General features: G+C 26.3%; 8 protein-coding genes, 3 long non-coding RNA genes and 1 pseudogene across 13 annotated transcripts; 3 read left to right on the forward strand and 9 right to left on the reverse strand.

Moving 5' to 3' along the window:
- Positions 1 to 1,804: 1,804 nt before the first annotated feature.
- On the reverse strand, positions 1,805 to 17,844 carry LOC126550935 (uncharacterized). Its single transcript, XR_007604980.1, has 3 exons — positions 17,611 to 17,844; positions 2,361 to 2,478; positions 1,805 to 2,054 (listed from the first exon to the last, which is right to left on the reverse strand). It is a non-coding gene; the product is annotated as an uncharacterized LOC126550935 (long non-coding RNA).
- Positions 17,845 to 18,691: 847 nt separating this feature from the next.
- Positions 18,692 to 21,625, forward strand: LOC114131748 (F-box only protein 9). The gene is made up of 7 exons (XM_027997049.2): positions 18,692 to 19,260; positions 19,337 to 19,505; positions 19,578 to 19,693; positions 19,761 to 19,924; positions 20,340 to 20,531; positions 20,973 to 21,213; positions 21,279 to 21,625. The coding sequence occupies exons 1-7, from the start codon at positions 19,231 to 19,233 to the stop codon at positions 21,462 to 21,464; spliced, it is 1,098 nt and encodes a 365-aa protein (XP_027852850.1). The 5' UTR covers positions 18,692 to 19,230; the 3' UTR covers positions 21,465 to 21,625.
- A 2,914-nt stretch (positions 21,626 to 24,539) lies between these two features.
- LOC114131747 (fatty acyl-CoA reductase wat-like) lies at positions 24,540 to 29,869 on the reverse strand. Of its 2 annotated transcripts, XM_050203000.1 has the most exons (8): positions 28,870 to 29,857; positions 28,031 to 28,279; positions 26,393 to 26,520; positions 26,215 to 26,324; positions 25,848 to 26,037; positions 25,508 to 25,768; positions 24,944 to 25,201; positions 24,540 to 24,869 (listed from the first exon to the last, which is right to left on the reverse strand). In XM_050203000.1, the coding sequence occupies exons 1-8, from the start codon at positions 29,056 to 29,058 to the stop codon at positions 24,782 to 24,784; spliced, it is 1,473 nt and encodes a 490-aa protein (XP_050058957.1). In that variant the 5' UTR covers positions 29,059 to 29,857; the 3' UTR covers positions 24,540 to 24,781. The 2 variants fall into 2 exon arrangements, with proteins under 2 accessions (XP_050058957.1, XP_050058958.1); XM_050203001.1 differs by lacking the exons at positions 24,540 to 24,869; positions 24,944 to 25,201 and adding an exon at positions 25,222 to 25,374 and having other exon boundaries at positions 28,870 to 29,869.
- An 8,718-nt stretch (positions 29,870 to 38,587) lies between these two features.
- Positions 38,588 to 47,741, reverse strand: LOC126550804 (fatty acyl-CoA reductase wat-like). Its single transcript, XM_050203004.1, is given in 8 exon segments — positions 38,588 to 38,810; positions 39,312 to 39,569; positions 39,771 to 40,031; positions 40,093 to 40,282; positions 41,156 to 41,243; positions 41,296 to 41,445; positions 42,910 to 43,158; positions 47,314 to 47,741. Coding segments are annotated over 8 exon segments (1,467 nt in total). The 5' UTR covers positions 47,503 to 47,741; the 3' UTR covers positions 38,588 to 38,728.
- Positions 41,325 to 45,391, forward strand: LOC126550805 (uncharacterized). Its single transcript, XR_007604821.1, has 4 exons — positions 41,325 to 41,414; positions 41,477 to 41,549; positions 42,017 to 42,187; positions 45,124 to 45,391. It is a non-coding gene; the product is annotated as an uncharacterized LOC126550805 (long non-coding RNA).
- A 1,993-nt stretch (positions 47,742 to 49,734) lies between the features above and the next one.
- On the reverse strand, positions 49,735 to 52,449 carry LOC126550803 (fatty acyl-CoA reductase 1-like; annotated as a pseudogene).
- Positions 52,450 to 52,836: 387 nt separating this feature from the next.
- On the forward strand, positions 52,837 to 100,778 carry LOC126550806 (uncharacterized). The gene is made up of 3 exons (XR_007604822.1): positions 52,837 to 53,063; positions 55,888 to 55,944; positions 100,634 to 100,778. It is a non-coding gene; the product is annotated as an uncharacterized LOC126550806 (long non-coding RNA).
- Positions 57,918 to 66,151, reverse strand: LOC126550802 (fatty acyl-CoA reductase wat-like). Of its 2 annotated transcripts, none has more exons than XM_050203003.1 (8): positions 65,939 to 66,151; positions 62,340 to 62,588; positions 61,552 to 61,679; positions 61,369 to 61,478; positions 59,484 to 59,673; positions 59,161 to 59,421; positions 58,690 to 58,947; positions 57,918 to 58,204 (listed from the first exon to the last, which is right to left on the reverse strand). In XM_050203003.1, the coding sequence occupies exons 1-8, from the start codon at positions 66,125 to 66,127 to the stop codon at positions 58,123 to 58,125; spliced, it is 1,467 nt and encodes a 488-aa protein (XP_050058960.1). In that variant the 5' UTR covers positions 66,128 to 66,151; the 3' UTR covers positions 57,918 to 58,122. The 2 variants fall into 2 exon arrangements, with proteins under 2 accessions (XP_050058960.1, XP_050058959.1); XM_050203002.1 differs by lacking the exon at positions 65,939 to 66,151 and adding an exon at positions 64,385 to 64,820 and having other exon boundaries at positions 57,919 to 58,204.
- On the reverse strand, positions 74,754 to 80,367 carry LOC114129902 (fatty acyl-CoA reductase wat-like). The gene is made up of 8 exons (XM_027994761.2): positions 79,264 to 80,367; positions 77,084 to 77,332; positions 76,772 to 76,899; positions 76,590 to 76,699; positions 76,312 to 76,501; positions 75,973 to 76,236; positions 75,105 to 75,362; positions 74,754 to 75,032 (listed from the first exon to the last, which is right to left on the reverse strand). The coding sequence occupies exons 1-8, from the start codon at positions 79,450 to 79,452 to the stop codon at positions 74,945 to 74,947; spliced, it is 1,476 nt and encodes a 491-aa protein (XP_027850562.1). The 5' UTR covers positions 79,453 to 80,367; the 3' UTR covers positions 74,754 to 74,944.
- Positions 87,061 to 91,573, reverse strand: LOC114129903 (fatty acyl-CoA reductase wat-like). The gene is made up of 9 exons (XM_027994762.2): positions 91,308 to 91,573; positions 90,914 to 91,253; positions 89,923 to 90,171; positions 89,234 to 89,361; positions 89,041 to 89,150; positions 88,630 to 88,819; positions 88,292 to 88,555; positions 87,511 to 87,768; positions 87,061 to 87,407 (listed from the first exon to the last, which is right to left on the reverse strand). Exons 2-9 carry the CDS (start codon positions 91,100 to 91,102, stop codon positions 87,320 to 87,322), a joined length of 1,476 nt encoding a protein of 491 aa, XP_027850563.2. The 5' UTR covers positions 91,103 to 91,253; positions 91,308 to 91,573; the 3' UTR covers positions 87,061 to 87,319.
- Positions 96,899 to 102,790, reverse strand: LOC114129898 (fatty acyl-CoA reductase wat-like). Its single transcript, XM_050202999.1, has 8 exons — positions 102,242 to 102,790; positions 100,590 to 100,838; positions 99,277 to 99,404; positions 99,085 to 99,194; positions 98,674 to 98,863; positions 98,346 to 98,609; positions 97,564 to 97,821; positions 96,899 to 97,468 (listed from the first exon to the last, which is right to left on the reverse strand). The coding sequence occupies exons 1-8, from the start codon at positions 102,428 to 102,430 to the stop codon at positions 97,381 to 97,383; spliced, it is 1,476 nt and encodes a 491-aa protein (XP_050058956.1). The 5' UTR covers positions 102,431 to 102,790; the 3' UTR covers positions 96,899 to 97,380.
- Positions 102,791 to 110,466: 7,676 nt separating this feature from the next.
- Positions 110,467 to 117,632, reverse strand: LOC114129900 (fatty acyl-CoA reductase wat-like). The gene is made up of 8 exons (XM_027994759.2): positions 117,124 to 117,632; positions 115,664 to 115,912; positions 114,786 to 114,913; positions 113,543 to 113,652; positions 112,721 to 112,910; positions 112,327 to 112,587; positions 111,319 to 111,576; positions 110,467 to 111,238 (listed from the first exon to the last, which is right to left on the reverse strand). The coding sequence occupies exons 1-8, from the start codon at positions 117,310 to 117,312 to the stop codon at positions 111,163 to 111,165; spliced, it is 1,461 nt and encodes a 486-aa protein (XP_027850560.2). The 5' UTR covers positions 117,313 to 117,632; the 3' UTR covers positions 110,467 to 111,162.
- Positions 117,633 to 120,877: the final 3,245 nt, after the last annotated feature.

Raw genomic sequence — 120,877 nt, forward strand, 5'->3', positions numbered from 1 at the left:
CACCACTATCTTACAATAACAAAATCTACGATGTCTATAATCTTATCTGGCTTATAAAAATATTTATTCTTATTTATTTGTTTTTTTTTTTTTACTTTTATTTATAACATAATATGAGTATCTATCTAATATTTTACGATAATGTCAATCGATATCCTTTAAATTTTTTAGACAGGTTTTTTATTCTCTTTATATTCTGAGCGAAGCAATGAATGCATTGATTTTACAATGAAGTATTTTTTTTACCTATGTACACATTTTATAAGTAAATATGCTTCGATCTTCAACTTCAAGGGAGGTTAATTTGATATAGATGTTTCTTTTGGGAGGTAAAAATAAAATTTTTTAGTGTTTTTATACAAAACAGTCAAGAAAAAATAAGAAAATACCTACGGAAATTTACCCCGAAAACCTAACCTAACCTAACCAATATCTAACCAGTTTTTGACAAAATCAATTTTATTTTTTGTTTTATTTCCTATGTAATACAAATATTGATGCTCTCTTTTATTTATGTTTGAATTACCAAAAAAAAAAAAAAAATTAAATTAATTAATGTTTAAAAATAGTCATGCATAAAAATTCCTGTTTCTATTACTTTTAAGAGGAAAATTTAATTTAATTTAATTATATTTATATCGTAGTAACAATAAGTAAATGTGGGTTGAGAAAATAAAAAGATAAAAAATAAAAATAAAAATGAACATAAGTTATTTAATAGAAAGAAGCCACCCAGTGATGACACTCTCAATTTGATTTAGATCTCGTGTATTTATTTTTTTTTTTTATTTGTCTATTGTAATAAATCTCTGTGCCATTTTCGTTTATAGACGTCTCGGTAAGTTACCTGGAATTGTGAGGGATGATAGGTTTTTGATGAGTGGATTTGTATGGGAAGAAAGACAGTTATAATAACTTCTATAAGAACATTTAGCTTCTTCTTGAATTGTTTTTAAGTTACAATATTGTGTGTATAGAGTATGATTTGACGTATATGGAGTAGAATTTACTAATTTTCTTAAGGCGGTTTTTTGAAAAGATTTTATTTTATTTAGATTAGATTAGATTTTTTAGCATTTCCTCATAGCTATAATACATATAATATCTATTAATTAATATCCATACTTTAATATCTATTATTATTTAATAATCGAGTACTAAGATACGTAGTTTAACAATCAATAAACATGTAAAAGGAGTTTAGAAATACTGAAATGAAATGATAAACTATTATTTAGTAACCTAACTCTGTAACGCGTGATACTCAAAATTTATAGCAAAAATGATTTGATTATAATACAATAATTATTGTAAGCACCATCTTTCCTATAAATGTTATCTAAGCTTCGCACGTTATGCCGTATTAATAATATCTTCATTTACATTAAGATTTCTAAATTTTACACCGATTAACTACAACAATATATAAATGATTAAATCCATACAAATCTCTATAATCGTCTCTATACATAATCTATGCGTATTCAATTATTTCACACTAAATATTCGGTCCATGAAAACGTACGAGTTGAGCGCGCCCACGACCCATCCATGCAGCGTAGTCAAAACTAATTATTTTTTAATCCGATACCGAGTGGCTTTGTTTGTAATGTGTACGTCACAAACACTGAAACTGTACAAACGAATAATTTGACTAGCTCAATAATAACGATAATAATTATTATTGTTGTTATTCGAGCCGTCGCGATTGTTTGCTAAACCTGCAAACTCCTGCAAAGTATTGCAACGATATAATAATATATTTGCGAACAAAAATATCTATAGACGAATCGTTTACCTCACACGGACGAAATTTAATTATAAATTGGATTGTTTATTTATGTACGACATCAAAGATGATCCTCGTTCATTTGAAATTCGTTGCAATAACATAATAGGCACGTGTAGACCTCTGTGATATTATGTGTGGCTATAATAGTGTAAGGTTTAATTAAGACGCTCGGCCGCCATTTTATACGTTATATACGTAATACCTTTACACCATAATATTATTACGTCGAGTTTGCGAATGACAGCGTTTCCGTTTTATTTCTCTGAAAAAAAAAACGTTTCCTGTGTTTCGTTCGAACAAAATCTCGTATGCTTTCAAACCGCACGGTAATATGTTTACGTACGTATATACGACGATATATATTGACGAGTTTTATATATGTATACACCAGTAATCGAGAGAAAAAAAACGATTTTCCGGAATCGTTTAGCCCTCCGACGATTGCGTGTTAGAGCGCGTACCTACACATATAATACACATCACACAAGAATATATTATTATTATATTTTTCATTTTTCAGACGTGAAATAAAATTACATAATATTATAATACACAAACGTATACTTACTATTACGCGGTCAGTCGTTTTGTAAAAAATTCTTTCAAGTGTTCTTGATTGCATACCAATATTTTAACTTTGTTTTTGTACAATGTCTTAACTTTCTTGTGTTCAAAATAAAATTCTCCTGCAAGTGCTTTAAAATAACAATTGTGTATTGGTTTAACTGATTTTGCACAGTTAGTCGTGATAACTCGAACTTCGATAATTCGAAAACTTTCATAGCTCGATATTTTTTCTTGGTCCTTGTAGTGACGTTTAAAAATTGGTTTGAGGTAAGTATACAACTCAGAAACGTTCTAAGTCATATTTATTTCTATTCCCTTTAAGATTCGAAGTATTGAGACTGTACATTCAGTTTTTATTATTATAGTCATGACACTCATACACGTTTAATTTATTATATTATATAAAAAAATATATTTTATTGATTGTAATTGTACAAACATTTATTAACAATTTTACTCGCATCATACGTTACATGTGATTATTTCTATGATTGTAGATAACTAGTTATTGTTTAAGATAATATATTATTTTTTTTTTTTTATCAAGTAGAGGTCAACTGTAGTTATAGGTCAATCACGAAATAAATTAAAAACATGTTTAGTTTCTAACTACTAAATAATTTACGATACTGCAGAAGTTTGTGTATTGTATCAAAAAATGTTTTGTATACAACGCGAACACTATTATTACTGAGTGCATATTATAAATCACGCTCACGATACTAAGTTCTAAAACTCAAACATTTCAAATTTTTTTGATTATTTTTTAAGTTTGATTATTTATATTAATGTTATGTTCTTTTTAATTAAAATATTGCGAGAGCGATAAACTTATGAAAAAGAGTGTAATAGTTTGTTTATTCTACACATTTTACTTTAATCAATAAATTCTTGAAAATAATATTATTTTGTTAAATTCATCATAAATATATTATATTATCTAAAATATTTAGAATTATAGTATTTTTAGAAATATAAAGTATTATGTATTTTGGTAATATAAATAATATATATATATATAATCAATATTTAATTTATTAAAATATTATAATCTAATAATTTTACCATACCTTATAGATACTTAACTTATAGCTTTAACTCAACGTTTAATTGAAAACAGAGAGTTGTGATATAATTACATGATTAATTCGAAAATATTTTTTATTTTAAGAGTTAGTTATTAGTTAATTATTAATAAATTCAATTCAAATCTCATCTTAAAACAGCAGAAAAAAGCGAAAAAAAAAATGCTAAATCGTTAAAATTAGAAATGCCGAATTCAACATCCTCTATCAGCGGCAGTTTATTACATCATAATATGATATTTTTTCGTGGCTAGTGTTATTATACATATAAGCATTGGGACAGTTTTCGGTGGCGACGGAGGAAATACACCAGTATATTTTAGCGTTTTTACCGTGATCATGGCTTAAACCTGAATTCACACAGTTGGTATACGTACCTATCGGATAAACGGTCTGCGTGGACGAATCGTCCGAGATAATAACGGAGTACCTATTGAAAACGACGCACTTCCGGAGAGACGATAACACGCGGACTGAAAGCCAAGCAGACAGAGAGTGTAAAGTCGTTGTGTTATTGTTATTATTGCGTTATTATCATATAATTATATAATATATATATATATATATAATGATACTCACCACAGTCATTTAACGTCGACGGGTCTCCCGGTCGTATATAATATATTATTTCATTTAGGCTGGTACAAGGCGTGCATTATTGTTGTTGTGGTGGACTGGTGGAATAGTAGACGATAGAAGAGATGATAGCAACCGCGGAGGTAGACACTCGGCTGTGGTAGAGTCGTTGTCGGAGCCAGGAGATCGTGGCTACAGCTGCACAACAGCGGTAGTAATCCGTGGAATTGTATTTTTGTTTGTTTCCGTTAATTCCGAAATGATTTATGTACTCGCCGGAGTGCGCAGTTTATTTATATATTATAAAGGGTGACGTTTTCACAGTGGATTATATAATCCGGAGAAAGTTTTTTTTTTCCCCCGTCCCACGATAAGGACGAAACCGCCTGTATATAATATACGGTGTGTTTGTATTATCTTGTCGGGCCGACGACAACAGAGCCCAAGAAATTAATGTGCTCTCGTCGTGTTTTATGTGTGTCACCACCGCCGCTGACTGTATATACAGTATGATTCTTTTCTTGAGCGACGCCAGGCTACATCCGAGATTTCGAGATTTATGGTAAATTTTTAATTTGTTACGATTACCATTCTCCATTTCACTATTCCGTGATTGTCTGTGTGTATACATTTTTTTTAAGTTTAAAAACACAATTTCTATTGACATTTTATGGCTGTCTGGTGCGGGGTAAAAAAAAACACTCCGTATACGCGACAATCCACCACTACCAAGAACCACATTCAAATATAATAATAACTACAACGATTTTATATATATATATTATGTTTGCATGCGTAATATGTCGTATAAAGTCATAGTTGTTGTGTGTGTGTAAGATAAGGTTGGGCAAGTGTTTCTTTTTTTTTTTTTGCTCCGTCGTCGGTAATTCTTTCTCTCTTTTTACCAATAAAAATATATATTATATATCATCCACGTTAAAAGTCCTGAGCTGATCTCGTAGTGACAAATATATACGAGAGCGGCGATTTCAATCCATTTGGTTCAGACTTTGAAACATATTAATGTATATTATATATCAAAATATCGAAGTTTCCACACAGCAGGTACTCAGAAGGACCTTTTCGATTCTCGTTCGCCTTTTAACTTGTATATATATTTATATATACCTATAATATAACATCGGTTTAAAGTGGTTTTGTGCTCGTGAAGTTCGATTTACGTTGTACATAATAATATATAATGTATGTGTGTGTTATAGACAAACGCCCACGTATGCAGCTACTGCGCGAGACGATAACGTTTGTAGTATTAAAATGTGTATAAATAAACATATACCTACCTCCAATCGGTATAATTATTTCGATTCAATGGTCTGAAAAAAATACCAAATACCAGACTCGAGGCATTAGAATATTTATTTATAGTAAACACATCTAGCCCCATATTTATTTTCTTCTAAAAGCGATATACATTCCGCTGATTCTGAAATCTTCACTAGAACATATGTTTCCTGCAATATTCAGAAGAATGAACTTTCTAATTTCTGAGTTTTGAATCTTAATTAAAAAATATTGAAAATGTATCATAAACTTCTATGGTAAAAACTAAAGATTACATTTTAAATCTAATTATTTGTCTTTTCTTATTTTACATAATCGATTAAATGGTCGAACTATTATATTGATTGTTCATAAAAACGTTAAAATTAACCCCGAAAGAGTATATTTAATAAATTAACATTAACCACGTATAGTGGATCTTTCATTGTTATGACACTTTATATAGATACTAATAAAATGTAATATCATTTTTTTAAATATGAATATATAAATATTATATAATTATTTGTTTCCGTATGTGCATACATTAATACATGTACTTAAATATACATACCACTATAGTTGTATTTAGATGAGGTGATTATCATACATATAATCAATGTTTAGGGGTATAGTATGTTAAAAATATAATTTCATATTTAACCTCTTTCCATCCCCCGATAAAAAAAAAATAAAATGATTAAATTATGCCACTGTTGCGGTGTGCTTATAATTAAACGGTTATAAAGTTATTTAGATTTCACAAAGGTTTTTCTAGAACAATACAACAAACGATTTATGTGTATAATATTATAAGCATAACTAATGGTTTTAAATTACAAAAATACACAAATAATTAAGTATTATACCAATAATATGATGATTGTGCTTGATTTTTAAAATAAATATTCCCGAAACGTAATCGTCTCACAATACTACAAGATTTCTCGTTTCCTCTTGACTTTTATTTTTCAATTCTTTATTATGGACACTGAGCGAAAACAAAAAACCCATTGTTTTTATTGTTTTTATTTTTATTTTTATTGTATGTTCTTGTAACTCGGGCAAATGGAGTTCTCAAAGAGTTTAATATTACAAAACATAGCGAAATCAATTGAATATAATATATATCGATCGTCTACCAAAAGTAACAAATTGTCAGTATATATAGTTTTAGAAAATAAAATTACATAGATCTAATGAAAAACAGTAAAATATACGGAAAACTATTTATTTTAAGATTGTATCCCGATCGAAAATGGCACTATGTGGACCTTTTTTGGCACTTCACTGCCCCAAAAGAGCTATATCTGAGGAAAAAACCAATAAAGCTTCCTTATATTTATCTATTAAAAATGTATTGGGCAATCGAAAATATTTTTTAAGTGTATATGATTGTTAGGCATTATAAAAAGTCTATCGTGATATTATGATTATATACATAACATAATATTGTTAAAAGAAAAAAAAGAAAATAAGTAGAAAAAATAAATTACCTTATTATAATAATTGATAAAAGGATGTATATTATTCAACCTAATGACTAAAAACAAACTTAATGAAACTTTATTTTAAAAATATATTTATGTATTAAAATATTATTAACGTGCAGTAATAATGCCGTTACAAATTAATATAGTTAATATCCGTATTAATAGGGGCTAATATTTACAAAGGTTTTAAAAATTAATGAAAACATTATTCTCAGATTGTCTGAGAAAATCTTTTGTTTTGCGCATTCAGTGCTTTCTGTAATTTATTTTAATACAATTCCATACAATTTAATTAGCTGCTTTACAAAGACTAAATTGTGATGTATCATACTATTGTAAGATAACAGTTATTAAACGTAATTTATTATAAATCAAACGAATCTAAGCATCTGTAATTTATTTAGTTAGCAGTTGAGTGGGTTATGAGATAAATATATTATTATACACATCTTAATTTTATTTAAAGATATTTTGATTTACCTGATGTTATTTCCATAGCTGATCAAAGGAATCATAAAATGAATCGTAAAATGAACGTTAGAAGATTTTCCAATTCCAAGTTTGTAGAACATAATATAATTTTTTTTTTTAAAAAAAACCAACGTATTATATTTAACATAAATGATGATGAATTCGTGTAAACTGTTTAAACATATTATGCAAATGTTTTAGTGATTTCTGATAAAAATAAATTAATATAATATAATCATCATTATAAAGTAAAAGCTCATTTTATACTTTTGTTTTAATATTATGAATGACATATTAAATTAAACAAATAATATTGAAATATTTTATATATCGCAATTTTAATTACTTATTAAAAAAATATTTAATATCTTAGCATGTTTTTAAAAATGTCCAATGTATCGTGTTTCTTATATCTAAACACTTTTTTTCCCATCTCTGGTATATATATATAATATTACATGAGGTTATTAATTCAATCTATGTCCATCGTTCTAATAAATATTAGAATATGCGTACTAAATCAGCATTAAAATGAAATCGATCAAATACAATTCAATTCACCGTAGTATGGTTTACAATATAACAATATTACGCGTTATCGTTGTGTATATATATCTATAACTCAATCAAGTCGACTTTGAATATTAAATTGCACTGTATCTACGTGCCTAGCTAAGTGTAATTATAAATTATAATCCAACGTTTAATATCGATCAATTGGCGCACAAATCACGAACGGACATTGTGATAGAGAGGAGTTAATTTATTTCACAAGTCAAAGCGCGTACCTATATTGTAATTGAATTGAGCAAAGGACTCGGAGAGCGGCGTGGCCAGTGTCCACCTCCGAGCTTTTATTTGAAAATGTAGTTTTGTATTATTGAATAAAACTAAACCCTCGCGAATAAAAACCGTATCACAAAAAAAACAACAACAGTGATATCAACTCGACGAGATTCAATGTGTAACCCACAATATACGAATTGTACCATTTTGACATTTTGACAACATCGCGTTGAAATAAAAACCGTGTACTTACACGTGTTACTTATGTCTACGTATCTGTTTACGTTTATATTTTGAACCGAAGATATAGCGAACACGATCGTTTTGGACGGGGATCTGTTGCGCTACAGTTGCTTAATTTTATCTTATTTGTCAAAAATGTTCATATTTTATAAATTTAATGCAAAAAAAAAATAGAAACGTTAATATAATAAACCAAAATACCTAATGAAGCCGTTTTTTTTCCACGGTATTTTATATTATATAAATAAGAAAATCTTAACTCCCGTATAAAATAGGCGAAGACATCCAGTTGCAAAGTTGTAAACTAAAAACATTTTTCATCGAGATATAGGTGCTTATCCTATCTGTAAATGAGAACAAGGACATTTGAAACATCAATACTATCGTTAGGATATAAGATAATGCACTTCAGCTATACTGTACCACAACAAAATAAAGACAAAAAATGTATACAACACATACATAAAACATATATCAATATATTATACGGTTGATAGTGTTTCGAGCATAATATATAAATCTATAATATAAAACCCAGTGCACACAAATCAGATGACAATAATATATTTATTTTATTTTACCAAACCCTCAAACACGAATGTTTAAAAATCAATCGAATATTCAACGGGAAACTGTCACAGAAATAATTTTTTTTCTAAATTCAAATGTTTTCTCCCAAAATTGTAATTTGATTATAAATAATGCAAATAGATACATTTTGTATTTATATTACGCGAGTATTTTAAGTACGTGTAAGAAAATTAAAATTACTACTACAATATAATATTCCCTAGTGAGATCTGTTCTAGAATTTGCTTCAGTAGTTTGGCCCAAATCCTTGTCTACTTACATTTATAATCTAGGTACTATACAATATAAATTATTAAAAAGAATTGCCTATATGAATAATCTATTTATCTCTATAGAAGCTCTAATTTCAATGCAAAATGTAGTAAACTTAGACTCTCTCTCTTATATATTAAGATGTCAATTAATAAATATTATGTTCGATTTATTAAATTATAATATTACATGTCCTGAGATCTTACTTTAAATTAACTTACAAATTCTCTCCCTGTAGGTTTCCCGAAACCACGATCTTTTTGCTATCCCATATTTTAAATCTAAAAGCGGTAATGACTCCTTTTTAGTTAGAGCACTGAAACTTTCTAATAAACTTTCCACTGTTTTAGATGTTTTTGATACACAACGTGGCGCATTTGAGACAAAATCAATCATATTTAAAAACAAAAATCATTATAATACTTAATTATTCATTGTTTACCATAATTGCATTACTAAATTTTTGTTTTTACATCATACATCGTACACATTTCATTTATATCTTGTTTTATTGATTTATTGTATTCATTGTATTTTTATTTTTTATATATTTTATTATCTGTTCATAACATCACGTTATATATGTAAAAGGGCTAGTCGTATTTAAGTTATTAAAAATAAATAAATAAAAAATACATAAACACCACCATTAAAGTGTGACAATTTATAGAAAAAAAATTAATCACACTTCATAGAAATAATTAAGAGTAGGTATACTTGATGCTTGTTTTGCACTTGAAATAATGTTATAATGATTTTAACAAAGGTTAATCATTTATATTGTGTATTAGACTGTGAACAGAACGACGAATGTACTGGTCTTATAATGATACTGTGTGTTTTTTGTGTCTAAAGACACTTTTTACAGTAAAACAATTTCCTTCAACCATTAACTTTGAGAGTAGTTTTTGGTATAAAACTAGATATAGTTTTTACTAAGAATAAAAATGTACAACTCTTTTTAAAACGATAATAGAAAAAAAATGTTATAAAAGTTTTGGAAAAATCAAAAATTTTTTACACAAAACCAGTTTTTAACCACATCAAGAAACATGAACTTTTTACCAAACACAAAAATAACATTCATAACAAATAAATACAAATACAAATCGTTAGGTCAAATGGTATGATTTAACATTCAAATTTAACTCATTCATTACAATAGGTTATAGACGAAATAAGTTTACCACTATAATACAGCAAATCAAATAATTCGACTAATGTGATATACAAAAATATGATAGGCTCAGAGACTAATACTCTGAAATGAAAGCATTTTCCGATAAATACTACACATTTTTTACGGACCATTAACAATAATAATTATAATATTCACCATCAATGTATACTTATATGAACTATTATATTAAAAAAATGTTATATCAAATTTCACAATGACTCCCGGTCTTATTATGGAGCACAATTTTTTTTATTTCCACCACCCACAAAAATATGTTAAATTCCGTACGAATTCCCTCGAATTCAAAACCAGTAATCGATAATAATAAAACGATCGGATTTTTCGAAAAAAAAAAAAATTAACAAAACCTAATAATAATATCATCACAATAACGTACCATTATGGGTTAATATCACGTGCATATTGGTAAAATTATTTATTGTCGACAAAAGTTCCCTATTAAACCGATGGTGGGCGAGTGGCCACGTGCTATGTTATACGCCTACGCACTCTCTCCACATTATTATACTTAGGCGGCAATGTTTGTCTGTGCGTATTGTACAAAAAGGTTTATTATAATACCGTTTCACTGTATATATATATATATATATAGTATGGCTGCCGGTGGCTTTCATATAATAATTCGCACGCACACGTGAGCCTTTAATTCGTCGTATATTATATTAAATTTCGACTAGAGCTATAGCGAGCACTATTGTATTGCCGCGCGCGCGTAATAACAAACTAACTCCGTTCACGTTTTAATTAAAACGAGTGTTTTTCGCGAAAATAACAATCACCTCGTGTGTATATTCATACACACACACGCATAAATAGTGTGATACCTACGTGTAAAATTGTAATAATAATAATAATATGTTATAATATTATCGCGGGGGTGTGTGATACGGCCAACTTGCAAATGCTAATACTGTGATATGCTAAGTGGGTAGCTATATTATAGTTAAATATCATGTATAGGTAGGTACATATAATATGCCCAAACGTATTATTACGTGTACAACTCGACAAGACTCTCGTTCACGTCATCGCAGTCGTGGGAACGTAAAATTCCTAAACGCGACACATATACAGACATGAATGAAATATAATGTATAGTATCAATTATTATCAATACGGTTAAAATGTCGTCGAGATAACAAATTTCGATGATCGACCGATAAGACGTATAGGTACACTAAATGCTAAAAAATATTAAGATAGAAGTCTTGAAAAAAAATTGCAAAACAAATAATAGGTATTACCTATCCAATATACATACAATCGATCAGTCGAAAATGATTTACTAAATAATTTAGTTTAATTAGTAAATTACTAAATTAAGTAAATACTATATATGTATATACTATGGAAATAACAACTATAAGCTATTTTAAAAATATATAATAAGCACAATTTTTTTTTATAGTCATTTGAGTTTCAAATTCAAGCAAAATTAGATATTTTATACAAAAAAAATTATAAATATATCAATAAAAAAATACTAATTTAATACGTATTAGCTATTAATTATTATGGTTTTAATTCAAAAATATTATTCTTTGTGGCGAATTTAAACGTTTACGTATGTTACTATATTCTATATAAACACACTTTCATTACCAAATTCAATATTTTGGGGAAGAATCAATAATTAGCCCTACTGTATTATTAATAGTAAAATATCTTCATCAATAATCAAACCATTAAAAAAGACATAGTAAAGTATCGATTAGCGGAAAAAAAATCATCTTATCAAAGATTTGATATCACATAAACTGTAACTAAGTCTACTTTTTCTTTAGTCTTAAACTTCACTTCACTCTTACTTTCATAAGTACAAGTGTTAAGTAATACAATAAAAGAGCATTGTTATTCATGAAAGTAGAAATGAGGTGAGATTAAAGAAAGCCAAGTAGACTAGGCTACAATGTATATGACACTCCTTTGATAAGCTGACTTTTTTTTTGTTAAAAGGTATTTAACTTAACCTTTTTTTCAGCAATTAAATATTTGAAATTTCTTCTCATTTAGCTACAAACCACCGCAATTATTATTTATTTATTTGTCGGTTAGCATATAAAATAAATTATTATAATTATGTTTTTTATCATTTCACGCTTTTAACACCACCTTATAAATATAAATGTATATTATAAATATACAATATCATAAAATATGCTTATCAATGCGGACTGTCAGCCTGTTTTCGTTTTTTGTATGCAATGATTTATCATTGATTTCAAATGTTACAAATAAATTACATGCAGTAACTTACTCAATGGCGAAGTACATTCTAACTACTGTACAGCAAAGTGATTACCCACTTTCCCTCTTTTACGTAATAACAGCACTACGTAAATATTCATATAATATCTAAATCACATGGCACAAAATTATGGCAATAACCATTAATACATTAAGACGTTGCTGATTAATTAATTGTGATCTTTATGTATTAATGAAATGCAACTTAATATTTTCAACTTTTGATGTTTTAGCCTATTTATAATTTTTACATTATTTTAACTGTCAACTTTTTGATTTTTGGCGATACAATATTTGTTTAGTAACTATAGGGCAAAAGTGAATTAATCCTGATAACTAGTCAAAAATGGTTCCAAATTGAAATTTGTATGAAATAAAAAAGAACATTGAAATAAAAATTATTTTTCAATCCCTATATCTACTATATGAATCAAATTATTAAATTACTATGTTTTTATTTTATTTGGAATTAATGTTAGAACTAATTTAGCTTCATAAAAAATAATATTATAAGTAGGTACTACATGTCTACATATACATAAAATATTATTACACATAAGTTTACAATATCATTAATTTCATAGTTATTAATTATTTATTATTATTCTTATTATACCTATGTTGTCCAGTAGGTAGGTTTTATCAATTTGTACCATCAATACTTTTATCGCTCAGCTTAGAATCTTAAATAATGATAATATTTCCCCTAAATTGTTACAATTTTTAAAAACATATTAATCGATGACTATAATTTATTATTCAAAATTCAAATAGAAATACCTATTGTCATAACTTAAATCAATCTTGAATAATTAACAGTAGACTTTAGGTTCAAAGTTAATTTTGGATTTTATGTGTTAATCATTGTTATATTCGTACACTATATTTACTAATGATATATTCACTACCCCATCATTTAAAATAACAAAAAATAAGGTTGAATCGTCCGACTCTCTTTATTTATTAAAATGAGTATATTCTAAATCACCGAAGTACAAATATATAGCAGTTAGAGTTATTGTGTCTTAAAAAACAATAAGTTTTCAGTAATTCGTGTATATTATATGCTCAACGATTTTACAGAACAGATTTAGTGACTTGTCATCCATTTTCTACTTTTTTTTTTTATTATTATTAATAATAATATGCGTAAAATAATATAGTAACCAAACGATGTAAATAGAGTATAGACATTAAACAGAATCGTATATGCAATACTCAAAATATTTTTAATAAATTTAATGTAACAAATCGAAAGCAGTTTTCATTTTGATTATACAAACAAGTAAACGCAATGTAATATTGTATGCTAATTTAAAGTGTATCATTTATATAATATGTGTATGTATACAAAATAGTTTAATCATCAATTATTCTCTTTCCTTTTACCCTTTGATAAAACAAATACATACATGCTTAATATCGTTTTCTAAGTATACATAGTATATTATAAATATTTTTTCGGTATGTATGTAAATTAATAATCGACAGGAAATTTTGAGGGTTAAAAATTCATCCCCCTCCCCGTCGAAAACTCCAAATGCATGTTATGCCGATACCATGCCATAAATAAATTCTAGCCGATTATCCTTCCTCGATTCATTGCGGACTATTTGTGATGTTGTTATTATTATTTATAATGGTACTGCGTATAATAGGCGTACCTATAGCCTATTAGCCTGGGTGTAATAAGCACCCACCTACACGATTTTCCGCATCAAAATATGTTGCAAACAATGCGGTAATAAAATGTATATTATAATTATATTACCTTCAAAAAATAAAACGAATATCGTTCGGTTATAGAAACAAGAGACGATTTGCCATATAAAAACGAGCATACTATACCTACAAAGGATATTTGTAATCACACACATATAAAACGCGTTAGGTTTTCCTATACCGTATTCGACGCATATCGTATTGCATCTGACGCGAAACGTTCGTTTGTTTTTAGCGATGACCGTAAAATCGTACGATTATGATGATAATATTTCGAAATAGTATATCCAATTCGGTTCGTATTATGCGAATCGCCAATAACGCGTTATGCCCGCAAATCTGTGTGACGGTATCGCCTATACATGTTATAACACAGAGCGTTCCGTCTCTAGTTAGTCACCTGAGATCGAAATAAAAAAAAAATATATTATAATTTCATTCATCGATGTTTTCGCGTTTCGCAGTAGCTACCTATATAGTTATCCGATTTACAACAGGATCGATCAATTTAAATTACCATCGTTCGTTGTATTTTATTAAGCGTGATTTATTCAAATAGATAACAGTATTACGTAAGTTGTTTTTACGTATTTAAAAATAAGAGAGTAGAGAGGACTGTGTTTCCCCACAATCAGATGGTCCATAGATTAAGATTCCTGAACAAAGGAATAATAAAAATTAAAAATTGAAATAATAAATATTGAATCAAGAATAAACCTTTCAGTAGTCAAAAATTTTAATATATTATCTCATATCTGTGCTCCGCGCCGAATTCATAATAATAATAATTAATTGTGTATCCAACATTTTTCTCCCAGAGTTGAAAGACGTCGCCTTTTTTCAAGGATCTCCTCTGAATAGCAGTCGATCATATACTGAACCAAATCGTACACATTACAAAATAATAATAATAATACAAATAAGTAATAACATATATCAAATAAAACAAATAAGATAGGTACCAAACACTCATCATCCAACAAAGGATAACAGAAAACCAAAAAAGAAATAAAACACGTACACAATGTCATCCGACCCCGGGTGAACTTCAGTGATCCGACCGAGACACCAGTCAGTTGGCGGTCAAGATGGGATTTCGACGATTATCGTGTCCCCGACGGCTAAATTCGGAATTGATTTAGACCACTTCTGTCGGCCTTGTAGCGTGGACAAATAATCACGCGACCCCCTCTTCCCGTTGAATTGGTGGCATTCAGCCGGATAAGTTGCCACCGATTCAACCGATTTATTTGAATAACAGAGGAGTCAGGTTCGGGTATGGCATGTATCGGTTGGCCGATAAGAAAATGTCCCGACGTGAGCGCGTTCAAGTCATCATGCGGATCAGATGAATCGGGCATAATCGGTCGAGAATTCAAGATATCTTCAACCTAAGTGATTAGTGTATGAAATTCTTCATAATATGTCAACATTTGCTGGCCGATTACTAGTTTGAGGTGAAATTTTATATACTTTTATACCAGCCTCTCAAATATCGTCACCGAAGTGAGACGCGGCAGGCGGATTAAAATGCCACGTACAAAATAGGTGAGAATTCAGGCGGTTCTGGACTTCGGCTTCGCGGGACAATGATTTCAATTGGCATGCAGCGCCGACGTAGTTGTTACCGCAATCAGAATAAAGATTAAACGAAATGCCGCGTCGTGCGACGAAACGGTCCAAATGCCGCAAGAAAGGCGTCGGTACTCCTCAAGTCTCAAGTCCGACACGATCTCGAGATGAACGGACTTCACGGCCATACAAACGAATAATGCCAAATAAATTTTTACTGTCTTTGCATTTCACCGACGATGCTCTTTTACGAAGAACTGGCCCCCGTAGTCCCTACCGACATGGAAAAACGGGCGATGAAGTTGGACGGTGGTAAGTAGGTTGAGAACGGACAACCTTGTGCCGGGTACTCTGAACGCATGAAAAGATAACACGTCGAACAGCAGCGCGTTATATTATGCAACGACTTACGTGTATCACACTCATTATTGTCCATATAAAAATAATAAATATGTCACGTGTAATATTTTGTTTAACTAATCGTGTACTATAATAATATGGTAAAAATTTTTTTTAAGGGTAATATTTATTTTTTATACACTGAGCGTATTAAAACGTATGTGTATTGTGTACATTGTACCTATTATAGCTATTACGAATATTTATCATTTTTCCCAAGTGTGTAAATAACCTAAATTCTACGTAGTACTAATACTATAAAACCAGATATTTATTGGAGAGGGTTACGTGCTACAAGTCACCCTGCACATGACCGTCCCGGCACCGATAGTCGATTTATAGATGCAATAAGCTACCTGCATATATTTTTGAAAATTTTGATGAAACAATAGCTACCTATATAGTAAGTTTTTATACCACAGCTATTTATAAATATGCATATTGTATGCTGCATTTGAGGTTGGTATACGTCAAGACGTCAAGTTGACGTACGAACCTGCAAGTCGGCTGCAACACTGCAATTTCAAAACATTTTAAAATTCACGTATTGAAAATTAAATTGATACATCATAATATATATTATTACACCACGAATAAATATATATTATTTTTCAAATTTGTTCTCATTTTTAATTATGTTTTGTATCGTTGTAATATAATAAATTATAATAATGTACAGAACCTTTTCAAACAAAATTGATTAAAATTATAAAATTGTAAATAAAATTCATACGATTTTATTTAATATGATTTTAAAAACAATTTGAAGCGCATCTATCACTATTTTTTTTTTTTTTTTTTTTTATAGTTAATCAACAATTAAAGTACATAACAAATAATAATAATAAAAATAGTAATCACTGGTAATTGAATATTATTTTTAATTTTCGCAAGTACCTACCTATGTTGATTCTACACAATAAACTAAAAATTATGTTATTCCTATCAATTGTATTCAACCCAAAAAGATTACAATTTACAATACACAACTGGTGAAGTCTGTGATAAATATTTTGTTAATAGAATAATTAAATATTTAAAAAATATTTTACTGGTTATTATTTTTTATGATTTCTTATATTTTGTTGTAAAATCTTGAAAATTAAATTAATTACACGATAGTACTATAAAAATGTTAAATTATTCATATTATCTACATTATGTTTGGAGTTGGCATACGTTGTAACATTATTTCAAAATAAACAAATTAGGTAATTAATATTATTAAGAATTAATCTAATGTAGTGTTCAAGTAGTAGTTTACTTTACTTATATCATAATTCGGGTTTAATGATAACACAGAATATACTATTCAAGTTGTTTAATTATTACCTGCTACGGATTCCAGTCTTGGTATTTATAGGTGCAACACGCCGAGAAATTTGGAAATAACGTGAGTTCTGTTTTGTATATTATAATAAGACATGACGCAATGTCGGTCTGGCCCACTCGGCTACCCAGCGATCGCCGGGGGCCCCTGGACATTTACCTAAATAGAAAAAAATATTAAGTTTACTCGCGATTCCAAATTCCAATCGAATCAATTTGTTAGCATTGAACTATTGATTACAAATACTAGTATTTAATATATTATTAATTTTCTAAGTATTATATAATATTATTATTAAAAAATATTATTTTAAATTTGTATAATTATTTCATTATTCAATGATAAAAAATTTTTAATTTCATATTAAATATACACGGAAAATGCAATTACCTTTATGTTTATAAATATTCTAAATGTAAAAACCTTTTTTTGTTTTTTGTAAAAGGGCACCTGAACATTAACGTGCCGGGGGCTCAATCATAAGCCAGATCGACACTATAGGTCAATAACTCGTAGCTGGTACCTAACTTTACTATACTGGAAATAAATTATTAATAGAACTCGACGCCAATTTATCGGGGTCGTCTTTGTGAAATCCAAACGAGAAAACGACGTTTTTCGGAATCTGCATTACGATGTAAACCCCCGTGAAATAGAATCAATAAGTATATGATCTGCACACCACGTCCGCATTATCCAATGGGGCCAGATCACGTTGACATTGTTACAGCGGAATAAGCCACGGCACGTAAATATTATCGAAGGTTCTCGTCAAAATCGGAATTATTATTGTTGTCGCAGAACGTATAATACCTACTTGGACGGACGTCGAAATAATAATGAAAAAACGGCGGCAAGTCGTCGTCGGCATAGCCGGTCGTATCACGACGTCTGTGGCGTAATCTCAAATATTCTCAAAGAGGTCGGACTTTCGACGAATATTCTACCTCCATCGCCGTTCGTACGGACGACGTGCTACCGCGAATCCGGATCAGCTGAGCTACAGCTGACGGGGACAATGTTATCAAAACATCAAAATCGAACGCCGTGACGAAACAAAAACGAAATCGAGAACTGCCGCGCAGAGCATTGCGGCGAATTCATACTAAAACGAAATTTATTACTATTATTGTACGTAAAACGTATAATACCGCGATTGTCAACCGTACAGACGCGAACGCCGATCGCGACGATCTCCGTTTCCCGACAATTCGTCGACCGTACTAGACCTAATTTATTGTAATCGAACGCTCTTGTGAAATAATACAAAATACCTACTGTACCGTTACTATCAACTGCGCGCCGGCGACGTTATCTCACCTTCGTTTTTATTATCTTTTTTACCGTTCGCCGTTCGCGACATGGCCATTCACGCTCGGCGAATTGATAGTTATGATACCCCGGTGCACGAATTAGTGCTCTCCGTGTTCTTTCTACACGGGGTGATGCTCACCCTCAGCTTGTTGTTCCGCTACCGTATACTGTTCAAGCTGCTCGTCATTTTACTGATGCTGATACTCTTGATGTTCATCGACGGTTTCGTGACCAACCGCAGTTACAACTACACGACCAGGTTGAGAAAGAGGCAGTTGAAGAAGACCACCACTGGTTGACCGCGCGCCATGGACGCGACGACATCGACGTGTCCCGAGGTAATCCCAGTTTATACTGCATAATAATATAATAATATCGTGCTCGTGAAACGAAAGACATTGTTGTTTTTCGCAGGATGACGCCAAACCGTTATTCCGCAAGGGGGTCGACTACGAACGCGAGGGTCTCCACTACGAGGCGATGCGTTGCTACAAACGCGCGCTGAAGTTGGACCCAAACGTCGAGAAGAACATTGCTGACGAAGACTTAGTCTCTCGCTTTTCTTCTATGGACACGACTGGTGGTGAGCAGCGAGTGTAACTCTATTATTTATTTATGCGATACATTTCACTTGATAATCTCTCTTTCTCTGCAGACGAAAACACTGTAAGTGACGAATGCGAAGACGAATACGATAACAAGGAAGACCTCTTCTTGAGATTTCAGAGAATAATGGGACCTCAAATATGCTTTCCAGAGTGTACACAATCGGTATGAAAATGTCCTTCTCGTATATGTCTCGATGAGATGCTTTGTCATTATTTTATTTGCATTCTAGACCACCCACTTTTCAGACCTTCCGTTCGAGCTTGTTCTATACATATTTAGATTCGTCGTGTCTTATAACCTTGATCTACGTATGTTAGAACAGTGTGCAGCTGTTTGTCGTGGTTGGTACTTGTGTGCCAGAGATCCTGAGTTGTGGCGTCGAGCGTGTTCAAAGTAAGCTATCATAATGAAAATTAAACTTTTCTTTTCTTTTTGAAACAAATATTTTTTGGTAACTTTTTTTCTCAATATTTTCTGTATTGTACTTAAATGTGTGTTTTTTAAGTTCCACAATATTAGTGAGTTTAGAATTGTATTAATGTTATATTTCAAAAAACAGAACATTATTTACTTTTATTTGAAATTGTGCAAACGTAATATTTCAATAAATTCTAAAATTGTTATGTTTTAATTAGTTAAGACAAATATAGTTTTATATTTATTTTTTAAAACATTAAGTTGAATGATAAAAAATTATAGTTTTAATTTTAGCTATGATTGATATCCATGAAATGCATTTGTCTCTAGTTTTATTTGTATAATTGAATACATATATTATATTATTTATATATATATATCTGTTACTTAGATTTTGGCCTTCAAATGTCAAGGATATAGTACAGTATAACGGAAGTTGGCGACAAATGTTCATAGAACGACCCAGTGTACTGACAATTGGTTGTTACATTAGTAAAATATCTTATGTACGAAGAGGTGAAGAATCGTTTGTAGATAATTCTAATGGACGTTCTTTTAATGTTGTTTATTACAGATACTTAAGGTAATAATGATTTATTCTTTATTTACATAAAATTAAATATCACAAAAAAAAAATATTCAAATTGTTAGTTGGTTCATTTTTTTTAAATATTTAGCAACTAATTATAGAATTTAGAATTTTAGTAATGCTATTTTATAAATTTATAATTATTTCATTAGAATAATTGTAATTGAATTTGATATAGAAATATTTAATTTTTTTAATTTACCAAATCTTGTTACAATTTTTGATTTATTATAAATATGACAATTGATGAAACTTAAAAGAAAGTTTGATTTTACAAAAATATAGAGATGAATCACTATATTATTAGTGATTCACCCAATATATGAACTTAATATTATTACTTTTTTTTAAATACCCCAAGCAAATCAACATTTAATGAGCTCTCTTGTAATTCAACAAAAATGTATGATATTTTGATTTTGTTTTTGATATTAGATTTTATTCTGATGGCCGTGTCGTAAAGGTGCAGTCTGACGATCATCCGTCCAAAGTAGTACCAAAATTACAGACAAGAGAGTCAAGAATAAGAGCACCTTATAAAGTTTACCCCGGGCACTATAGATTGTCAGGTAAGCAATTATTCGTGACTCTTTATAGTGAAGTTGAACTCCCCCGAGGATTCCACAGACAACTTGGTTTGGATAAAAACAACCAGCGGAAGACTACTTTTAACATGGTATACTACTATTTTAAAACATATATTCTCATTTTATAATTTATTGTTTTTTTTCTTTAATCTAGGTTTTAGAAATTTCAAAATACAAATCCAAACATAACTGGAAATTAAGATGTACAGATTATGAAATAATTTATAAAAATAGTGTTAATAAAGTAATGGTTACCAAGTATGATTTATCTAATAATCGTCTTCCACCATTTATATTTTCTCGTGTGAAATGCTACGGTGATGAATTACATGTATTATAAAACAAGTGTGTTACTTAATAAATTAATATAATGAGCTCTACAAAGCATTTGAAACTGTCTATAAGTTTTTTGTTTATTATGGTTGAATCTTGAATTTATTATGTGTTATTGTCTATTATTTAAAATAAGTAAAATAATTAAAATAAATTGTGTATTGATCAGCGGCCTGTGATTTCTCCAAATGCTTTCATTATGTTATCTTCAATGTTACATAATATCACTACGCTATGTGTAGTTTATTATTTATTTTATAAAATTTAAATATTTAATATTCTTTCTTAATTTTTAATTATGGTATATTGAATTTAAACACATTTCCCTTAAAACATGGAAATAGTTTTTCCAATTGATAAAAGTTTATTTTTGTTTTATTGTGTTCAATGAGCATCCAAACTTTTAGTCATAGAAATGTCTCATTAATTAAATCTATTTGTATTTATTATTTAACAAAATATTTTATGGAAGGTATACGTCATTTCATTCTGTGTATTAACAAATTTTATTATATTAAATAATATTGTGTGTTTTTATTTTTTTTTTTAATCCAATAATGCAGCGGTTATCAAACTGTGGTACGCATAAGACCAAATGGTGGTAGAACGAAAAATTAAAAATAAATATTCGATTTTGATCTCATTGAAAATTTGTTATTTAATTCATATCTTATTTTAAAAAACTAATGAATAAAAATAATTATATTGTATCTAATTGTACAATTTGGATCGTTCTATTTTTAGTCATAAATGGAATATGACTAATTTATTAATAACACACCTAATTGGTATTCAAAAAAAAAAGTTTGAGAACCGCAACTGAATAATGTATTATTTTCATTAGAATCTCATAGAACTCGTAGTGCTTGTCATCTTTTATTGTTAAGGTAAATACTAATATTATATCAAGCTATTATTAACGCGCTACTATTATACCTAAAACCTGTATGCTTTAACTATTCTTTTTTAGTAAAATTGTACTGTATAATACATTTATTTGTTTTAGTAAGTGTTCCTTTAAGGAACATGTTATTATTTCAATTAATAATATGTTATTACTATTGTACTCTGTATAATGTTAATTATTTGACTGAATTAAAAAAAGATCAAGTTTTAATAAACTAATTTTTTATTTAAGCAAAAAACCACACACATCAAATATTGTGAATATGAAAGTATCTACTTATTAAGAAATTGAAATGAAGGTTAATAACTTTTTTGTACAAACAATAACTTTTTTTTCATTTATATTAGACTACTATAGGTAACAATATAGTATCAAATATAAAAATGAGAAACTGTACTGTATAGTAGATGTCGAGTGAACCTCATCATTAAACAGTAAATCATTAAAATGTATGTATTAAACATGATTCAACGATAAATCATTGCATATGAGGAATAAATCTGATTGAACTCTGTCATAGATTATATAATATATTTTATGATGTATTAATATTGCTATTAAAGTATTACCATTAGTTGAGTTAACTTTTGCCAAAAACATTTCATTAACTACCTATTGTATATAAAATATACATGGTTTCAATCACCTACTCACGAATAATATTTTTAAATTACAAAAATATAATTAAAATTATATTCTTTAATTACATACCTATCTAATTTTATTCAAATTGTAACTTAAAATATCCAAAATAAAAACTAGTTACATGTTTTTAAGATTTTTGGTTACAGAGTAAAATACTTATAAATTTTCAATCCTTAGCTATAAAAATTGAATATTAATGAATTATTTACTTGGTTTTAAACTTTTAACGAATTTTCTTGAAATTTAAACTGCAAATGCTTAAAGGTAAAAATCATGCCTATGTAACCTATAAAAGAATTTGCAAATATTCATGATTTTGATGAATTTTTGTCGATGTTTGAACTTAAAATGCTAATAAAAAAAAAAAATTATGCCTATGTATTCAGGTATTCTTACAATTTTTGAATCACTATAAGACTAACTTATGAGGAACTTAATACTACATTTTAAAGTATTTTGACTTTGCGAAAAAATGTTATAAATATTTATAAAACATACACAAAAACGAATATTTCAAATGCCAATAATTAATAACCTTAAAATAAGCGAAATATTTTATAAATTAAAATCATGTAAAGGAAATGCTAATCTAAATAACTGGAGAAATTTTCAAATATCTACGAATTATAAAGTAATAACAAATATTGAAAATCGTTAGCGTTACCTACGCGATTTGGTAAAATTTTTTAATTTAAACGCTTATAACATTTTTCTTAAATGACACTCAAGCTTTTTCTATAGGTAGCTATTTGAAGAAAAACTTATCGAAAACTGAGTGTTAAATTTTTTAATGATGTGATGTTTCTATGTTATGTGTCAACATTTAAATATATACGATAATTGATAAAATTTATGAACCAACTTACAATGCTAATATAGCATATAAGTATAAGTTTATATTTATATAAACTATAGTTTTTTCTAAAAATTATTTTAAAGTTATTCTACCACGTAATAAAATATATTAATAATAATAATAATAATATAAAAAACAAAAATAGCCTTGTTTAATAAATTAAAGAAATTTTTTTCAAAATCGATTAGGTACATCCCTTTTCCCGTTAACTCAGTATTAAGACTGATTTATTTATGGCAATTGAAGACTTTGAATAACTCTATATACAATATTGAATATACCTTTAACAGATTTATATTATATGAATATAAGTTTTGATAATAACACCATGAAAGATGATGACCTCCAGAAGCAATGACAGATGGACAGATGGTCGTGTTTGACTAGATTTTTTTTTACATTATTTTAATGTATACTGTTAGTTATCTCATAGGTAGTTAAATGAATTTATTTATATTTTGCGTCCCATATAGGCGGTTAGGTAGGTTATTCATTAATATGCCGATAATTTCCATAAACTGTACTTGACATTTATGGGTGTTTACATTAATTAAGAAGTACCTGTATAAGAATATATGAAATAAACTTGAGAATTTTTTTTTTTTAATGTTAACAGTGATTTTTAAAAAAAAATTCTCCTATGAAATTTAGGCTGAAAACGTTTTAAAGCCCTGTACATGATATTATAATAACTTTATTTCAGAAAAAAAATACAGAAAAAAAATATATAAATAAATAAATAAATAAAATCTAATAAAAAATAAATTATTACAGAACACAATAATAATTTAGCTTGTAGCCATACTTGTTAAATTATAATTTCTGCTCAATTAATTTCAAAACAAATTAATAATAGGCGTTAGGTACATTTTTGTTATTTAATATTAAATTTAATAATGGTGCAAAGGTTATGACTTTATGAGTTCCGACACACAAACATCCAACATACTTGAAATACGATGTAAACAATGAGAAAAATGCACAACACATGCAACCAGAATAACCTGTAAATATTGCATAAAATAAAGAAATGTGTGTGTTATATAATTATACATATGAAATTTAAAATATTATTTACTTTTGATTTTTCGACAACGCTTTAGGCAAGTTACTTAAGTCTTCGTGTAAAATGTGTTTCCTAATCCCGTAAACAGTGTACTTTATATAAGACTTCCAATCAAATTCTTCGAAACCGAACCGAAATGTCTTACGATCTTCTTGACTCAGTAACGACCATAATTCTCGTGTATTGCCGTTGTCAAATTTCCATTCACTCGTGGTAAACACTTTTAACAAATCAGTCATACTTTCTAATTTCTTATACATTTTCAACATTCTGAATCAACATATTACAAAATCATAATTAATCTTTTTCGGTACATATCATATTAACATTTTTGATAATCTGGGTAGATATAGTTTTTAATATTGTAAAATACAGATGATGATGTTAGCGATTTAAATAATTTAGCTTGTAATAAATCTGACTTGAATGCAATCGTTAGAACTCTAAATTTAAAACAAGTAAACAATTGCGATAGTATATTAGAAATAAGTAAGGATATATTAAATCTATTTTATTTTATGAAAATCCTAATACTATATTTGACGTACCTAATTTTATTAGGTACACTATACTTACTTTGGATTTTTGCCACGTATAATGAATGAAAAATCTATGAACGCACCAGGTATCCGATGCAATAAAAATCTTAAAATATAAACGAGCCATCGACTGTCGGAAAATATACAAAATATATACCACATCGTTTCCAACGGAGGGGCCTGATGGTAAGCTTCAAACGTATAGTTTATGATCTTGTCCCAATGTATTGGGCTATCAGCACTTGACACGTAATTATAAATTTTCGGTTCCTTGTTTTTTTCGTCACTATATTTATACCTATCGACGAAATCGATAAAAATACAAACGATTTAATTGCAAATATAATATTATAGTGTCATATATAACAAATTTTTACCTGTTTACTGTACTCCACATTACACTAATAAGTGCATTTGTAGTGTAATCGACTGGGACAATATCAGTTTTTTTATTCCTAGATAATTGAATTGTTCTTAAAATTCCGACGATTAAGGGAGTAATTATACCAGATGCTCCATTAATATTATCTAACCAACCTGGTTCCGGTTCGGATTGTGTACACCCTACTACAATATCGTTATTGTTTATTATTTTTGATTAGATTTTCGAAAAACCATATGAATAATAAAATATTCGATATAAACTTAAACTAATTTTTGGATTTTGCACGATTATATTAAAAATAATCCTTTTTAGCGTATTTTCCACATTATACTACATGTTTGCATATTTTAAATCCTTACTAATTGATGGACGAAATATTGAAATTGGCAATTGATTTTCATACGTCAAAATATCATTTTCTGTAAGCGCTTTAGTGAAAGTGTATGTATTTGGCCAATCAGCTCCAAAGCTATTTTTTCATATTATATTATGATAATTAGAAACTGGGAAATTTTATATTAGAAAAAACATATTTACTTCTGAATGTTTTCATCTCGTTTAATTAATTTTTTTAATTCTTTAGCTGATATTGAAACGGGATAAAATTGTTCTTTAATTTCACTTCTTGGACAGTGTGAGTAAGCGGTTGATACATGCACAAAACCCTGAAATAATCAATCATTTGATTGAAAACCCGTTACAAGAAAACTAATTAGTAATTAGTAATTTTACTATGATATTTTATGATTATTTTTATTATAAAATAAAACTCCGTATATCATTTTTTAAACTTCATTTATACTAAAATCATTTATGATTTATGTAATTTTAATATTCTACATGATTGTCCTAATTTTTATTTTTTATTTTTATTAGTTTTAATTTAATGGATCTTAAATTTTTTTAAATAGGTAAAGTTATCATAAAATAAATGTTCAATGTCAAATAATCATATTGAATAAAACTTTAAAATTTTAAAACATACTTTAATTATTAATATTGAAATTAAAACAGGAGCGCCATTTGGGGGGAGTAGGGTATAATTTGGCTACCCTATTTTTTTTTCTGTGTCTTATTGACCTGGATTAAAATTTACAATACGCCAGGTGATGGCCTATGTGTAATAATTAAAATATATTATTAATTGCTATGATTAATATATAATGCGTAGGTATAATATATTATTATTTATGTAAATATAGATAATAAATAATATGCATATTATTTATTATTTGTACATTTTTATTAGATTATAACATGCACAATGCGTTTATGCATGATCATTGATCAACACTTCCAACTTTTCAGATATTATTTTTTCATTGATATAGGTATAAATGTTGTATAATAAAAATATAGTATTTAGTTTATTGTATAGATTTATAATAAGTGCGTATCGACGTATATGGGTATGGCATTATACAATATTATGCTTATACTTCAGACCGATTATCAGAAAATACGTTTCAAAACAGTTCGAAAATGAAATATGAACTTATTATTGATTCTGATTGAAGTTTTCGAATGTTAACATAATTTACGTTAAGTGTTGTTGTTTAGTTATCGATTACCTATTTTATGATTTTTTAATTTCTTCATCATGAATGTCAAAAATAAAAGAGGGAAAATGTGGAGGTGTTCAATAATTTTATAAACCCAGTATATTTTATAATTTTAAAGAGCATATTTTTTGATTTTACCATTTTGAGAGCGTACCTACCTATTTGATGATTATTGGTATGTTTATAATTTAATTGAAAAATTTGGCTATAGAAAAAAAATCTGTGTAATTTATCCTATTTTATATTTATTTTAAGAGTTTTCACTAGGTATTATTGTATTGTTTTCAAATCATTATATAGTTGACATACAATTTCCTGTTTTTATTAATAACTTTTATTAAAAATCATAAAATATAAGAATATTATTAACATATTAATATTTATAAAACTGCTATTAAAAACACACACACACTAATGATATCTGTGATTACCTACTATTTTGAAAAAGCAGTGGCCTGACAAAAAAAAATTGACTGGCTAACTGCTTAAATTTTGGCACCCTTATTATAAAACTCAAATGGCGCCATTGAATTCAAAAAAAAAAAAAAAAAACAAAAATATAACGCTATAAACGTATATGATAATAAATTATTTTTTTATTTCTAATACGTACCTTAAGATTATTCATTATTGTTGCTAGTTCTAATAGATTTTCTGTTCCTTGAATGTTTATTTTTGTTGCCATCTGTATAGATTCATTGAATCTAATTGTAGCAGCACAATGAAAAACAAAATTCACATTGTTTATCAACCAATCACGATCGTCAGTTGAAAACCCCAACGAGGGTTCTTCTAAATTGCCATCAATTATTTTAATCTTGGTCACAAAGTCTGGTTTTTCAAATCGAAGACGATCAAATACCTTAAAAAGCACAATACTAATTACTTGATAAGATAATCATATCAATTCAATCTTTTTAAAAATTGCATTGCTCTAAAAGTATGTTTATCAAAATAATAAATGTTTGTATTGCGAATTATTAACATGTATTAATTTGACAAACTCTCATTTATATTTTGTCTGATATAATAAAACTTAATACCGAGATTCTATTGTATTGTATTTAATTTAATAAGTTACTAAAAAATTCTAGAACCCTAACATACATAATATAATAAAATAGGTATCCGGATAGGTTACCCTTTACATATATGTATTTAATTTGAGTCCCAATACTGGGGCAAACAGGTATTGTATACGAAATAATTGCAGTATATAAATCGTTGCGCAATAAATTGCAGACTACCCTGTAAAACTTTTTTTATCTTCCTGCCAAAGGTTTTTGATGAGATATTTTTAACTAACGTTCCTAGATTTAATAAAGTAATGATTTATATGATAAAAAATTACTAAATACATTAATCACTAATATGTAATATTTATTTTATTTATGTATTAAAAAAATTTTTCTATACATATTATTCAACTATTAGGTACAAAAATTGACTTACAGCTCGTTGATAGATGTCCACAGCTCTTTGACTGGCGGCCAATCCTTTCTTACTTCTAACGAGAACCGCAATAGTTTTTACATCACACGACCTTAATAATTTTTCCAAAAGTATTGTTCCTAGAAATCCCGTACTACCAGTGATGAAAACCACTCCATCCCTAAACGTCTCGGCTATACTAATCCTCATACTTTATTTATTTATTTTTTTGCCAGCTTTAACATCAATACTTTCACTGTGAATATGCAAATGATTGTTCTCAGTTATATACTGATAGATAAAACGGGTTTTTTTATTCTACCAGTTATTGCTGACCTTCCTTTTAGATTAAGATTTTTAGAGTGGGGCGACGAATCTATTGCTTTACAGTGATGTGTATGTTTTTTTTTATGATCATAGCCTTTTAAAGCAGAATAATACTTAAGTTTTCAACGTTGAAGGAAATCGCTGGTACCGAATAGGATCTATTTGGTATTTTGAGCAGAAGGGTCAAAAGTAAAAAATTTCCAATACTTTCCTTAATAATCAAGAAAACGTAAAAAAAAGCAAGATAAGAAGAAGTAACGGAAAGTTTTGTGCTAACCAAACCAGTTTACGACACCATTGATATTTTTCTTTTGTTATTATATAATGCAAAAACTGCAGCAGATAACTGTAAATACTTAATATTTTCACCAAGTATTAATTTAATCGTTTCAAGGAATACACTCAACGTCTACAACTGTAGTAGCAGCAGTCTGGTTAACTTACTTTTCATCTTTTTTTCTCGTGCAACATCATACATTTTAAATCCAAAAAGTAACTCGACTGGTGAGATAGACTTCATCTCCAAAGAACAGATTTGTCAAAAAAATGATTTAAAGAGCATACGTCACGCTGTCTGCTTGTACGCCACAAAACGTGGACATACTATTAAATCATGATTAAACATAATATTATAGCGATAATAAAAAAATGTCTGCGCAAACTGTACAATGTCGTATCCACGCTGTGATCGTATCAGTGTATTAATCCGCGTAAAAAACGTTTACGAATGAGGAATGAGTAAGAGTCGTTCGTCGCGAGTAATAGGCGTGGCTTAAATCTTCGGTGTTTGCGGATCGTAAAAACAGCGTACCTTATTCTCTAAGTTTTTGTATGCGGCGTTTGGTTTAAGAACATTAAGTCTTCTTAACGATATAAAATAATGATGAGAAAACCAAATACGAAAAAAATGATTATTTTATGGAGTTACGAGTAAATGCCGACGGCCGTGACGTCACAGGGTCAGCCGTCTCCGTGCGTCATAACAAGATACCGAGAATAAAATTATAGACGTAAAAAAAAAAAACGGTTATTATTGTATTCTTGTGAATTCCCCGTCTTTAAAAAATTATACTATTAAATTTAAATTTAAAAATAACTAAAATACGAAACTTCCATAAGTTTAACAGAGACAATTATCATCACTACTATAATATACCTATATTATAAACATTGTAAAATTGCATGTGCTTGTAAAAGCCGTATCATTGTAAAATACGATATATCTTGTAGTTAAACTACGTCTATCTAATAAATAATAAATAATAATATTGTAAAAAAAATAAAAAATAGAAAAAATTATTTTGAATTACGTTAAACAAATGATTGATATGGTATCACGAAGGCGGAAGGAGGTTAACATTCTGAGATTTCCAATGAAATTTGTTTAAAAGGAACTTTTCACTAACTTTTAGCCACTTTTTTTTCCAGAGATAGGATCCATAAAAATATATTTATGGTTAACTTGATCGTGATTATAACCTATTCATTGAATATTATTGTACGACTTCCAGTTAGGTTAGGTAAAATAATATTCGTTGAACACGACTGGACGGTAAAATGTCACTGTGCGAGTTCAAACCACCTTCAAATTTATTGGCTTATTTTTTTTTTCAAATGTATATATTATTTACAAAATAAAAATATGTATAAGCATTTTACTATTAGAAAATATACCTAATAGCTTGTCAATATTTAATAAGTGTTTTTGTTATAAGTATTTTATACAAAAATCAAAAAATATAAAAAATATTCAAACACAATTAATTTTTGTAGACTTTCGAAGAAGTTAAAATTTGAACAAAATTACATACCTATATTATTAACAATGAATAACGATATTAATTATTTTCTTATAAATTCATAAACATTCTTCGTGGGGACATAATATGTATAATATATATATATATATTATATACGTTTATGATATACATAATAATGATATTAAATTATGAATTTTACAATACGCAATGACATTTTTAATAAATCATTTATTTATACTATTAATCTTTTTTGGAAAAAATTTTATTACATTTTGAGCTACTTAAGTTGATTTAATATGGTATTAATATTTCATATTATTATCATTATTATAGAATATTATTGTTGATATTTCATAATGTTTGCAAATTACACTTCAGCATCTTTTTAACCATTTCATTTGATATTTTGAAATACAACTGATAGCCACTATCGAAACCAATAATGTTAAATTATCTGGATAATTTATCACATTTTGATAAGGCACGCGGTTGCTTTGAGTAAAATTTTGTGTGCTATGCAGTGTTATATCAAATTTTCCAAATTATGTATTATATATTAATTATTTTATTAAGATATGAAATTAATTAAACTATAATAGTCTAATTTTTGGATTAAATAATAAAAAAAAATCATTTGTGTATCTGTTATACAAATGTAAAATTTTAGTGGCTCAATACTGTATAATATTATAAATCTTTTGGAAAAAATTTTATTATGACCCAAATCTTTTGCTCCAGTCAAGTTTATCCTTCTCGTGAGTCGTAGTTCTAAAATTTGGTGTATAGGTAAATTATGTAGTGTATTGTATATCACTCGTATTGAATGACACGTGCTAAAACTAGTCTTAACCTCGTGCAATTGAATAAGCGATAATTATGATCAAAAATTTAATTTGGCCAGCGCCCAGCTGTTTTAACTAGTACGGTTTCATATCTGTTCCTTTTAGACCTTATGACCCCGGCCTTGCAAAGTCGCGAAGGTAGAACTACGTCAAACGATTGTAATAAAGTTTAATATGATTTATGATCGGAAACATTTTTAGTAGGTACATCAAAACAATCAATATACAATAATCCACCATATTAGCTGTGTCACCTTTCAACGTACTTTCATCACACACGCTCCTGACGAACTCTCCGACAGCTACAGAACTCACAAGCAAACAGCGACAGCGTCAAATAACACAATATTATGTTTCCTCAGCATAACTTTCTTTATATTATTATTTATTATGTCTTAATGATACATTAATACATACTATTTTAGTGTTAATGACTGCCTATGCCATAGGTACATTTATTATTATCAATGCATTATTACCTTTATCTAATATTGTAATTTTTTAATTTAAATTGATTGTAATAACTATAGATAATTGTTTTACTAATAATTTACTTGCCGAACCCTGTTCTATAGTATATGATAAATTAAAGATGTACAACTCTATGCAAATTTTTAAAAGGGGGTTCAAACACAGGGATTTAAGGTTTCACGAAAAACGAATATTTTTTTGTTATTATGGAGTTGCCATTAGTTATTGTATAAAATAAAAAAGTTATTAATTTTAGAAAGGTATTTTGTAATTGACAATTGGTTTTAATCACTCAAATTCACTGCGTTAAAATATTTATAGTTTTTATTTAATGGAGTTTAAAAAGGGATAAATCTATTGGCATTTAATTTGTCATGTAAATGCCACACAGGATCATCTAGTAGCCTATACATAGATTTTGAAATCATATTATTACTTGCAAAAACTTTAGCATGATTTCAAGTTTTTCGAGTACCTAATTATAGATGAATTTCTTCGAGGAAAAATTAAGACACAACACGGGAAAAGAAAAAAATATTGTAACGAAGTAATTATAGCAATTAATCATATTAATCATGAATTACGAATAAATTATCAATGAATAGATAATTCTAATTATATAACATTTATATTTATTTTTTCAGTATTGAACATTGAAAACTTTAAATTTAAAAATATAATTTAACACAGTATTGAGTATACTTTACTTGATTAGATACTTAACACCGTGTTAAGTGTTTTTTTTTTAATCTATCAATGATAAATATAAACACCTATTAGGTATTAAAATATTATTATTATTACATTGTTCAATTAATAAGTTTGTTGTTATATTTAATACTTGAAGGACATAATATAGAAACAACAATACACCGATATAATCTAAAAAAGATGAGCAAGTTGGTTTCTAGTTATCTAGTGGATCACGCCGACGCCGATTACGGTAATATAGATGATACGTTAAATTTCGATTCAATAATGTATTAGTGTGAGTAACAAGTAAAAAAAAAGTCTTTGAGCCTATGTTAAAAAATATATTTATATTGCTATTGAAGTAGTTTTAAATTCTGAAAAAAGTGTAGAATGTATTGACTTTACAATGATGTGTTTTTTTTGTGTGTGTATGTGTCTAAGTACAGCATAAATTGTTGAAATAATGCTTTAATTTCAAACTTAGGGGGTTGTTTCTGATGGTAAAGTGAATATTCTTGGTACGTTAAACGGTCAAAAGTAAGAATTTTCCAACAGTTATCAAAAATCGATTTTTTTATTATATGATTGTAACTCAAAAACGAATCACCGTAATTACTTGAAATTATCACCAAATTTTTATATTAGTGTTTTCAATATTCTGCTAAATTTAGTATCAAAACATTTTTTTTTTTGAGTTATTTATGGACAACTGACATTTTTGATTTATTTATTTCCGAAACATTGCATTTATTTTATTAGGTATACTTACGTATTTAATTATTTCAATAATATATATATATATATTATATACCATATCATAGTATTGTTATTAACTTTAGAGTTAATAATATTTTACTGAAAATACTATGAAACAGTAGTAAGAATATACTCATTATTATAATTAAATAATATCTTAAAATTATGTTACATAACATTTGGAAAATACTGTTGTGTGAACTACAATCTATAATATTTACTTAAAATTAAATCCCCACGAGGCCACGAATAATTTATGTAATTATAACACAGTAATTGACATCGTTATTCATCGTTAAAATGTTATGTAATTTCGTCCTAATTGTTTTTGTATATCTAAATTTTTTTTCTTTTTTTTTGTTCTATTATGAACCCAAATGTATTTTAGATTCTAATTGAAGTGATGAATGTATTGATTTTACAATAATGTGTGTGTGTGTTTTTTTCTGTGTACAGCATAACTATATTATGTGAAACATAAACATAAACATTACTTTTATTCTTAATTCCTTATTGGAGAAAAATGGACAGTAGAGGAAAATGGTATCTATTTTTGGAGAAAAATAGCTATGGGCATTATTTTAAACGAATAACGATCTGTCAACCTAATTTATTATATTATTAGAGTTTAATTTTTATAATAATATGTATATATTTATATTTTATGCCATATTAAATCAACTTTTATAACTCGAAATTTAATATTAATTTTTCTGTGAATACCATAAAATAGTAAAAATAGGGTTTATAATATAAATGTATGATTTATTTTGTAAATTTTCATTAAAATAAACGAATTTTTAAAAAGAAAAAAAAGATTTAAAGGATTCAGTAAACACTACTTTTAAAAAATCTAGTGATAAATTTTTAAAACTTAAACGTTAAACTAAAAGATTTTATGAATTCTAACTATACTAATTTTTTGAAAACTTTTGAATATTTTAAATTTAAACGCTAATAAAAATATTGTAACTACAGATTTTTGATATTTTTGATAAATTATTAACTAACAACTTATGAGGAGTTATATTGTATTGAATTTCCAAACGATTTTTATTTATTCAAGCAGAAGATTTTTAATCGAGATTTATAGAAAAAAAAATCAAAAATTGTTCACGCCTATAAGCTTATAAAAACAATCAAAATATTTTAATTTGTATCGTAAAAATAAAATTATAATAAAAACTCTTAACTTGAGTCACAAAAAAATAAAAATCGTTTTTGTAAAACATTGGATTTTTGTAAAAATTTATGTTTTTCTAATATTTTTTTTTGTTTATCCGTATTATAAAAAAAAATTTGGAATATTTATTTTTGACCTTTTTGAAGACAAATTAGATCTAATTTTCTATTTAAAACCACATTCAAAGTTGAAAATTTCTATAATTACTTATTGGTATGCACTGTACACATGCACTCAAAACAACATCATTTTAAATAATATTATATTATTCGCCGCTCTAAAATTAAAATATTTAATTTTAAACAATATTCAGTTTTATCACTAGTTATAATATCGTTTTATTATTTATCACATGATATAACTGTTGTTTATTTTTGGATAATGTATCTAATTTGATAGATTGTGAATATTCTTTTAATAGCTAATTATGAAAAAAATATCCAATTTCTTCAAAACTTAAACTTTAGACGAACTTAAAAAATATTTGTATTCTACATTCAATCTTTTTTTATAATTCTTATAATATGAAAAACTATGGAACTATGTATTAAATTTTCATGTTCTTTATCCACCATAATTTTTTTTTAATGACATTTATAAAAAAAATTAACAAAACTCAAAAATGTCGAAGTCAATAAATCGCTCAAGGTATAATTAAAATAATCACGTATTATGTGTTTAATAGTTATTATAGAGCATCGAGTTAACAATTTAAATATCTTATATTATAATTTTTGAATTATTTCCAATAAAAAATGTAATTTTGTCCAAAATCAAATATATATGTGTAGTACTTTGAAATTATTACAAAAGGTCATAAAGTCATAAGTAAAGATCGGATTTCCATACACTAATAATTATTAAAATGTACTTATACAATTTTGTTAATTTTTCGATCAAGTAATGATTTATGAAAATGAATTTACTGCTTATATACGACGTACAAAATATGTAGTTAAATGTAAGTTATGTAAAATCCGGTGTTTAATCATAAAAATATAGTGTTCAACACTACACAATTAGGTCACATACATTAAAGCGTTAAAATGAGAAATACACGAATGCAATTCACCGAAAAAATATTATTGTTCGCCGTATGTCAATTATGTATTAATTACTTTAAGATGTAACGTTTGATGTATTTACATCAAATACTTGACGTTGTACGTTTAATTTTTATTCACGTTGGTTTCAGTTATGTTTTCATTATGTAATCGTTTTTTATTCTAAGGTGGAAAAAGACCTATCCAGTTCCGTAGGCATAACTTTGTGTATCAACTATCATTATTTATTCTATGCCAACGTCACAAACAATAAATTATTTTAATAATTTTAGTTCAACTATATAATATTATATGCCATATACGGGTTTACTTACGAGTAGCCATAAAGGTATTAACCATTACCGGTTATAACACTTTAATATATATATATATATCAATTATAATAATATTACCTGTATGGATGTACAGCTTTACTTTTAAATCTAAATTTTTTCCGATGTTTTATGATCCAAGATATTAAATGTAATATACATTTACTAACTTTACTATGCTGTTAGAAATCCTATTATGACGTCATATTAACGAATTTTATTGCGATTTTTTTATAATTCCGTTTGTCTAGCAAATGTGTTAGTTTTAAATAAAATAAACTAATAAATGGCATGCTGGAAGCCTGGAATGTAGATATAATATACTATTAATATATGCGTATAATACGTGAACGCCACGAGGTTAACCTTTATTCGCATGGTCTATGTTGTATAATAATTTTGTATTAAATAGCGAAAAAACCCGTCCAATTATTTATTAAACTAGCATAGAGCAATGATTTTCTTTGTACATCTAAATAAATCCCGTAGCTAACCTAATCAAAATTTATAGTTTTGGTTTAAACAACTATAATATAGCATTGACTATTATTGACTATAGTTATATTAACTACAACACAGAATATGTTTTTGAACTTAAAATAATTTCTTGACATTTTATTATGTAATAAAATGTTCAAAATTTATATTATAGGTAAATTATGGTTATTACGTACTTTTTTTATTTTGATAATTAATTTCTTTTTAAACATTGATCATGTAATTCATATTCCAGGCGCAAGCTGGGTATCTTATGGTATCTAATGTTCGAGAACTAACTTGAACGTTTCATCGAACATTTTGTATTAAATAATGCGTTCGCTAGTTTATTGGATAGACAAATCAACCTACACACAGTATGTGCAACAATAATTAAAAAATAATAATATTATTTAGATAGGAACAGTTACTTTAGTACCTATAATAATTGTTATAATAGTATGATTAATCTTAAATTTTATGTTTATATTATGTTATGACTTTGTATACTTATAATTTAATCCTGTACGAGATTCATTATTGTCATATTATGAGCAAACACAATAAAAAGATTTTAGAAATAACTTATACCTATTGATAACTGTTAATTGACAAAACCACCTATCTAAACTCATCCATATCAAATTAAAACTAAGCATATCTCAAATATATTTTTTAATTAAGGTTTTTTACCTTATATAAGCAATTAATACAAATAAGATGTACAAAATATACATTTTTAACCAATAATGATTCAAAACGATTAGTTTGAATCATTGGTAACATGTATTTTGGTGTTCCTGTAACCCTTATAATATGAGATAGGTGTTGTTGCCGAATCAGCGACGATATGCACGATGACGAAAATGAAGATTGGGAATCACTTGAGACTTAAGACAGTTCAAATTATTTAAGAATATGATGAGCTCTGTGCCTAGTTTGATCGAGAGAAAATGGCCAAAGGTTGCACAATATAAATAAATGGACGTGCACAAAACCGAGGGATGAGGAAAAAAGCGAAGATATTTATTCCGGTTAATAATGAAACTGGACGAAATCAGTGACAAACAACTAGGGTTTCTAGGAGATACCTATGCGCTGTTCATAATTGGCATCATTCTCAAGGAAGTTGTATGAAAATTCAGTAATCATATTAACAAAAGCGAGGAATGCAAGAGTGTGTTGTTCTACACTCGCGTTAATGAAGGTTAGGTTAAAGAGTTATAATTTAAGAATATTGTAAAGGTAAATTAGTGTATTACTATCAAAAATATGATGCAATTATGAAGACTAGAATATAATAAAATATAATTATGATATTGTTATTACTTATTATATTATTCTAATACCTATAATATAATATTCTAATATTCATGTTTTCAACATCAATGACATGATTTCACATACTTTTTTTTAAGTGTTATTATAATAGTTTTAAATAGTACAATTTTCAGGTAAGTAAAGGTTTTAAAAAAAAAATCTTCAGACAAAATTAAGTATAATTGTTAGACTCAATGAACATATTTTCCGAATACAATAAAGTGTACATTTGGTTCCATGATACTCAACTTTAATATTATGTCCCAATACGACGTGACTACTAAACATAGTAAATAAATTATTTTGACCTAGGCTTATAACCTAGTGTTGATTAGGGTTTTTCTACATAAAGGAAACAATATAACACATATAAAAAAAGAGTAACGAATCGTATAACTATCAAGTGAAAATATTTTTTATTGATAATGATTAATTAAAGATTATATGATAAAATTAAAAGATTGTAAGATTCTATAAATAAAATACTAAATTATAAAATATTAGTAATTAAGTTGATGTATATATATAGCTGAAATAGATATAACTAAATAAAATCAAAATGTAGCAGACAGTAGTTATTAATTTAAAGTTTTGAATATCAGTTGTTTGGTTTTATGATAATTATCTGTAGAAATGTCATTGATGTATGATTTAAATGCGTAAATGTATGATTGTATTACATTACAAATATCCAATACAAAAATTGTAGTAGAAGATAAATAATGAGAACAATGCACAAATAATGCAACCAGAATAATCTAAAAAAAAAATAAATAAATAATACGATAAATAAAAAATTAATAAAATAAAAAGTATCATTAACACATTGAACATAAATAAATAGATTCAAATTTAAATACCCCACCCTCGAATCTCCCTTAAACTCAATTTTTCTTCAACATGAATCTAAATTTATTTTTGTTTGAACTCAAAAACGAGATTTAAATAAAGTAAAATAATTTTTATTATCAAATAAAATGTAGATTATTAAATGTAGGTTAAAAATAATTTTTAACTTTAAAAAAATAATTAACATTGAATACTGATAACTTAAATTAGATTTAAACTGACTTTGTCCATTGCAAAAAAATAATAATTGAGTAATTTAATGTTATAAATAATATAACCAAATTTTAATTCACTCTAAAACATAATTTTGATCGGATTATTTTAACTTTTTTAAAATGTTAAAATTCTAATTTAATCCTGTGAGTTTAAGAATTGATTTTTAAAAAAATAAACAAAAAAAATCACTTTACTTTCGATTTTTCGATAAAGCCTCCTTTGTATTACTCAGTTCTTCGTGAAGTATATGTTTCCTGATCCCAAAATAATATATGTTTAAATAGTCTTTCCAGTCGAATTTTTCCAAGCTAAACCAAAATATATTACGATCTTCTTTACTTAATGATAACCAAAGTTTTTTGGTATTTTCATTATCAAATGACCATTCTCTAGTAGTAAATTCTTTAAGAAAATCCGACGTATTATCTGTTTTTGAATATATTTTCAGCATTCTAAATAAATAATAATATATTTAAGCTTCTATAAAGGTCCCAATTAGTTATAATATAATCTAACAAGAAAAATCACTAAGATAAAAAAAAACACATCATTAGATTAAATTAAAAAGAAAATTTAAAATTTCAGAGTTACTATTGTTAAATATGTATATATATCACCTACTGGCTACTACTAAATTATTATTAAAAACTTACTTGGGAGATTTACCACATATAATTAACAACAAATCCATTAATGCACCTGGTACCTTGTGAAGCAAAAATCTCATAATTGTGACAATTAAAAAATTGGTATGTAAAATACAAATTTTGTACCACATCGATTGCAACGGAGGAGCTTCAAAATAATGGTCATATATTTCTTTAATAAATCTGCTCCATGTCAACGGACTTTCATTACTAGAAACGTAGTTATATATTTTTGGTACCTTTTTAGTTTGATTTGAATGTTGATAACTAAAAATGATAAAAATGTTAACGTTATAGAGTAAACATTACGAAAAGATAAAAATTATACCTGTTAACTGTATCCCACATAACACTAATCAATGCGTTTACAGTATAATCAACTGGTATAATATCTGTTATTTTATTCGAATCAAGATGTATCGTCCTTAAAAATCCAACTATAACTCCGGTAACTATGCCAGATGGTCCATTAATAGTATCCAACCAACCGGGATAAGGTTCTAAGTGTGTACATCCAACTGTAACATAAGGCCCACAATAACTACAATGGCGTTGGTTAAATCATGGAACCTGGTCATAGTAAAAAGGAAAGGGAAAGCCAGTTATAAAAGAGTCCGCAATACAGCATTTTCAGATTTACCATAACCACAACACCTTTACGCTTCACACTATTATACTATTTTATAAAATCACTTGTGTTAAATTAAAATAAGCAAATAATTAAATTTAATTTGAACTTCAGCAAATTATTGAACTCCACAACATTTGGATTACGGACATTACGCCTGCTACAATACCAATCGTCGTATAAGAAAACATAAGGACAACTTTTAAGAGGGGCTTAGGTTCCATGGCACCCCCAAGACGACTGCCGAGACATCTCACTCTTTATTTTTTCAAATATTTTCATTGATTTAATTTTGTGAAATTTGTATAGTATAAATTATTATGTAATAATATTTTGATTCAAATTAATTATAATTATTTATATTATAAAAAATACACTGTTAATTTTTACTTTAAATAGGTAATAACTTGATACATTAATTTTTGCTATATTATATAAACATTTTCTGACTAATTGTATTATAGTTTAAATAGTAGATACATAGCAAAAAATATCCCTCCTGCCAGACAAAGAATTAAAGCTGCCTTTGCGAAAACGATTCTGCGTAAAAATAGTTAAACTTTTTGGTAACCATGGTAACCAAACAATTATTTTAATAATATAATTACAATTTTAGACTATGAACAGAGCAATACATGAATAATAATTATACAATGATGTGGTTTACTTGCATAAAATTATCTACAAATATAAAAATATAGCTTTTTAACAACCCCGCGTTTTGATCAAAATCTAATTATTATGTTGGTCAAAAAAAACTTACTAATCGATGGACGAAATATGGAAATTGGCAATTGGTTATCATCGTTTAATATCATATTTTCTGTGATTGCTTTAGTAAATGTGTAATGCTATATTATTTACAAATGAAAAAAAAAATAAGAATTAAAAAAAAATGGTTACCTATTTACATTTAAAAAATTACTTTGCACATGAAATCTCTTCAATGGACATATTTTTCAACTCTTTGGCCGTAATCGGAACAGGATAGAATTCTTCCCTAATTATATTCCTCGGACAATGTGAGTAAGCAGTTGATACGTGTACAACACCCTGCAACAATAAATACTAATTATTTGTGTAGGTTGAGTTCCGTTCTATGTTGAAATACGCGAATGGAACCGATGCAACCTGTTTAATAATTTACAATATAAATGGTAATAGTAATTATGACACAACTATACATCGGCTTATATAAAACCATTATTTTAATTTACTTAATACAACTTTTTATCGAACAGTTAAATATTTTTATTGAAATATTTTGGTTGCATAAACAGTTGAATAAAATAATGTATTGGTTTTAAACATAAGGTTTGTGTTGAATTTGAGCTTATCAAAAGAAAAATTATGGAATCTCTTCAGCTTCACAAAGTGATTACAAGTTTAATGACAGGATAAAATTTTTATAAACCTAAATCGGACCATTAATTTAATTAACTGATTATCATTAGTTTTATCACTCAATTTTGATAATAAACATTTAATGAATGATCGTGCGCCCGAAATTACTATATTATTTGTTTAGACTTAAGCTATAGAAATTCTTGAAATGGTGGTAAATAGTAACCGCGATCTAAGCACATAAATTAGAATATTATAAGTAATAATAATGATAATACAGGCTTGGTTGTACCATTGATTTAATACACGATTATTGATATAACGTTGTGGTGGTGATGGACGGTATTACGACGACGGTGAAGATCAACTGTGGAGAGGAGAGTGACCTTTTCCTGTCACGCCATTATCGCGGCTGTCACTTTTTCTCGTGCACTATCAACCAATAGTTGAGGTAAGACAATAAGCCGTCCCGCAGTAGATTATGCTGTATTATGTACCGTGAGTTTGCGTTAAGACTAAGTATCAATCGATGTGCCAAATCTAATCTCATCTCACGAAAATAAACCAAATCATATGTTCAGAATCACTCAATATTGTAAAACATGGAAGTGTTGGTTTGATTGCTTATGGATGAGCTCTTGGCCCATTAGTTTTAAATAAGCATCAGTGCTCTCATATAAACTTTAAACTTACTTTAAATGTCCTTTAACACATTTCAATAATATTATTTTATTTTAAATTAAATACAAAACATAACTTAAAAACATTTTTTTATAACTTATTTACCTCTTTATAATAATAATAATATGAAAAAAGTTACTAATCTAACTTCACTCCAACATTTACTTAACGAAATGAACGCGGAAGGTTTTTCCATAATATTGACTTAAGTCATGAAATTATCAATAATGTTGTTTTATTTTATTTATAACTTGCATTTAATATAAAGTAGGCTAATAATCATAATAGATGTTAAAGCCTTACCATACTATAATAATAATAACAGAATAATACAAAATATATATATATACATTTACTGAATTACGTAATATTTCTTATTTATGAGTATAATAAAGGTACCTACTTACTATATTAATGATAATATAATTATTTTGTTTTAATGAACTAGAATCATAATTGACAGTTATAAAATACAATAGGAATACTATTTACCTTAAGATTTTTCATCATCGACGCAAGGTCTAAAATATCATTTGTTCCCTGTATGTTTATTTTCGTTGCTGTGCGAAGAGTTTCATTGAATCTGACTGTTGCAGCACAGTGAAAAATGAAATTCACATTTTCAATCAACCAATCACGATCATCTGACGATAAACCTAATAAAGATTGTTCTAGATCTCCGTCCATTATTTTTATCTTAGTCAAGAAGTCAGGCTTTTCTATTCGAAGACGATCAAATATCTTGAAAATACATATAAAATAATATTATAAATGGATAACCACAATATATTTACTTTTATTTCATAATATTCGCTTAATATATAAGATAAATTAAAAAACACAATTTTGTAAAATGAATTGTTTTAAAAATGCAGTTGTTAAAAAATTATGTTAAGAAATGGTAAAGATCAGAATTTTTCTTTACGAAAATGTAATTCCAATCAGAATATCTACTTAACCAGAAATACTATTATAATAATTTTATTATTTGAACACCCTTATTACATAATATGCAATTTGTGTAGAGTAGAATTTAGCTTAATAATTAAACTAATTTTTACTTAAATTATTTAAATCTACAGGAGATGGCATTTTGCGCCATCAATAGGTATATTTGAGTGCGTGTGTAATTCGCACCAAAATATAACATTCATTTTGCGCCCCATCTAAAAATTAACTTTGGTTATTTGTTCCACAGTATAAAACAAAATGAAATATTTAATTTTTACCTCAATTTTACTCCAGTTATTGGAGCATATCAACTGATAAATCTATTGATATTGCATCAGCTACATCAGTGATTTCCAACGTGGGCGCTACCGTGAACATTTTTTATTTTGAAGAAGTCGTTTTTCTGAGGGGTGCTAAGGGGGTCATTCATCGATAATTTACGTTTTTATCATTCATATCGTAAGTAGGTATTTAAATATAAAATTAACTAAATAATTGTAACATTAAAATGTTAAATTATATTTTTTCTTCAATTAAATACCTTATTAAAAACTAAAATGTTAAACTTTTGAAAAAATTGATTGAGGGAGGGGGGTATGAGATTTTTAAAATCTAAGAGGGGCGTTGAATAAAAAAAGGTCGGGAAACACTGAGCTAATCTATAATACTAGACATATGGTATTATGGTATTATAGGGTATTATGAGTACCTATTAGAATATTATGTATTCATAATACTAGACTATACAAACAAAATAAAATTGACAAAAAAATCTTAGTCTTGTCTTTAAGTTACAAGTATGAAAAAAAAGTAAGAGTAAGGTTAGTTAAGGTTAGGTTCTTATTAAAATTTCAAGTCTTCGATTAACAAATTGAAAGTTATATAATACTACAAAATAAGAAATATTTTCGTTATTTTATCATGTCTTGTTCAAATTTTAATTTCAAATATTACTAAAAAAATGTATGTAGTTCTATAATGACATTTTATATGCAACGTTGTATAGAATTTTCAATCTTTTAACTACTTGCTAACTCATTTACTGCATGCATAATGCAAAACCAAAAGAAAAAAATATGCATTTCATGCTAAGTCTTGTGTTTAGTCATAAAAATATCGTTATAAACATTACACAGTTAGGTTTATAAAAGTTACAAGAAAATGAGAGATACACTTCATATAGGTATAACAATTCACTCCAATAAAAATTTCCTTCCATTTGTCTAATTTAGTAGTTTATATTTTATAATTAAGTGAAATGCATAATGTATAATATGTAAACGTCATAAAGGTAATCTTTATTCGCATGGCCCATAGTGTTATGTAATCATTATTTGTTTTAAACAATGAAAAAACTCGTCCAATTATTTATTAAACCTTAACAGGGTATTGATTTTCTATATGTATAAAAATTAATCTCGTGGCTAATATTAATCAATTTTTATAGTTTTTGTTTATACAACTATACAACATTGATTATTATCAATTACAGCATTATAATATACGAGTATGCAATAAAATATATGATTTTGAACTAAAAAATAATTTTTCGAAGTTTCATTTTACAACAAAACGTTGAACATTTATATTATAAACTATATTATTGAGACACAATAATATCCATATGGCTATTACGAAATTTTATTTTGTTATTTAATTTCTTTTTAAACACATATTATATGATTAATTATGTAATGCATGTCCAAGGTCTTTTGATTAATTGAATCGAATAATATTGTAATCGTTTTAATGCAGTGCATCAAATCGAAAAGGCTATAATGCAAGCAGAATTATACTGAAAAAAAATCGTTTTGTATGAAGTACCTACGGCGCAAGATATTTCAATAATAGGTATTACCTTGTATATTTTGCTGACCTTGTTGGTTGTGACTTGTGAGAAAAAAAAACTTAAAAAGGAGGCTTTCGTCAACAACCAAAATATTTTGCAATATTCAAATGGTGAAGCTAAATAGATAAACATTTATGCAGGCTTTTTTGACAAAATAAAATTTTTATACATTGATCTTTGCTTTTATTTTCAATTATAGTATTTTATACTGTAGTAGTTAACAACTTTTTCTGATAATCATTTGAAGTTACAATTCGAATGAAATTAAATATTTTGTTGTTCTTTAAAAACAACAGTTGTAAAAAGCTTTTATCGATCCAAAAAATACATTTTCAAATTCAATGTTTTCTAAAAAATAAATTTAATACTTACTCATTATTTTCCGTCATAGACTGTATTATGCATTTTTGATTTTTCTATCCACGAACGTTTTTTGTTACTTTTTCAAGTAGCTGTACATTTACAAAATGATCAGCGTGTTTGTTAAAATGAGCAAAATACCTAAGTACTCATGAGAGAATCAAAAATATAAAAAATTTTTTAAACTCAGCACCGGAGATGATTTTGTTATAACATTATTATACATTGAAGTCCTATTGTCCTAACTTTCTATACATTTAGCAACAATAAATTTAGTATAAGGAAGCAAGGAGAATCAATTGCTTAGTATCCTAGCATTTACAAATCAATCGTTCTCAACCGAATGTACACAGTTCACCCAAACAATGCAAGATGTTATTACTTGAGTATGCATTTGCATCACATTTAAAAATTTAAAAATTATTAATAGCGTTGAGTATTCTACTTTTAAAAGTGCCTGCCAAGTATTAGGCCTTTTGGAAGATGAGAAAAATTGGGACGAAACTTTACAAGAAGATGCTCTTTTCCAACCTGCATCACATTTACGTGTAATTTTGGTAATTATGATGATAATTTTTTGTCATATATCAAATTTAAATGAATTATAGAATAAACACAAAGAAAATATGGCATCTGATATATTGAAACAACACAGGCCTAATTTTAACAACCGGGAATTAGCAATCACATCACAAATCTTGAATAATGCATTAATATTTAAATCCTATATATGTCTGCACCTCATCAAAGAACAAAAAAAATTGCTTACAAAGGTGTATTAATTATAACCTTAATAAAAATTAAAAAAAAAATATGTACAGCGATAGTATATAAATTAAAGAGATATAATAAGAGATTAAAGAAAATAGTAGTTTTTTCAACTTCATTTTTTTTATAAAATAGTCGAATACCTCCTGGACAAAGCCGAGTAATTCAGCTAATTAATAAAATAAAAATTTACATATTATGTAGTATACGTCTCTACGTAAAAATAGTAAATACATAATGTTTCGAAACCGAACAAAATATTATACGACGATGATGATTCCATGTAACGAACACGAAAACGTATTGGCCGTATTATACTTATCTATGGTAATGAGTGATGAAATATGTTTTAACTAATGACAATTGGAATACTTAAAAGCATAATTTATTAGAAAGTAGTCATTAAGCATTGGGTATTATTTATAAATTAAACGTACAATAATAAAACTAAATCAGTATTAAACGTACATATAATATTTAACTTATAAATAACCATGGTATAATATTATATTAACTAATAATTTTCATGAGATGAGAAAATTCTCATTTGTACTACGGTTTTGTTGCCTTTGTCTTAGCAAAACGTTCAATGTTATGATGTTACAAGTAACACGTATAGTAATTCGACTGAATTCGCTTATGATTATATTTTTTATACACTTTATTTTTCTACATTTTTATTTATTATTATTAATTATACCAGGTTAGAAGGTAGGAATGTATGCCTTTAATTGTACAAAGGACCATCTCAAGAAATGTACAATCCCGTTTTATCATTTTAAATAGAACATATGATTCTATGTTATACTTCACTATACATTTTCTGGTCATGAATTATGATATAAAATACATATTATTATTTTCTTCGTGATTAATACACAAGCAAATAAAATAATTATTTGTATTAAGTATAAGTATCATACATAGTTATTATATTAAAACATATGACGAAGAAAAAATAAACTTACAGATTGATTGTAGATTTCTGCAACCCTTTGAATTGAATCGACACCTTTTTTATTTCTCACAAGAATAGCAATTTTTTTCAATGAACAAGATCTTAGTAATTTATCAGTAAGTATTTTTCCCAAAAACCCTGTACTTCCAGTAACAAAAACAATCCCATCTCTGAACAATTCAGCGATGCTCGACTCCATATTGCTTAGTTATTGGTGTAATATGTATGGGGATTTGTATGATATGTATGTAGTCAGGCAAACTTAAAAATCGAACTGGAATGAAAAGCTGTATAGCAGTTTATTATATACATTACAACTTGAAATGCATATAAGTATCTTGTAAATTGGGGGGAATAATCTTTTGTATTATACCTACGTAAATTTAAATTACATTATATAATACATTTATTTTGATAACACATTAAATCTCACTACTGTATGGTAGTATAGTAGGCAGTGTTAATGTTGAATATAAACAAAAATCATCGGATTCCAAAAATATAAAATTTATCACATAAAAATAAACCATTATTTTAAACCCTCATAAATGTTTTTCTCTTTCATTTTTGTAAAAGGATTTTACTTTGAGATTACCATACAAAATGATTTTACCAGAAAGCAAATCAATGTTGCATACGAATCCTATAAATTAACCTAATTAATATATTGACAATGACATTATGTATATAATAGTAATAATAATAATAATAATGTATTTGGCAAGTAAATAATTTATATAATTTATATAACAAATCAATAATAAATAATACACCCATGTTTACATCCTTTAAGCAAAGCTTGTGTTGGTGATGAGAAGTTTTTAAATTAGAAAAAAATTTAAATAATATACTCGCAATAAGATTATTAGAGAAATATTCACTTAATGATTCAATAAAATATATAATTACAAAATAGTTATATAAATATGGGTGTGAAAATAAACAATTTTCGAAATAAACTATGTATATTTGTAAAAAAAATTATACATTTATGAGAATCATTAAGTGCTTAAAATTATAATAAGGGTTAAAATTACTGAGGTTAATATTACATTGCTTACACAAATTAAATGCGATGCTAAAACTATTTCTAAAATATGACAAGGCAATACATGTCATCATTATATACCGAGTATTATGTACATGGTTACATGGTCATACGTTGGTTCATGTTTTTATTATTTTTATACACTAGTAATCACAAATTTTTTTTGCATAATCGTTCAAAGTTATCAAAATTCAGTAGTTGTTTATACATTAACGATATACTATAAGTATAACAATCAGGTAATTTTAAAGTGCTTTTAATTATTTTATTTTAAAATTAAATTAAATCTTTGCTTTTTGTATAACAGATTTTCATTTTTTTTCTTAACATAGAATACAAATTATTTAAGCATTCACATTTAAATTGAGTAATCTATTCATAAATTAATAAAAAATCATGGTCCAAGTACAGTCGGTACTCCATGATTTATTTTTAACGATGACTGAAAAATTATTAATTTTGAACATTAATGATCTACTGTAAAGTATGATTTAATTAAATTATTTTCTGTACCGAATACAATGACTAAGTCACTAAAAACAATATTTTTTTATTATCTACAATAAATAAATAAAAAATTTCTTTTTAGTATAAAAGCAATTTTATAAAGAAACATAAATTTCAAAAATCCAAAAAAAATTGTATTTGTATTTTTGATATTTTTAGGTTTTTGTAAGTAAAACGTATAAAAGTTCCCCTGCCTAAAGTTAACAATGATATATTTATAAATATAATTTTAAATATAACTTTATTTATATTACAACTTTCGTTTCACGAAATTTATCCAGTGCAATTTACTTGTATATTATTACGAAAAAATTAATTAATTAATGATAAAGAAAAGTAACTTAAACGAAACTTAAATCTCTGTGATGAACCAATTAACAAAGTAAAGAAACTATTAAATGCAAAAAAACACACTCAATTTTTTTCCAAGTAAATCAATTTTCACTATAATTACTACTACGAGAATAAATATTTTTTATTAAAACCAATATGATATCATTTTGTTTTACCTAGTACATCTCAACAATTCTTTAAAAAAAGTACATAAATAATATGTTTATTTTATTTTTATATATTATTTAAAATAATTTATGAGTGCCACCTGTAACTATATCTATTATTTGTTCTAAGGTTATAGTCTATAGGTACTTAGTGATATATGATGTGTGAATATTAAAATTGACAATATTATTATAATACCAATATACAACTATAAATAATTGTAACCACAAGAAAGTGCATTAAGTGCATTTTTCTAAAATAAAATCGGATTATGTTATAAGCACATAACATACTTTGAATACGGAATAAATAATAAAGAAAATGTACAAGTTATATAACCAGAATAATCTGAAAACAATAAATAAACATAATAAGACGCATATCAAAGTCAAACAATCACAATTCAAAATCTTATCGACTGGGACAATATCAGCATTTTTATTCATAGATACTTGAATTGTTCTTAAACTTCCGACGATTAAAGGAGATATAGGTCAAATAAGGAAATACTCCATTAATATTATCTAACCAACCTGGTTCTGGTTTGGATTGTGTGCATCTTACTACAATATTGTAATTGTTTATTATTTTTGATCAGAAATTTCGAAAAAAAAACATATAAATAATAAACATATGTACGAGATAAACTTAAACTATTTTTTTTAGATTTTACGCGATTATATTAAAAATAATCTTTTTTAGGGTGTTTTTCTATATTGTACTATATGTTTGCATATTTTAAATTCTTACTAATTGATGGACAAAATATTGAAATCGGCAATTGATTTTCATTTGTCAAAATTACATTTTCTGTAAGCGTTTTAGTGAAAGTGTAAGTATTTAGCCAATCAGCTTCAAAGCTATTTTTTCATAGTATATAATAATTAAAAACTGAAAAAAGTTGTGTTATAAAGAATCTAAATATATTTATATACGTCTGTGTGTTTTCACCTAGTTTAACTAAATCTTTTAATTCTTTAGTTGATATTGAAACAGGATAGAAGTATTCTTTAATTTCACTTCTTGGACAATGTGAATAAGCGGTTGATACTTGTACAAAACCCTGAAAAAATATTATATTATCAAGCAATAAGTAATTTTATAATTATTATAATATAAAACACTGTGTATTATTTATGCAATTTTCTTTTTTTTTTTTCCCCAGTAATCTAACGCACTTTATCCAATTTTAATATTTTCTAATTTTTCTTATTCTTTCAACTACTAGGAAAATAATAACCAAATTTAATTATGTTGATTAGTTTGAATTTAATGTATTTTAAATATTTTAATAAAAAAATTTCGTAAAGCTATAATTTTTATAAAATGATCGCCCAATATTAAATAATTACATTGAATAAAATTCTAAAATGTGATGACACATACTGTTTTTTAATTTTAATTGAAAAAAAAAACCTAAGCAAAAATCTGATAATAATTAATCAATGGTATATTTATATGAGGTACCTTAAGATTAATAATTCTTGTTGATAATTCTAATAGTTTTTCTGTTCCTTGAATATTTATTTTTATTGCTGCCTGAAGAATTTCATTGAATTTGATTGTAGCAGAACAATGAAAAACAAAATTCACATTATTTATCATCCAATCATAATCGTAAGTTGAAACCCCTAATGAGTGCGTTCTTCTAAATTGCCATAAATTATTTTTATCTTGGTTACGAAGCCAGGTTTTTCAAATCGAAGGCGATCAAACAGCTAAAAAAAGCAGAGTACAAATAATTAAATCTAAAAGCTAAGAATTAATGCATTTTACAATGAAATATGAATTATAATATGTTTATTTTTGTGTCTGTCATATGGGATAATTGAAAAGCTTTCAATTTTAATATTAAATGTAGATTTTTAAAGCAAATTGTATCTAGTTGATACTTTAAAAGATCAATAGAAAAAAACTACTAGTACTTTTGTATAACTTTTAATACTTCAAATTTAAATCGTACTTTTATAAATAGAATAATTTTTTGATATTTCGATTTAGTTTGAGTCATACTTAGAAATTTAAAGAAATTCTGCAAATTATTTAGCAATTAGAAATTTGTAAAAATGTTCTTTTATTACTAATATTCAAAAATTTAAAAATCTTGAAAAACTAAGTTAAATGGAAAGTCAACACAATAAAATAACCGATATTAACTCGTAAAATTACTATTTTTCTTCAATATTTTTAATAGAATAATTTATAAAAAATATAAGACATTAAAACAGAGGATAAAATTTTTAGTTATTTTTTATTATTTAAAAAAAAAAAAAATAATTATCACTGGATAGTTTTTCTACTCTTAGTCTTTCAAATCTTTCTAAACTTATTTGCTTATTTCATACAGAATGTAAATGTATATTTTATAATAAAAATACAATAATTATATTTAACTTTGTTAATTACAACAAAATTATAAATATAATATGTTATATAAGCAAACAGATTTTCGGACAACCAAAAAAAAAAAAATAATAAAAATTAGAAATAATAATTCAAAACTGTAACCTATAATGAGTGTAAATTGCTTAAGTCGTATTCTATACATTTTAACTTAACTTCTATTTTTTTAAGTATTATAACGATATAAAATTATAAACATTTTTTTTTTATATCTTAATTTTATTTTAATTGATAAAACTGAATTTAGAAACTAATTTCATAAAATGTTTTTATTATTGATGAAAAGTTTTTAGGTAATGAATTTATTTTTTATAAAATACTTTTTACAAACATTTCTGAGTCCAATAAAATGATAAGTCATATTAAAAAGTACCAAATATTTAAATATTTAAATATTCAACTTTAAAGTACAAAAATAGACCTAAATCTTGTTTACAGATATCCACAGCTCTTTGACTGGCAGTTAATCCTTTCTTACTTCTAACGAGAACCGCAATAGTTTTTATATCACAAAACCTTAATAATTTTTCCAAAAGTATTCTTCCTAGAAACTCCATACTACCAGTTATGAAAACCACTCCATCCCTAAACGTGCCGGTTATACTTTTTTCCATCGTTCTATTTTTTTCGTTAAGTTAAATACAACAACTATAGATAAAAAGTAGACGCTTCTCAGAATTTTAATAAATATTAAACTAATATATAAATACACGAATCGGCATCTTTTCATATTATCAATTATTGCTGACCGTCAAGTTTTCATTTTACAATAAACATTAATTAACTTTTTAATAATAATACTTACATATGGTATATTTTAACAATATTAAGCAAATTTTACTCAGTTGGTCATTAAATCACGTGCTTACATAAGATAAATGTAATAATAATTATCAAATTATTAATTAATTAAATAATTTTTAGTTTTATTTTATAATACTGAACATAAAACTAGACAAAATAAAAGATAAACATATTACAACATCACACATTATTCTCTATTCATCTTAACTCTTAATGGACAAACGAAACTAATAAATTATTCGTTCAAAATATTTTATTAGATCGGAGGTCACTGTAATTGATATTTTTTTTTAATTTTATGTTGGACACGTTTTTTCAATCAGTATAATTAAATATTTTAGATTCTGAACGGAGTGATGAATGTATTGATTTTACAATGATGTATGTTTTTTTTTTTGTGTGTCTGTGTACAGCATTACTAGTCGAAATAGTGCTTCAATTTCAAACTTCGGGGTGGTTTCCGATGGAAAAGTGAATATCCTTGGTGCATTATAAAGGTAAAAAGTAAACATTTTCCAACAATTTTCAAAAAAATCAAGAAAAACAAAAAAAAAAATGACGGAAAAACGGGAATTTTTACGCAAAACCAGTTTTCGACCGAATCGATTTTTTTATATGGTTGTAATTCAAAAACTAATCACTGTAAATACTTGAAATTTTCACCAAATGTTTATGTTAGTGTTATCTATATACAGTTAAATTTTGACTTTTTTTGAGTTATTTATAGACCACTGAAATTTTCGATTTTTATGCGAATTTTTTTTGAAGTGTCGGTAAAAAAATTTTGGATGACAAAAAAACTTGAAAATTTGATACAAAGTTCCTTATGAATTGTTTTTATTGTAGCTAAAAAAAATTAAAAATCGTTAGTCACAATTTTTTGTTATAAGCGTTTATAGTTCAAATTTTTACGAAATCTGTCGAAAACGCGAAAATTTGCAAGTAATTTTGAAGTTGAAAAATCATAAATTTTTTTGTGTTTATAACAAAGGATTAAAAATACAACATTAAGTTTTCCATAGGTTTTTCTTCAAGTATCTATAGAGAAAACTCGAAGCATCATTATAGGAAAAATTTTAAGTGCGTTTGAATTTTAAATTTTTATGAAATCGCGTAACGATAACGATTTATCTTCAAACGATTTTAAATATTTGTAATTATTCAAAAAGTATCAGTCGTAGATACTTGAAAATTGTACCAATTATTAAGATTGGCATTTTCTTTACATGATTTAATTTTCAAAAAATGTTGAGTTTTTTTGAGCTATTTATAGACAACTGAAATTTTCAATTTTTCTGAAAATTTTTTTTTGAAGTGTCGATAAAATTTTTTTGGCCCTATCAAAATACTTGAAAATTTTATATTAAGTTCCTCATATGTTATTCTTATAGTGATTAAAAAATTATAAGAATACATAGGCACAATTTTTTTTATTAGCATTTGAAGTTCAAATTTTGACAAAAATTCGTCAAAATTATGAATATTTGCAAATTATTTTGTAGGTATAATTCATAAAAATGTTTGTATAGGTAGCTAAGAGTTAAAAATTTAATACAAGATTTTTCATAAGTTTAACTTACAATAATTATAAAATAACTTAAATTTTGGTGTATTCAGGCCATTAAAACATAAACCACCTTTTCACCAACCACTAGAAATTATATCCTAAGCTGACAAATCATCTTCGTTCAGAATCGTTTTTCGTGTACAATGATACCTATCATTGCATTCAAATTTAACCTACCGTAGTCCGAGGTCCACCCCACCTCCTAATGTACAGCAGAACGGTACCCACTTCCCCGCTTTTTTAATATGTATTTAAATTGATATTATAAATAGTACGTTTAAAGTTTGAGACGAAAACATTGATAGAAGAAAATCGTAAGTACCTACCTACTTATGTAAAAATATTTATATAAAAATATATACTATTGAAAATAATTTAAAATTGTTTAAAGAACAACTTATTTTAGATCTTGTATTATATTCTCAATCTTTATTATAGACTAACAACTTTTTTTTAATACTTAAAAAAGAATTCAAATATTTTGAAAAATTAATGAATTCAAAAAATTATAATTAAAGTTATAGTGAAATGTTACAAATATATTTTGCAATATTGTTTGAATTATAACAATAAAAAAATATACTAAATAAATAAATAAATCGTTATTATACAGGTTTAAATATGTGATTTTAAATAAAACGTACTGTGACTTTATTAAACTTTTTTTTTAATTTCCATTATATTGACTTACAGTATCTTAAATTTTATACATTTTATACTACAAAAGAATTTCAAAATTTTTGTAATTTTGACAAATTTCAAAAAAATTTTGACTTTGAATGTTCATAATAAAAATTTGATAGTTTTGATTTTTGATTCAATAAAAATGTACAAAAAACCTTGTATGTTAATGTTTTTTACTAATAGATAAAAAAATTTCTAAATTAAAAGTCGATGAACAATTAAAACAAATTAAAAATAAATAAATAGAACAAAAATGTCTAAAATATTATTTTGAGTAGTAAATAAATAATAAGCCGTTTTAAAGAAATGCAATATTATCTTTTCTATAATTAAAGTATCTACCTACTTTAGGTTAACAAACTCTCTACATCCACTGAAATGATCGGTGCATACTTCATACAATAGGTTTCAAATTACAACAATAAATCTTAAATTTTGAAGTAGTCGATATCGATGTCAAAGGTATACTGACCGTATAGATACTGCAGGCTATATGCCTATATGTAGATCGACAATCTATACATTAAATAAACAAGCCGATAACGAAAACAAAAATAAACATTTAGTACGCATTCTGGGTTTTTATGTTTCCTAATAATTTAATTTTTTATTATTACCACAGTAGTATAATAAACATATACAAATTTTACATACAGCTTAAATAACTGAAAAAAAAAAAGGCATTTATATAAAAACAGCCAAAAAAAGCAAAAATAATTCGTTTTATTTGGAATGTATAAAAATTAGATTTCCATATCATATATAAAAAAAGAATTATATGCTTTAAAATCCGAGCCCTAATTATTATTAATAATAATAATAATTATAATATAATTATAATGTCGAACTAAATATAATTTAGAAACAGTTTCTTTTATTGGTATTTGCCATTTGGTATATAATTAATAATGAAATAAATAATTATAAATTTACGGCTTCACGTTAATAATACATGAAATTGTAGTCCGTTTTCTATAGTATGTATATTATGGATAATGAATATAATGTATTATCTATATCATTGTTATTATAATGATGTCGTAATATCGTATATTCTTATATATTTTTAGAGCATTATCGTGGTAACTGATAAAGAAATGAAAATACCATCGATTTCAAAAACTTAAGTAAGTAAAAAATTATTCAATTGTTCAATGTCACTAAATCATTTAGAAAGCTTAATTATGTTAATGAGTATTGAAAAATAAATGTTAACTAAAATTAATATTAATGATATTATTGATAAGGTTGCTGCTTAAAGTGATCTATAAAAAAAATGTAATGTATTAATTATGATTGAATACTTTTATAAAAAAAATAAAACAATATGAGAGCAAAAATATACACTTGTTTTATAAATGCGTTTCGAGCGAAGCAAGCAAAATAATTTTGGAACTTTAAATTGAATTCTCAGTAACATAAAATAGCCCTATGCGTCTCTGATGCAACAATAATATTTTAATAATGTAATCAGTTTTAATTTATAACCACGTCAATAATATCATATCAACATGATCACTATGATAATAGTATAATAGTCCATAGGTTTGGTGTTTCCATATAATGTCCAAGTATCTAATTAATTGTAAAAAGTACACTCACCTCATATTTCAAAGAGTGCAATGCATTCTTCATATTATAGGTTCGTTCAAGCCGCAAATGTAATTTTTTTTTTTTTTAAATGGTGTTTTGGAAAATATATAATATGATTCAGAAACAATCCATAGAACATAGAATACAGATAATTAACAATATAAATTAGGTAGGTAGTTTTGTTTCAACTCCCATCACAAATTCTGTTTTTTTTCCAAAATGTATACTGCATAACAAATAAACAATACTAATAATTTATGAAAACTGCTATAATACAGACTACAGTGCAGTTTCTAACAAAGTATATTAACCTATATGACAATTGCTAAACACTTTTGCAGATACCTAATAATAGTAGATTATAGCTCTGACTATAGTGTAAATCTCAGGTTAGGTTAGGTTAGATTCTCAAACTCTTCTCAATACACATCATTGGATATTCGAATGGATTACTATAATGGGATAGAGTTAAACTTAAATTTAATATTAATAATTTGAAATTTCCCATACAAACCAACCTGAATAGAAACCTATCAGTCCAACCTATATCACTAAATAGGTACACATATTTTATTATATATTTATAATGCTTCTATAGTATTTTCACTATTTAAAGAACAATGTGTTAAATTTTAACATTTGATTTATTATATTCTAACAATAATTATAATACACATCATATATTTCTGTTATTACATTTAAATTTCGTGAAAAATTAGTCAAAATTATTTTATGGATAGAATTAAAATCTAAAATATGGAAATTTAAAATAAAATTCTATTTTATACATTTTTCATTTTATTATAATATTCGAAAATAATAATATTTTCCATGTATGGTTAATAATTTTTTTATTTGATTTTTTCATAATATCATTTTAATGGGAAATATTTTAAAAACTTTGAATGTTTTTTGGTATAATTTTTGATAAAAAATCATGTGGTTGTTATTTAAATAAAAATAAAAAATTATTAACATTTAATTTTTATTGACACAGTTCAAAAATTTTATATTTATAGCATAATAAAAACTTTAAACCTGTTCTAAAACTCGGATTATAATTCCTGTAAATAAATTACCTATATAAAACGCCGGATAATTGTAAATATATTTTTAAAACTATTTTAAAAAAACATTAGTTCATCTAGTCATTAAATTAAATATTTAATATAGTCATTAAATAAATCTTTAAATAAAATGTTGTGTAAACAATAAGCAATTTTTTTTAAGTTGTTATTTATACATACAATATTGTAATCTTATAAAATAATAAAATATAAAATTAGATTAAAATATTAAATACAATGCACTTAAAAATATATTGATAAATTAATATAAATGTAAAGATAGCAAGATACCAAAGATATTGAATTCAAAATCAAGGTAAAATAGAATAAATATGAGAAATCGATTCGAATAAAAATTATTCTAATTTAATAGATAAATCACAAAAAAAATAGCTATATTTTATATTGACAATAGATTGAAATTTGTATAAAACATACGTTCTATAAATAATCTATTTTTGGTACCTAATTTAATTAATAATTCACATTATTAACAAGTGATTAAAGTAAATATAACTAAATAAAATTAAGATGTATTTGGTAGTTATTCATTTAAATTTTTGAATATCAGCTGTTTGGTTTTATAATAATAATTTACAGAAATGTTATTGATGCATGATTTAAATGCGTATATGTAAGATTGCATTACATTATAAATATCCAATACAAAAATTGTAGTAGAATATAAATAATAAGAACAATACACAAACAATGCAACCAGAATAATCTATAAAAAAAAAAATAATACGATAAATAAATAATTAATAAAATATAAAATTCAAAATAATTAAGTGAATTGAAATTTAAATATCCCAATCTCAAATCTCCTTCAAACTCAATTTTTTTTTTTGAACATGAATCTAAATTAATTTTTTTGTTTGAACTTAAAAATTTCATTGAAATAAATTAAATTAATTTTTATTTTAAAATAACATGTAATTTTAACTTTAAAAAAATAATTTACATTGAATACTGATAAGTTAAATTAGATTTAAACTGCGTTTGTCCATTACAAAATGCAAATAAGTAATTAGTAGGTAATTTAAAGTTATATGTCATATTATAACCAAATTTTAATTCAAACCCTTAAATATAATTTTGATCGAATTATTTAAATTATTTTAAAATTTTAAAATTTTAATTTTAACTTTAATTTCCTCTGAGTTTAAGAATTGATTTTTAAAATAATAATTAGTAAAATAAATGTTTTACTTTTGATTTTTCGATACAGCCTTCTTTGTATTACTCAGGTCTTCGTGAAGTATATGTTTCCTGACTCCAAAATAATAAATTTTTAAATAGTCTTTCCAGTCGAATTTTTCTAAGCTAAACCAAAAAATGTTACGATCTTCTTTACTTAATGATAACCAAAGTTTTTTGGTATTTTCATTGTCAAAAGACCATTCTCTAGTAAGAAATTCGTTAAGCATATCCAACATATATTCTGTTTTTGAATACATTTTCAGCATTCTAAATAAATATAAAAATATGTTTAAAGCTTCTACAAAGGTCCCAACGAGTTGTATAATATAACAATAAAAAGAACTATGATAAAAAAACACACATCAATTGGTGGGTTAGGTTAAAAAGAAAATTTAAATAATAATTAAAACTTCAGAGTTACTATTGTTAAATATGAAAATAAATAAATCATATATTGCAAAATTATTATTAAAGACTTACTTGGGAGTTTTACCACTTATAATTAATAACAAATCCATTAATGCACCCGGTACCTTATGTAGCCAAAATCTCAGAATTGTGTCAATTAAAAAATTGGTATGAAAAATACAAAATATATACCACATCGCTCGCAACGGAGGAACTTCAAAATAATGGTCGTACATATTTTGTATATATTCGCCCCAAGTTATAGGGCTTTCATTACTAGAAACGTAATTATATATTTTTGGTACCTTTTTCGTTTGATTTAAATGTTGATAACTAAAAATGATAAAAATGTTAACGTTATAGAGTAAACATTACGGAAAAGATAAAAATTATACCTGTTAACTGTATCCCACATAACACTGATCAATGCGTTTACTGTATAATCAACTGGTATAATATCTGTTATTTTATTCGAATCAAGATAAATCGTTCTTAATAATCCTGCCATAACTCCGGTAACTATGCCAGATGGTCCATTAATAGTATCCAACCAACCGGGATAAGGTTCGAAGTGTGTACATCCAACTATAACGTACGGTTTTCTTTTAGTAAATTATTAAAAATTGTTAAAAATCGTCATCGTTAAAAAAGGTTGTTAAATAATTTCGTCATACCGTAACCGAAAGCATTATTATCACGGTTTACTCTCTGACGTAGTTGAATAATTAATAATTATTATTATTTTAAATAAATCAACTACATAATATATACCTTTTATGATTTACTCATCAAACAAATATTTTGTATATATTTTTAGAAAACAATTAATAATAATAATGAATATTTTAGTTTTTAATATTTATTTATGGGAAATGGTATTTTGAGCCAATTTTATTACTTGTAATTTGCGCCAAAATATAAAAATACAACATGTATTTTGTGCCACGACAGAAAACGAAATGGAATATGTGATTTGCACTACACTTTCAACAATAGTCAAATTATCAACAAAAAAAAAATTGACAGAAAAGGCTAAGTTTCGTTATTAAGCTATAAAAAAGTTGAGTAAGCTAGGTATTAAAGTAGCTCGGTATTTTATTTCAAAAATTATATGTTATACTACAAAAATAGTACATACTAAACGAAAATTTACTTATTTAATATACATTGAGTTTATTTTACTTGTATAGGTACGTTTTATTTATAATTATAATATTAGTGGCGCTAATAACAAACTTAAAAAGTGGCGCAAATCACCAAAATAAATTTTTAGATGTGGCGCAAATGATATATATAGTTTTTTTGGAGGAGGGGTTGTTTTTGGTGCAAATTACATACGCCCTTATTGATCAATCAAATAATCTTTAGGTACATCTCGAAATGTCTATTACAGTTAATTGAAATAATATAATATTAATATACATATTTGCAATGAAAGTAAAATATAATAAGAAAAGTTACTTTATTCAGAATATATTATGTATGAGAATATTGAGATGGTTATTGTTATTATAATGTTATGAGGAAAATTATTTTGTTTAAAACTATGGAAAGAGCAAGGTTAGGTTAGGTTAGGTTAAAAAAAGTGGCAAGTAGATAATAGGTAATTTTTTTCTTAATAAAATGTAAAATAGGTATAGCTCATATTTGACTAGGTTACTGGAATTGATGTGTTATATTAGACTTAAATAATATAGGTACAAATAAATAATAATAATTGTATATTCTGAGAAAAAATGGTCTAACGTTTTTTTAATAATAGTTACCAAACTTTTGTTTTAATTAAAAATTAAAATACTAACATTTTAACAAATATTCTGAATGGAACATTGATGTATTGATTTTACAGTGATTTTACGTGTTTTTTTTGTCTTAAACAATTATTCGTAGCAGAAAAAAATATTTCGATTATAATCATTGATATTAATTTCTGTTTGTAAATTAGATCAGATTGATGATAAGAGGGTAAAAAGTTCCCAGTACATTTCAGAATAATTGAGAATTACCAAGAAAAATAATTAAGAGGATACTTTTATAACAATTAATACTAATACTAAAATAATAGTCAAGGAATCATAAATAGATACCAAAAAAATATAGACCGTCGTTATACATGACCGTATTTTTTCTATACGATGATTAGTATATCATTGAATTAAAATTTAACACATCCATGATGGTGACCGACTAAAATATATCCAGAAATAAAACAAAATATAGCATTTTATCATTCCCACAGTTTTATCAGAATCTAATATAGTATTTGTCAAATACACTTACTAATCGATGGACGAAATATGGAAATCGGTAACTGATTGTCATTGTTCAATATCATATTTTCTGCAATTGCTTTAGTAAATGTGTATGTATTGGGCCAATTTTCTAAAATGCTATATTATTTAAAAATGAAAATAAAATAAAAACTAAAATAATTGATTACTTATTTACAATTAAAAAAATTACTTTGCACATGAAATCTCGTCAATGAACATATTTGTTAGCTCTTTCGCCGTAATTGGAACAGGATAAAATTCTTCCCTAATTACATCCCTCGGACAATGTGAATAAGCAGTTGATACGTGTACAACACCCTGCAACAATAAATATTGACTATCAGTGTGAGTTTGTATTCCGTTCCATATAGGCATACCCATAAATAAAAAAACAGAGTTAGTAACAATTTAAGCCTCGGAAATATTCAATATTGTAAAACGCACATAAACGCATATAAAAAGCATTTAATTGAAATCGGAGTAAAATATTATTGTAGAACTCTAGTTAAAATAGGACAAACTCATTTACTTACTCCTTCCTTATCACTAAAAGACTGGTCTTGAGATGTGACAAATGGGAGAAAAATCTAACAATCAATCACATTGTAACCGAATGCCCAAAATACTCCTAACCACAAAAAAATGTTATTTACCTAACCTCACTCTAAAGTTTAACCAAGAGAACGCGGAAGTATTATATCAATTCTTATCTCGACTTGCGCCAAAAATTATAAATAATGTTGTTTTATTTTACTTATAACCTTATTAATTTAATATAAAGTAAGCTAATAATCATAGATGTTAAAGCCTTAACAGAATAATACAATATATATATATATCAATTTATTGCATTACTTCATAGTTATATTTATGAATATAATAAAAGTACCTACTTACTATATTAATGACAATATAATAATTTTGTTTTGATGAACTAGAACCATCATTAACGGTTATAAAATACAATATATTATTTACCTTAAGATTTTTCATCATCGACGCAAGGTCTAAAACATTATTTGTTCCCAATATGTTTATTTTCGTTGCTTTCTGAAGAGTTTCATTGAATCTGACTGTTGCGGCACAGTGAAAAATGAAATTCACATTTTCAATCAACCAATCACGATCATCTGACGATAAACCTAATGAGGGTTGTTCCAAATCTCCATCAATAATTTTTATCTTAGTCACGAAGTCAGGCTTTTCTATTCGAAGACGATCAAATACCTTAAAAATAATTTATAACAATTAGTTTACTATCATAATAGCAAACTATGATAATTGTATTTAACATAATTCGTTTCAAAAAAAAAAAAGAACAGCCATAGAGACTTTAAATTTTTATCAAACAATGTTTTCTCTAATAATTTCTTATAAAATCAGGAAAACAATACAAAAATAAAACAAAATAATTTTTTTTAATTTATATTATTCTTTAATTTTGTGGTTATTAAAACTTAAAATTTAAGTATTATATTTTTTTACAAAAAATATATAAAAGAATTTAGACTTGGTATGTTTTCCTTAATAATTATATACATACCTATGTTTATTTATAGTACATAAATTTTAGACTTTTTAGTTCTCTAGTTATTAATTTGTTTTTTATATAATATTACAGTAATTTGAACTAATTTATGTACAAACCAATTTAAATTTGAAATAAAATATCATATTTTTATGTAATATTACTAACCGTAAAAAAAAGTAATAATAATATTATTATAATACTACGAAAAAAAAATTTAATTTCTTTCTAATATCAATATAATTATTTAATAAAATATTCTTAGAAATATGGGCCAACATAATACTATGTTAAAAATCATATTTTGTATGCAATAACTTATCATTTTATCCAAATTTAACATGTCCAATACAGTGATCTACTCAAAAACGATGTATTACTTGATGCCTAATATTAGCAAATCATCTTTCCCATTATTTCTAATTTTTTTACTTATGTACTATATAATTCTTATCAAGATTTTGTTTCATGTTTACTTTTATAAAGATTTATGACTTGACCTTTTAATAAAATTACAATTACAATATTTCTATCATGATTTTAAAATATCATAAATACTTCAAACATCCTAACTAATATTTATCTGTTATATAAATATTAAGAATTTAGGTTAAATATTTAAAATCGTTTGAGGATAAATAATTATCGTTATGCAATTTCGTAAAAATTTAAAATTTAGACAGAAACTTCTTTCCTTTGACCTCTATAATACATCAAGTGTAAAATTTCATTTTACCAACGGACACTACCCCTGTAGTTTTAAATTGAAGCATTATTTCGACAAGTTCTGGTGTACACAGATACAAAAAAAATACAACATCGTAAAAATCGATACATCCATCACTCCGTTCAGATTCTAATATACTTAGTAATATAGGCTGACAGACTTACTTCTCAATTACGAGGTATTTTCAACACCAACTATATGATTATCCACTTTTGCAAAATGGTATTGATAAAAAAGTATGTTTATTAAAGTAAAATATGTGTGACAAAATTCAAAATATACTACTGTCGAGTAATATACATTTAATATACATTTTGATAAATTCACATTTAAATATTGTTGAATAGCATTGTACTATTGTTATTATATAACATTATAAAAATATAATAATTATAATTAATTTGGTTATATAGTAGGTATATTGTGGGAGTAAATCGCCAAAGTCGTATTATATACATTTTGACTTAACTGCCATTTTCTTGATAATTAAAAATTATTATGATATACAATTATTATCAACATATTTTGTTTTTGTCTTCATTTTATTTTAATAAATAGAAACTTTATTGGAAATTAAGTTCATGAAAATGTTTTTATTATTGATGAAAAGTTCTTTAACAAAAATTTATTACTAAGGAATTTATTGTTGACAAATTGTTATTGATGAAATACTTTTTACCTATATTCCTGGTTCAATAAAATAATAATTCATAATAAAAAGTACCAAGTATTCAAATATTCAACTTTTAAGTACAAAAAGAGACTTACAGCTTGTTTATATGTATCCGCAGCTCTTTGACTGGCAGCTAATCCTTTTTTACATCTAACGATAACTGCAATAATTTTCACGTCACAAGACCTGAGCAACTTTTCCACTAGTATTTTTCCTAGAAATCCAGTAATTCCAGTTATGAAAACCACTCCATCCTTAAACGTGTCGGTTATACTTATTTCCATCTTTTTTTTTTCGGTAAATTAAATAGAACAACAATAGATAAAGTGCAAACGCTCCTCAGAATTTAAATGAGTTTTAAACTTATACTTAACTCGGCATCTTTTCATATTATCAATTTTTGCTGACCATTCAGTTTTTATTTCACGTTGTACATTAATTCATTTTTGAATTATAACACTTACAAATGCCTATGCATAATTTTAACTAATCAGAGTTTATCAAAAGTGCAGAGGGGAATTCCCTCACAGTTGAATTTAGAATCCCCATGGTTGGAAACATAATAGTGAAGAAATTCTAAGAATAAAGGTTAGTTTAGTTAACTATTCAGCAATAACAATTTGAAACTTAATAAACATGATATATTTTAATAATATAAAACATATTTTAACTCAGTTAGCCATTAAATCACTTGTCTACTTTTGATAAGATAAACATAATAATAATTATCACATTATTAAATTATTGTTAATCAATAATTCATTATAATCGACATAAAACTACACAAGATACAATATTCTCCACTCATCTAAACTCTAAATGAACAAACGAAACTAATAAATTATTGGTTTATTTGGCTCAAAATATTTCATTATTGGAGGTCACTATAATGGATGCATCTTATTAAACTCAAGACATGTTTTGAAAATATCAAGTTTAGTGGTTATTGGAACTATATAAAAAAAATGATTTTGTTGAAAAATAGTTTTGCATAAAAATGCCCATTTTTCTGTCACTTTTTGTGATTTTCCACGATTTTTTTGAAAATTCCTGAAAATTCCTTACTTTTGACCTTTACAATACATCAATAGAAAATTCACTTTGTCATCGAAAACCACCCTTGAAGTTTTAAATTGGAGCGTTATTTCGACAAGTTAAGGTGTATAAACACAAAAAAAAATACATTGTAAAATCAATACATTCATCACTTCGTTCAGAATCTAAAATATGACATTATAATTCATTATTAATATATAATTAGTTTTTTTTTTAATTATTCAATAGTCTTATAGCTTATAAATATTAATGGTCATTAAATCTAGTTTAATATTTATGATGGATTTCAAATAATGAATGGACCTATTATGCATCACTAAATCATATTCACAGGTTTATTAGCTTACTTTGTAAAAAATTTTTAATAATTGCTTAAGCAATATTTAGAATTAGTGTCTTAGTATTTAAGATAATTGTAAAAATTTATATAGTTTGTATTATTTGCAACTATACTTATCGATATCGTTTTCAATAGGTTATAACATAAATTAATTATTTCCATGATTAATATACAATTAATTAAAAATAATAAAAACATATTATTGGATATAATTTATTGTATAATGTGACAGCCGAGAAAAAAATAAACTTACAGATTGATCGTAAATATCTGCGGCTCTTTGACTTGAATCGAGTCCTTGCGTACTTCTCACAAAAAGTGCAATTGTTTTCAGTGAACAAGATCTCAGTAATTTTTCAGTAAGTAATTTCCCCAAAAACCCTGTACTTCCAGTAACAAAAACTGTCCCATTCCTAAAAAATTCTGTTATACTCGTGTCCATAATGTTTAGTTATATCACATTTCACGTACGAACTTCTAACCTGTGTAGTCTGGTGAATTTAGTCTTGAACTGGAGTGAAAACCAACAAAGTATTAAACATTATAAATTAGCTTTACGTGTAATTCTTTCAACATTTAAAAAGACATGTATCTTGTCATTTGGTGGGAGTAAATATCTGTAGTACGTAGGTACTCGTCAATGTAAATAGTATTTTATTTTAATGATACGCGAAGGCAATCTGCTATTGTGTCATCATAGTTATACACATCATAATTCTTCCAGGGTTTAAAATAAATCTAATACCTAAATGGAAGTAATCTATACTTAATCAGACTTGTGTGTGATAACAAGCAACTAAATCTTCTTATAAATGTAAGTATGGAATAGAGTATTAGTAATCTTGATAGTTGCATAGTATTTTTTATACACATTAATAAATTCAAACCTTAAAAGGTGTAACCTATTTTCAATTTCATATAATTTATAATTTTTATATAAAAGTCTTATAAAAAAACAAAATTTTAAAACACGTAATCACAATGTACATTATATTTTTGAAAATACTACGGTAAAACTTTTACTTAATTGCAAAATTGTATAATACTCAAGCACAATATTCACAATGCACCATAATATCTGTACTAGTAGATACAGTTATAAAACAATAGTGATGCGATATTTTCAGTATAATTGGTGCTTAGTAGGTGTATTCATAAAAAAAACATATTATTTAGATATTTCTTTGATTAACAATTACAGTTTAATTCATAAACGCGTTTAGAATATACAGGCATATTTTTTAATATATGCCCAAATGTGTTACACCTGAAAAATATCCAACAATTCCTGTTTTACTTTTACAATAAAATGTTTAGCGTAGATGCAAACTCAAATTAATGTTATTTTAATACATTCTGTTCTCAAATATGCATACTTGAAATTTAAATAAGTTCAATGACATTTTCGAATCACCAATATTTTCCTACAAAGAAAAAGATTTATGTTGCAGTTATAAGACAATTACAGTTACGGTTCAATTGACATAACATTTTCTGACATAATAGGAATATGTAATTTACAATTTTTACACAGCAGGTAGATAATTTATAACTAGGTTATAATGATTTTTATAAAATAATATTATTATATAATATAAAGTGTTAGTTATATCTGAGTAAGTATGTAATATAAAAAATTTTCTTTTGGTTTACAATATTGGATAAATAGATGCGATAATAATATAAGTGTGTAATATCAATTTAATAGAAAAACTCCTTCACTACACATGGTATGTATAAGAATGTATTTGTTTTGTTAAAAATTGATTTACATGATATGTGATATTATTTCATCTGTTTTTTTATGTATATATAAAATAAAAATCTAAAATCTTAATGAATAATACAATTTTAATAATTACAAATATATGAGTTATCAATTGTTTTAAATTTAAAAGCAAAAATCCTTAGTTCGGGTATTGAGTAAATAAATGAAATTCTGTGTTAACTCTATTATTTTTAGATTCTGAACGGAGTGATGAATGTATTGATTCTACAATGATGTGTGTTTTTTTTTGTGTGTCTGACTAGCATAACTAGTCGAAATAATGCTTCAATTTAAACTTTGGGGGTGTTTTCCGATAGCAAAGTGAATATCCTTGGTGCATTATAGAGGTAAAAAGTAAACATTTTCCAACAGTTTTCAAAAAAATCGAGAAAAACAAAAAAAAAGTAACGGCAAAACGGGAATTTTAACGCAAAACTAGTTTTCGACCAAATCGATTTTTTTATATGGCTGTGTAACTAAAAATCTAATCACTGTAAATACTTGAAATTTTCCCCTCATTGTTATATTATCGTTATTTATATATGGCTAAATTTTTAAAAAGATTTTTGTTTGAGCTATTTATAGACAACTGAAATTTTGGATTTTTTTGGGAATTTTTTTTTTGAAATGTCCATAAATAAATTTTGGATGGCCATAAAAACTTGAAAATTGAATACAAGTTTTCTTATGAGTTGTTTTTATTATAGTTAAAAAAAATTAAAAATCGTAAGTCACATTTTTTTTATAAGTGTTAATAGTTCAAATTTTTACGATATATGTCAAAATCACGAAAATTTGCAAGTAATTTTGAAGTTGAAAAATCATAAAATTTTTTTTGTTTATAACTAAGGATTAAAAATACAAAACGAAATTTTTCATAAGTTTTCCTTCAAGTAGCTATAGAGAAAACTCAAAACATCATTATAGGAAAAATTTTAAGTGCATTTGAGTTTTAAATTTTTACAAAATAGCGTAACGATAACGATTTATCTTCAAACGATTTTAAATATTTGTTATTATTCAAAAAGTATAAATCGTAGATACTTGAAAATTTTACCAGTTATTTAGATTAACATTTTCTTTAGATGATTTAATTTTTTTTTAGCTATTTATAGACGACTACAATTTTTTAACTTTTCTGAGAATGTTTTTTTGAAGTGTCGATAAAATTTTCTTGGCGGAGTCAAAATACTTAAAAAATTAATACAAAGTTCTTCATAAGTTATTTTTATAGTGATTAAAAAATTATAAAAATACATGTGCATAATTTTTTTTTATTAGTATTTGAAGTTCAAATATTGACAAAAATTCGTCGAAATTATGAATATTTGCAAATTATTTAGTAGGTATAGGTAATTCATAAAAATGTTTGTATAAGTAGCTAAGAGTTGAAAATTTAATATAAGATTTTCTAAAAGTTTAGCTTACAATAATAAATTATTAATTATAAAGAATTTAAATTTTGGTGTATTCAGGCCATTTAAACATAAACCACCTTTTTTACCAACCACTGAAAATTATGTCCTAGGCTGATAAATCATCTTCGTTCAAAATCGTCTTTCGTATACAATGTACCTATATCATTGGATTCAAATTTAACACCCCTATAATATATAATAGTGATTCACACGGCACCTAATATACAGCAGAGCGGTACCCACTTATTCGCTTATTTAAATACATTTTTACATTCTTTCTTACGCTTGTTTTTTATAAAAAAAACTCAATGCTTAAGATTATTTTATTTAAATTATTTGATTCAAATTCCTCCTAACACCGTTAATGCGATGTATATGATGTTTAAAATACATATTGTATTCTAATGTAAATCGTCTCAAATTATTCGACACGATTTATCCATGGGTAGGTGCACCACCAATGTACCTCACTTCTTTCTGGGTAAAAAAAAATTATCTGCTCAACAATTTATATTAAACAACTGTAACTCTTATTTGGCAAAAAGAATCATGCTTAAACTCTGAATACCTACCCCTTAACTGGCGTAAAAAATAGTAAAGTATTTTAAAATATGATCTTTAAGTTTACATTAGAATTCCAAAATCTAGAATTTGTATAGATTATAAAAGAAAAATAGTGTTGAGAATGTTTGTTAAATTACTCTATACGAATGTGTACATAAATACCGTTTGATTATAATTATTAAGTAATGACGTAATAATTTTCCCATCATTATATGGGATAATAACTTAAAAACTTAAGTCATCAAATAAATTTAAAAAAAATAACATTCTATTGCACTGTATATTATATATATTCAAGGTCAAGTTCAATTTACCGACTACACAGATAGTGTAAATTCATATTTAATTAGCACAGAATAGAAGGTAATTTTATGATTATCATACAAACATAGAACATAAAAAATTTGTTCTGTGCGAGTTTTAATTATCTCTTACCTTCTCTTGAAAATATAATCGACATTTGTGACGTAGGTACGCATCTGGATGTAATTTATTGTATCTGTTGTGTATTATACAACAACGCTATAATTTTTTTCAGTATCTTGGGAGTGTTTCGCATATATATCAGTTTATAAATACAGACGTGTTGAATATTACGGACGATGTTGTAAAGCATTTAGCAGTTTAGTGTAAGATTCCGACAAATTGCATTATAAACAAGAACATAACAGCTATACGTATCTTATAATTAAAATTAAAATAATAATGATAATAATAGTAATAATAATTTTGAAATAATAATAATAAGAATAACAACTCAAAAAAATAGGCGCTAAGCTACAACGCAAAATTTCATGGTATTCTCGTACATTAAACATTACGTGGTTCTACAAAAGAGTACATACCTAGTTAGGTATTTCTTTACAAAATAATTGAACGATATTTTCTTCGGTATGTAATCTATTCTGCGGTATATGTCACCAAGCACGCCTGCCATACGATATCTATGAAGGTTGTTACTTCTTATTAATAACGACTTATTACACTTCCTAATTATTGGTTATTACTCTGTATTTACCAGAGTTCGCCGTTAACATGTAGTTATATGTGAATTTTCTCTTGGCGCGCGATTTCGTTGCTATCAGATCATAATAATTTATAAAAAATAATAAGTACACAACCAATGACGTAATTATGTCGTATTTTGAGTGCTTGTTGTGTGGTATGATGATGATAATAATAAAAAGATATCATGTTGATCGACTACGTAGTCCTACCGACATTTAAGTAGTAAGACCTACGTATCCTGAACGATATTTAAAAATATTAATTAAAAGCAAAAGTATTTCCGCGACGCAATTACAATCAAAACGGTTTTGTTGACACTGTAATGATTACAACTAATTTGACACGAATCACACATAGTATTAAAGGGTATGGCGTTATTAAAGAAAATTAACTATGATTTCACTGCACACCAAAATCAGAAAAATTTATAGTACGAGTGCTCGAAAAATCTCATGGCACAAACGGTATACCTTCGCGTAAATTGAGTATGACATAATATATCATTAAACGCGCGAAACGAAGATTATTTTCCACGATAACGGTCCATTATTATAATTATAATAATTCCATGATCGTCATTGCCGCATCAGCTGTTTGTTCTCACTGACCACGGTATAGGTATTACAACAAAACTGGACCGGTGTTCCGAGACGTGTGACAGTGACCTTCGCTGAAAAATGACACCGGCTCGATCGTTTATTTTGGATGTTGGTCGCCTGTAACGTATAATTTTTTCAAACCATTAATTAATAATACAAATAATGTTCATCATGAACGAAATACGTACTAAGAAAATATTAATAACAGTAATCATAGAAGTTTTCAGAGGTGGAGAAGTTGATGAAAAACAAACCAGGAACTATCCCTACTAAATAGTAAGTGCTTCACAACAGTAAGTCGCTCAAATACATAATATCATAATAATAATGCCTAAATTACTATGCAACATATTAATATGTATACATTTTAGGTAACAAAATATATTGTTTATTCTACTACATGTGTGTTTATCTACCTGATTACACACGGGATTAACCCGTATATTTTATGATAAATAAATAAATTACAACAAAATAACTAAAATCACTATATTTCGCTCGAATATCATAATTCGCCAAAATTAGAAATTTAAATGCTTATAAAAAATTTTTGCCTATGTATTTTTCAAATTTAAATGTTTATTTTTAGAAAACTGATATGAGGAACCTCTGTAATAAGTTTTCAAACGTTATTTTTTAAATTACTCATATAAGCAAGTGGATACCGTTGTAAATATATTATTATGTCGTGAAGACCACTGTAATAATTATGTGTTAAATTTGAATTCAAATATGATAGGTGTACTGTACATCATTGTACCTAGGTATACAAAAAACGATTCTGAACGGAAACAGATTATTATTACCTATAACTGCTTAATTACAAAATATAATATTATACATAAAAAATGTTATTTAATGATATGTTTTTTTAATATAGCTATTTAAGTCATTAATTTTACTTTTAATATTATGGTACTTAGGTTGATTGATTTTTTTCCGAAACATTGCATTTATTATATTATAAGTATTTAACTATTAGAATAATATTATTATTATTACTATTACAATCATATTATTGTTATTAACTTTAGAGTTAATAATATTTTACTTTAAATACTATGAAACAGTAAAAATATACTCGTTATTATAATTAGATAATGTCTTAAAATTAAGTTTCATAATATTTGGAAAATACTATCATGTGTACTAAAATCCATAATATTTTTTTAAAATCAAATCCCCACGAGGCCACGAATAATTAATATAATTTATTATAACAAAATAATTAACATAATTCATTGCTAAAATATTATGTAATTTCTTCCAAATCGTTTTTGTATAGGTATTTTTAATTTTTTTTTTTTTAAATCCATTATAAACCCAAATGAATTTCAGATTCTGATCGAAGTGATGAATGTATTGATTTTACGATGATGTGTGTGTGTACAGCATAACTTGTCGAAATAATTCTTCAATTTTAAACTTTAGGGGTGGTTTCCGATTGCAAAGTGAATATCCTTGGAGCATTTTATAGTGGTCAAAAGTAGAAATTTCCCAGGTTTTCAACAAAATCGGGAAAACAAAAAAAAAGTGACGGAAAAACGAGAATTTTTACTCAAAACCTATTTTTGACATAAATGATTTTTTATATCATTGTAACTCAAAAACTAATCACTGTACATACTTGAAATTTTTGGCAAATTATAATAAGTATTAGTGTTATCTATATGCAGTTAAATTTTCACTTTTTAAGCTTTTTTGAGATATTTTATTTTGAAAAAAATTTTAGATCCCCAAAAAAACTTGAAAATATAATACAAGGTTTTTTATTGTAATTAAAAAAATCAAAAATCGTTAGTCACAATTTTTTTTTTATAAACATTTTAAGTTCATATTTTACAAAGTATGTCAAAATTACGAAAATGTGTAAGTAAGTTTTTTGAAAATTCATAAGAATGTTAGTATTTATATCCAAGGTTAAAAAATGCAACACTAAGTTTTCCATAAGTTTTTCTTCAAATAGCTATAGAGAAAACTCGAATTTTAAATTTTTACGAAATCGCGTACCTAACGATAACGATTTATCCTCAAACGATTTTCAATATTTTATATTATTCAAAAAGTAATAAGTCATAGATACTTGAAAATTTCGCTTAATTTAAGGCTATTTATAACCATTTGAAGTATTCATTTTCGTTTAGATTTTTTTTTTTTTATCAATATCGACAATATTTTTGGCTTAGTCAAAATACTTAAAAATTTAATACAAAGTTCCTCATAAGTCATAAGTTAGTCTTATATTAATTTAAAAATTATAAAAATACAAAGGCACAATAATTTTACAATAATTATAAAAAAAACTTAAATTTTGGAGTATTCAGGTCACTAAAACTTCTAAAATATAAACCACCTTTTTCTCCACCTAGTGATAAAATATTCTATGCTGACAAATCATCTTCGTTCAGAATCGTTTTTCGTATGCGATATTACTTACTTATCATTGTATTCAAATTTAACACACCCGTTTTAGTAACCTATTCTATGGTCGAGATCCACTTGATACCTATACTGTACAGTAAAGCGTTACCCGCACTCAATCACCCTTTTATTCGTGTTTATTGTTTATTCTTACGTCAAATTTAATAGCGATATGTTTTTAAATATGATAACCATTAACCACACTATAAATAATGATATAAATAATTTCCTAATTTATTCAAAAGTTTTTAAGGAACCTAACTAACTTTATATTAATAGCCATCATATTTAAATTAAAATATCTAAAAAAAAAAATGATCTTAAGTTATAATTCTATAATAATATTATGGACTCTATCGAACTACTAACACAGAATAGCTTTAAAATGCCGTCTTTTAATGTCTGTCACATGTATTTATTTCCATACCTATAAACACTATGAATACATGATTAAACTAAACGACAAGAATAAGTATCTATTTATCGGCAAAATTAATATAAATGTTTTGTATCAACTATATTATTATATTATCATGTGTTAACAGAAATGTATTAACAAAATTCTGTTTAGTCTTAGTGATGGCTAATAATTAAAATAGTAATAATAAAATAAAAGTAGTAATAATTATAACGTAGGTCTGTATAATGAATTTTCACTAATAATTGCAGTTAAATATCAAAATTATAAGTCCCAATGAAAAATGTGCAATTGTTGAAGACTACATAATAGTTTGTAGGTATCTACATATAATATAATTGCAGTAGCAACATGTAGTAGACAATTAAATTAATGCGGAAATAAAGTTTCTCAAATAACATAAATAATACAATACTCGTTAGAAAAATATATTCATATAATCATATCAATTTATAGTTTAAAAAAGAAAATTAGTTTTGAGGGAATTTTTGAATTTAAAACGTGAGAATCATTAAAATTAATGCAAATCTATTGATCAAACCATAAGGATATAATATTATTAGATTTTTTTTTTTCATTTTGATGTATTATTGTACCTTCCGTAAAAAGTAGTGTTTCAAATATTTCAATAGTTTGGTATAAAATCAATCGATTGGAAATTAAACACATGAATTTAGAAATTTCTTAGGTACTATTCAATTATAAGTGTATTTCTGAAAAAAAGTAATTAAACATATTATACTTTTTTTGTTATACAACTATTATTATTTTATCCCATATTATCTGGAAAATAAGGTTTAAAAGTTTAGACTATTGTATTTCTAATAAAAACTTTAATACACTTAAAAACAAATACATAGGTATTACACAAATTTAAATACTTAATACACAGTTTATTTACATGTATTTTCATAATTATCAAAATAAAATACTCACAATAATAACTTTACATATTTAAGTTTCATAAAAAAATTATTTAAAAAAACATAATTTATTTGCTTACAATATACGTTTAAGATACGTACAATATTATACAAATATATATGTAATAGTGATGATTCGTTCAAAACAAATATTTTATAAACATCCAACAAAAATGGAATATTAACAAAATAATTAGAACAACACACAACTGATGCAGCCTCAATAACCTAAAATATTAAAACCAAATAAATAAACGTAAAAAACTAATAAATTAAATTATAATTTTTGGTAAGACGTACTTATAATTTTTTGATAACGCCTTTTCTACGTTGCTTATATCTTCATTTAGTATGTGTTTCCTAATACCGTGATAATAAGCTTCTATATATGACTTCCAGTCAAATGCTTTTAAACTAAACCGGAACTCATTTTTATCATCTTCACTTAGCGACTGCCACAATTCTCTAGTATTTCTATTATCAAATATCCATTGTCTCATAGAAAACTCATAAAGTAAATCAATCATACCTTCTGATTTTGAATACATCCTTAACATTCTGTTAAAAATAATAATGTATTATAAATTATTCCCAAAAACAATATTATAAAATAAAGTAAACTAATAATAATAGGTATAAAATATTTCTTTTACAGCACATTCTTACATTTTTTAATAATTGATAAAAACTAAGACCCGGAATCAATTTCATGCCAAAGTTAAAATATAATATATATTTAGACTTGAAAGTTTAAATCTAAGTGGCAATGTTTTGAATTAATTTATATAAACCACACTGAATATAAAATTTAAAAATAATTAATAACTAATACGTTTTATTTAAATCAACACATTTAATTGTAACATTGTAAACTACATTATGAATACCTATATTTAATTAAATAATGCAATTTTGAATTCTTGAACCTAAAAAGTATTTGCTTACTATAGATTTGTTTAAGTGAAGCATTTAACCCGCAATTAGATTACAATTAGTTAGTTCGATTAAATAACATAATTATTTCAAACTATACAAATTACATAAAACCAATTGAAGTTTAGGTATTATATTATTATACCTAATATAAGAAAAGATGATTTGATACAAATATAAACTTAATTTTTTTACAAATTTTAAACAATAAATAATAATAAATACAAACACTCACTTGGGAGATTTTCCGGACAAAATCAACATCAAATCCATAAACGCGCCTGGTATTCGGTGTAAGAAAAATCTCAAAATACTTCCGATTATTAAATTCGTATAGAAAATATAAAATCCGTACCACATCGATTGCAAAGGTGGAGCTACATAATATTGATCGTGCATTTCTCTGATATACCTACCCCACGACAAAGGGCTTTCGACACAAGAAACGTAATTATATATTTTCGGCGCCTCGAGGGATACATCATTTGACTGTTTGTGTCTGAAAATTTATCGAAATTATATTTAACTCGTGTATACTCGTATACGAAGAAAATTGTTTACGTCACTGCATTACCTGTTAACTGTATCCCACATGACGCTAATCAACGCGTTGACGGTGTAATCGGCCGGAATCATGTCTGTTATATTGCTACCTATGTTTGGCATTGTTCTTAAAAATCCAACCATGACTCCGGTAACCAGACCTGTCGGGCCGTTCATGTTTTCCAACCACCCAGGTTCCGGTTCAGATTTTGTACATCCGACTATAATAGTATTTTACACATTGATATAATTCTCGTTTTTTAATAACTTACTTTTTACATTTTTATAAAACAACATATTTATTCTTACTGATTGAAGGACGAAATATTGATATCGGCAAACGATTTTCGTTTGTTAATATCACGTTTTCCGTGACTGCTTTCGTAAAAGTGTACGTATTTGGCCAATTCTCTATAATGCTATCATTCACATGATTAGTTTTGCAAATTGTCTGAAAAATGATTTATCAATTGAAAAGTGTTTATATTTACTTAGAAGTTGGTACGTTGTCAATCAATTTATTTTTCAACTCCGTAACAGTTACAGGAACTTTATAGTATTCTTCTTTGATTTCATTCCTCGGACAGTGTGAATAAGCGGTCGACACGTGCACAAAGCCCTATGAAATCAAATTGTTTATTTAAATAAAACAAAATCACGTTTCCGTATAATATTTTGTTCTAAAGGTATTTAGGGAAGTAACAAAATAAAGCATTCGGTTTATAGAACAGCTATAGACAATTTTATTGAGACAAATGCATTATTTCTACAAAATTACATCTATATTTTTTTTTCTTAATTACCTTAAGATTTTTCATTTTTGACGCTAGTGCTAGCAAATTTTCGGTTCCTTGGATATTTATTTTTGAGGCCAAATCAAGAGGTTCATTGAATTTAATCGTTGCTGCGCAGTGAAAAACAAAGTTAACATTTTCTACAATCCATTCAAAGTCATTTAACGATAATCCCATTGATAATTCCTCTAAATTTCCTTCTATCACTTTAATGGACTTCGTGAAATCTGGTTTTTCAAGACAAATTCGGTCAAATAACTGAAAAAAAATTAATATTCTTTCAAATATAAGTACAAATCATTAATATTATTATATGATATTTAAGTAACTTATAATTCATCATTATGTCATTTACACAAAAAAAAAAATACGTATATCATAATATATATTTTCAATTTTATTATGAAATTATCTAAAAAAATAATAAAAAGATTCTGCTTACTTATTTATTATTTGCTATCTGTTTTTTACCTAATTTATAACTACTTTATTGTACTCTTAGAAATGTCTTCGGGCATATAATTGTCAAATAAAATAAAATAAAAAGATTAATCCACAACTATGGGTGGCTTTTGAGTAGTTTAAGCCCTCACAATTATTTTAATAGCTCTCTAAAATACATACTGGATTAAAATAATGCTACAATAGTCACAAAAAATATATTCTTTAATAAGACAAAAATTAGCTTAGCACCTATGTGCTGTAAAACTGTATCTCAAATTTATCTAAAAAGTTTAGCAAACATGACTTATATACATATTTCTAAACAAGAGATACCTATAATGTTACTATTTTAACACTCAAACATGATATAATTTTTAAATTTAATTTTAATTGTAATTTTTATCGAATGTCCAAACCGGGTAATAATGTCTGATCAAACTACACAAAAATAAATATAATACTTTAGTTCCTAACCAATTAACTTAAAAAAAAAAAAAATGAATACTGTGAATAGTTAAGATTATTAATATAACACAACACAATTTCTGAAGTAGATTTTTATTTTTCTATTATATTTTCCCTACATGTAGTGATTAATTAATTAAATTGTAAAATTTTCTACGTTCAAAGTAGGCACTCAATTCACACACAAAAAAAAAATACTGACCATATATTTATTTTCAATCAAAAACTAATAAATTTTAACTACCTTTTTTCCTCAATTTTTTCATCTTTTTAACTTTTAAATCATTTTAATTTACTGATAAGTATATTATATACATATATTTATTATATTTTAATTACATATTAAATACCTAAATATTTTTAAACCAAACTAAGTATTTTATGATAAGATAAATTTTACATTAATAAATTTCAATGTCAACAAAATTGTTTTGTTTTGAGTTTTTAAGACGTGACATTTATACACAACGTTCTCATATAAATTATCATGTTCATTCCCATGTGCAATAAGTTATCTTTTGAGTATTTATTAAAATTTAAAATTAAAAATAATATTTAGATACTTGTTAGTCACTGTATCATATACGTAAATATTAAAGCTATATTTTTATTTTTTTATTAATATTACTAATTGAAAGTATTCCACAGTCGTTTATTTAAATTAAATGTAGAATTTGTTTAAATATTTTAAATTTGAATAATTATGGTAAAGTTAATAATAGTTATTTTTAACACTCATATTATCTATATTTTCTTAAATGGGTTATGTATAGCACGTATTAATTTTAAATATTTTCAATTTGTATTTGCGACGCTAATTTAAACAAAACGTTATATCTATACACAGAAAAACTTCTCTATAACGGGCCTTCTATCAGACGGAATTCTACTTATAACGAAAAATTTCCATAGTCCCTGATCAAATAGTATAATATAATTATACCTCCCCATAACTAGAATTCTTTTATTGTGTGTTTAGTTAACAATAAGAAGAATTGCTTTTACAATGTTTAAAATGTATAATGTTACATATAATATATAGTGTTAAATGTATAATAATGATTAATGTGTAATAATTAATAACAAGTTGATAATAAGATAACTCCTAGGCCTCCAAACGAGTTTAAACTCAATGAGGCCTAGTTATCTTTTTGATGTCAAATAAAATAAATAACAAAAAACTCTTTATAAGGGAAAAAAATGTTGGTTCCAAGCGATTCCGTTTTAGAGAGGTTTTACTGTAGTATATAATATATAGTTATCAACAATATTGTACTTACTTTTTGTTTGTAAATATTTGCAACCCTCTGATTAGCATTCAGTTCTTTTTTACTTCTGACCAGCATCACAACATATTTGACAGGACAAGATCTGAGTAACTTTTCAGTAAGTACTTTCCCCAAAAATCCAGTACTTCCTGTGATTAAAACTATCCCATTTCTGAATGATTCTGCTACGCTTGTTTCCATGATTAATTTTAGGTTTAGCGCATTAAGACTAGGATTTAAGTTCTAATATACAGAAGTAATACAATTGGCTATTGAAAACAGTAACACTGTACGTTCGCCGTACTATAAACCATAAGAACTGTTGATCCCTTATTAATAACATTTATTTAAAGCAAATTTACAGTAAAGAATAATAGAAAAAAAATTGATTGAGCGGGGAAAGACTGCCCATTTTTAGCTAGTATCTTAACTTGGTCGGGGGGTCGGACGTATGTACTCTACAGCTCTCCCCGCCTTTAAAAGCAACACACACGCATACGCATATACACACATATATTATTATATAAATGAGGAAACCCGAAAAGGTATTAGCAAAGAGTAATTTATAATTTAAATCATGTTTACTATACAGTACCTAACTATATAATAAAAACCTCACTACAGTTAACATCTGATTGTAAATAATACTAAATACGTATGCACATTCGTCATTCGTCTTTCTTCACTCACTACAGCACATGACAATTATCTCGACATAACGTAGTAAATTTAGTAACTTCGTGAATTTCAACTTGTATAAAAATAAAAATAAAAATATATATATTAAAAAATTTTTACAGAACATACGACAATAATATGACTCAATTGATAATATACAGCAAAAATCAAATTAATGTTCTATAAATAACAAAGTTAGCACATAATATGATATTTCCCACTGCATCGTAAATTCAATAAAGAAAACAGAATAATAAACCCAAATTTCTACTGTATTTAATACAGTTAGGTGACAAAACCGTGGCTAGGTTTGACAATAAACATACTTTTCTATTACTTTAATTATTATTAAAATAAATTTTAAACTTAACTCTAATAATATTACAATTTAAGTTCTTGTACTATATATATTTTAGCGTATAACTACAATCATACCAGAATATAACATGCATACAGACCCGTCCATTCATCACTTGGGTTTTTTAGTACATATAAAATTAAATTAATTATTTATGATCAGACAAAATGCATATTGTTTTTTTAAGATAAAATATTTTAATAAATAATTATAAAAATTTGAAATTGTAACATAAAAATTATATCATTATATATTTTATAATATTAAAATTGTTTAAAATAAAAAATAATATATTTTAGACTCGTTTTGGCTCTTTGATTTTCTCCTTATAATTTCTGTACAAAATAAAGAGTTTTATTGTATCATTATAAGCACAATTTGAGTAATTTTTCATTTTTATTTTTAATTATAGTCTGTACAAAACAATCTTGAAAAAAATTTAAATCTTTAATGGTGTGTTTAAAAACATTTTATTTTTAGAGGTATTCGCCAATAGATACAATTTAAAACCAAATTATAAATAGTCTATCTAGTGACGACGAAAATTGAGACCAGTTCCACTATGACAATGTGTCACGCAAGGATACGCGGAATCGGCGAATTTTTCCGCTAGATAGAGGATAGGAATTTAATTATTAAAAAAAAACCATTCATCACTTAATTTAGAATCTAAAATCAAAATCATAACACAATTTAAACAACATATGATTTAAAAGCGGCTACTTTACAAATAATGTATACAACGTACGATTTTGTAGCATTTTATTACGTTCCTTTTTTGTAGCCACATGTTGTTTCGTCACCTCTCTTATTAGGTAGCTTATTGTCATGTATACGATGTATATTCAGTGTATAACTACTTCAACTTTATTGTTTATTACATAAAAGATTAAGACAGATACCATCAGACGGACATCATAACATACAAAACGTGACCGGAGGTAGATTACGAGTTACAACGAATGATTATTAAAAAAAAAAAAAATGTACGTAAAATAACACTTAATGTATTTAACCTGTAGATTAATGTAATTATAATTATTATAATAATTTTTGTCAACAATTAGTTCAACCTAAATTGTTAGTAATTGCTTATTATTTATTACTTGTTACAAATAGAAAAATAAATATCTAATAGCAATATATAATATCAAATCAAATATCTCTCCTCAAAATCACTTTTTTATCGTATACAACGGTTTATCATTAAATTTAAACTCACTCATTACTGCGGTGGCCAATACTCTATGACGATGTACACTTGATACAGCTGTGATTTCTTGTTTTTACTTTTTATTTGATTGGTCACGACGTAATCGGTCACTAGTTAGTATGTATTATCATTGATTGAGTATACAAAATCAATAGTAGTACATACTAAGTGCATTATTATAATTTCACAAAAGAAAAAAACTGATAGATTTTGTGTTAAAAAAATATTATTGTACTTAAAATCTCGTAAAATGATACGCACATATTATGTAGGTATTCTTATCTATTTGTATTAATATAATAACTGTTTTATTATATGATCAAATAAAGTTGATTGTTTTTTTTTTTTTTTTTTTAAGAACTTTTATGAAAACATATATGATTCAGTTTTAAACCCACGTTAAATTGTGCTATTATTAAAATTGTAAAATAAAAATTAACTAAATTAACAACTTTTTCACATTTTAGCCACGGTACGTCAAAAAGCGAAACGGTGTTAATCATTTTCATGCTCATATCCTGATAGATAATAATATAATGTTGATTACAAGATATAAACTAAAAAAATTAAACCCTTCCTATTATTATCGTGTCTACATGCGTAATTATTTCATAATAACCCGTACGCAATCAGTGGCATTATTATTCACGATTAAAAACTTAATTAAAACATTAGTACATTAATTAATTTAATTTTACAATATGTTAACTATATATTTTTTACAAACAATAATAATTAAAATCTTAAAATCTAAATTTATTAACAATAAAAAATTATAAAATATAAATAGGTATATACATTATTAATAAGTTTATGTAATGTATGAATTCGCACTACACTTGTATCACGTATAGATTAACTAAACATTGTAATCGCAATATTTTTTTTTGCAAAAATAAGGTTTTTGAGAATAACAATAATTATTTTGTTTTTTTTTTCGTTGCAATCAAGAAATTAAAAAATAAACTAATGTAGAAACCTGAATTCATCATACAATTTTTATTTGCTTTTTTTAGACATGACATAATTTTTAAAACATTTCAGCAATTTTTTGTTTTTTATAGACATTAAACATTTTAGACTTTTTCTATTTTTTTGTTCGATTTATTTATGAAAAAATGTTTGTAAGTCAAAAAACTTAAAAATTTAACATAACGTTTCTCATAATTTATTCTTAAAATTGTTCGTGTAAAAACCTGACTTTTTTTATAAACATTTATAGTTTTTTGTTATCATGCACATTTGTAAGAAATTAAAAGAATTTGCGTAATTACAATTCTTATCAATGCAGTTTTCAGAGTTATAGACCGCAAGGTTACTGAATCATACATTTTATTTATTCAGTCAAAACGGTCGATTGTCGTTATGAAAATAATGTGTACCTAATGTATATTATTATTTTATCATAAACTAAAGCATTATTTTCACTACAACAATGACCTTCGATTACTACCACAGACTACGAATAAAAGTTTTATTTCCGGTCGTATTTTAATCTTTGCCTATATTATAACTTTGTAAGTAATTACTAATAGGTATTTTCATACTTTAACTCCCCTTATTTTGACCCTGATCTTGCCATCAGACCCCAAGCTCATATTTGAAATGTATGTACCAAAATAAAATCAGAATGTCTTTTATAATAACTAATAACATAAAAATGTATAAAACATGTACATTTAGTCGTATGTTTATCATATCGCAACAGGCAAGCACAAAACACAAGTCTTCACAACTAGGTAATTATTTCTTGTGGAGGTAAATAAATACAATATTAGTGGCTAAGATCGGATTTCCGGACTGTTAACTATTATAGATACCTATAACTATAATTGTAATCCATTATAAAATATTTTAACATATTTAATCTTAAAATACCTAATTAATAAGTATATTAATTTTACACCGATGTAATTATCTTTCTCTATAATTTCCAATCACAACCAAATATCACAAACATTTTATAAATCTCATTGTATACCTAAAAGCACTTGGTTTCGGGAAATTCGACATGATAAACTTACACATTGAATTATTTTGTGTATCTATCTGATTAGAATCCGTTTTGAAAATATCCACTTGAAATAATTGCACACAATACTCAAAAACATCCAAACACTAATAACTGAAAATCAAAATCATCTGTGACAACTGTGAATACAACTAGGATATACAAAAAAAGAAATCTATAGTTTTGTTTTAGTATAAATACAAAATGAATATCTAACGCAGAATAATAAATGACCTTCAACATTAAAATAGGACTGCACCATGAATTTAATTATATGTAATCTCACTTTAGGTAGATTACATACATAACAAACTACAATTTAATAACTATTATTTCCGTGAATGAATACTTTACAAATATTCAATTTTTCTCGAAGACGATAATGTCATAACACAGCGGTGGCGGTCATTGTCAATTGCGGCCGGACATAATTTACTGATGGCAATTTGCTCGGAACATTTTTCATAAGACATTTAACCAAAAAACAATATCAAGAGTAAATATAATATGAACTATGTCATCATGGTCAAAACAGATCACATGCTAAAATGTAGGAAATACCTCCAAAACATTCTTTAAGATATAGAAAAATAGCTTACAATAATTTTCTGACTTGAAATAATATGAAAATAGTATTAAATATTTACTTATACTCCGATAACATTATATTAGTACTTAGTATGATAGGTAATTACGTACAAATGGTTATAAAATATAAATTATAATATAAAATAAAAATAAAATATAACTTTTCTACAGTATTCAGTAGAGACAAATCATAGGTTTGCTCTTAATCGATTTGCATTTAAAGATAAATAGTCATAACTTCGATTAAACATTAGCACATATTTAAAAATAATTCGTTAACATTTTTATCTATAAATTGTCACATAGAACCTTTTTAACAAATTTGTTAAAAAATATTACACATGTTAATAATAATGTCTTATTTATTATGTTCAATAAATAAAAAAGAAGATCTAAAATAAATAATAATCCTTGAGGAGTGTGAAATAAAATAAAAACACTCGGATAAAAATTAAAAAATAATATTTACTCGTGTGTTAATTAAATTACCAACATAGGTGATTATTTTATTAAGCTTTTTTTTTTTTAATTTAATCAAGTTTATACTCGAGAAAAACAATAACACAGATTTATAAAACATAAACATTTTATAAATCTATAGAAAATAATAATGTTGTTGATAAGTGATAATAATATTACCTTAAATGATCTAAGAATATTACCGACAAGATTTGATATCATAATATTCTTTCTATCGCAACCATAAAAATATAACATGACTATTCAAGTCTATAGCCGTGTCTTCTATATTATCCAATAGACCATAATCCATGTACCTTTATTCTACTTTCTAGTTTCTATCATATAGTTTTATGAATATTTTAAGATAATTTCAAGCAAACAGAAATGATATGAGGCGTCTTTTCAAAACCAAACAACATAATAATTCACAATAAAATTGTTTTTTGTCAGATTTGAGGCTTAATTTTTTTTTTTTTTTTAAATATCAATCAACTGTACAAATACAATATGTTACCAATGTGCTTTATTTTATTTTTTATTCTCACGCCAGCTGACGGCGCGCACGTGACCCTATACGCACGTCATATTATTCTAGTCAAACAACTTCTGGTTTTCATCACAATAATTTCCTATAATACAACATCGAACTATAACCAGACGTATTAGCTGTTTTAATAATTGTGCAATACGACCGCTAATAACGGATCTTGTACTTAACTGTAAATTAACTAATATATTATTATTCTTTATTCTATTATAATCAATAATAAAATAGGAACAACGAGTTGTAATTTTCAAATGCCGCTGCAGAATCTCAAATTCGAGTAGTAAACCGATAACACTCGTCAAGTATAATAATACAGTATTGTTATAAATAGTATTATAGTAATACGTAAAAGAAATTAATAACTATTAAATAAATAATTAGTGATTATGTGGTTTTATAAATTAACCATATTTTCACGTCAAAATGAATTATTACGCCTTGTTCGCACAGCCATTGGTAATATGATTAAAATATTAAATACAAAAAGCGTGTTTACATTTGCTGCTCGTCTGAGCGAAATTTGACATTTATTTTAATATATATATATATTATATCCTGGATAGCTAATGAAAGTATGGCCAGATTATAGGCGTCAGCCAGTAAGACGAAAAATATAGAAAATTTTAACCTTAAATTATAAATAACTCTACGATATCAACAATAACAATTTGTTCAACTGTAAATGGTATTTTCTTCATTAAAACATATTTGTTTAAATTTTTCAAAAATCAACTTGATTATCCGCGCACGGGAGTGTCCTAAAATTTGGGAGAGAAAGTGAAATATTAAATTATATAATATTATAATAACTAATATTATCTTTTATATTTCATCTATAAAATATATTCAAAATAAATGCGAATAAAGTCTTAAATTAATTTATCTAAATTTTAATATAATATTTTTGTGCGAGGGTTAATCTAAAAGTTACATATACATTTTCTTGTTACGAAACACACGGAAAGCCATAACCGAAACATATAATAAAGTTGTTACAATTGCAATCTCATTACACTTTTTTAATCATATAGGTATTATGGTATTCATAATATGTTTTATACTTATCCGTAGTTGAATGATTGTTTCCGCGGTGAAAGGGCAAAATAGTTATAAATTTATCAAATTATGCGCATATGAAACTGTCACTTCAAAGAGTGGGAAATCGTTTAACAATATAAAAATAAGAGAAAATTAATCATGCAAGTTATGATAAAATCAGGATAGTTCTCTGGATAATCCAATAGAATATAAATATTAAAATTGTGCCAATGACTTTCTCACAAATATTTTTAGAATTCTTAAAGTCATATAATATAATTGTATATAAAATATAAATTTGTCTTACTTGGCTTGTAGCAGGCTACGTTATAGTAGGATTATGGGTGACATAAAACCCCTACAGATTATTCATTGTAAAAAGATCATGAACCTAACATAACGTTAGACTCGATATTTCGAAACGAGTTGTTGTTGAAGAGATGATTATCTATATAGGTAAACTACACTTAAACTAAAGATCGGACGATCCGATCGTGCTGGCCAGAGAATATCAGGCGGATTAAACGTCAAATCCGTTTTTCGGCCATCCGGTCTCTCTGGTACACGCTATTATAAATATGGGTCTACCTCTAGATCCACATACGTCAGAGTCGTACATATTTTATACTGGGGAAGACCGTTTCCTGCGCACGTCAGGAAGTTGATTAGTATTATATTATTTAAATTTGCTTACCACAATGACGCGTGAACATAACTCGTTAACCTTGAAAGATTTCAGTATTGAGTCCAACACGAATAAAATACGTCAGCGAATTTACTGATACAATAAGTCTAGCTGATTCAGACGGTATTACAAAACAAGATGAAAATTAATAGGTGCCCCGTAATGTGTGAATAAACAAAAACAACAAAAATTGTATATGTTCTCTGGAGTATAAATATAGGTATCAACTATATGATATACAAATTACAAATATACCATATTAGGCGAGTACATTATAATTATATGGTTTATTTTAATTTAAAATATTAATTTAGTAATTTGTACACAAATTAAAATTAAAAAAAAATATATGGTATACTATGTGTACATATAAATAATTACAATTTACACGGCAGGAGACTCGAATAATTAATAGCTCCTCATTTTCGGTAATTGTTAGTTTTGTTTTGGTATATATTATATAATTACCGATTGCCGACGTATATTCATCAGAATAAAAAGATTATAAGTATCCAACACAATTGCAACAAGATATAAACAATTAGAACCATACACGCTTGATGTAACCATAATAACCTAAAACAAATGCATAAATATTAATACTTGATATCATAAAACCATAATTCAAAAGATCGCAGAGAGACGAAAGTCTGAAAGTCTACAGTCCATAATGTCATACATTTGATTTTTCGACGACGCCTTTTCAACGTTATTTAGGTCTTCGTGTAGTATATGTCTCCTAATCCCGTAATAATAGCTTTTAATATACGATTTCCAATCAAAGTCCTCTAAGCTGAATTGGAACATTTCGCGGTCATCTTTACTTAACGAAGACCACAATTCTCTTGAATTACTATTGTCAAATGTCCACTGTTTTGTAGCGAAATCATAAAGTAAATCAATCATGTTTTCTGTTTTCTTATACATTCTCAACATTCTAAATAAAAAAAAATATATATATATTTACTATATTAATCATTTTAAAAGACTAACATCTTTAAGCACTGAAATCTATTCTTAATGCAATACATTTATTTTTCTATGAAATACATAATCCGTTACATGAACAACATAAATTCCATAATTAATAAAATATAAAAAGGTATACATCTGAGTATCATTGTTTGTTTCATTGTTTAATATTATGTATATAAGGTGGAAACTCAATTTTTATTATTTTTGATCTATATCTATCATGTGATGGAGCGCGGTTTTTTCTATTTATTACGAAAAAAGTAGTACAGCCAAAGTACATATAAAATGCAACTTATGAAATATTAGAAAACTTGGTTCCCGGCGGAATAAAATGTATGTGATTACAAAGTTTAGTTTCAGAACATATTCACATACAGACTAAACATAAAGTACTTATTTGTTATGTATATTAATCATTAATCATCCCACACAAATAGACTTAGTATAGGAGTTTTAAATCTTAAAAAAATAATTTTATTACTTACTTAGGTGATTTACCACACAAAATCAACATCAAATCCATAAACGCGCCCGGTATTCGGTGTAAGAAAAATCTCAAAATACTTCCGATTATTAAATTCGTATAGAAAATATAAAATCCGTACCACATCGATTGCAAAGGTGGAGCTACATAATATTGATCGTGCATTTCTCTGATGTACCTACCCCACGTCAAAGGGCTTTCGACACAAGAAACGTAATTATATATTTTCGGCTCTTCGAAGGATACACCATTCGACTGTTTGTGTCTGAAAAATTATTGAAATGAATATATTAATCGTATACCCGTGGCGGAAGAAAATTGTTTACGTCACTGCATTACCTGTTAACTGTATCCCACATGACGCTAATCAACGCGTTGACGGTGTAATCGGCCGGGATAATGTCTGTTATATTGCTCCCGATGTTTGGTACCGTCCTTAAAAATCCAACCATGACTCCGGTAACCAGACCTGTCGGCCCGTTCATGTTTTCCAACCAGCCAGGTTCCGGTTCAGATTTTGTACATCCGACTATAATAATATAATATAAAATTCATAAAATTCGAGTTTTTTAATTATTTGCATTTTGTTTTAAGATCAATTTAATATGTTTATTCAAAATCCATATTATCTTCATTCAAATATAATTAAATGTATAAATGAGAAAAAGTGCAATAACTATTTATTACGTATTCTTCTGAATTATAAAAATATGCTGAACCTTTATGAAGTTATGAATTTATTATTCTTACTGATTGATGGACGAAATATTGATATCGGCAAATGATTTCCGTTTGTAAGTATCATATTTTCCGTGATTGCTTTTGTGAATGTGTACGTATTTGGCCAATCCTGTGAAATACTATCATACAAGAAAAAAATTCAATCATTAAAAATACAAAAAAAAAGAATATACAACAATTAAAAAGTATACAATATATTTACTTGGTATTCAATTCCTTGTCAACAAATCTATTTTTGAGCTCTTTGGCAGTGATTGGAACCTGATAGAATTCTTCTCTAATTTCACTTCTGGGACAGTGTGAGTAAGCTGTTGACACGTGCACAAAACCCTGTAAAATTAATATGCGTTTTTCTTCAAATGTAAAATAAAAAATAAAAAAATTTTATATGTAACGCGAAAATATTAGTATTATTTTCTTCAAAATCCGTTTAGTCTATAAATAACACAAAAAAAAAAAAATATATTTTTAAAATGTTTTTATGTATACAGACAATTTTGCTATAAAAATTGTATGAATATTTCAAATATCTATGGTTATTTATTTTCCAATCTCAAAATTCCACTTCATTGTAAAATCAATAATCAATACATCGTTCCGTTTAGAAAAAAAAAACCTGTTATATTATTTCAAATTAAAACAAGTAAATCACAATGTGAAGTTAACAACTTTTATGATTATACGCTATCATTACTTTTATCAATTCTTTATAAGACCGTAACTAAATTAATCATACGAATATAAACGTAATTTCAATGCCGTATAACTTTGGGATTTTCGCGTGCGTTTTTAAACTAACAAAAAAAAATGTGCACTAGTTAAAACAGATACCGCCTCACTATCAAAGTGCTATATAATAATATTAAACGGTTATTATTTACTAGTTCTTACCTTGAGATTCTTCATTTGCGATGCTAATGTCATTACATGTTCAGTACCTTGGATGTTTATTTTCGACGCCAATTCAAGAGGTTCGTTGAATTTAATCGTAGCCGCGCAATGAAAGACAAAGTTCACGTTCTCTATCAACCACTCTCGGTCCGACGACGATAAGCCCATCGACGATTCTTCTAAATGTCCATCGATGACTTTGATTGACTCCATAAAATCTGGTTTTTCATTTCGAAGTCGGTCAAATAGCTGAGAAATAATTAAACATTTTTTTAACGGGTGGATATTCGAATGATGTATGTATTATATTTTAGTTATAACGCCAGTAATGTCTATCGTAAGCTCAATATTATTATAAATGTTATAATATTATAACTCATATAAGACAAATAATAACCTATTAAAATTAATAATTATTTTTTTATGGATATATAACATAAACGAAATAATAATTAGAAATGTCCAAAGGCCAAGTTTAGCACTTGTATAATTGTATCGCTATACGCGTCTTCAATTACTATAAATCTAAAATGTATACAAAATGGCGTGTGTTAAATTTATTGTTTAAATTATTTACAATGAGATATCATATTATATACATTTGATTTTAACATTACCTACTTTTTATTAATTTTTCTTGTATTATGTAATGTTTTACATATTATATAGGTATTTAAATCAAATTTGTGCTTTGGTATAGATTGTAAATATTCAATTTAAAAAAATAAAGTTATCTTTAATTTTAAACCCAACTCACATTAATTGTCTATATAAACTTAACTCGATGAGTTTAAAAACTAATCCACCCGGTTAACATTAGCGATGTGCATAAATAATTTAACTTGAAACGAATTGTTTAGCGATGGAAATATTAAGGTAATTCCAAATAATGCGCATAAATTAATTAATATCGTTGTTATTAAATCACCAAAATGTACTCCCATAAAGTGTATTGTAAAGATACGATGAATAAAAAGTACCTTATACTTACAGATTGTTTGTATATTTCCTTGACTCGTTGACTGGCGCTTAGCCCTTTCTTACTCCTGACTAGAATCGCGATACTGTCCACTGGACAAGACCTTAGTAATTTTTCTGTGAGCATTTTCCCCAAAAACCCTGTACTTCCGGTGATAAAAACTGTCCCATTTTCGAACGATTCCGCTATACTTGTCTCCATTTCCTTTAGTGTGTTGATCCAAATCGATTATCCGATACGTGTTTATGTTATGAACAGTCGCCAAATAGTATAATAGTAGTAATATTGGTCGAAAGAATCTGAGTTCTTTAGTTATTTACTATTTAAATGCCGCGATCCTTTACGCGCTCATCTACAAACAATAATAATTATTACAATCGATATCCATGTGTTTATATATACGTACCTATTTAATAACGGGACTGTAAGAACTTGTATGGTAACGACTTTTTACTAAGAATTTCTTCATTTATCCAATTTGGCTCCCTTCTTTTTTCTCCCACCAAGCATAATTTCACACTTCATTCGTATTTTCTATTTTTCGAAATAGTGGTTGAACTCATTTTGTTGTATCCTTTTCCGTTATTTTGATTTACATATAGACAATCGTCTGGTTTTTGTTTTTTTTTTCTCGGAAAAAGTCAGACATAGTGAATATGGAGACCGTATTTCGCACCATTTATAGCATTACTCAATTGTACATACATATTTATAGTTATTGAATGAATTAATATACACAAAATACATATATCTATAATAAGTATACAAAGTTCAATTACAATTGGCTTAAGAAATAAAAATATATTAATTATTTTATTGAAATATATCTATTATAATAAACTTAATTGACGAGCCATTGATAAATGGTTAGAATATATGATAATAAATTTAAAAAAAAAAAAATAAATACATTATTAAATATTTTAAAGAGGTGAAAATTACATTTATATTGTTGGTATACAAAATGGCGTTAAATACATAGTGCCATTTTATCTATGGTTTTGTGGCGCAAAATAAAACCTTAAAAAGTGACTTAAACTACCAAAATTAAATTTTAGATGTGTCATAAATTATTTTATATATTTTTATTTTTATTTTTAAGGATTGTTTAGCTCAAATTAAGTACGCTCAGTAAATACTAATAAGACCTTTATCATATTTTTTAGATAAATTCCTATCTTTTAAATCTTTATCTAGATATTCTAGAGTCTAGACAATATTTTAATTATCTATAATCTATTAATTTTATGTGGATGGATTGATGATATTTTTGACCCGGTAAATATAAATTTTAGCAAAAAAAATATTTTTTATTAATTTTTTTAAGACTTTAATTTAATTTCTTTATTAAACAAGTTATGAGCAATTTAACTTTCACTGTTATATTTACGAAAAAGTCAATAAAAAATTAAATCATAATAAAAAACCAACAAACGAACACAGATAAAATTAACTAAACCTGACCTAACCATTAAGTTCCATGATTGAATAATTCACTAAAATATTAAAGTTAACGAAGCAAAACGTGAACTGCTATGCGTAGATTTTCCATGTTGCCCACTTGTAAGACGAAGACAATAAGTACCGGTTTAACGTCCTCTTAATACGTCATAACCGGCCACAGCCTCATAGGTAGTAACGTATTTATGTAGGACGGAATCAAGAGACGCCCTCTTGGTCTCAGGCCCCAGTGTAATTTTTTTTATAATTTATATCATTAAAAAAATCAATTATTTGTGTTAAATGCGTTCAAAACAATTTAAACAAAATTCTTAGAATGAAAAAAAAAATGAGCTGTCTGATTATTATTACAATAAAGCTATTACACGCACGGCATCATCCAGTCAGAAAATCATTCGTTTTCATGATCAATCATTATTTTAATAATAGAGATATTTCGAAAAAAAATTACTAAAATCAATATAGATATCGTTTACACATTTTCTAATGAATCTAAGAAATTTTTATTGATGTCGACTAGTGCCCTAGTGATGAATTTCCTGATACACTTATAATATTTTTAAATTTTAGTTTTTTCAATAGATTTATTCACTGAATATTAAAATTGTACTAACAATTTTATTTTACAATAAATTTATTTACGCGATACAATGTAACAACCAGAATAGGTGCCAGGTCGTTCAACTAAAATGTTTTCATTTTACCGTTGAACCATATCTGATTATAAGCCGTGTGCATTTTGGCATATACTTGGATAGGTCGTGTAATACAGTGGTTTTCAACCGGTGTGCCGCGATAAACGTATTTATAGATTATTATGTATGTATCGTCATTATATAATAATCGACAATCGGTGAAAACTGACGAATAAAAAAAAATATATATTCAAATAATACACGTAAGGACCATACTTGTCAATCATAAATGTCTCATTGGCCGATATATATTTGATTCATCATACGACAATAATTCGAATAAAATAAATATCTCTGCTAACAAATACGTAGTTCATCGTCGTATTAATTTATTTTAAAATTATATTAACCCTCTAGTAGACTGTAAACGGTGTGCATTTGTTTAAATATATTATTGTATTAAACATAAAACGCAGTGCTTCGTCATATTATATTATACATGGATTGGCGTACCGCGAAAATTTTGTAGGAGATGAAGTGTACCGCGCTGTTACGAAGGTTGAAAACCACTGGACGATTGTTAAGCTCTACGGTAAAGGTTGGTGCGGTATGCGTAAAACCATGAAAACTCTTACGGTATAATAACATAACACTTAGGTATTCCACATTTATCAAAAACTGGTTTTGAAAACTTCCTTGCGCGCTGCCTGGACGGCTGGAACCGCCAGACACGGAACTGAATCCAACAGCATAAATACAGGGCGATCGTTTTAAAGGCAAACGCTTATTCTCTCGAAAAGTATAAAATATTTTACAGAATATATTATTATTATTACGTATTCTTTAATAAATAAACACGAAGTCGTCACGAAAAAACCCATTTGAGTACCTACGAAAGGTTTAGACAATAAATCAAAATAAATCTAAATAATGGTTTTTGTATAACTAAACCAGATATGGAGATATCATTATATGATACAACTAAGATTTCAAACTTCAATCAATTTCGTGCAGATAAAAGTACACGAACGATTAATTCATCTCAAGGTTCACATATTCAGTTATGACTAATAGCGATCAATAATACACCAGACAACTCTGACGTAGTATTAGCAATATATTTATGTGATAACGTTTACACGCGCAATGGTATTGAATGTAAAACTTTATCTAAAGTCTCGAATATTCGTTATCTGGAACTATAACGTTAAACAAACATTTAAGATGGAATTTGATGCGAATAACTCAGTCGTGCGTCTTGGAATATTATGCTGAGTTTCAACTTTTTAAACTACGTAATATTTTACCAATACTAGTTATTAGAACAGTACCTATACTTCGCATTATATCAATCAATATTATTCGATATAGTTAACTAATTTGGTAAGGCCTTACCGCTAATGTTCTAAACCCGTTTTAATTCAACAACGACAAATATAATTATATTATGTTTAGAAAAACCAGCTACTCTAGAAAGATCCACTATGCGAAATTTCAAATCGCTTAATATTTAAGTATAATTATTATTCACAAACACGTGGATTAAGTTTTCCAATAAAATTCAGATATTTTTGCAAATCCTGATTATTCTAGGTTAAAGATTATATTCTCAAATGATTATGGTAATAATATGTATGATGATTCGGTAGTATCATTTATCATCATCACGGCCGTATTGGCCGTATTGGTCCATGATTATAAATGTAGGAAATACGCCAAAACACATTTTAGCGGTTAAACAAGCGATTTCCTGAATTTTTTAAAAAGTAAATCGTGATCAATGTTATCATTTTAAAAATATAATAGGTATTAAGTTCCGTTAGTTATACATTTTTATTTAAGAAATTGAATAGCTATTTACAGGTATTAGACATTTTCGATTTTTTTTTTTTTATTAATTTTTTGACTATTTTCGATAAATTTGTCTTAGCCAAAAAGCTTAATGATGTATAATCTCTTATAAGTTTTACTTTAATTATTTGAAAATATCTAAGATACATATTAAGCTCTATTTTTATTATAATTTAATATTTTTTATAATTTATTCAAAATCATTATTCGTAGGGATTTTTAATTTTTACTTTTGTAATTCTAATGTATAAACACAATAATATTTTCAAAACATTTAGATTAACTTTATGATGTTGCCTATATTATTTATACCGTATTAATAAATAATAATCTGTAATAAAAAACAGTAATAATTAATAACAATGTTATAAAATGTATTAATATGTATACAATATGATAATAGGCTAATAAACCGGTCTCCGCTAACCGTTATTCCGTATTCGTATGCAATGATATATTATTGACTTCAAATTTAGCACATAAGTACATTATAGTGAGTTTTTCATTTATGAGATATGAGATATACTCGACTTTTGATGTACAGCAGAGCGGTTACTTACCCCCCCCCCCCCCGGTTAGTTAGGTTAATTAGGTTAATTGTTGTTGAATTTGTTGAAATAAACGCATTATGTCTAATAAACTATAAAAATAAAATTTATCTACTTTATATTTACGAGTATATAATATATTATTTTCCATTCTCACAACTTCGGAGTTCAGTGGCGTAGCCCTGGGATTTCTCCAAAGGGGGGGAGCAAAAAAAAATTATATGTTTAGTATTCAAATAACAATATTTTTCATTTTTCAAACATGTGCATTAGTGTTTGTCATTATTGCATTGTAATTTGATGAGCTTATATCCTATTGCTTATACAACAACCAATTACCAATATTAAAAAAAAAATAATAACAAATGTATCAGTATATATATATATATATATATATATATAGGTGAACACATTTATTTTCTTACCGAAATTGAAACTAAATCATTTGAACTCATATTGTTTAATTTTTGCTTTTTAAAGTTGGAACAATTAAAAATTGAAAACAATTTCTGTTTTGAATCAGCAATCCTAATACATTTAGACTTAAATTATAACGATTTAACAGGATACCTAAGTTATTTTGTATTTACATGAAATATCAATAAATGATAAGTATAATATTTTAAAAAAGAACAAATAACTAATAAGTAAGTTTTAACAATGTCGGTTTGGCCCTTCCGGCTACCCGGCGATCGCTGGGAGGCCTGGACGTTTTATATATTAGGGGCCCATATCTAAATGGAAAAAAATATTAAGTTAACTTGCGATGTTTATAAATATTATAAATGTAAGAAACCTGTTTTTGTTTTTTGTAAGAGGACCCTTGTAAATTACTGTACCGTCTGTTCCAGGGGCCCAAACATAAGCCAGACCGACATTAAGTTTTGACTTTTGAACGTTTAATTTAGCGGTATACGAATACAACATTCCAACGTCCGTTGTTATCTGCAACTTTTTCCGCGTTTGTGGCTTATAAAGGTTATAATGTTATAGGTGTCTGCATAGAACAATATTGTATCTGTAGAATATTTATAATCTTTTTAACGAAACAATCATTTTTTTTTTAAATTTAAACTCCAAACCAGTAAATAGCCAAAATAAATTAATTTACATATTATGTTTTATATATTATATGATACGGCCAATGGGGGGGGGGGCATGGCCTTCATGCCCCCCCTGGATACACCACTGTCGGAGTTACTTCCCAATTTTCTTTGACATACCTTCAAACTATCTGCATAATATATCAACTGCAGTTGTTTCTACCATAAACCATGGATCTTGTAATAATTACCATGACAATAATTCGGTGTTCTGACGTTCATTAATATAAACGACTTCGTGCACCGTGAGAAGCAATTATATCTGCATAATCTAAATATTCAAGGCGTAAATCGATAACATTCGTCAAGTAATTATTCAATACCGAATGTATATTTTCTACTAAATTATACCAATTATACCGATTATCCTAGTAATCAGATAAAACTTCTAAAAACAAATTCGAATTCGTAATTGTATTTTATTTTGTTAATACTTGACGGGCTGAGCCCTCAATACAATAGTGCATAACACTATAATAATACTCATATAATATACAATAACTAGAAAACTTATTTTATTTATTATACTAAGATTAATATAAAAATTAATATTACTTATAATTGTTTATTAATGAATAATGAAGTTGATTTAAAATGACTTTTCCATTTTCTTTTAAACTAAACTTTGCCATAATTTTTTCAGAGCTAAAATGAGATCAACATCATAGAATTGTAATAACAATCATTTGAAATTTCAAGTCTTGTAGAAAAGATTTTAACTCGCTCAAAAACTTTGAAAATGTAAAATATCATTTCAATCATTTCATATAAATTTTTCTCATCTTAAATTAAATATATAATTATTATATGAACACATTTTTTTTCACATAAAAGTTTAAAGTTCAAATAATTTTGATAAAATTAATAATAATAATTTTTCATCAAAATAAATATTTTACAAGCGTCCAACACAAATGTAGCATGGCGGAAGTAATTAGTACCATAGACAACCAATGCAGCCATAATAACCTGAAACAATTATATTAATATAAAAGCGCCATATATGATTAAATCCATAATACAAAATCCAGAGAAAAGAATAGTTAACAATCATAATATCATACTGTTGATTTTTCGACTTTGCTTTTTCTACGTTGCTCAAGTCTTCGTGCAGTACATGTCTCCTAATCCCATAATAATAGCTTTTTATATATGATTTCCAATCAAAGTCCTCTAAGCTGAATTGGAACATTTCGCGATCATCTTTACTTAACGAAGACCACAATTCTCTTGAATTACTATTGTCAAATGTCCACTGTTTTGTAGCGAAATCATAAAGTAAATCAATCATGTTTTCTGTTTTCTTATACATTCTCAACATTCTAAATAAAAAAAATATATATATATTTACTATATTAATCATTTTAAAAGACTAACATCTTTAAGCACTGAAATCTATTCTTAATGCAATACATTTATTTTTCTATGAAATACATAATCCGTTATACATGAACAACATAAATTCCATAATTAATAAAATATAAAAAGGTATACATCTGAGTATCATTGTTTGTTTCATTGTTTAATATTATGTATATAAGGTGGAAACTCAATTTTTATTATTTTTGATCTATATCTATCATGTGATGGAGCGCGGTTTTTTCTATTTACTACGAAAAAAGCAGTACAGCCAAAGTACATATAAAATGCAACTTATGAAATATTAGAAAACTTGGTTCCCAGCGGAATAAAATGTATGTAATTACAAAGTTTAGTTTCAGAACATATTCACATACAGACTAAACATAAAATACTTATTTGTTATGTATATTAATCATTAATCATCCCACAAAAATAGACTTAGTATAGGAGTTTTAAATCTTAAAAAAATAATTTTATTACTTACTTAGGTGATTTACCGCACAAAATCAACATCAAATCCATAAACGCGCCCGGTATTCGGTGTAAGAAAAATCTCAAAATACTTCCGATTATTAAATTCGTATAGAAAATATAAAAGCCGTACCACATCGATTGCAAAGGTGGAGCTACATAATATTGATCGTGCATCTCTCTGATGTACCTACCCCACGTCAAAGGGCTTTCGACACAAGAAACGTAATTATATATTTTCGGCTCTTCGAAGGATACACCATTTGACTGTTTGTGTCTGAAAAATTATTTAAATTATATTTAACGCATGAATTATACCCATTGTTTTCGTCACTGCATACCTGTTAACTGTATCCCACATGACGCTAATCAACGCGTTGACGGTGTAATCGGCCGGGATAATGTCTGTTATATTGCTCCCGATGTTTGGTACCGTCCTTAAAAATCCAACCATGACTCCGGTAACCAGACCTGTCGGCCCGTTCATGTTTTCCAACCAGCCAGGTTCCGGTTCAGATTTTGTACATCCGACTATAATAATATAATATAAAATTCATAAAATTCAAGTTTTTTAGTTATTTACATTTCTTTAAGATCAATTTAATATATTTATTCAAAATCCAGATTGTCTCCATTCCAATATAATTAAAAGTATAAATGCGAAAAAAATGCAATAATAATTTATCATACGTATTCTTTTGCATTATAAAAATATGTTGAATCTTATGAAGTTATGAATTTATTATTCTTACTGATTGATGGACGAAATATTGATATCGGCAAGTGATTTCCATTTGTGAGTATCATGTTTTCCGTGATTGCTTTTGTGAAAGTGTACGTATTGGGCCAATCATCCAGAACTCTATTATTAATATTTTATGTCGTTAAATAAATAATCATAATAGTAAAAAAATGTTTTATTTAAAAATAAATATATATTTTACTTTAAGCAAGATTCCTCATCAACAAACACACTTTTTAGTTCTTTAGCCGTTATTGGAACATTATAAAATTCTTCTTTGATTTCACTCCTCGGACAATGCGAATAAGCTGTTGATACGTGCACAAAACCCTGTACAATTGATTATATGCATTTTACTTCAATATTTTATATGTGACTTATTTTACAATATTATATTGAAATTAAAAATAAATTCGTCCAATATAATACCCACAAGGTAATATATACCTACACCTCTTATCTCTCTATCTACAATCGCCTATTATTTACACAAAATGTACCAAAATCGGATTAATTTTATATTATATTAAATTATACTAAATAAATTATTACTTAAAAAAATATTTATCATTTAATAATTATTTATAAATATAACTTAAAATAATTGAAATTTTTTGTTTAAACCAACTACAATCACAGCTTCTATAAACTAACATAGTGCGCTTCAAATAATATAGTATGATTATTTCATTAACATAGTACTATCTTAATTTCTGATCTCACTTATTGCAGGTGGTTATTTTATTTTTATTTTATGCTATCTATCTACTATCGTTTCAAATTTGTATTGTAATTAATTTTTTTGAATTGGTTGTATAAAGTTTTGTATAAACGCTATTTAGATAAGTGGCAGTTTTGTCTGTAACAAATTAAGAAAATCGATTTTGTTGAAAATTATCTTTGTGTAAATATTTAAAATTATTATTTTTTTTTTGTTTTCCCAAATTCCCAACTACTTTAAAAACAACTGAGAATTTAAAAAAAAATGTAATTGAAAAATTTATTTCTTAAATAAATCTTTTAAAAAAACCATTGTAAAATCAATATATTGATATCTCTGCTGAGAATCTACGTACAAATGTTATCATTATTATGAAAATAATTAATTACTTTAAAACTTAAAAACTTTAAATGCCAAAAAATTAGATTGTCTTAGCTCGAAATCAAAAATCGAAATTTTAAAATTGCTCCTATGCTCCAAAGTCACATTGTCGAAAAATTCCAAGTCAATTTCAACCCAATTTGTTGTATTGAACTAAATCACAGTGCATAATATATTTATGTTTATAATTGTATTACCCATAACTCATAACGAACAATGTCCAACTACGGGTGTTGTTATTTAAATTTATTTCTCAACTTATCATAGAAATCATAAAATAGCGATGACGTAAATACCTAACACGAACATTATATCATCGTCAAAGAACACTGCAGATTGCAATAGAAGTCAAATACTATACAATAATAGCATGTCTATGTGGGTATTATTTATGGGAAAATTATAACCGTTACCTTGAGATTCTTCATTTGGGATGCTAATTTCATTACATTTTCAGTGCCTTGGATGTTTATTTTCGACGCCAGTTCAAGAGGTTCGTTGAATTTAATCGTAGCCGCGCAATGAAAAACAAAGTTCACGTTCTCTATCAACCACTCTCGGTCCGAAGACGATAAATCCATGGACGACTCTTCTAAATGTCCATCTATGATTCTGATTGACTCTGTGAAGTCTGGTTTTTCACTACGAAGTCGATCAAATAACTAAAAAATAAGTAAATAGTCAAATGTATATATTATGAAATTTTAGCCATAACGCTAGTAATATTTATCTTATACGAAATTGTTGTAAATGTTATAATATTATATCTTATAACAGGGAGATGGGGGATAGATCCCCCCCGTGGCCGTGAAAATTAAATCTTGTTTTGTAAATTTAGTATAAAAAATCTTATATACCTATACATGTTATGTACGAAAATATTTTATATCCCCCTTATGAGAAAATCCTAGATCCGCCACTGAGTTCCATCGCTTTATACGTCTTCAATTATTATATAATTCAATTATACTTACTATTATCTATAATAATAATAATAATATAATTCTATAAGACCAATGTTAATGAATAAAAAGTAGTAGTCATTTATTTTATTAAATTAAATGTATGTACAAAATAAAAACCAAACAAGTTACATGTACCAATTTTATTGTACATATCACATCGATCGTCTAGACACGAGATAGTGATAAAATAATTATTATAAATTTAAAAACCTCTAAAATGTCTTAAATTTACGATTTTAATTATGTATTGAAATTAAGATATTAGCAATTATGAATTGTAGTTCGAAGATTGAGATTGAACGTTAGAACTTATTTACCCTCGTCTCTCTTATATAAATATACAAATAAGTATGTATTTAATAATGACATTATTTTACATATTTAATATTGGGGCTCAGATTTTAAAACATAATAAGTAACTAAAAAAAGCATAATATGATTGTTTTAAAAAAGCAAAAAAAAAACATGACCAAATTTAACACGAACTAATTATAGAAATAAATAAAAAAAATTAAAAATTAATTACCACGTACAACCTACCCTAAATTTGCTATAGTGAAACTGACTCTATTGTCCGACAAAATATTTAAAATCTAACATAGAAAACGAACTCTCTATCGGTGCATACTTCATACAAGAGGTTTCAAATTACAACACTAAATCTTAAATTTTGAAATGGTCGATATCGATGTCAAAGACATGGCTGACCGTATAGGTACTGCAGGCTATATATAGATCGAGAATCTATACGTTTAATACATTTAATGAACAAACCGATAACGAAAACAAAAATAATCCAATATAACCATTTAGTCCGCATTCTGGGTTTTTACATTAATTATTGATTTATTTTTTTATTATTATTAAAATAGCATAATAAACATATAAAAAATCTACAGCTGGAATAATTGAAAACAGTAATAATAAAGCAAAAGAAGCATTTACGTAAAAAAAATCAAAAATCAATTAATTTATTTGGAATCAAAATGATGTGAAACGAATTTATGTATAAAAATTAGATTTCCATCTCATATACAAAAAAAGAAGCATATGCTTTAAAACCCTAGTCCTATTTATTAAATAAAAAACCATTTACTTACAGATTGTTTGTATATTTCCTCAACCCGTTGACTGGCGCTAAGCCCTTTCTTGCCTCTAACTAAAATCGCAATGCTATTCACCGGACAACATCTTAATAATTTTTCCGTAAGCATTTTCCCCAAAAACCCCGTACTTCCAGTGATCAAAACTACCCCATTTTCGAACGATCCCGCTATACTTGACTCCATCGCACAGCAGTTTTTTGTTTAGACGCGATTACTAATCTAGGTGTGAACCCAAGAAGACTATATAAAACGCATAGATGAAAAGTCACAGTATACTCGGGAAAGAAATTGGTTCGTGTGAATAATGTGTTTATCGTCACTCGTCACACACTAACTCGAATATTCATCAGACGGTGTAACCATCCTTTTATATATACGAATATAGCGCTGCGGAATATCTGCGTTCGGTTGAATAGCAATTGGGATTTTGGAGAGGAGGGAGCAATGAGTCTGAGTGGAATTTCCTATGGGTAATTCTCTTTTTCTTGAATATGACCACATGTATTAGTTGTATTAACGTATTATTGTATACGCCTCCGTGTTAACATTCTCCAACAGTCAAGTAAACCCAAACATAAAAAATACATCTAAAAAAAGTACAAATTATACATGTATATTAGGTATATAATATAATCTTTGATATAGTGGCAATTAAACGATTTTAGCGTAGACGTAGAAGGGATGTAGCTGATTTTTTAACAGGTACCTACTAGTTTTCACTAAAAATATAATTTATGCGGTTTTATGTACCTAAAATCGATTATTTAATTATGCGGTAAATATGAAATTTATTTATATTAAATGTAACAATAATAATAATTGTTTGTCTTGCTAGTATTTCCAGTACTTCGTTTGCGGTTAAATTTATATAACCTCGAGATATCTCGTGGCCAATCGACATTTCAAACATACTTATAAGTTATCAGTGGCGGATCGAAAGTTTTTGATCGACATTTAAGACATTTTTATCGAAAATTATAAAAAGCGGAGCCACTAGCTGGGAAAATATTGAAAAAATCACGGACGAGATGACAACATTACTGCCATTCATAACTATTATAGACGATATCTTACCAGAAATAAACAAATCGTAAATTAAAAACCTACCACAATAACGGGTTTGCTACAGTCGAAAAGATGACTTTATAATTTACCGAGTCAATATCATAACGATTACTTAATTATAAAATTAAAAAAAAAAAATACTCATATGAACGGCTGGACGAGTGTTATACAACGACGCTCAAAATCTAAAAGCAGACCAGTAGGGAACAAGGGCTATAAATCACGGGCGACCTTTTTAGAGTAGCAGATAATTCAAGACAGCTACTTTTCTGTATTAGCTAGTTGTATGGTTATTGGTTTATAAGTGTTTTTTTAACCGACTTTGTGCAAAAATTCCCTAATATTTCGTAATGTGGACGGAATTTCTACGTTATTATCGTTATCTCGTATTTTAATATCTTTATTTTTTCACATCTACTTTTTTTATGATACTTCGGATGTCTGCACTCGTACAATATAGCACCTAAATAAAATTATCGGTGTACTCTAATTCGTGTATATAAAACCATGTTTGCGACCGTGTATATCATACGCGCGTGTAAAAACAAACGACACTATTTATTATTTTCATCTTCTATGCACGTTTTCAAGATGCAAACTAAATTTGGATTTTTAAATTTATTGATACAGTCACCAAAAATTACGATTGCGAAACGAACTCTGTTCAAAATCTAACAATTTTTTTATAAAATAATAACAGGAAAACAATCGCAATAATATATAATTATTCATGGATATTAATATTAAATAGGTACCTCCTAAGTTAATCTCGTCCAAATATTTTTTTTCAGAATGTAATCCAACTAATATATTATATAACTATCATAATATGAATAATTGGCAGTAATTTAAAATTCCTAGAGTTAGTATGTTTTAAATTACAGCAAAAAATAGAAAAGTCCGAAAGTTGATTTACTGCATTGTAAATTTCGAGTATATACGTCAACTACCTGTTTTTGAGATTTGTCACCGTCACATTACATGTGTTGAATTTGAATTCAAAAGTACATTATTGCGTACGAATAATCGGAAACAATGTGATACCTTCTATTATACCAATCATAGTTTAAAATCTTTTTAACAGTTTATTTATTTAAATTTTGAACTGGCCACTTCTACCCACTGAAGCAATAAAAAAACAAATATTAAAATAATAATATAATATAATATAATATATTTTAATATTTAATATTTTGTAAAAACAATATTTACAAACAATAATATGATAAATAATACAATACAAATAGCAATGATAAATGAATTATGAATACAAAATATGGTTAAAATATGTTTTAAATGAATGAGTTAAACAAATCTGTTTTTAATAATAGTTAATGATTTCCATAATATTATTATAATTTTTATTTCAGAGGAAATTACTCGCATAATTATTTACTACTATGTTCAAATAAAATACATTTTTAGACCGAATGAGTAGAAAAATAAAAATAAAACTAAGTTGAGGATTTTAAGTACTTCCGATCATACATTCACTAGCTCAAGTGTTTGGAGGTTTGTTTTTTAAAACAGTCAAGTGAAAATAATACGAAGAATGTGGTTCCTCGGATATTGTGGAACATTTTAATGAAAGAAAACGTACGAATTTTCACTGAATGTTTTCTAATATACAATTAAGGTATAGAATTTGTATGAAAACCATATTATTAAACCCACAAATATTCACTAGTACCAAAGACTTTTTTGAATTTTAAAACATGTTCCTCGTTAAAGTTGGCAAAATGTTGGAGAATAAAGTCTATTCGATTTTGATTTTTAATCCATTTGTTAATAATCTTAACAGTGACAACAAAATTTAAGTTTAGAATAATATAGTATAAGGAAAATTTACCAAGTTTTAAATTTATTTTTCTGTAAGTACTTAAGCATGTTTATTAGCGGACTGACCATGGTGGTGAGAGGGTAATTGTCTCCACGTTTCATATTATTGAAAACTTTAAATAATAGTAAAAAAAAACATTAGTTTAATTAGAAGATTATAAGAATCATAATAAATTACAATTACAGCAATTGTGCAATAGTAAGTTGTTAGAGTTTTTGAACTCTAAGAATTCTATAAATTGAATAATATTACTATGGACAGCGAGTATGGTAATATTTGGATAATTAAAAAATAATTCACGCTTGTTAATAATTTATACTTTATATCAGAGGTACTTATGTATTTATCAGTATTTAATTTATATTAAAACCAAACTCAATAAAATAAAATTATATTATCGTATATTCAAACGCGTGTTCAAGCTTAGTAATAAAAAATAGCTCACTGCGTAATATGATATGACCCATGGGACTTAACGTACGCTTATTCATAAATGTTTTACTAAGCAAATTATTAATTTTTTAATTTATTTATTTATCATCATATTATAAATCAATACTGAGTCACTGTTAAGTTTGTTTTATAATTACCTAGTTTATAATTAGTCATGCAAAAGTATAAACTAAGTACAATTTTCTATCTAAAACCACCCTTAAAGTTGAAGATTGAAATATTTTAATGTTCTAATAGATAAAAAATAAAAAAATAAACCTGTATAAAAAACACACCATTGTAAAATCTATACACAATTCATGTTAAATACAACATTTTCAAAAATACTTTATAAGATCTACGTGTCGTAAATTGGAGCATATTTTTCTTATGCGTTATAACGCAAACATGATGTGATGAATACAAATTACATCTTTAAAGACTTTTAATTTTAATCAAACATCACATTTTCTACCTGAAAAAAAACAACTTCCTAACACTAACGCTGCGCTTAGGATCTAAGAACCTTGACGTACCGGTCATCATTTCGGAAGTATGTCTGCAAAATGTACCTATACAGAACATCGTATAGTTTCATTAAGATTTGATATTTTTTCGTTAACAAGAAAATTTCACGGAGATATTACCCTTGAATCTTGACCAATGACCCCTTACCAGTTAAGTACCAAAAAAAAAAAAAAACGTGTTATTCGACACAGACGATAAACCGTATGACACAGCTGACTTATATTTGTACGTGGATATTACGTTTCCACTGAATCCTCTGCACGTATTATTATTTATAGATTTCCGGTTAACTTTTACTTGTATAATATAATGGACATTACGCGGAATGTAAAATAATAATAATACCCTACTACATACCTACAGGCGGCATATTTATTTCATATGAAAATCATCGCTATTTTTTTTTTTCGATTAACCTTGAAAATATCCGTCTGACGCACTACTCGTGGGACGGCCAACATTCTATATTTTATTATTGCACATCAAGTAGTCGAGTTGCATTTATTATTGATAGTAATAATATTATGTAATTACTAATTATACACTACTACCTATATTTATTAATTTATCAATGGTTTTACCCATCGGCGATAAAAATTAGGGCCCGATGTGAAAAACTTGGAAGGCGCGTTTCCTATTCGGATTAAACGTAAAATCGTAAAAGAATATATAGTAGCAAACTATAATTATTACTAACTAGCCGCGTGCGTTATTCGCGTCACAACAATCAAATGTGTTCTTGAACTTGTAAGCCACCTCGAAACTATATTCAACCAAGGTTTAACGACTCTGTGCGTATAATACATAGAATATTATAAACAAGACATAATCGAAACTTTTTGGCCATCAGACACTATTCAGTAGGAATCTTACGTAACGTAGCGTACCTATACACATAGTTATTATTTATTTATTCGTGTCAAAAAAGCAAAAGCTTTATGGGACACGGTGTAGGTACAAATCTAATAAAAATAAAATAGCAGCGTTTTAAAATTCGCAAGCGCTTCAAAGACTCTCCGATGATTCGTCTTAAACCTTCGACCTAACTCTACACGAATTCGATTTGAGAACTCTTAACGAATAGAAGCACAGTACTTCATTATTATACGAACGTTTTCATAAGCGACTTCAAACAAACAATAACCAGAAAATTATCGGCGAAGGTTAAAAAGGAAGTTTTTGAAGTATTATAATATATTACATAATAATAATATTATATACATAATATAATATTAACCCTTTATAACAAAATATAAAATATTTGAAATTAAAAAAGGTGAGCAAGCGGGCACCCCTCTTCTGTACATTATAGGTGTCGAACGATTCACAGCGCACATGAATGTAATAAATTTGAATATTAAATACATATATATTATATATATATACCTATCAATAAGATATTCATTTACACTTACGCATCATTTTATACGATTCTGAGTGGAAACGATGTGTCAGCCCATATCACTAAGCATATTCCATGTTATGTTCTTTTATATTGCTATTAAAGTAATTTATTTTACTATTACTGATACAGATGGAAGAATTAATTTTTTTCGAAAACATCGTATTTGAAAATTTCATTGTACCTATAAAATATAACAATATAAGTAAATCTCACAAGTTTCAGCAAATAACGTTTTTGAATTTCAGCATAAATATTCATATTCATAGTTTAAACGTGTATTTTGACCAAATTTGTACTTAAAATGTCTATGAAAAAAATATTCTTGTATATTTTTATAGATTTTTTGGCTTTAGTATGAACTGCCTATAAAGAATTTTACTATAAAAATTGTACTTATTATACATTTTTAGCAACAAAATAATTTGCACAATATATTTTTGTCATTTTGACGAATTTTGTAAAAACGAAATTATTGAAATGATTTTTAAAAAAAATATCGTAACTATGTATTTTTGATATTTTTTAATTGGTAAATATAAAGAACCTTGTATGAAATCGTCAAGTCTTAGCTGTATAAAAACTGAAATTACACAATAATCAGGTTCAGCATAGTATTATTAAATTGTTGCATTTAGATATTTTTCATTCATATGTAACGTAGTTTTACTTACCACAGAATAGATTAAATTTAATCTCGCCATGCTATACGTATCTTTTTACTGATCATAATTGCTCATCAAATGTTTACATAAAACCTATCTCATTTTTTTATCAAATTTATAACCAATTTATTTATAACTAGCTGTATATAACCCGATTTCGTCCGGGAAAAAATTAACATATATAATTTGTCGTTGAAAATTTTACTGCGGCGTGAATGTCAACTTACTGACGTTAAAATTATACCTAATTTACCTAATTATGGTATCGTATTGTACTTATATGAAAAACCAGAAACTCGATGTGTCGTACGTAGTGGCTCATCACGACATAATATTATATATCGTTTTTTATTAGTTATTAGTTATTACCATCGCACGATCTTGCACTACCCAATACTATTTAAATTTCGAACAACAAAAGATGATTTTTACAGAGTTCTGTACAGACAATTTCTACAAAAGTTCGAAAACTATACACTACATATTCTAATGGTTTAAATTTTATTTCGACGCGTTTTTATTTAAAAAACAATAATATTGATGTTCATTGATAATATTTCAGTTTTGGTTTCAATCGATCCGTCGTCGCACAAATTGTACAAATTTGAGATTTCGTATAATATATAAGTTATCTGCCTACAGTTTATTAAATAATCGTAGATCGATACAACAACAAAAAAAAAAGATAATGAACGTCGATAATCGACAAGCTAATGAAAACTGCATGTGTTACATTAAAATGTAACTTTCAACAAGAAAAATGCAAATATATATAAAAAAAAAGTACAAAAATGAATAAAATGCACCAAAAATACTAAAAAATGACCGTAAAGCATAAAATTCCCTAAAAATGCAAAAAATGCAAAATAAAAATTATACCATTAAATTCTATACTTCATGAATCAAATTTTTGTATAGACGAGCATTAAATGTGAGCATTAGAAAAAAAGATGCAAATCCATCAAGTTCCGGGCCCTATATATAACGATATAATGTAATATTATGTATGATGTTTCAAATTTCAAAAAATAAAAATCAATATATTTAAATGTTGAAAAACTATAAAATCAAAATGTCTTGATAATATTATATAAGCATAATTTTAGATCAAAATCCATCGATCGATTACACTATTATATTATATTATGATGTATTATGTAATATAATTGCATACATAGGTACACAAAATTTATCGTTATTATAATTAATAATATTTACACTATAATAACAGCTGATATTTTTGCATACGTCGCTACATCACGCGTAAGGTAAAACCACTTATAATATGCTCATATCATTAACTGGCCTCGGACCCGCACACGATAATAATATGTCGTAAGTACCTACGTGTTTTATTTCATCGGATTGCGACGAATAATAATAGAAATAATAATAGTAATGTTTTCGTTATTCATTTGAATATTACCTTACACGTGTATATATTATTATTATAAATTGTTAAAGACACGTTTGCGGTGTGCCAATTATAATAAGATGTAATTAAAAGTTTTAGTAAAAATCTTATTCGAATTTAAAAACTATATTTATGAGCCAAGTTGTCTTCTAAAAAATGTCGTCGACGCATAATAATTTTATTGAATTACTCACCGTTCGATTGTAAACGAGCTAGTACTTAGGTAGTAGTAGAAACCATTTATAATGATATCGATTGTAATGAACAGGGCTAGGATTTGTATGCAATAAAAAATTGTAAAATATGTATTTTTTTACCAAAATATGTTAAAATATGCATTGAAACTTTTAAAAGATTTTTTTTTTATTTAGAAACTTGATCTGAGCCATTAGTTTCGATAATTACAATATAATATATAATATATTATATATAATAATTAATAAGCCACTAAATTAGAAAAACATTATTTTTTTTTTTTTAATTGTGAAACCAGTGTGATTGAATAAATTAAGTGTAGAATCTGCACCTGTAGATACACTGTAGGTATAATATTTTTATAAGATAAACACAAAAATATAGTAACAAAAAAAAATTGTCTGTCTTTATAGGTATAATATAATTGAGAAATAAAATAAAATAAAATAATTTAGAATTAAAATTTATAATTCACATACAAAAGAGTTGCATGCTACGACAACATATTTTTTTAAATTGTCGAATATAAATGAATTAAATACGAAATATACAATAAAACATGCATTTTTCGCATTATTATATTCGAAATATGCAATGATATTTATTTTATTCAATATTATGCAATAAAATGCATTTTATCCAAAATATGCAAAAACATGCAAAATAAAAACACCACCATCTATCTCATCGTGAAGAGATTCGTGGACAATACTGACAAAATCAATAATCAGTAGTCACAAAAAAAACATGCTGTTGCATATAAATCCTAGCCCTGATAATGAATAATGACATACATGGCTTAAGGATCTAAAATATAAAATCTTAGAAAAACTTTGATGTTTTATACTATGATAATTCTTTCGGTTATTACCTGTATTGCATACTTAATGACTGGAGCTTGGATCTTAAAGCATAATAAGTAACTAAAAAAAGCACACGATTGTATTGAACACAATATATTTTTTTCAAATTTCGTCAAATTTTTTCCGCTCCCTTGAACATTATTATAAAATATTTATATTTATTCATATTATATAATTATTATAAATTATGTGGGTATACTTTTGAAATTACTTATTATTTACTTATTATTTTACATTTGTATAAATGAATTCAGTAGAATTTCTTCCATATCAATCGAATAATCAAATATATATTCATCTATACATATTTGATACATTATACTTAATAACTAACTAATGGGAAGTATGTACACACTGAACCTTAACAAATACATAATATAAATTTAACTTTAAAACAACTACATAAAATCAATAATTCATAAATATTGATTTAATTATTACTAATTATTATTAACGATATAAAACCATTGCAATGTTCTGTATCAACACATTTTACCAGTCAGTATAAATACTATAAAAACGTCCAACATACTTGAAAAGTAACGTAAATAATAACAGAAATACATAACTGATGCAACCAAAATAATCTGAAAACAATACATAAAATACGAATATTTTATAATAAATCATGATTGAAGAAAAATTTTATTCGAGCAAAATATCGTACTTTCGATTTTTTACTGTTGCTGTATCCACATTACTCAATTCTTCATGTAACACGTGATTTCTGATGCCATAAAAATAAACTTTTATATAGGATGCCCAATCAAATTCTTCTAAGCTGTACCAAAATGTGTTGCGGTCGTCTTGGCTTAATAACGACCACAATTCTCGAGTATTACTATTGTCAAATTTCCACTGTCTCGTAGTAAACACATAAAGTAAATCTATCATGCATTCTGTTTTGACATACATTTTCAACATTCTATAAATAATTACAAAAATACGTTTAAATCACTAATAATTGTTAATTTTTTTTTCTATTTAAACTTATATTTTGATTTTCACGATGTCTAGCAACTAGCAATAAAATAAAATATATCTATACATAACTTAATATGTTAATTGAAAAATTAATATTAAATATCAACCATTCAAACAAAAATTATATGTAACGTTAAAACAAGTGACTTTTAAATTTTAAATTATCCAAGGTGTATGATTTTACAAGGTGATAATTTTTTTTTCTATGATACGATTAAAAATTTCATAATTTTAAAACTATTTTTCATTTTAATTTATATTTGTTAAGATTTGATAAAGTCCATAATTTTTTTCTATAATTATAAAAATAAACCTATTATAATCATTTAATTTTATTTAGTTTAAATAGCAGAATATCCCAATAGCAATTATATTATATATTTACATTATTGCATAAAAAAAAATAAATATGAATAAATATAAAATGAAAATATACAGCTAATTACTTTAGTATAATTTAAAAAAAACCCTTTTGAATTTAATAACGATAACGATAAATTAGCAAAAAATAATAGTTATTAACTAGAAACCAACTTTTATCGAGTACCTACGTTGTTAAAAAGGTGTAGTTAAAATATTATACTGTCAGTTAAAAAAAAAAATAAACGTCATTTCTGTTAAATCGATTAATACAAATAAAATATATCACAATAATAATACAAACAGAAATGTTAACTTAAAAAACACTTACTTAGGACTTTTACCGCATACGATTAACAAAAAATCCACCAACGCGGCTGGTATCCGGTGCAATAGAAATCTCAAAATTTTGCCTATCCATAAATGGGTATAAAAAATACAAAACATATACCATACTGACTGTAAAGGCGGAGCTTCGTGATAATGACCATTCATTTCTTCTATATATCTACCCCATAAAAGAGGACTCTCGACACTAGAAACGTAATTATATATTTTTGGTTCCTGGTTTATCAGATTAGAGTCTTGATATCTGAAATTCGAAAATTATCATCAGTATCAAATATTTACAATTGTATGGACTTAAAATTTTGAACCAACACACAACCACATGATTATGCGAGTTTGATAACAGCAAATACGTATTACAATAATATATTATGTACCTATTAGCCGTATCCCACATAACACTAATTAACGCGTTTACGGTGTAATCCGCCGGCACTATGTCCGTAATTTTATTTCTGACGATTGGAACGGTCCTCAAGAATCCAGTCATAACACCAGCCACTATGGCAGACGGACCATTCATGTTTTCCAGCCAACCGGGATCGGGTTCCGATTTCGTACATCCGACTGAAAAAAAATTTGCATATATAATAATGTAGAATTTAGATGGTTAAACACAAACTGCAGCACGTGTTAAGTGTTTAAGGTTTAATTATTTTAACACTATTTTATTGTATTTCGTTCATAAAAAGTTGAAATATTTTTTAAATGTTATTTTAAAGGAATTCGACTAAATAAATGCTACAAAAAGTACCTTCCAATAAAATTTCAAATGTAAAAATAATAGAGAAATTTAGTTAACACATTATTATTTGATTTGTAATATTTTTATCTCTTTAACGACGTATTTAATATTGTCATAATAATCAAGAATTCAATAAACTCTTTCTTACCATCGATTCCTTAACAGGTATATTGAATATTCAATCATACAAGTTTTATATAAGAAATAAAATACACTCATTATGACTTCAAATATTTCAATATAGAAAATCTTTACTACGTCCAATTAAAAAAGTAAATACTAAATAATTTATAAGGATGTTAAATAGCAAGTACATCGTATTTAAGAAATTAAGAGTATACATCCCCATCTCTCCTACAAAGAGCAAAAAAGTATAATGTAAAAAATTCAGCCCATTTTTTTTATTAATAATATTATTTTAGACTAAACGAATAAACAAATATAATAAACTTACTAATTGATGGACGAAATACTGAAATTGGTAAATGAATACCATTTATTAATACTAAATTTTCTGCAATTGCTTTTGTAAAACAATACGTGTTGGGCCAATCTTCTAAAATTCTAAATATCAAATATTAATTAATTTTTAAACAAGACTTCAGCTGTTTGCGGCTTGCGCATAGTAGAATAAATTAGATATAGCCGATAAAAGTATAGTTTCCACATCAATTTTTATTAAATAAATATTAAATATTATAAGGCATATTATATTATCATTATTAGGACTCGGATTTTAAAGCATAATAATTAATAAGCAACTAAAAAGCAAACGATTGTTTTAAAAAAGCAAAAAAAACATGACAAAAAATTAACGTGATCTATAGTTATAATAAAAATTAATAAAAAATTTGAAAAAAAAAAATTAATTACCGTGTATTTCCCTAGATTTGCAGTAGTGAAACATTGAAACTGACTCAATATTTGTATACATAGAAAACGGCTCTCTACATCCACTGAATGGATCGGTGCATATATTTCATACAAGATGCTGGTTTCAAATTACAAAACTAAATCTTAAATTTTGAAATTGTCGATATCGATGTTATAGGCATACTGACCATATAAGTACTGCAAGCTATACTAGATCGATAATCTATATAGATACGTTTAATCTATTTAATAAACAAGCCGATAACGAAAACAAAAATAAATATTTAGTCCGCATTCTGGGTTTTTACGTTTGTTATTAATTCAATTTTTTATTTTTCCTATTATAGTAATATAATAAACATATAAAAATTCTACAGCTGAAATAACTGAAAAAGCAAAAAAATTATTTATGCATAAAAATAGCTGAAAAAAAGCAAAAATAAATTGGTTTGGAATCAGAATAATGTGAAACGAATGTATGAATAAAAATTAGATTTCTATCACATGTATAAAAAAAGAAGTATATACTTTAAAATCTGAGCCCTAATCATTATATTCTGAGTAGTCTTTATTTCATTCATAAAAAATAAATTTCTTTAAAAAAAATTATGATATTTGAATTTTAACAACATAATACTATGTAAGCCACCAGCAGAAAAGTTGTGCATTTTTTTTTATACTTGAGTGTTTTTTTTTTTTTATTCTTACTGCAATATGTTAATATTACCATACTATAAAGCTCCAAAAATACTTTTATTAGACTTTTAAAATACAAAGCAAATGTATTATAAATTATATTATAAATTAAAAAAAAAAAAAATTACCTTGGCGTAGAATCGTCGAGACCGAACATATTTTTTAGTTCCTTGGCCGTAATCGGAACAGGATAATATTGTTCTTTGATTTCATTTTTGGGACAATGCGAATAAGCGGTCGACACATGCACAAAACCCTATAAAATAACACTCATTTAAAAAAAAAAAATTATATTATTGTTGTTATTCATATATAGTTTGATCAATTAAGTATTATTGCGTTCCTACATACAATATGCATCCAATTATCATATGGGATCGTGCATATCAGTTTTCTTCACCGGCGGTCAATTTACAACCATTTGTCACTCCCATCGAGTTAGTAGTCCATTGAACAGAATGATAAAAATTTAGAAATTAAAATGTCCAACATAAAATACTTAAAAAAATAAAATGCTGGAATGTAATACACCATACACGGACCATAAAAATCTAAAGTATAAAATCCGGAATTTTACTAAATGAATCGTTACAATCCGATGTTCTACATTCCGCAATATTAAAACTCACGATTTTAAACTCCGAAATTCTATATTGTTTCTTCTTAGTTATAGAAGTTTAGAAGATTTATGTCTTAAATTAAATATGTTACAATTCACCAAATGTGAGCTAAACATACTACAATATGTTTAATAAAAAATAAATCATAAAAACATGAAACACACCTTTAAAATTCAAAAAAATATTTTATAAAGTAAAATTAAGATTACCTAGTATAAAATATTTGATATTTCTTCAGTTTTAAAGTCTTAAAACAAATATATAATATGCTTATTTACCATTATCAAGTATACTAATTAATAAAAAAATTCAAATGTACCAAATTAAAGTTTTAAAATAATGTCAATAGGTGATAACTCATCTATAATCTATGTATTATATATTACCTTAAGGTTCTTCATTTGTGTTGCTAAGGACAAGAGTTTTTCAGTCCCTAGTATGTTTATTTTTGATGCTGATTCGAGAGTTTCGTTAAATTTTATTGTAGCCGCGCAATGAAAAACAAAGTTTACATTTTCAATTATCCAATCGCGATGAGCTGTTATCAAACCCATTGACGAATCTTCTAGATTACCCTCAATGATTTTGATTAAGTCCATAAAATCTGGTTTTTCAATTCTAAGTCGATCATATACCTATAAAAAATATTTTAATTAAGAATTAATAATAAAATATATACACTGTACAATAAACTATTTATAATTTAAATAATTGTATTTTATATAAGTTTTTAATATATGGGTGCTTAGTAAAACACCATATTAAGTATTGAATTTGCAATTTTATTTTAAAGCTCTAAATTTAGAATTAATACTCTAATGAAAAGTTGATTGGCCATTGCAAAATATCTAACTGACAATTAATGATATATTAATGTACATATATATAATATAATAATAAATTATGACAATAATTATTCACTAATGACATTTTAAATAAATTGCAACTATATCGTAAGTACCTACATTAAAAATAATATAAGACAGTAGCGTATAAGGAATTAATTTCGGAGGGGGGAGGTATTATTATGTTAATTTTCGAGATAGGTTTGCAAAACTTTCAACGTGTGCCATACCAACAATACATTTGAGGGGGGAGGGTTTGAACCTTCCAACCCCCTATATATGCCACTAATATAAAATTTAACTATACACACGCGTTATAAACTATAATTTTCTCCCACTTCTACGATCTGAGATAGCAATCATTATGATAATATGTTCTGAATTTTGTTTTTAAATTAATTCAATGTAAGGTGGAAAACATCGCGATTTCTGTGTAGGTAATTTATTCACTTAAATACTTAATTTTAAATTCGGTCAACAATTGATTATTATCTAAACTATTATGTTGGTTTTTAAATGATGAGGAATGTGTAAAAGATGTTGAAGTCACGTGACTCTTATAAATGGGTACTCGAAACTTCAACTTTTCAATAATATTAGGTTCATCAATCAATCTGTTTAAAAGTTTATTAAAAAAATAAAAGATTACTTTTTTCTATTATTCATATATTCTATTTTTTAAGAGCGGTATTAAGAGTATTTTTGTCCGTATATTCATTTTGTTTGCAGTGAAAATGTATTAAAATATATATTATATTACGCTTAAATTTCTGTGAAATCGACAGTATGAATATATTTGCAACACAAATCTAAAAACTATAGATACTTCAAAAATAAGTATTTATTTGTGTGATTCTGATTTAGTATACCTATATTATGACAACTGACAAACACATACGGGTGAGAAATATATATGGTGTATATAAGAAATTAACAATTGGTGTTTCTACGTCACTAAAATGGTAAATTATGGTCTATAATTTAAAAAATATACTACTTACAGCTTGCTTGTAGATGTCTGCTACCCTCTGATTAGCGTTAATTCCTTTTTTATTTCTCACTATAATTGCAATTTTTTTTATAGGACAAGCTCTGAGTATTTTTTCAACGAGTATCTTCCCAAGAAACCCCGTACTTCCGGTCACTAAGACTGTCCCATTTCTAAATGTTTCGGGTATACAGGCTTCCATAATTAATAATTGTTCAATCAAAACTCCAATTATAGACTTCGTAGTGCTTAAAGATGTACATACGAATGAAAACAAAATTTGTCTGCATTAGAATTTATTACCACCATATAAACAATCTATAAAATGAAATTAGTAGATAATTGTTTTTGAGATATTATACACTGTCCTAGCAATAGGTATAGTAGTTATGAACGAATATTCAAGGACTATATTATAATGGGTTAATTTAATAACAATGAATCAAATGATGCAGTATTTAATGGGAAGTGCGTAACAATAAGCTCATCAATAAGTCTATACGCTAATACCTACTAAATACTAATCGATGACTATAATATAAACATATAATACTATATTTATATATCAAAACACATAGTATATAAACATATAATACTATATTTATATACCAAAACACATAGTATATAAATATATATTCCAACCAAGGTAACTTATAGGGTATACTATTATGTAACCTATTCGTTTTCATATTTTTTTATGATGTGTAGGTATAATATTGACATACTCTATAATATGTATACCTAAATAATGAAGACAATGATTTCAATAAAAATATAGCTATTAATTTGAATTTAAACATTTTATTTTGTGTTGAAACTTGGCACACCCGGTAGCTGCGGGGCGGACTAGCCAGGGGGGCTAGGGGGGAAATATACCCCTGGGCCGGTCTAAATTGTGAAATTTGGACCGGTCGTCGAACAATAAACTTGTAATATATTTAGTCAAGTAGTCAACTAATAAATAATAATTAATAATATATTTCTTAACTATATTTATTAACATTGTCTTTTACACAAGTTAACTGTAAACGATATTTTAGTAAGTTAAAAATCATAAAAAATAGATTACGTTCATCACTAAGCCAGGAAATATTAGAATCATTTATGATGATGAGTGTTGAGAAAGAGTTATAGGAGGAAGTATCATTTGATGATATTTTAAAACATGTGAAACAAAGCTCACCATTAATGAAAAAAATGTTGAAATGTGTTTAGCATCTAAACACATTCAATTGTAAAAAAAAATAAAAAATATTATGTTCATAAGATCAATAAAGGAAATTGTATTTTATAAAGGTATTTATATTTTTTTAAATACTTCTACAAGTAAAATTTGCATTTATTTTAAATTAAAGTAATAAAACATTCATATTATTTATAAAATCACAACTGATATAGTAATAATATAGTAAAATATTTAGGGCCGCTAAGCTGTATTTCCCCTGAGCCGACAATATCCCAGTCCGCTCCTGTCTAGATCCGATACTGTGTATAGGTTTGCCATACAAGCATGGGCGCCCATTGGGAGGGGCAAAATAGGGCACTTGCCTCCCCCCCTGAACAAAAAATATTAAAAACTTGTAACTCAATAAATAGTACCATAATATAATTATTATCTTTACATTTGAGAATTTTTTATTTTGACCCCCCCTAAAATTTTACTTATGGGTGCCCATGAATACAAGTATAAGTAGAAGTGTAAAAATAAAGCAAAAAAATAGTAGTTGTTTATTATTATTATATATTCATATTAGTACTTAGATATTAATTAAAAAATTAATATATGACAAATCATTCATTTATTTTAATATGGGCTGATTCAAACGTGGATGCCTGAATAATTATTTCATTTTTCTAATTGTATAATTTATAAATTTACATTATTCTAAAAATGCATTTTTAATTTCATGAAATTATATACTAAACTAACAGGTTAATATTATTTAATATGTGACCAGATTTGTATTAATATTCATATGATGTAGGTATTATACCTTTATATTATATTATACATATTACATAATATTAATAATTTAATCTGTACCTTATTAAATAATCCCAACATAACCGTTTACGATGAAGCTTTTTAATAGTACAAAATTGGGGATTTTATCAAAAGCAGACTATATGATTTATGAACAATAGAGTGATGTAAAAATTAATTTATAAAAGGTATAGGTAAGAAATTTATTAAATATTTAGAGCCAACATATAGTCCAACTGTCTAAATAATAATTTTAAGAAATATCTAAGAGTAAATAATAATATTAACATAAATTAATATTTATTTAATTTTGATATAATATCTGAATTGTAAATTTAAAAAATTAATTTTTATTTTAATATTTATTTCTATGGTTGTAAATGTATTTGGTTTGTAGATTCTATGAAAATAACTCCCTACCTTCAACACAAGCTTTGCTTACAGAAGGTAGGTAAACCAAAATGTTTTATAGAATATTTGTATTATATATTTATTATTTACTATATTAAGCTATACATAGCTAGCTTAAGTTATCATGTTAATAAGTCAAGTTTTTTTTTTTATAATTTACTTTTTAACTGCCTAATTAATTTCTGAGTTTTGCAAATATCAATTATTTTTGTACAACATTTAATTTACATTTTTTAACAATTTATTTCACAAACCTGAATTAAAAGTCTGATATTTTTTAAATTGAACAAATTTTATTCGCGATGAATAGTCTTTAGAATTATTTTCAGTCATCCATGTTGCCAAAATACTTTCAACACCGCTATTCGCGTTCTATACCGTCCCTTGGATTTAGCTGTGCCTTGGTTTGCAGTGAATTATTTTAACATCACATTAAGCTAAATTATAACAGTGTTTAAAAATTTTCTTCCGTTGTCAGTATGAAATATTGCAGATACACTAAATGTTGTATAAATATCTATCAAATTAAATGCTGTTTTCTGATTCCTCATCACATCTTGATTTTAAAATTTTGAAAAGTATAAATTTTGTTAAATGGTCCTCATAATTCATCAAAATTTTAACTTTGCATATCAATAACGTCTACTTGGCCTTTTGAGTTGAATGTACTATGAATTATTGGTTTAGAAACTATTCCTCGCTTTAGATTCGATGTTGTTTTTTCACAATGCAAACATATATTTAAATAGATCATAACAGTTTTTTTTAGTAATATTATAATATTTTGTCTTAAATTCATAAACAACTAAACAAGTACCTAATCTTGATGTGAATATTAAAACCATTAAAGATAACATTGACATTGACTACGAGACAATCGAAAAAGTTAAAATGACTAGTTAATCTATCAAATTTTACATCTTCTGTTTGATCAAGTCAATATCATCATTACCTCAATATTTACCTATATAACATTGGTGGTAACATATTATATTTTTTTAATAAATGGTAAAATTATGTACTTAAAAAAAAATTTAATTTTTGAAAATTTTCTATTCACAGAAAGTATTAAATATCTATACAGTATACACAGAACACGTTTGAAAAACATTTGGACGTGAACAGTGAACTGTATTAATGTATAAGCACTATAATATGTACATTTTTTTAATTCTGTATTTTGAATTTTTAATTTGGCAACCCTAAATAGGACAACCTAGAAAATTATATGCCCAGGGGCTCAAAAATTCTAAATACGGTCATGAGCGCGCAATCGCCATTATTCCATTAGTAAACGTATGCTAAAAATAGAAGACACAGGAAAACGCATAGAACACGTAAAAACGATATGTTGATGTGTCTTTTTTCTGCT

Source organism: Aphis gossypii, chromosome 3, assembly GCF_020184175.1.
Source record: "Aphis gossypii isolate Hap1 chromosome 3, ASM2018417v2, whole genome shotgun sequence".
Classification (NCBI taxonomy): Eukaryota; Metazoa; Arthropoda; class Insecta; order Hemiptera; family Aphididae; genus Aphis; species Aphis gossypii.

Coding starts and splice junctions, on each gene's coding strand:
- LOC114129900 (XM_027994759.2), bottom strand. CDS start 117,312: ATGGAAGCCTGTATACCCGAAACATTTAGAAATGGGACAGTCTTAGTG. Junction 114,914..115,663: donor CACAAATGAAGAACCTTAAG/GTAATATATAAT, acceptor GTTATTTTATAG/GGTTTTGTGCATGTGTCGAC. Junction 112,911..113,542: donor AGTATTTCGTCCATCAATTA/GTAAGTTTATTA, acceptor ATTTTTTTTCAG/TCGGATGTACGAAATCGGAA.
- LOC114129902 (XM_027994761.2), bottom strand. CDS start 79,452: ATGGAAACAAGCGTAGCAGAATCATTCAGAAATGGGATAGTTTTAATC. Junction 77,333..79,263: donor CAAATATTTACAAACAAAAA/GTAAGTACAATA, acceptor ATTTTTTTTCAG/TTATTTGACCGAATTTGTCT. Junction 76,900..77,083: donor CAAAAATGAAAAATCTTAAG/GTAATTAAGAAA, acceptor TTGATTTCATAG/GGCTTTGTGCACGTGTCGAC.
- LOC114131748 (XM_027997049.2), top strand. CDS start 19,231: ATGGACGCGACGACATCGACGTGTCCCGAG. Junction 19,925..20,339: donor TGGCGTCGAGCGTGTTCAAA/GTAAGCTATCAT, acceptor TCTGTTACTTAG/ATTTTGGCCTTCAAATGTCA. Junction 20,532..20,972: donor GTTTATTACAGATACTTAAG/GTAATAATGATT, acceptor TTTTGATATTAG/ATTTTATTCTGATGGCCGTG.
- LOC114131747 (XM_050203000.1), bottom strand. CDS start 29,058: ATGAGGATTAGTATAGCCGAGACGTTTAGGGATGGAGTGGTTTTCATC. Junction 26,038..26,214: donor AATATTTCGTCCATCAATTA/GTAAGGATTTAA, acceptor ACGATATTGTAG/TAGGGTGTACACAATCCGAA. Junction 24,870..24,943: donor GCGTTGTCGAAAAATCAAAA/GTAAATAATATT, acceptor CAATATTTACAG/GTTATTCTGGTTGCATGTGT.
- LOC114129898 (XM_050202999.1), bottom strand. CDS start 102,430: ATGGAGTCAAGTATAGCGGGATCGTTCGAAAATGGGGTAGTTTTGATC. Junction 98,864..99,084: donor AATATTTCGTCCATCAATCA/GTAAGAATAATA, acceptor ATATTATTATAG/TCGGATGTACAAAATCTGAA. Junction 97,469..97,563: donor GCAAAGTCGAAAAATCAACA/GTATGATATTAT, acceptor TAATTGTTTCAG/GTTATTATGGCTGCATTGGT.
- LOC114129903 (XM_027994762.2), bottom strand. CDS start 91,102: ATGGAGACAAGTATAGCGGAATCGTTCGAAAATGGGACAGTTTTTATC. Junction 89,362..89,922: donor CGCAAATGAAGAATCTCAAG/GTAAGAACTAGT, acceptor TTAATTTTACAG/GGTTTTGTGCACGTGTCAAC. Junction 88,556..88,629: donor ATGTGGGATACAGTTAACAG/GTAATGCAGTGA, acceptor ATAATTTTTCAG/ACACAAACAGTCGAATGGTG.
- LOC126550802 (XM_050203003.1), bottom strand. CDS start 66,127: ATGGACACGAGTATAACAGAATTTTTTAGGAATGGGACAGTTTTTGTT. Junction 62,589..65,938: donor CAGATATTTACGATCAATCT/GTAAGTTTATTT, acceptor ATTATTTTTAAG/GTATTTGATCGTCTTCGAAT. Junction 59,422..59,483: donor ATGTGGGATACAGTTAACAG/GTATAATTTTTA, acceptor TATCATTTTTAG/TTATCAACATTTAAATCAAA.